Source organism: Magnolia sinica, chromosome 10, assembly GCF_029962835.1.
Source record: "Magnolia sinica isolate HGM2019 chromosome 10, MsV1, whole genome shotgun sequence".
Classification (NCBI taxonomy): Eukaryota; Viridiplantae; Streptophyta; class Magnoliopsida; order Magnoliales; family Magnoliaceae; genus Magnolia; species Magnolia sinica.
In genome coordinates, this window is record NC_080582.1 from 2,231,801 (window position 1) to 2,375,979 (window position 144,179).

Consider the following 144,179-nt stretch of genomic DNA (forward strand, 5'->3'; position numbering starts at 1 on the left):
TCAGGACCTACAAAATTTTGGCTTCCATCCGCATTGGATCTCTCAGTTAGAACATTGCTGGAAAGAGGTTTGGTTCTCCGTTCTTATTAATGGTAGGAGCTTGGTTTCTTCAAAGCCAATAGAAGGATAAGACAAGGCGATCCTTTATCTCCATCTATTTTCATCATTGCAGCGGAAGTTCTCAGCCGAGGCTTCTCCAACCTCTTCGCATTTGGGGCATGTCAACCGTATTGCCTCCCCCATCCTTGCCCAACTATTACCAATCTCTTTTACACTGATGATGCTATCCTTTTCCTTAATGGCAGGTTATCCAATGTTTGGAAAATCCTTCACTTTCTTTGAGAGTATGAAGCCTCTTCGGGCCAAAAGGTTAATGCTTCTAAGATGGTCTTCATTGCCCCAAAGAAAATCTCTAGTTGAAAGGCTCAGCGGCTGACCAATCTCACTGGATTTACTCGGGCATTCCTCCCCATTACTTACATGGGCGTCCCTTTATCTAAAGGAAGAGTCAGGAACTTCATGCTGCAGCCTATCATCCAAAAGATTACCAGTAGAATTGAAGGCTGGAAGGCAAAATTTCTGAACCCGGCTGCCAAACTAACGCTCATCAAGCATGTTTTAACAAGCATCCCCGTTCACCTCCTCTCTGCTATCAACAGTACGAAGTCCATCAGCAATTCCCTCAATCGAGCCTTTGCCAATTTCTTCCAGGGCAGCTCCAACAAGGGGAATAAGAGGCATTGGTCTATATGGTCGCAATTATGCTCCCCTATCCAAGAAGGTGGTCTGGTAATAAGGCTCATTGACGATGTCATGTTCGCCTTCAGAATCAAGATGTGCTGGAACCGTTTAAAGAACAAATCCCTATGGGCTGCTTTCATCTCAGCTAAGTACTTCTGGAAGCTTCTCTTCAACAAAGGAGCAGTCAGTTCGGTCTCCTCCCTAAGCTGGAACGACCTTCTCAAAGCTCTTCCCTTCGCCTTCTTCATTCTAAATGGTTTATTGGTGAAGGTAAAATCAATATCTGGACTCACAATTGGTCGGGATGTGGCATGTTAGCAGGCGCGATAGAGAGAATGGTTCCACCTCCCCTTTTATCAGCAACCATTAGTGACTTCAACCCCAGTGCTAGCAGGTGGAAGCTCTTGGACATCCATGCCTTCATCTCTCCGTCAGCAGCGCGTTCAATTTCTGGCTCCCGAGTAGCCCTGTCAAACCGTCCAGACCACCTCATCTGGGACCTATCCTCATCAGGCCGTTTCACTCTGCATTCAGCATGGGATGCTGTCAGGACCCACCGTGTTGAAGTCCCATGGTCCAAATGGATATGGCACAAGCTCCTTCCACCAAAAATCTCGATCTTTGCTTGGAAAGTTTTTCAAAGAGCTATTCCGGTCGACTCCGCGATGCAGAGATGCAGCGTCTCCATTGCTTCTCGCTGTGAATGCTGCAGGTTTCCTCCTCCCAGCCTTCCATTTTCCTCCTCCTCTCCTACGGGTTCATCGTGCCGCGCTTGGCCCCCCAAGACCCTCTACCCTAAGCCATTGCCCAATCAGGAGGAGCAGAGGAGTCCATCGACCACCTATTCAGTCAACGACTGATTGCCAGGAAGGTATGGGACCATTTTCACAAACTATTTGCCATTCCTTTCATCCCCAACCAACCCATCCTCCCCTGTCTCCGGCAGTGGATCTCAGTGGCCAGCAATCAATCTCGTTTATCCATTCTTACTGGTCTCCTCCCAAATCTAATTATTTGAGAAATTTGGCTTAGCAGACATGCTGCCCGGTTCGAGGGCCAATCCATGTCGGATAATTCCATCATCTACAGAGTGTCAAATTAGCTGAGAGAGATCGGTTCGTCCATTGAAACAGAAGATAGGCTTCCCATGGCGTCAATCATCACTCTTCAGATCCTTCAAATCAATAGACCTATGCAAGTCCCACTATCGTTAAATGGTCTAAGCCTCCTGTGGGCTGACTGAAGTTAAATGCAAATGGATCATCTAGAAACAACCCGGGTATCAGTGGAGGAGGTGGAGTATGTAGAGACCACTCTGGTAGAATGATTTTTGCTTTCAGTCGGCAATTTGGGATGACCACCAACACAGTGGCGGAAGCCCAGGCTTTGCTTGAGGGCCTTACCATCTGTTCAAACCTGGGACTATCCAACATTATGTTGAATCTGATTCTGAGATAGTTGTGAATGCGGCTAAAGACCCGTCCGCTGCCTGCCCTTGGAGCATCTGGTACCCCATGGGCGAGATTCATTCCAAACGGCAAATCCTCAATCTCACCTTCATTCATATTTTTCGTGAAGGTAATGTGGTAGCGGATGCGCTAGCCAGGTCGGCCAGTGATGGCTGCCCCGATAGAATATAACGCACCCCTCCGACCTTCCTAGGCTTATCAGAGGGATCTTAGTTCTGGACAAATCAGGACTATGCTCCATGCGAAGACACTAACCTAGCTGTAAATGGGCTGTAATTAGCCGACTCAGGCCGCCTGTTGTTCCCTTTTGTGTTTTGCCTTTATTGGATGACATGATAGGAGTGGTCCGTAATCTTTTTGTTCGGACCCTCCTGAAAGCCTGTACATGATTCAGATCAATGAAATTCTAGTGGCATCGCCCCACTTTCCTTTGAAAAAAAAAAAGGTTGCCATGAAAGGTAGGCCGACATGATGCACGGTCTATATTGAAAGTTGAGCCCTACATGATGAATTGTACACGTCAAGGTAGACCCACATAATGCATGGTTCATATCAAAGACGAGTTCCACATGATGGATGTCCCACATCAAAATATGGCCCATGTGATAGACTATCCATATTTAGTGGGCCCACATGATGGACGGTCCACAACAAAAGTAGGACCCACATTATAGATAGTGAACATCAAAGGTGGGCCCATAAGATGAATGACCCATATTAAAGTTGGATCTCCACATGATGAAATGTCAGCGTCAAAGCACGCCCACATAATACATAGTTCATATCAAAGATAGGCCCACATGATGAATGGCCGACATCAAAACTGCCTTAGTTCACTATTAAAAGTGGGCCAAAACTGCACTCGAGTTAGTGCATGTCATAACCTCTCACACACGTGTGATAGATAGAAGCTGCTCCTGTATGGATATACTACTTTTCTCAAAACTGATCTCATTATTAAGTGGGCCAAAAGTGGTAGTAAGCCAATAACGGTTTTGTTTTGTTTTAATCAATTAACTTTATTTTAACCATTTTTGGTTAAGAAATGAAAAGCAAAGAAATATTTTTCCCGTTAATGTTTTAACAAAAAAAAAAAACTTTAAAAAAAAATTTATTTTTTAATCTCTCAATGATGCGCTTTCTTCTTGACCACTTTCACATCTTTGGCAATGGATCAGGTTTGACTTAGCACAGCAAGCCCAAGGCCAAGCTAGCTCAGCTTGAAAATTAATAAAAATCCCTATTTACCATTGAAATGTTTTTAATCCATCCACTTTCTTATGTGTGCTACATACACAAAAAATAGACACTAAAAAAATCATAGTATTCTTGATTAAAAACCAACCCTTCGGTTTTGGCTTCTTTTTGGATGAAGGCATCATCTACATGATGATTGGTGGTTTTTATCTGAAGATATGCATGGCCTGATGTGTGCCACAACTAATATCGTTGTCTGACAAAAGAGAAGACGCTCTACGGAATGAACAACCATCATTCTTAGTCAATATTCTTTTTTCAATAGTTTTGGGATGGCCAACGCAACTATACTACTATTTTCATTTCTAAGAATCTGAATGTTTATAAAATTAAATTTACATTTCAATCCAAGCAACAACTTAAATAGATATTGCATTTCCATACATGTAGTTCATGCACTGTTTTTGTTGTCCACGAACACACAGACAGGTACATTGAAAAGTATGGGGAGTAATGAGTTAATATTTCTTCTCATATAAAATGCAATTTACAGTAGTAGTTGATAAGTGAGAAATTTCATTTTTGTGGATTTCTAATTTCTGATTCCAAGTGAATATTTTGTATGCATTCTCTCTTGATTGTAGCTTTGTTAGGTGATCCCATATTTTCTTGCCACTGTATCCAAATACAAGTTTGTGAGCAATTTGTGGTTAGGTCGAATTGAGAATCCACTGTAAATTTGCCATCATCATAGTGAGTTGGAGAAAGTGTTGTTGACATATATAGTTGGAAAGCTGCTTGACACCTAAGTACAGTTCAACAACATAGGATCGAAGAAAATAAAAAATTTCCTTCTCATTTCTGTGAAACCATCACATACTGGGGATTGATCGTTTGATTAAAAATAGTTGGATGGAAAAGATAATGCAACACCAATGACGATTGTTTGAAAAGAAACATCTCCTCCTATAATGAGCCATTATTAGATAATGTAATAGCTGAATAAATTACGTCACGAGGAAAAAAAAAAAAAAAACACACAAGACAAGTAGGAAATGAGGGTGGTTTGGGCAGTGGATTCCTAAGTGTGGGGCCCACTGATATATGTGCCTTACACCGTCCATCCATTTTGACGGCTCATTTTATGGCATGATCCCAAAAATGAAGCAGATCCAAAATCTTAGGTAGACCATACCACAAGAAACATTCGTGATTGAATCTCCACCATTAAAAACTTCAAAGGAGCCACTGCAATGTTTATCCGTGATCTAACCTGTTGATAAGGTCAAAAAAACCCGGATGAAGAGACCAAACAAGTATATATCAGCCTGGTCCAAAACTTTTGTGGCCCACGAGAAGTTTTTAATGGTCAATTACCACCGTTTCCTATATTATGGACCACTTGGAATTTGGATCTGCTTCATTTTCAGGATCATTTCTTGAAATGAGTTTTTAAAATAAATAAATAGAGTGAATATAAAGAACATACATCACAATGGGCACTACGGTCAGGGATCCCACCCACCCGGATCCATTGAAGCTGCGCACACCTAAGTTGAAACAGGCATTAAAACTGTGATGGTTGTCTGCAAGGTTGCAGGTCTGGACAAGTACACAAATATATGCAGAGGAGCTAGCATGGTTGAGTAAAGGCACCATGATTGATATCAAAGAAAAAAGCATTTCAATATTCTACTGTGTAAAGATTTACTTACAGCCGGAGTTGATGTCTCCATTTCTCATGCTATGTAGGGTTTTTGGTCTAGTTGGCCCCCTAAGGTAAGGTGATGTGGTTGTTGTAGGAGCCCGTATGAACTAGACTTAAGGAACCGTAGCCTTGAATTCAGTTTTTCATTTTTCATATGACGAAAATGTCCATCTGTCATAGCTGCCTCTCGTACGGCATCCTCTTGTCTCAAAAAGTAAAATGTCTTTTTAAAAGGGGACGTGGGCCCTACCTAAAATTAAAATTTAGTCCACTCCTTGGTTGATCTAATCTGTTCATTTTAATCAGACAGTGGTGAATCCACGAAAGGGTTTTTTAAGTTTCATTTTTGAATATGCTTATGGTCCACAACTATACAAATGTTGTGCATTAATTTTGAATGATTTTCTTTGGTGTGATTCACATGTGATGAGTTTTGCCCTCAGACTTGAGCTGATGATATGAAATTAAAATTCCTTGTGGACGGATTAGATTTACCTCAAGAAAAACCCAGTGGGCGCCATATTAAATGTGGATGGGTTCAAATTGTGGGGCCCTTGCTGCACGAGGCCATTTGGCCGTTTTCTTCTTCCTTAAAAAACAACGATAATAATAAAATAATAATTCTTGGGACCACATGAGGTTAAAGCTTCTTCGACAGTTGGTAGTTATACAGCTATAGTCCGTACTCATTGAACAATGATAAAAAGCTCTGATTAGGCTCCAGTAAAGTTTAGACAACTCTTCAATAAAAAATGATTTTTTTTTTTTTAAAGTTTTCCAGCCACAATTTCCGAAGTAGAAGTTATGGTAAGTAGAGGTAAATTTTTTTTTATACTTATTTGTTTTGTCTTTCTTGGTAAGCATGAATGGTGGGAGTTGGTGAAAGAGAGGAGTGTACGGTAGGAGTTCGTGAAAGGGAAGAGGGTGTAGTGGTTCCTTGATAAATGTTGTGGGTTTTTCTTATTATATAAATGGTGAGAGTTGCTGAAATGAGAGAGAGTATGAAGTCCCTTTTTTATTGTATAAATGGTGATATCACATGAATTGCGAATATTCACTGCTATACAATAGGAAATGGAATCTTCGGATTCATTACACAATAGTCATCTTGTGTCTTGTTTCATAAGGATTCTTACTGTAAATAAAAGTAATAATTAAGGCTTTGAATCCATGTATCCAGACCGACCAACTGTCTTATCAGTGGAAAACGATTTCCATTTCTAAATATGCCCAGGGTGAAAACAACTATAAAAATCCCACAATTAACATTTGGTGGTGCTTTCACTACATTACTTTTCCATTTCTTAATTAAATCAAAATGCATAAAATTAAGGTTGCAGATGTCTGCTATATGTACACGTGCATCCAACACATGTAAGAGATCCAAGCTGCCCATCAGGCGGTCACTGCATGAATGTTATCTAATAAAACAACTTTGATTGACTTTCCAAGCAGAGTCGAACAGGGGAATCCGGAGTTTTGAGTCGCATCAGATTTGTTCACGTTATAAAACCACGCATTCCTCTTAACATGTATTGTCAATCATACCACGACAAAGGGGAGCTAAAAGCACTTGCTTGGGCTTGAGGTTTTTCTTTCTCACACACTGTTAGACCTTGGCCTTTCATAATTATATAGCTAGGCCCAAAAGACTGGCCCCTAAATAGCTGGATTAGAAATTGATGTAGAGCGGGTCGCAGACAGTTTCATGGCCAAGATGGATCAGAAAAGGCCTGGTCAATGACAGAAGTGATCCGGACTGTCGGACCTTAAATCAGACGTATCTCGCAATCCGGAATGAGTTAACTGATGTAAAATATATGATTTTAGGGTAGAACGAGCTACTTTAGCCAACCAACCCCGCTACGCCGGGTTACGCAGCCCGGAATTGTGAAAAACCCCTGGATCGACAGTCGTTTCCTTGCTTTAATTTCGTTTTTACTATAAATAGTAAGTTTTAGTTTGATTATAACTCTTCATCCGTTGGGCTTTAGGAGTTGCGCCCAACATGAAAAGAGCTTAGAATAATTAGGAGAACGGTTTGGTGAAGCAAAATAGGACACTTACTATTTTTGGCCGAAAACCTTGCGCACTAGTAGACATCACGACCGTCTATAAATAGTAAGTTTACTATTTATAGTAAGTCACGAATTCTCGGAGTTTTAGTTGTAGTTTGATTCTGATTTCTTTCCCATTGCTTGGTACCCCTATTTAAAGGGTTGTGAACTCGTTTTTATTCATTCATTAATCAAATTTGAATTTATTAGAATTTCTTTCTATTTCCTGCTTTCTTTCCTCATGGATTCGAGAAGTCTCTGTGAGGAGTCCAGAGAAGTTTCGTGGATTCGGAATAGCTATCCTCTTGAGGAAGAAGGTGCTCGACCTCACGTCCTCCCTTGTGTCAGAAATGTTGTAGAGAGTGATAAGAAGAAGTAGTATGCTATGCTCTTCGCTCAAGCTTTGTTATTTGGTCGTTCAAGCTGTAGATCTGATGGCTCTAATCAGGAAGTGTCCACATACGACCCAAAAAAAAAAAAAAAACCCCCCCAAAATTGGAGAAGTCTTAGCCCATAAGAAACACACTCCAAATTTTTCAATGAAGAAAAGGCTAAACACTCCATCTTATGGGATCTTTCAAGATAGGGGACTTTTAGGCACACGGGGATTAGTAGGGAGGCTCACCAAAGACGGTCTAAATCTTTGAGCAAAGATTTGACCCGTCGTACATATGGGAGCTCCAATTTATAATAGTTTTTTAGGTGATAATCAATTTTTATTTAAAATTTTGCGTAAACCTAAGTGGGTTATCGATGTAAGTTGTTTTCAAAGAGGAGTTTCTCTCCCCAATACCTTAAAATTTGACGTTTGAGAGGGATAGGCAGTCAAGTTGTAACCTACCTGAAGGAAGGTTTAGATCCATGGCTTTTTCTAGTATAATTATTATCAATGACCTTACTCAGACGGTTAGACACATTCAATCAAAGTAGTTTGTTTGTTTTTATTTTAAAGAGAGAGGATGACTCAGGGAAGGATGTGAAGTCGAGCACCATCTTCCTCAAGGGAATAACTATTCCGAATCCACAAAACTTTTCTAGACTCCTCGCAGAGATTTCTCGAATTCTCAAGAAAGAAAGCAAGCAAAATAGAAAATAAATTCTATAAAATTCAAAATTGATTGATGATCCAAATAAGCGAGTTCACAACCCTTTAAATAGGGATACCAAGCAATGGAAGAGAAATCAGAAGCAAACTACGACTAAAACTTCTAGAATTCGCAACTTACTATAAATAGTAAACTTACTAATTATAGACGGTCGTGATGTCTACTAGTGCGCAAGGTTTTTGGCCAAAAATAGTAAGTATTCTATTTGGCTCACCAAGCTGTTCTCCTAATTATTCTAAACTCTTTTCACATTGGGCTCAACTCCTAAAGCCCAACCGATGAAGAGTTATAATGAAACAAAAACTTACTATTTATAGTAAAAACGGAATTAAAATAAGGAAATGACTGTCGGTCCAGGGGCATTTCAGAAATCCATCTTGCGCAACCCGGCATAGCGGATAGGGTGGATAAAATAACTTGTTCTACCCCAAAATCATATATCTTATGTCCGGTAACTCATTCTAGATTGCAAGATACGCCTGATCTAAGTTGCCTAGTAGGCTGACCCAGCTTTGGAGGCCTAACATGCATGTCTCAATTAATTTTCAGGTTAGGTTTGGGCTAGGTCATTTTAGCCAGCCCAACCCAAGTTGACTTCATATATATATATATATATATATATATATATATATATATATATATATATGCTGCTTTTGTTCCTCTAAATGTTAATCTCTTTGCACATGTGTGGCCCACTAGATCAATGGATGGATTAATAAGGTTCAAGTTAGAAGGAGGGATTTTATCCATTTTCGAGCTGGGACGGGTCGAAACTCTTTATGTGTGTGTGTGTGTGTTTGGGCTTGGGCCTCATTAAGTAGGCCATGCGGGGCTCGGGCTGTTGATTTCAATGGCACGCCTGACATTATGAATGAAACTGCCTAGTTGGCAGGAATTATGGGCTGTATGTTGAGTTAGCAAGCATGATCAGCTGTCACTTTTCTTTCTACATGTCAAATGATGGGCTCGGGTCTGGATGGACAGCCATGGGTGGTTGTAGCCCGATTTCAAAGTACGATTAATGTATGAACCTACGTCATGGGCCAAGTCCGGGGTTGCAACATGGCTGGGTCCAGGGTCGCAGCTAATCCACCTATTGCAACTCGGTTCCAAGCCCCGGCACCACCAAGTAAATCCTGGACCCGAGCCCCGCCTCGGGTCTATGAAGTATTGTCCAATGCTCAGGTGAAAAGTCTATCAAGTAGAATAACATGAGGGTTTCATTTTACAAAAGTAGGGTCTGTGATTATGTGAAACATGATATTATAGGTCCACAGACGCAAAAGTCCTAACCCTTCATCTGGCAGCATTAGTGCCCTACTTCAACATCAAGAAATTCATGCTCTGGTATCTCCAACCATTGAAGACATTGAGGGAATCAAGTAATGCATTTAATACTCCAAAATTTCATACGCGGGCTCAGAGCACACGAAATCCTTTCCCCACCAGTAATACCATGGTGGGCCCCACACATAAATATTTTTGAATATGCACTTATCATTTCTGGTAAATTCTTTAGGAGTTGTTTGGCACTATGGACTGGGAATTGTTTGTGGAGATTTGAAATCCCCTAATATGTGAAAGCTTGAATTATGTCAAAAATCCTTTCAAGAGTAACATGTGTGTTATGGGCTATTAATCTATTGGACAAATAGCTCAACTGCTGATATTCCAAAACAATCAAATTATCAACAACATCACTATAATTACTTTAATACGATGATCTGCATAGTCTAAACATTGTCCATGTAAATCAACTATTATAATTACTTTAATACGATGATCTGCATCGTCCAAACATTGTCCATGTAAATCAACTATTAATAATCTTGTTGGTTAGTCGCTGGGATGTAATCTTATGCTTGTAGCTCATTCGAGACTTAGAATTTCATCATTTTCGGCCAAAGTATATATTTCAACGGGCTTATTACAACCATTATGTCAAACATTACATACTTACACTAATTAAAGATATTAAAGTTAATTTGTAATTAAATTCAACCCTATAAATACACTACATAGCTACTTTTGGATTACAGGGGGTATTGAATCCAGAGTGCAAACACAATAAGAGGATTTGAAATACAGGGGTACCAAATCCACGCTCCCAAACAGGCCCTTGTGAATGTAAGAACAGTAATGAATTCTTAATAGCATAGTTTCTTTGGAGGAAAAAGAAAAAGAAAAAGAAAAAAGAAAAAGAAAAAGAAAAAGAAAGAAAAGATAAAGTAAAAAGTAGTTTAAGATGCCTTTGGAAGCCTAAAAATACAAACACATTCGACCTTGTTTGTAGAAGATATCTCTAATCTGATTTTTCTTGTGAGAGAAACAAGAGAAGAAAGATGGAAATTGTTGCTGAGCCTGTTGTTTCATTCATTGTTGAGAAACTCGGAGATAAACTCATTCAAGAAACTATTTCCTTGATTGGATTGCATGAGCAAGTCGAATGGATCGAAACAGAACTGGAGTGGATGCAGGCCTTCTTAAAAGATGTGGATGCCGAGCAACGAGGAGGTGAAAGAATCAAGAACTGGGTGCGAGACGTGCGGGGCATTGCATATGATACAGAGGATGCAATCGACACCTTTCTCTTGAAGATACAACCCTTGAGGCAGCGAGGAGGATTCATCGGCTCCATCAAGAGGTGTGTTTTCATCATTGGTGAGTTGATAGCTCGCCATAAGATTGCTTCAAAGATCAAACATATAAAGCTTAAAATCGATGAAATCCCCAGGAGAAGAGAAACTTATGGTGTTGGAAACATAGGCAGGGGGGAACAGATGAGCTCTGCCAGTCGAAGCCTCCGTGAAGTGAGGCTCACTTCTCCTAATGTTCAAGAACCAGATTTTGTTGGTTTTGAGGAGGATTTGGAAGCATTGATCGCGCGGTTGATTGAGGGAGATCAGCGGCGTTCTGTTGTTTCTGTAGTCGGAATGGGCGGTCTTGGTAAGACCACTCTTACTAAGAAACTTTATAACACTGATGTTGTTAATAAGCATTTTGAGTCTCATGCATGGATTTCTGTATCGCAAGAGTACGCTGCAAGAGATCTTTTGCAGACGGTCGCAAAACGATGTATGGTGATGTCTAAAGAAGAGCTTGAGTTGGTGGAGAAAATGGATGTTGATGAGCTGAGGAACAAGATCTCTGAGTATCTGAAACAGAAGAGATACCTGATAGTGCTAGATGATATATGGACAAAAGAAGCATGGGATGCTTTGAAGGATGCATTTCCGGATATGAACAATGGCAGTAGGATCATGCTTACCACTCGAAATAAAGACATAGCTTTATACTCAGATGCACGAAGCCAGCCCTATGAACTGCGATTTCTAAACAATCGAGAGAGCTGGGAATTGTTTTGCAAGAAAACATTCTCAGGACAAGATGGTGTTTGCCCTCAGGATTTGGAGGAGCTGGGAAGACGGATTGTGGACAAATGCCATTGTCTACCTCTTGCTATCGTAGTCGTCGGAGGGCTCTTATCAAGAAAAGAAGCAAGAGATTGGGAGAAAGTACGCAAGAGCATCAGCTGGCAGTTTGTCGAGGGAGAATACAAAATCTCGGGTATATTATCTTTGAGCTATAAAGATCTGCCCTATTACTTGAAACCATGTTTTCTCTATCTAGGCAATTTTCCAGAGGACTATGAATTCCACACCAAGGAATTGATTCGGATGTGGGCTGCTGAAGGGTTCCTTCAACAGAGAGGGGAAGAAACACTGGAGGAGGTTGGAGAAGATTGTTTAGAGGAGTTGATTCAGAGAAGTATGGTTCAAGTTGCAAGTAGTTCAAGCGGGGTATTAAAAGTTGTCGCATCCACGATCTTTTGCGGGATCTTTCCATATTGGAAGCTAAAGAAGGTAAATTTCTCGAAGTTCATGGAGGAAATGCAAATGCTCCTGCATCCAGAGCCCGTCGACTTGCAATTCACCATAATTCCACAAGTGAGCACATTTACTTAAGCTTTTCCACTACAAACCTTCGTTCTATGTTGATCTACACCCAAAGCCATGCGCAGCTTCAAAGCAAACAAGAGAAGTTTCTCTATAAAGGCTTCAAGTTGCTTAGGGTGCTGCATCTACATTGTGTAAAAATAAAGAAGTTACCAAGAGAAATAGGTGAACTAATCCATTTGAGATACCTCGGGTTCACCAACGCTCATTTTAAAAGTCTCCCATCGTCCATAGGCAATCTTCTCAATCTGCAAACTCTATTTGTACAATCTTATTATCATGACATCAAAGTACCAAACACAATCAGGAAGATGCAGCAGTTAAGACATCTTCAAGTGAAGGGCACAAATGAGTTGAATTATACCGGATTGATCGCACGTTGGGAAGAGATAGAAGGCAATCCATGGCTGGACATGATAAGTAACCTGCAGACTCTATCACATGTAGTGGCTGGTGAATGGGTGAAGGCTTGCTTGGGAAACCTCACCAATCTTGTAAAATTAGGAATTGGTTTAGTTACAAGAGAAGATGCTGAGGTATTATATAAATCAATTTCCAATCTGGACTGCCTCCCGTCTCTACAGTCTCTGTCGGTAGCAGCACTAGGCAATGAATTCATGACCCAAGGGTTGTTGGTACCTCCTCTTTCACATCGTCTCAAGTTAAGTAAGATGCGTTTGGAAGGAAAGTTAGAGAAGTTACCCGAGCCTAGTGAATTCCCAAGAAACCTCACCAAGCTCACCTTGACGTTCTCCTATCTAACGCAAGATCCACTGGAGACATTGGAGAAGCTGAAAAATCTCCGCATTCTCAGATTTCTTTCAAGTTCATATTGGGGAAAGGAAATGGCTTGCTCTGCACAAGGGTTTCCTCGACTTGAATCCTTACATCTTGAAGGGTTAGAGAAATTAGAGGAGTGGAGAGTGGAGGAAGGAGCTATGCCAAGGCTTTTACATTTAGAGATCAAGTCGTGCGATTATTTGAAGAGCCTTCCTGAAGGCCTGCAACATGTGACCACCCTCAAGAAATTGGAGCTATGGAACATGCCTGATCAATTCATAGAAAGGCTTCGAAAAGACGAGGGAGAGGATTGGCATAAGATTCATCACATACCCTCCATTGACATACACAAATTGGTGAGACATCTTTCCCCTTATCATTTTCATTTACCTGTTAATAGGTCCATGAAGTTAGTATAATCATATGAAAATTTTGTAACTTATCAAGAAAGAAAGTATTTTGCTAAAGCATTTCATTGTTTCTGTATGGAAATATGCATGCTAATTGTTCTAGGAAATGCCTCCACCAAGAACATTTTTGTATTTAATCATGCTGAGTTCTTGCGTTTCAACACTCCATAAATGGGGTGCAAGTCGCTGGATGGTTGGATGAACCCATTGTATCATCCATTTAGTTGACCCTTCTTTAGTGGAACATCGTATAAATTCACATTAATTGGGCAATTTTAGTGTTTTTTTTTTTTTTTGTGGATTTTCCCCCTTTGATCGTTTTTGTTTTCAGCCCACTGTTTGAAGGCATTTGGTTAAATATCCAGGTTGATAATTTCATTTTGATTATTGAACTGTGATCATCCACAATGGGACCTACGAGAAGGATGTTTTGGATCATCCAAATATGCAACTATGCAGGTCACATCAATATATAGACCAATCAGAGAACTTCAAGGACTCTGCTGGCACAAATGTTCTTTATTTGATATGGCATGAGGATGTAGTAGCCACTGGATTTCTTTTACTATCACACCTTCCTTTGTTTTCAGTTATCGTGTTTCATCGATAAAAATAAAGAAGAATGTTAGCTTGCTAGTTCAAATGTGATTCTAATTAGATTTGTAATGTATAGTTAATTTTGAGACATTATTTGCATTATTTGGTTGCAGCAATGGCAATAATCATGAGCGGCTGGAAAATGATTGGATAGTCAAGTTGATCGTTTTAGTAACCATCATCGAAGACCTGCTTGGCGTGATCTCAGCAATGGAAGTGAATCATTTTCTCCATTTTGTTTGCATTCTCGATCTAGTAAATCTTCACCTAGCTGATCATCAGCTTCTCTGACATGGACAAGGGCATTGCTAACATCATGGCCACAGCCACTGCTATGATCACAACAAAGTGTATGCTCCTTTTTCTACCTGTTCTCAAGCAATTTCTTTCAGTGTGTATGTACAACAAGCCTTACCTTCCTTGCAATGGTCCCATTTGGAACATGGCCCATCACTTTTAAGGTTGTAGACAACTTTTCAGTTTTCAAAAACAGATTTCATTTATAGATGAAGCTATGTTGGCATCTGTGAGGTGACTTGATATCTATAATATTCCATTTGTATTAATGTAACTATGTTTGGATGTAATATGCCTTTCAAAGTAGAAACAATTTTCCCAAGTCCAGGCTCAGGGATCCACCAATGCCTGACCAGAGAGTTTCTATACATGTCAATGATAAAAGCTGCATGCTCATCAGGTACAGCCTGGCGTATAACTACCCTGGCACAAAGAACAGGCTACTTTGATAATGTGATGGACCATCCATGCACATTCAATGTGGACCATCATTTTCTACTGTCTACGTGTTGGCCACCTGATTTGCAGTCGGCCTGATTCGTGGACGAAGTTATTATAAGTTTTAGGTGAGCTTTACCACCTTCCCTGGACAATTGATGTATATTTTCCAACCCTGTCTTTGTAGGATATTGATTGAGGGATTAGGAGCTTCAATTTGAAAGAATTTTGGAGCATATTCCAAGGGAGGGCCTATCAGACCAATAGTTTGGATCTTCCAACAGCAGCCCGATTTGTACAGATTGTGGCACGTGGACACTTACTCCTTCCTGTTTTATTCTTAACATAAGTATAGGCTTCAAATGAGTTTAGAGATTTAAGCAAGCAAATTCTAGCATGTAATTATCAAGTTTTTAATTGCGGATTGATTTCCAGGCTCTTTCTTTCACATGATAGACTATGACTCTGCCCACATGGAAGCGGGGCAGAGATGGAAGAGATCGAACACGGGAATAAGAAGCAAGCTTGACAAACAGATGTGAAGCAACTGGACCAATAAGGAGAATGGTGGCATGGGAATTTACCTTTCGATGGTTTCTTTCCTTATTTCCTTTTGTAATGAAGGGTGGCTCGAGATGTAGTCTGGTCTGGTGATTGTGGAAAGAATTAAGGATGATACATAACCATAAAGCTTTCAAAGGCCTTTCCCTAGCATCTCTATGTGCACATGGAGTGAAATTTTGTAGTCCATTCCAATGTCTCATGGAGATAATCCTAGACGCCCGATCAAGAGACTGGCAGGTGGGTCTTCAAATTGACAGTGATTGGTGCATGAGGATTTGGATGTCACTGCAAATTGTAGCATGAGGATGTATGAATGTATGTTTTCCTAACAATCTTTTGATGTGTTACCCTGTGCCATTTTGGGAGATGATACATTCAATAACTTTCACTAGGGTTGTGTAATGTTTGATTTGTAATATAGTATGCATATTTTCCATGTAATACTCCTATTGAGAGTTGAAATGGAAGCAATTTTTTATTATTTTTATTTTTATTTTTATTTTAAGTGACCAATCTTTCCTTATACAGTGCGTGATAGAGAGTTTCTACAGTGCGCTTTGGTTTCCAGTTTGGACAAGTTGAGCCCAGTTCCACCATTGATTTCAAATGCACCATTCTCCCATATAGAAATATCCTAGCAGCTGTAACTTTGGCCTTGGTTAAATGTGGACTGCTACCACATTTTCTTTCATAACTGCCTATCTGGTTGCCACTAATTGCATGAGGAAGTTCACATCTGGAAGACTATTTAAATAGTTGGTGCATTGCATGGACCTTCTAGACTATGGCCCATCAAATCAACAGTTTGAATCATGTAAATAGAGGACCCACTTGCACAAGCTGAAAAACCCTTGTGCTTCGTTGAAATTCTCTGTTCCAAGTTTTACGCTACCACTTCTGTTTAGGTACCATATATAATGCTCGATCGAAAGAAACAGGAGTTTTTGTGATTGGCCCCGCAATGTTTCAGGTAAGGCCCACCGGTCAGATGGTCAGGATTGCCTGACCACTGATTTTTAAGTAATGTGCATCTAGGTTACTTGTACATGTGTATGTGGAAATAATTATATGATACATTTCAGAAAGTGTCTCTGCTCAGGAGAGACTGCGGCCTAGTAGAATAAGAATTTGAAACAATTCAGAACTATCACTAATGGCGAATCAATTTTCAGCGCAAATAGGTAATTACCATTCTCATTCAATATGGCTTGAAAGTATGGATCCATAGGTAATTACAATGCTTCCACCAAAAGGAAAATTACAATATTACAGACTGTCTTAAAGATTTAGGTTAATCCACTCACAAGGTGGCCTCCTGCAGAAAGTATTTACATTTTAAATAAATTTGCTAGCTGTGCTAGTTAAACATACATGCCTGGCCTGCTTGGTTTGTTAACCAGCCCGACTTTTGCATAAGGTCGTCCTCACGAGGTGGGACACTTTATACACTGCTCAAATGTTTGATACACCTGCCAGGATGATGTCTACTGCCCAGTGTCAATTTTATGATATAAGAAGCAGAAACAGAGGAACACGATGACATGATTCATGCGAAGAGGCAATCTGTAGCACATATACCAGCATGGCACTGATCTGGATTTCTCATCAGGTGGGGACTACTATAAACATGCCGTCTCCCATAAATAAAGATGGTCCATCCATCAGGTGGGCCACAGGTACACATAAATTTAGACAATTATTTTCTTCAACATTCCATTTCTCTTATACAGTTATTGGCCACCTGATGAGTTGACTCGTCTGATTTTTGGGCTAGGTCAGGTTCATGGTGGTTCTCACTTGACAAGTATTCCAGATTTCACTCACATGTGCCACAATAGCATGTGTGATGCGCACCATCCTCTTGAAGACAAAATAGCTTGGAAACAGTTTAAAGAGAGCATACATTTCGTCATGATCATGACGGTTGTTGTGCCCATGGAGCACAATGACCCACTCGATGTCGGAGAAGCTTAAGTGTGGAGACTGACCAAATCAAGAGCACAATAAACATTGAAAAAGAAAAAGGCAAGTCCCTTGAGACCACCCTTCCTCAAGGCCGGAAGATATTTTCTACGATTGCTGCAACCAAATCATGCAAAAAAAGATAGAAAGAAAAAAAAAAGCATACATCAAGAACAAATTGCACATTAATTAGAATTGCGCTTGAATTGGCAAGATAACATTCTCCTCCTCCCCCCCTCCTGCCCACCTCCCCAAAATTGTGTAAACAAGGTAATGGAAAAAAACAAAATGTCCAGCAAAAGAAATCCATTTGCTAATGCATTCTTATGCCATTCAAAACAATAAAGTTGTGTGCTAATAGATTTGGTTGCCAATTGTCTGATTAGAATCAGGAGTGGGAGTGTGGCTTCAAAATGTTTATAAGAAAGATGAACTCCTGGGAAGTGTTTAGGGTGCTTTGACGCTAGACAAGCGGGAGTAGCAACCTTGAGAACCAACAAAAAGATCGAGGAGTTTGAGAGGCCAGTCACAGCTCTTTTGATAGGTGGTTAGTTACAATTTTGATGCTATCATTTTGGCCTGCTGTTTTGGTTGTTTTTCCAGTTAACTATGATATGCAGGATGCTGCTAGGAGTGTCTGCAGGTCTGATGACTACTCTTTCTTCTGTTACTTCCAGCCCAATCCATGCATGAAGCACAGATTCGCTGGCAGTCATGGTCTGTAGGCTTTCGATCCTGGACCTCTCTTGTCCCTGCATTCTTTCTTCTCACCTGCTGAGAGATGATCTTCTCAGTTTGCAGCCCACTGCTCAGTCTATAATACATGTCAGTTCCTTCTCTTTCTTTCTAGCTATGGCTGATGAGGGAAATTCTCTTAGTTTAGGCATCTATGGTGGTCTGGAAAATTTGGGAGAGCTGGCGGGGATCAGAATCACTGACTAGGCTGTATGATGTATAAATGGAGTGGGTTTTGGGATGAGTTATTGTGGCCCTGGTTTTTTATTATTTTCTATGCTTTCTTCTTTATTTCCAAATGTATATTTTGTGCTGTTGAAAAGGAGTGTGTGCGCGCTCACACGCAGGTGCCTGTGCATGTGTGTTTGAGAGCAGGTGGTAGGGTCTGTGTGTGTTTCTGTGTAAAAGATGCAGAAGCTTCAGAGGTGAGTTGAAAGTGTGTTTAGGTATTAGTGTGTTGGTGGGCAGGGGAAGGGTATGTGTGAAATTGAGGTGTGCGTGTGTGCGTTTTGTGTCTGAATGTAAATCGATGCAGACAGATGATACAATGGTTTCGTCCAACCATACATTGCCCCATTTATGGAGCATCAAAGCTGAGGACCGCTAGCATGGTTAAGGAAATTTCTCAAAGAATCAGCATGAAGATTTCCATATATATATATATATATATATATATATATATATATATATATATATAGAGAGAGAGAGAGAGAGAGAGAGAGAGAGAGAGAGAGAGGAATGCTCAGCTACGCACCGGTTCGCACGTCATTACGTATGAACCTTCCTATCAACCGTCGGATAAGGTAGACGGTTTGGATGAAGGCACTCTTACCGCGAGCTTAAGAAAGCGAGTTTTCTTCTCTCGCACGCCTCTTCACCCATTCTCCGAAGGATGCGGTGAAAACCTTTTTACATAAAATTCTTGGGTTGGGATGCTAGGCGGGTCCCACCAAGATGTTAATGATAAATCCACGCCGTCCATACATTTTTTTAAATAATTTTATGGTATGAACCCAAAACTGAGATAGATCAAATTCTCAAGTGGGCCACACAGTGTTGATTGAACTCTCACCATTAAAAACTTTCTGGGGCTACCAAATTTTTAGATCAGGCTGATATTTGCTTTTTTTCCATCATCCAGGTCTACATGACATAATATACAGGTTGAATGTCAAATAAATATCACAGTGGGCCCTAAAAGCCCTAAAAAATATTTAACGGTGAGAATCATTATCACCGCTGCTTCTTGTGGTGTTGTCCACTTGAGATTTGGATCTGCCTTGGTTTTGGGATATCATTTTTCCAAATCATTATCACCATCCATTTTTCCTTATCATTTTGATAATATTTTTCCAAATCATTATCACCATCCATTTTTCCTTATCATTTTAGGGCATTTTCCCAAAATCGAGGCAAATCCAAATCTCAAGTGGACAACACCACAGGAAGCAGTGGTGATAATGATTCTCACCGTTAAATATTTTTTAGGGCCCACCGTGATATTTATTTGACGTCCAACCTATATATTATGTCATGCAGACCTGGATGATGGAAAAAAAGCAAATATCAGCTTGATCCAAAAATTTGGTAGCCCCAGAAAGTTTTTAATGGTGAGAGTTCAATCAACATTGTGTGGCCCACTTGAGAATTTGATCTATCTCAATTTTGGGTTCATACCATAAAATTATTTTAAAAAATGTATGGACGGCGTGAATTTATCATTAACATCTTGGTGGGACCTGCCTAGCATCCCAACCCAAGAATTTTATGTAAAAAGGTTTTCACCGCATCCTTCGGAAAGTGGGTGAAGAGGCGTGTGAGAGAAGGAAACTCGCTTTCTTAAGCTCACGGTAAGAGCACCTTCATCCAGACCGTCTACCTTATCCGACGGTTGATAGGAAGGTTCGCACGTAATGATGTGCGAACCGGTGCGTAGCTGAGCGTTCCTCTCTCTCTCTCTCTCTCTCTCTCTCTCTCTATATATATATATATATATATATATATATATGGAATGAGATTTCCATTTAAAAATAATCAGAAACCACTTCAGCAAAATTATAGAATTCCTGACAATGTATGGATACAGACAGTAAAAGGAATGAAGAAGTTAGCAACAGTTGCCATATCAAGATTCTAAAGATTGTGAAAGACAGTAAATTCTTTGATGAATATAAATAGAATTAAAATTCATATGCACATATTAACTTTATGTAATAGGGAAATGAAATTGAAGAGAGGAAAGAAGTCTCACTAATGTAGCCTCCAAAGAGAGGAGATGCGAGTGCTGAATTCGATGTCATCACATCTTATTATTTCGGTTTGTTCATGGAAGGTATTTGCTTAATCTTATGCCAATCTTTTCAAAGCCTGGCATTGAATTCTAAATTGTTGAATTAATGCACTTTTGTGAAAAGGTTCATGTCTCTTTGTTGAAGAGTCACATGTCCCTTAGTTGAAAAGGTTCATGTCTCTTTGTGAAGAGTCACATGTCCCTTAGTTTTTTATGCTATAAATATGTGTATGGATTTCATTTTCATATATGAAGAAGTACTACAATAAAAATTACTTTTCTCTTATTCCCTTCTAAGTTATTTTTACTAAGTAAAAAAGCTACAAAAGCCTACAAAGTGGTATCAGAGCCAGGTTTCGGGCCTTGACAGGGTGTTAGACACTTCTAAAGAAGTAGAATCGATGGCAACAAATAGTGCAACGATTCATCCTGCAATTCCCATTTTTGGAGGGGAGAACTTTGATCATTGGAGCATCAAATTGAAGACCTTGTTCCAATCTCAAGGGCTATGGGATATTGTTGAAACTGGTTATCCAACTACAACTGATCTCACATCTCTCTTAGCCATACAACAAGAACAACTGAAGGAGAATAAGAAGAAGATGCGAAGGCCCTCTTCTTCATCCAACAAAGTGTCTCTGATTCTATCTTCTCTAGAATAATTTCATCTCAAACTTCAAAGCAAGCTTGGGACACTTTACAACAGGAGTTCAAAGGTACGTCTAAAGTGATTGCCATCAAGTTACAAACTCTACGGAGGGAGTATGAAAATCTGAAAATGAAAGACTCGGAAAAGATGAAAGATTATCTTTCACGAGTGATTGAAGTAGTGAATCAGATTAGGATTTATGGAGATTCTATTTCTGATGAAAAGGTGGTTCAGAAGCTTTTAATAAGCCTCTCTGCAAAATATGATGCTGTTGTTGCTGCAATAGAGGAATCTAAGGACCTTTCAACCTTATCATTGGTTGAGTTGATGGCCTCTTTAGAATCACATGAACAAAGATTGTTGAGGCATGAAGAAAAATCAGTTGAAAGTGCGTTTCAAACAAAACTTTCAATTGGTTCACAAAGTTCTTCCGAGAAGACATAAGTTGGTCCCGGAAAGAATCAAGGCAATTACAAGAAAGGTGGAAAATCGATGCAACGGAAATGGCAAAATCAAAACAAAGGTAAAAATTCAAATCTTACCTACGACTTTTGCAAAAAGTCTGGCCATATTGAAAGTGACTGCTGGAATCGAGGCAAACTTTAGTGTTTTAACTGTAAAAAGTTTGGACACTTAAAGAAGGATTGTCGTTTCAAGGACAATCATCATGTTGCAAACTTCTCTGAAGAAAAAGTTGAAGAAAACATGTTTTTTGCATGTCAGTCCTCACTTACTCAAACTGAAGACATATGGTACTTGGACAGTGGATGCAGCAATCATATGATAGGTGATGATCGGATATTCACAAATATCGACTCATCCATCAGATCTCAAGTCCGTATGGGAAATGGTGCTATTGTGGAAGCAAATGGAAAGGGGACAATTGTCATTGAAACCAAGAAAGGGGTCAAGTATATAAAAGATGTTTTACTTGTTCCTGACTTGGATCAAAACTTGCTAAGTGTTGGGCAACTTGTTCAAAATGGGCACTCTATATTCTTCGAAAATGATTCTTGCATTATCTATGACAAGAATGGCACAAATCAAGTGATTGCTAAGGTGAATATGGAGAAAAATCGTAATTTTGCTATTAAGTTGCGATATTCGATCGATTATGCATGAAAAGTCGAGACACTTGATGAATCTTGGCTTTGGCAAAAAAGACTAGGGCATTTGAGCTTTCATGGATTGAAGTTGATGGATCAGAAGAATCTGGTAGATGGTTTACCGTCTATCAAAATTAAAAATGACATTTGCTCGGGTTGTGCATTGGGAAAGCATCATCGTGCACCTTTTTCAAGAAGCACGTGGAGAGCAAAGTCACCCTTGGAGTTGATCTACACTGATATTTGTGGAAAAATGCAAACTCCATCACTTAGTGAAAACTTGTATTTTATCATCTTTGTTGATAATTATACAAGAATGATGTGGGTGTACTTCATAAAGCAAAAGTCAGAAGCTCTTTCAATCTTTAAGGGATTCAAATCACAAGTTGAGAGACAAAGTGGTCTCAAAATCAAGACGCTGAGAAGTGATCGTGGCGGCGAGTAAGTCTCTAAGGAATTTGAGACATATTGTGAAGAAGAGGGAATCGAGAGGCAATTGACTGTTGCTTATACACCTCAGCAAAATGGCGTTGCAAAACGGAAGAATAGAATAATTGTTGAAATGGCTCATTCTATGTTGAAGGAGAAAGGCATCCCAAATACTTTCTGGGCTGAAGCTGTGTCTACAGCTGTTTACTTGCTTAATCGGAGTCCTACAAAAGCTGTGGATGACAAAACACCGATTGAAGCATGGTCAGGTCACAAGCCTTTTGTAAAACATCTCAAAATTTTCGATTGCATTTGTTATGTTCATATTCCATCTAAAAAGCATTAAAAACTCGATGAAAAATCTAAAATTTGTATTTTCATTGGTTATAGTACTTCGTCAAAAGGTCATCGAGTATATAACCTTGAGACGGGGAAGCTAATGATTAGTCGAGATGTTTTGTTCAGTGAAAGTACAGGATGGGATTGGAAAAAGAAAAATATACAAGAACAAGCCATTCTTATACAAGAAGATGAACCAAAAAGCACTCAAGATGTAGAAGAAGAAACAGAAGTAGAAAATGATGAAGAAGATTATGGACCCACAACTCCATTCTCTTCACCAGAAGCTACTCCATCCGCATCATCAAGTTCTCCATCAACAATTTCAAGTATTTCATCTGAATCGCCCCCGAGAAAAATGAAGAGTCTGAGAGACATCTACGAGTGTTACAATTTTTCGGTTATAGAACCGGAAAGCTTTGAAGTTGCAGCTCGAGAAGACAATTGGGTGAAAGCTATGGAAGAGGAAATTTGCATGATCGAGAAAAACTCTACTTGGGAGTTAGTTAATTGTCGAAGCGGCAAAGATGTTGTTGGAGTAAAATGGGTTTACAAGTCTAAACTCAATTTAGATGGCTCAATCCAAAAATATAAGGCAAGGCTCGTTGCAAAAGATTTTACACAACAACTAGGCATCGATTATAATGAAACATTTGCACCGGTTGCTCGATTGGAGACTATACGAACCCTCATTGCACTTGCAGCTCAAAGGAAGTGGTCCATTTTTCAGTTTGATGTCCAATCAACCTTCTTGAATGGTGTCCTCGATGAAGAAATTTGTGTTGTCAACCACAAGGATTTGTGGTAGAGGGCAAAGAAGATAAAGTCTATCGGTTGAAGAAAGCGTTGTATGGACTAAAGCAATCGCCGCATGCTTGGTATAGCTAAATCGATGGTTATTTTGCCAAGAATAAGTTTCATCAGAGCAAGTGTGAGCCTACCTTATATGTCAAGACTGAAGGTACATCTATTCTCATCATATCATTGTATGTTGACGATTTGATACTCATGGGAAATGATCATAGTATGCTCTATCAGTTCAAACTCGATATGATGAAGACATATGAGATGAATGATCTTCGCATGATGCATTATTTTTTGGGAATAGAAGTTTCTCAAGACAAAAATGGAATCTTCATTTCTCAAAAAAGGTATGCTGAATCTATTCTTGCAAAATTCAACATGGAAGGATGCAACCCAGTTACTACTCCTCTTGTAGTAAATGAGAAACTAATAAAAGACAATGGTTCAAAAAGGGTGGATGAATCATTGTACATAAGTATCATTGGAAGCCTCTTTTATCTCACTACTACAAGGCCTGATATTATGTTTGTTGTGAGTTTACTCTCAAGATTCATGAATTGTCCAAAGCAAACTCACTTAAGAGTTGCAAAAAGGGTGTTACGATACATCCAAGGATCGTTGGCTTATGGAATCATGTATACTCCTATTCCAAACTCAAAATTGGTAGGATATACAGATAGTGATTGGGCAGGATCCATAGATGATATGAAAAGCACATCGGCATACACTTTCTCTCTTGGATCCAGGATAATTTCTTGGGCGTCAAAGAAACAAAGTACCGTTGCTCAATCTACAGCAGAAGCAGAGTATGTGGCGGCATCTCTTGGAGTTTCTCAAGAAATATGGTTACGAAGAATTCTTGAAGGTATTGGCGAAAAGCAAAACGAAGGAACTACTATATATTGCGACAACATGTCAACCATTTCAATTACAAAAAATCCAGTATATCATAACAAGACGAAGCATATTGCGATCAAGCATCACTTCATCCGCGAAGTTATTGAGAGTGGCGAGATCGAGTTGAAGTATTGCAAGACGAAAGAACAAATGGCTGACATGTTCACCAAGGCACTCCCTAAAGAAAGTTTTTGTCATCTTTGAGAGATGTTGGGAGTAATTAAGAAAGTGCATTAAGGGGGAGTGTTGAATTAATGCACTTTTGTGAAATGGTTCATGTCTCTTTGTTGAAGAGTCACGTCCCTTAGTTGAAAAGGTTCATGTCTCTTTGTGAAGAGTCACTTGTCCCTTAGTTTTTTATGCTATAAATATGTGTATGGATTTCATTTTCATATATGAAGAAGTACTATAATAAAAATTAGTTTTCTCTTATTCCCTTGTAAGTTATTTTTACTAAGTAAAAAGGCTACAAAAGCCTACATGAATTCATGTGTGCTGTACATACGCCTCCTGAAAGAAATTGCTTGAGAACAGGTAGAAAAAGGAGCATATACTTTGTTGTGATCATAGCAGTGGCAGTGGCCATGATGTTGGCAATGTCTTTGTCCATGTCAGAGAAGTTGATGATTAGCTAGGTGAAGAGTTACTAGATCGAGAATGCAAACAAAATAGAGAAAATGAGTCACTTCCATTGCAGATATCACCCCAAGTAGGTCTTCGCAATAATGGTTATTAAAACAATCAACTAGACTATACAACAAGGTATGCCGTATCGGTATTGGTTAGCGTAACGGTGCCCTCCGATAACGATATGGATACGGGGGTGTAACGACGATACAGAGGTGTAACGGCCCGTAACGGTGTATTTTTATTTTTTTTGGTCGAAAAAATAAGAAAAAATATTGATTAAATCTGAAATATTCTAAGCATTTCAAATATGCATTCATTTATAAATTGGAACATGTTTATGGTGGTGTAATGGTCCACTCTTTGGTGAGAAGTTGTATCGGACTATCTGATTAATTTTTGAACCAGGTAACTTGAATTTGACTACAAAATTCATATATTTAATTTTCTAAATATCTAATTTATATACTTAACAACTTGATATCATTTCTCCCAATAGTTCTTTAAAAAAAATGAAATTAAATTCAGGTAGATGGCATTGCCAATTTGGGGCTGACTTGGAGGACCAATCTATGCTCCAAATCAGCCTCAAATTCATGCAATTTATTGCTATTATCCCACTTATGAATTGGTGGACATTTATTGGATAGTGAATCATGAAAAGAATAAATCAAAAGGCCCTATTTTAAAAAATAAAAGTCCACAAATTAACAATTAAAACTATTCAAATAATTTGATTTTGGCATTGTGAGTTAGCAACTGCAGTCCATAATTTAATAGCTAAATTTTAAGTTAATATATGTCTCGTGTACAATTTTTTAAGGCCCGAATTAGGCAGGACTTGGATTGTGAAGTTTAGCACACGTGTCAAAGCACCCGTGATGAATGTGTTATATCCACACCGTCCATCCATTTTGCCAAATAATTTTAGGGCATGAGCCCAAAAAATGAGGCACATCTAAAGTTCAGATGGACTACACCATAAGAAACAATAATAATTAAATGTTTACCATTAAAATTTTATTGGGGGCTACAAAAGTTTTAGATCAAGCTGACATGTGTGTTTTCCCTTCATCCACATCAGTGTGACCCAATTAATAGGTTAGATTGAAAATAAACATTACAGTGGACCTTAAGAAAATTTTAATGGTGAGCATTTTATAACCATTATTTCCTATGGTGTGGTCCACCTGAGATTTGGATATTACTAATTTTTTGGATCATGACCTAAAATGACGTGGCAAAATGGATGGACGACATGGATAAAATATATACATCATGGTCGGGCCCACTCGGGTCTGATCAGATTGGATGGAAAATAAACATTACGGTAGGCCCTACAAATTGTTTAACAGTGAAAATCATTATCTTCATTGCTATTTTTGGTGTGGTCCAGATGATCTTTGTATATAATTCATTATTTTTTTTGGTATTGCTCTAAAATGATCTCTGAAAATAGATGAACAGTGTAGATATAATAAATGCATCACTGTGGTGCCCATGTAACTTTGATCTCCTTTGTACCGTTTGTACAACTCGGAGCTCGAGGAGTGTCAGCACTCATCTTAGCGTGACACGTACCTACAGCAGAAGAAGAAGAAAGGAAAAATGTAAGTTTTTTTTTTTTTCAAGGCCCGTGACGGCCGTTATGGCCCGTAATGGCCGTTATGGGTCCGTAACGGCCGTTATGGCCCGTAGCGGCTCCGTAACAGCCGTTACGGTCATAGAATTCTGTAACGGCCGTTTCGACCTCGTATCGCGTAATGGTGTCGACCGTTACCATTACGTATTGGCCGATACGGCCGTATCGTAACGGATATGGGACACCTTGCTATATTATCATGTTCCAGCCGCTCATGATGATTGCCATGGCGCCGCAACCAAATAATGCAAATAATATCTCAAAATTAACTATGAATTACAAATCTAGTTAGAATCACATTTGAACTAGCAAGCTAACATTCTTCTTTATTTTTATTGAGGAAACAAGATAATTGAAAACAAAGGAAGGTGTGATAGTAAAAGAAATCCAGTGGCTACTACATCCTTGTGCCATATCAAATAAAGAACATTTGTGCCGGCAGAGTCCTTGAAATCCTCTGATTGGTCTATACATTGATTTGACCCACATAGCTGCATATTTGGATGATCCAAAACATCCTTCTGGTAGGTCCCATTGTGGATGATCACAGTTCAATAATCAAACTGACATTATCAACCTGGCTATTTGACCAAAGGCCTTCAAACGGTGGGCTGAAAACAAAATTGATCAAAGGGGGGATTTACACGATGGTCCACTAAAGAAGGGTCAAGTAAATGGATGATACAGTGGGTTCATCCAACCATCCAGCAACTTGCACACCATTTATGGATCATCGATACGCAAGAACTCAGCATGATTAAATACAAAAATGTTCTCAGTGGAGGCATTTCCTAGAACAATTAGCATGCAGATTTCCATACAGAAATAATGAAATGCTTTAGCACAATAAAATAGAAATTCATTTGACCAAATGCTTTACTTTCTTTCTTGATAAGTTACAAAATTTTCATATGATTATACTAACTTCATGGACCTATTAACAGGTAAATGAAAATGATAAGTGGAAAGATGTCTCACAAATTTGTGTATGTCAATGGAGGGCATGTGATGAATCTTAATTACGCCAATCCTCTCCCACGTCTTCTCGAAGCCTTTCTATGAATTGATCGGGCATGTACCATAACTCCAATTTCTTGAGGGTGGTAACATGTTGCAGGCCTTCAGGAAGGCTCTTCAAATTATCGCACGACTTGATCTCTAAATGTTAAAGCCTTGACATAGCTCCTTTCTCCACTCTCCACTTCTCTAATTGCTCTAACCCTTCAAGATGTAAGGATTTGAGTCGAGGAAACCCTTGTGCAGAGCAAGCCATTTCCTTTCCCCAATATGAACTTGAAAGCAATCTGAGAATGCGAAGGTTTTCCAGCTTCAACATCGCCAGTGGATCTTGCTTTAGATATGAGTGGGCCAAGGTGAGATTGCTGAGATTTCTTGGGAATTCACTAGGCTCAGGTAACTTCTCTAACTCTCTTACCAAGCCGAGCTTGGACGACATCTTTTTGGGCCTTTTTTTTTCTTTTTCGGCAATGCTCTATCTTATTTCACTCTAGTTGTTTTGATGTTGATTCCTCGTATTATATGATAGGTGAGGCCCGTTGTTTTTCATCGTGGAGCCTATGTAATTGTACATCCTTCTATTCACATCAACAAAATTACAGGTGGCTTGTTCACATCTCTCTGTAAGAAAAAGAAATCTCGTAAGCTGGGCATGAATTTCACATACAATCGGAATTGCATTTGTACTAACAAGCTAACATTTTTTTTTTATTTTTTATCAAGGAAATAAGACAAGTGAAAAGAAGGCAAGGTGTATTAGTAAAAGAAATCCAGTAGCTACTGCATCCGTATGCCATTTCCAATTAAGAACATTTGTGCAAGTGGAGTCCTTGCAGTCCTTTGATTGTTCTACGCATTGATAAGCCCCCACATAGCTGCATGTTTGGATAATCCAAAACATTCTTCTGATAGGTCCTATCGCGTATAACCACAGTTTAGAAGTCAAATTGATGTGATCATTCTAGCTATTTAATCAAAGGCTTTTAAACATATGGCTGAAAATGAAAATAGTTAACAGGGAAAAATTCCATGATTAAAAAAAAAAAAAAAAAACGAAGGGCATGTTTGAATAGTGGTATACGACTAATAAATGGTATATGACTAATAAATTGTAAAAGTGCAATGAATACAAATTATGGAAATTTCGCATTTGGATATGTCAGTCGGATATATTTAGGCATAGCCATAATTAGTCTCTATAATTATGGCATGATTTTGGTAATATGTAAATATTCTGGTAATATATAAATATTCTGTAATTAATAGGTTGATTATAGTTTCCTAATTTAGTTTAATTCCCTGTAATTGACTTGTAAAGAATTGACTACTTCAATATATATAGAAGGAGGAACCCTTACATTGAGGGTATTCAATATAATTGAAAGGATACATCGTAAAAGTGTAGTGATAATAATTTTACATTATTGAGATAACAAATCAATAAGAAAAATATACTGGTCCTTGTGTTTGGATAATAAATTTCTACGGTAATTTATTATAAAATTATAATAATTACAAATTATTTTTCCTTATCTCTTGTTACATTCAAATTTGACTACAAACTTACGTATTTAAACAATCACCATAAAATCATAATGATGACTATAATGCACCACATCACAATGCATTGATGTTAACCAAATACATCTCAGGGGCTTGTTTATTTCATCAATTTTTAAGTAATATAATGTAAAAGTGTCATCATGACAATTTTACAATGTTTATTTAAATACATAATTTGACATGTAATTTAGCAGTCAAATATACATATAATAGAAGATAGGCAAAGAAATTTATAATTGTTACAATTTTATATTATAATGTAGTTAAAATCTTGATATCCAAATATTGGAATTAGTATATTTTATCATCATTAGGATTTTAACATGCCTATCCAAACAGTAATTCTAGGAGACGAGTATTGTAATTTGTAATCATTGCCCCTTTCCCTTTTATTACCCCAATAATGGGTGAAACAACTGAGCATTTTTTTCAATTTCCTAGGAAATGCAAAGCAAATGAGCTATCATTATCATTACCAAGTGTTTGTTTAAACAAGAATATGACTTGTAAATCGAGAGTCAAATACACTTGTAAAGGAAATAAGCCAAGTAAATTGTACTTGTTATATTTTCATATGATAAAACTATCATTTTTACCATGATATTGAGTGAGGCAAACAACATGGTAAAATCATCATTGCAATTAAATGTGAGAATATCACCACATATTTACAAGAGTAAGTAAATTGGAAAATCCAAACAGGTTCTAAAATTGTCCAATCATTGTGAAGTTATATCATGGTCCACCAAAGAAGGGTCAACTAAAAGAAATTAGAATGGGTTCATCCAACCATACAACATCTTGCGCCCCATTTATTGAGCATCGAAGAGTAGTACATCTATCATGATAACACAAAAAAGTCATTGGTTGAGGCATTTCCTAAATCAATTAGCATGCAGATTTCCATATAAAAACTAACACAATGTAAAATAAAATAAAAATTCATTTGACCATTTTTTTCTCTGTTTCTAGATCTGTTACAAAAATTCCATATGATTATATTCACTTCATGTAAATGAAAATAATAAGGGGAAAGAAGGTTTACCGATTTGTGTATCTAAATGGAGGGTATGTGATGAATCATATGCCAATCCTCTCCCTTCTCTTCTCGAAGCCTTTCATTGAATTTATCAGGCATGTACCACAACTCCAATTTCTTGAGAGTAGTCACATGTTGTAGTCCTACTGGAAGCCTCTTCAAATTACGGCAGTAATTGATATGTAAATTTAAAAGACTTGCCATAGCTCCTTTCTCCACTTTCCACACCAGTAATTTATCCAACTGTTGAAGATGTAAGGATTCGAGTCGAGGAAACCCATGTGCAGCACAAGCCATTTTCTTTCCTGAATATGAACCCTCAAGCAATCTGAGAATGCGGAGGTTTTCAACCTTCTCCAACGTCACCATCGGATCATGCCCTAGACGGGAGTATTTCAAGGTAAGTTCGGTGAGGTTTGTTGGGAATTGATTATAATCGAGTAACTTCTCTAACTTTCCTTCTAAACGCAACTTACTTAACATGAGAAGATATGAAAGAGGAGGTACCAACAACACTGGAGTTGTGAAGCATCGTTTCGTGCCACTGCCGACACCCACAAAGACTGGAGGCTGTCCAATCTGACAATAGATTCAGACAATACCTTACCATCTGCTCCTGTAGATAAACCTATTCCTAATTTTCTAAGATTAGTGAGCTTTCCCAAGCAACCCTCCATCCATTTCCCAGCCCTTACATGTGATAGAGTCTGCAGATTACTTATCAGGTCGAGCCTTGGATGATCTTCTATCTCTCCCCTCTGTCCAATACATTGCAACCCTTCACTTGAAGATGTCTTACCTGTTGCATATTCCCCACCGTGGTGGGTACTTGGATATCATTAAAAGATTCTATAAATAAACTTCGTAAATTGAGAAGATTGCCTATGGATGATGGGAGACTTTCTAAAGAAGTCTTGGTACACCCAAGGTAAATCAATTGGATTAGTTCGCTTATTTCCTTCGGTAGCTTTTTTATTTGTGCACCGTGTAGATATAGCACCCTAAGCAACTTAAAGCTTCGGTAAAGAAACTTCTCTTGTTTCCTTTGAAGCCACTCATCGCCTTGAGTGTAGATCAACACAGAACGAAGGTGTGGAGTGGAACGGCTTAAGGAAATGTACTTACTTAAGTCGTTATGGTGGACTGCAAGTCGACGGGCTGTAGATGGAGAAGGAGCATTCGCATTCCCATGGTGAATTTCAAGAAACTCACCTTCCTTAGCTTCTGATATCGAGAGATCTCGCAAAATATCATGGATTCGACAGCTTTTAATACCCCCGCTTGAACTTCTTGTTGCGACCTGAACCATACTTCTCTGAATCAACTCCTTTACACAATCTTCTCCAACCTCCTCTAATGTTTCTTCCCCTCTTTCTTGAAGTAACCCTTCTGCGGCCCACATTTGAATAAGTTCCTTGGTGTGAAACTCATGATCTTATGGAAAACTGCCCAAGTAGAGAAAACATGGTTTTAAGTAATAAGGCAGATCTTTATAGCTCAAAGATAATATGCTGGAGATTTTGACATCTCCTTCGACAAACTGCCAGCTGATGCTTTTGCGTACATTCTCCCACTTTCTTAGTTCTTTCATTGATAAGAGCCCTCCAATGACAACTATGGCAAGAGGTAGACGATGGCATTTTTCTACAATCTTTCTTCTAACTCTTCCATATCTCGAGGACAGCCACCATCTCTTCCTGGGAATGCTTTCTTACTGAACAATTCCCAGCTCTCTTCATTATTTAGAAATCGCAGTTCGTGATGTGGGCTTCGTACATCTGCATGTAGAGCTATATCTTTATTTCGTGTCGTGAGCACGACCCTGCTTCCATTATTCTTATCTGGAAATGCATCCTTCAAACCATTCCATGCGTCGCGTTTCTATATATCATCTAATACCACCAAGTATCTCTTGTCATTCAGATACTCAGAAATCTTCTCCCTTAGCTCAACAACATCCATTTTCTCTGCCACATTGTCGGGGATCACCGTCCAACGTCTTATGATGACCTGCAAAACATCTTTCGCCGCATACTGTTGTGATATAGAAATCCATACACGAATATCAAAATGTTTCTCAACACTATCACTGTTATAAAGTTTCTTAGTAAGAGTGGTCTTACCGAGACCGCCCATTCCTACTACAGAAACAACACAACGTCGAAGATCTCCCTCTTTCAATCGCGCGATCAATGCCTCTAAGTCCTTCTCAAAACCAACAAAATCTGGTTCTTCTACATTTGGAGAAGTAAGCCTCCATTCTTGGAGAATTCGACTGGAAGAGCTCGTCCCTTCTAACCTGCATATGCCTTCGATGCCAGTTGTTCTTCTTTTGGAAATGTTGATAATTTTAAGTTTTATTTCTTTGATGTTTGAAGCAATCTTACGGCGAGCTCTAAAGTCACTGGCGATGAAAACATACCTTTTGACGGAGCCGATGAATCCTCGTTGCCTCAACGGTTCTATCTTCAAGGGAAAGGTGTCGATTACATCCTCCATATCGTATGCAATGTTGCGGACGTCCTGCACCCAGTTTTTCACTCTTTCATCTCCTTTATGTTTGGTATCAGCATCTTTTAAGAAGGAACGCATCCACCCAAGTTCTGTTTCGATCCATTGGACTTGATCATGCAATCCAATCAAGTAAATAGCTTCTTGAATGAGGCGATCGCCTAGTTTTTCAACGAGGAACGAAATAACAGGCTCAGCAACAACTTCCATCTTTCTTCTCTCACAAGAAAATTCTGTAATTCTCTTTCTTCTTTTATATTTATAGGCATCAAAAAGCAATTGTTTTACGAGGACTGCTTTGGACCAACCGTCAGGAATTCAAAATGGGGAACGGATTGGCTACTCCCCCTCACACCAGCCAATGGCTGGTGGTCGGTGCTCTGTGGGCCCCACCATGATGTATGTGTTTCATCCATGCCGTCCATCTATTTTTCTAGATCATTTTATTGTATGAGACAATAAAAATGAGTTATATCCCAATCTCAAGTGGACCACATTACATGAAACAGTGTTGAATGAACGTCGACCATTAAAAACTTTATGGGTGCCATAAAAGTTTTGGATCAAGATGATCTTTGTTTTCTCCCTTCATCTGGGTCTGTATGACCTAATCAACAGATTGGATGTCAAATAAACAGTACGGTGGGCCTTAGGAGGATTTTAATGGTGGATATCCAATCACTATTTTTTTTGCTGTGGTGTGGTCCACATGATATTTATATCCCTCTCAATTTAGGAACAAGCCTAAAATGATCTGTAAAATTGGATGAACGGCATGGATGAAACACATACATCATGGTAGGGCCCACAGAGCACCAACCAGCAGCCACCGGGCTGGTGGCAGGGGACCAGCCAATCCGTTTCCCTATACACACAGTACACCGGATCATATCTCGATGGAAATAACGAGGGGACATCACTTTCTTGTCCTGCTCGGTGCGATAGCATGCTTGGGTTTTTCAGTCTGAGAATGATTACATACATTCAAGTGTATGGTAATTACCACACATTCGAGATGTGTAGGGCCCATCCGTACTTTGTTCGTTGAATCTAAACCGTGAATCTAGTGCGAATCATGGTGTTAATCGTAGTTTATACATATATATCCACTTTGTTTTGTTCACCTAAGTTGGGAAATGGTATGATTTTCGGTGTGTCAGTTTATCCTCATTAGGCTCACCTTATGAATGGATTGGATGACATATATACAACACGATGGACCCACATCTAAACTATAAGTTTCTACCGTGTGAAAATCAGACTGAACGGACGATCCAATCCATCCTTGACTTGGAATTATTTTTGTAGCCATCCCTTTCATGGGCCATGGATGAGATGGTTAGAATCGGCTAATAAAAGTGATTCTTTATAAGCAAGTGACTTGTTCGGATTATTTTGTGTAAATGATCTTGACCATCAATATTATATGCTATTGATCAATGGTTGAGATTTTCAGATCGTTGTGATGTTTGTATGGTAGCCCAAGAAATGAGCTTTGCACCTGATGAACGGTCTAGATGAATGGATTGGACTATCTTAAGTATCCTAATGCAAGTACGAACAATGTAAATTCTGGTGCTGTTTCTCTTGAATCTATCTGCAAAGAGCTTTGCTAAGGCCGCACACGTGTTAAAGAAGGTTATTGTACACGCCACTCTGTATGCCAGCGTGGCACATTGGCATGGTATCAAACCCGTTCATCATGTCCATCCCATAATGTAGATCTTCTGTCCCAGAAATCAGATCGTTAAAGTAGTCAGATGCACCACGACATCAGAAAATAATTTGACGGCTTAGAAAAACTCTCCAGGATCCCTTTTTATCCGCATACCTACCTTTTGATCTAGACGGCTTGACTTTTGTAAATGAGATGCCTAATACCCTCGTGTGAGCTGTAGATGCATTTAAGATATCTGGACCGTTCATATGCATTGTACCCAATAACTATAACCACCGGATGGATGAGCTTTTTGCCTTTGTAATTCTCCAATATCGTCCAATCAGATGATCAGGTTCCTCTAAACGGTTCCATCGCCGATTGCATCCTGCCCGTCTGGACAGACAGACTCGGTCCAGGCAGGGGCTCTGTGGGGCCCACCATGATGTATGTGTTTCATCCACGCTGTCCATCCATTTTGTCAGATAGCCAAAGGAATTTAAAGGAATTTTCTTCTTCAACATAAAATAAAATTATGGAATTATGTGATAGGCTGATAGCCAAAGATTAGAAGAATTACATAAGTTCTTGAATTATATTTCTCAACAACCAGCATACGAATTATATTTCTCAACAACCAGCATACCTCCTCCTAAATGCCACTGGTGAAAGCATCGTTTAGCTAGCAGCATCTTGGAATGGGGGCAAGCGCCAACGGCTCGGATCGAAATCCAGAAGGGAATTTAGGACTTGATCCGCGCCTTCATGATACGAACTATCCAACCTGGGATCTGGGACCATAACTACTGACCTGAAAAAAAATAATTTTAATTTAAAATTAAAATTTAAAAAATAAAAATTAAAAAATTAAAAGGATAAACAGCCAATAGCATCATGGAGGAACAGAAAATATTGAGAATAATTTAAGGGTGTTCAAAAATCTACTATTTCAGTTGTTCTGACCCACCCATGTGATAGGCAACCAGATCTTAATCATGGGTCAGTTGGGATAGATGCATCAGTGCATTTTGTGATATAGCCCATCCACATGGTCTACCAGATTCAATGATCTTGATCGTTGGCCAAGATCATATCATCAGTGGGTTAGGTGTTTCTACCATTGTAGACAGAACTATCAGCATGAGGTCTATCTAACATGAAAGTTCTCTGACTTCTACAGCAGTAATCAATTCAGTAACATTCATCATAGTTTAAAACCCTGAAAACTCAACTTGGATCGATGTTCATCAAGGTCAGGTCAGGTCAACTCGAAGACTCGACCTGACTAAATAGTTAGCAACTATAAATTCAAGATAATAGGAATAGTAACAAATACGTAAAATGGTTAAGTTATAAACAGTTAAAATGAGGAAGCAGGCATCAAAGATTCAGAGCACCACATAGCTTGCTGGTTGAGGGTGTCTGCTAACCTTGTAGAGGGGCTCACAAGTTTAATCCCCACCGTACCCTCTTTTCATTCTATTAAAAGCTGGTTTACCAAGAGAATGAATAGGTTGGAATCACCACAAGTTGCCTCGAGTCGACCGAATTAGCAAGTCGACTCAACAAGTTTCCCCAGTCAGGGCCTAGTCGCTCTCAAAATCGAGTTTCATTGCAACTCGGCTAAAATCTGGATGACTTCGGAGAGTTTCGAGTCAAGTCAGCAAGTTTTAGAACCATAACATTCATAAGAAAATTAACTTCTATTTCGGGGTTCAGTCTTTATAGGATTTCGTAGCAAACCAGCAGACATTGGTAGCCTTTCGAATGTGTTCTGAACTTAGTGGACAGTTCGGTTCAATAGATTGGACTGTGTAACTGAACAGATGTAACGAGGAGCACTATAACTTACAGTGCTCTGAGAGCACTAGAGCATTTCTCCAAACTAAAATGGACAAAAGAATGAGAATTCTTTTATATTTTCCAACGAAGACATGCAGATAAAAAGTAATGAAAACCAAGACAATTTGACAGAATCCACTTACATTCCGGCACTCTTCGCCGCAGCAACTCCTGACGGTGCATCTTCGAATACTAGAATCTTTCTAGAATCCACGGTGCCATCCTAAGTCATCCATATCACCGTTGTAAGTCATCCTTAAGTTGTCAGAAGAAGTTAAATACCAATTGCCTTCTTTTGCTGTGTTTGGATGATCAATTGAATGTTGAGCTGGAATAACTCAATCAGATAGAGAGTAAATGACGAAAGTGAGGTAGCCTCCAAATTGCAATTTCTGCAATTACAAATGCAGAAAGGCATTTGCTTGTCATTATGAATTAGAATGGTGTCACCCCGACTTTGGTCACTTCCCATATAATGAATTCGATTAGTTGCAATTCATTTCAATTGAGAATTCTGATGCACCCTTAAAGGAGCTTGAAAGCTTTGCATGGAAGAAGAGCCCGATCATTAACAAAGGAAAATACAGGTTTTGAGTTTTGTCTTTGCAACACTAGAGACACAGTAATACCTCAAATCGTTTAGAGGCTGCAAGAAATATATCCGGAGATGGCTTGCCACGTTTGACTTCTGGGTCATCGCCGAGGACCACATGATGCATCAGTTTGAAGATTTCGCCATGGTTTTTTTTTTTTTTTTCAATTCAAAATGCCGCCTGTGAGAACTGCCAAATGTGTATTTGTATCAAAGAAATGTTTGCAACATCTTAGGTACTATTCAGGGGTGTATTCATGTGAGTGAGAGAAATAATTGCAATGTTGTAGGTAGCATTCAGGTGTAACACCAAATTGCAGTTTGCAGGGCTTCTCAAACCAACTTAAACCACTTGGCATTCAGATCCGAGAATAAAACAACATGCATCAGATGGCTAGTGTTTTTCTGCTTCTTCCCCACATCTCAGTTAAGATGAGAACGGGAAGGTTCATTCCATAGTTCAAAAACCCGAAAACTCAACTCAACTCAATGTTCAGCCAGTTCAGGTTGACTGGGAGACTCAACTCAATATTTAATTATTATAAATTGAAAATATTAGGATTGTTAATAGTATTTAAAATAGTTAGATCTCATATGAGTAATATAAATCTTAACTCAGAGCAACAACATTACTGCTATCCCACAAGTTGAGGTCGTACCTCCCCAACCGAGGAGTTCGAATGTTGTTCCCAACATATATTTATTTTTTAATAAAATCCGCAACTTAAGGTGAGTGACTCAGTTGGAGTCACACCGGCCTGTATCGAGTCGACCGAGCCATCTATTCAACTCGATTACCAAAATCTAGGCCGAGTCAAGCCCAGAACCTAGGTTCGTAGAGAGTCGAGTTGACTCGGCCAAGTTTCGAGTTGAGTCAGTGAGTTTTAGAACTGTGGTTCATTCTCATCTTAACCGTGCTTTGGCTGCGACCCGTAACCAGGATGTGGGTGCCGTCCTGACCATCATGCCCAAATCGATGTATGTGTTGTATATCCAAGCTGTATATCCGTGTTTCCATCTCATTTAATGGCATGATTCAAAACATGAAGCACATACAAGTTTCAGGTGGACCACACCACAGGAAAAAAATGGTCCTTGAAAGCCCGCTATTAAAAAATTCCTAGGGCCCAATGCTGGTTGACTATCAACCTGTTGATAATGTTAAACAGACATGAATGAAAGGAAAAAAATATATATATCAGGTTGATCCAAAACTTTTGTGGCCCAAAAATATTTTTAATGGCCAATAACTACTGTTTCGTGTGGTGTAGTCCACCTGAAACTTGGTCTGCTTCATTTTTTGAATCATCCTCTACAATGAGCTGGAAAAACGGATGGACGGCGTGGATATATAATACATACATGAGTGGGCCCCATTGTCAGGCCCATGCCCACACCCACATAGCTGGTTCGAAAACGGATTGGCTACTCCCCCTGCCACCAGCAATTGGCTGATGGTCGGTGCTCTGTGGGCCCCACCACGATGTATATGTTTCATCCACGCCTTCCATCTATTTTTATAGATCATTTTATAAGATGAAAGAAAAAATGAGCTATATCTCAATCTCAAGTAGACCACATTACAGGAAACAGTGTTGAATGAACGTTGACCATTAAAAAAGTTTTGGAGGCCATAAAAGTTTTGGATCCAGCTGATATTTTTTCCCTTCATCTGGGCCTTTATGACTTAATCAACAGATTGGATTTCAAATAAACAGTACAGTGGGCCTTAGGAGGATTTTAATTTTTGATATCCAATTATTATTGTTTTCCTATGGTGTGGTCCACGTAAACTTACATACCTATAATTTTTTTTAATAAATCCATAAAATGATCTGTAAAAATGTATGAACGGAATGGATGAAACACATACATCATCGTGGGGCCCACAGAGCACCGACCATCAGCCACGGGGCTGGTGTCAGGAGGAGTAGCCAATCCGTCCCCGCTGGTTCCGGGGCTGGAAGCCAAGTCGCATTCCGTCGATTAAGGTACGAGAACAAATGATCCAGTACTCCCACGGGCATCATAAGTCTACCAGGCTCTCCTTCTTTCCCTCCAACGTGTGATATCCTTGAGACATCTGAGCCGCTAATTTTATTTTTTTATTTTTTATATCAGTTATGGAATGAAGGGAAAATTGGATAGATCCACACATCAGGTTGTTCAAACTGTAAGATGGATCAAATCAAGGGATGTCCATTGATTTAGATGGTCTTGCCCAATTAACTTTTGGAACAGCCTGAATTTCAAGCTAGGCGACCTTTTACAAGGATTGGACTTCCAAAAATGTGACACGTTGGCATAGATTGCCTTGGTTGTTTGATGTGATTGACCAAATTCAACAATCAACTGTCTACCGGAGGGATGTACAGATTGTCTGATTCATATGGTCTTATTGCTGTAACCCATCTAAAGTATGCCTGCAAGATTGGACGGTTTGGATTATGTGCATCTAAATGCAATTGTACAAGGAGTGGTGCATGTGCATGAATGGTCATACTCTCCCAAAATATAAAAGTTTTTTTTTTCCGTAGTCATACTTTAAAGGCTTTTTAGGCAGAGAGGTGCCAAGTGCACGCTCGACTTCGCATGTGCACACGTGCAACCGCCAAAAACCCTATAATCGTGTTTATTTTTGGACACGTTTGTTCTCAAACTTTCTAGAAAATTCACATCTTGCCTCTTTTTTCTTTTTTCTCTTTTTTTTTTTTTTTTTTTAAATAGTCTCACATGATGAACAACTTATATTAAAGGTGGGTCCCATATGACGAAAGTAGACGTTAAGATAGGCCCGGATGGCCCACACCAAATTATGGCCTCACATAATAATTGATTAACATTAAGTGGGCCCCACATGATGGACAGTCCACATCAGAGGTGAGACCCACATGATGGATAGTGGACATTAAAGGTAGGACCATATGATAAAAGGTTGACATTAAAAGTGAGCCTACATGATGAACAATCCGTCTATATTGAAGGTTGGCCCCCACATGATGAATGGTCCACATCAAGGTGGAGCCACATAATGCATGTTCATATCAAAGGTGAGTTTCACACGATGGATAACCCATATCAAAATACGACTCCACATTATGCATTGGCCACATCAAGTGAGCCCCACATGATGGACAGTCCACAACAAATGTGATACCCACATTATACATGGTGGACATCAAAGTGAGCCCATATGGTGAAGGACCTATATTGAAGTTGGGGATCCACATGAATTATATTTGGATTATGCAGATCATGTAATGCCACACAAATGATAACTTCTACTAGAAAATAGGATTTTAAAAAATATGAATTTGTTTGGATAAAAAATGTAATTTTCATATCCATTACGCAATAATCATCTTGTATCTTATTTCCTAAGGATTCTAACAGTGAATAAGAGTAATAATTAAGGCTTTGAATTCATGTATCTGGACATACCGTCCATTTCTACATAGATTCCACTGATCCAAACATGCCCAGGGTGAAAACAGAGAAAAAAAAAAATCCCGCAATTAACATTTGGTGGTGGCTTTCACTACATTGCCTTTCCATTTCCTAATTAAATCAAAATGCATAAAAGGTTGCAAATGTCTGCTATATATGCACATGCATCAAAGACATGTAAGAGATCCAAGCCACCCATCAGGCATGCACTGCATGAATGTTATCTAATAAAATGACTTGGATTGACTTTCCAAGCAAAATTGAATGGGGAATCCTGAGTCTGAGTCGCATCAGATTTGTCCAAGTGTTAAAATCATGCATTCCTCTTAACATGCATTGTCAATCATATCACGACAAAGGAGAGCTAAAAGGACTTGCTTGGCCCTGAGGTTTTTCTTTCTCGCACACTGTTAGATCTAGGCCTTTCATACTTATATAGCTATGCCCAAAAGACCAGCCCCTAAATAGGTGGATTAGAAATGTTGTGGAGAGTTATAGGAAGTACTATACTATGCTCTTGGCTCAAGCTTTGTTATTTGGTCTTTCAAGCTGTAGATATGATGGCTCTAATCAGGACGCGTCCACATACCACTAAAAAAGAAGAAAAAAATCCCCCCCAAATTGGAGAAATCGTGACCCAAATGGAACACACGCCAAAATTTCAATGTAAAAAAGGCTAAACATTCCATGTCATGGGATCTTTCAATATGGGGGACTTTTAGGCACATGGGCGATTAGTAGGGAGGCTCACCACAGACGGTCTAGATCTTTGAGCCAAGATTGGACCCGTCCTACATATGGGAGCTCCAACTTATAATAGTTTTTTTAGGGTGATAATCGATTTTTATTTAAAATTTTGCTAATCGATTTTTATTTAAAATTTTGCTAAAACCCAATTGGGTTATTGGTGTAAGTGGTTGCCCAAGAGGAGTTCTCTCACTAATACCCTAAAAGTTGACTTTTGAGAGGGATAGTCAATCAAGTTGTACCCTACCTGAAGGAAGGTTCAGATGCATGACTCTTTCTAGTATAATTATTATCAATGGCCTTGCTCAGATTGTTAGACTCATTGGATCAGAGTAGTCTTTTTTCTTTTTTCTTTTTCTTTTTATGAGAGAGGACAATCAAATATTAGGGCTGAAAGTCGGGCAGGTTGGGTCAGGTTGGTGCTCAACCCTAACCCAACCCAAGGTTCCTATACTCAACCCTAACCCAACCCAACCCAATCTCGGGTTGGGAATTCTCAACCCAAGCCCAACCCAAGCGGGCTCAGTCGGGTTGATCGGGTTGGTCGGGTGTATACGTGCTAATATTTTTGTTATTACATTAGTTTATTATATTTTAATATAAGACTTATTTTTTGTATCTATGATTTTATTAATTATATATGTGATTATTTATCATAAAGAATTTCATTTTTTTTTCTTAAAAAAAAAAAAAAAAACTAAAATATAGGACAACTACTCCCTTAAAAGTCATGTAGCATAGCATGCAATCTATTTAGGAGAGAGAAATCCGGCATATCTTATTAGCTTGAGTACTCGAAAATGACATGGACAAGTGAGACCCGACATCACTAGTGTGCCTTCGACACAAACGATCAACACTCAATTATAATTTATAAATAACTAATATATTGATCGGGTTCAGGTTGGGTTGGGTCGGGCAACCTGAGACCTCAACCCGAGACCAACCCAAGTTTTATCGGGTTGGTGTTTTTATAGCCCAAGCTTGAGATTGGACCCGATATATCCTGCCCGAGCCCAACCCAATGTCGGGTCGGTCACGGGTCGGTGGGGTTGAACCCGCTCAACTTTCAGCCCTATCAAATATGGCCTTGTATGATAGACAATGGTTATGCATTTTCTACAATAATAAATATAAATTGTCCCTTTCCTTGTGGGCCTGGCATGATGGATGGTCTAGAGGATGATGGAACTTTTCTCGTATGATAGATATGGTTTGCCTATTTCCTATGCAGTGATTAGATGGTTTGGATCACTATTTCAGAGCAATGGAGCGCATAGTTCAGTGATCCAAACTATTGAAAGGATTGGCTCAATCTGGATGCATGCTAGAACTCACCAATGCTTCAAGTCTTTGAGACGTGTAATCCCTAAAGCAGAAAAATAGCGGAAGCCCTCCCAGACCTACATTAAAGATATTGCTTCTTATTTCAGTTTTCAACTAACATATTACAGGCAAACAATGCATACAGTGAAATAAGTCAAACACTAATGAGCAATTTCCCCAAATTAAAATGCAGAGCATGTAACGAATATTAGTGCATGGTTCCTTATTGAAAGATCTCAAACAAAAAGTACATGAACCCTTGAGTTACAAATACAAATGATCATCCAAACATCTCATTACTGTCTAGTCACCATTCCACCATTCTTCACTTTGTCTCGTCACATAGTATATGCAGGTCACTGCAATCTCTGTTGTCAGAAAAATGCCTGGAAAATGAAATTTATGATTAGAACCTAAAAGTTATATGTTAGAATAATAATTGATAAAACAGGAAGTATAGGCTTCAAATGCATTCAGTCCAAGTATCTTGATGCATGAAGCAAGTGGGGCTAGTAGTTCTGAAATCCAAACTTTGATTTAATACACTATGCCATAAACGAAAGATGCTCCAAAAATCTTACTCAAAGCTCCTGTCTAACCTCTCGATGGTTGCCCTACAAAAGACGTGAAAATAATACATCAATTGCCCAGGAAAAGAGATTGTGGAAGATTGGATGGCAAGGAACTTGCAATTAGATTTACTTGGTCATAACAAATAGAGAATTTTTAGGTTGCAGGAATATTACAGACACAAACACAGTTCAAGCTTAAAATGTGCAATTAGTATACTCATCCAATATGGGCTTCAAAGAATGGATAGAATGCAAACAAATTCAAATGCATTAGCTCCTCAATGAGTTCTCTGTATAAAACAAAAATTACACTACTGCAATTGAACACTATACATGTTGCAACACCAACTATCATATGGTACTACTAAACTACTAAAAAAATCTTATCAAGTTAACATAAAACAGAGGCTAAGCCCACACGCATGTGGAATTATGACCATCCACATGCGGCCACACATGCTAATATGGAACATGTGTTTGAGAACCCAATTTTCCGTTAGATGAGCCTCGCACAATAATCAAGTTTATTGCTCTTGAAGTTGGGCACAATATACAAAAAGGAAAAAGGAAAGGCTAATACAGCTCTTTCAAACATCCATTTGTTTCGTACAGTGGTCCACTTGAGGAAGGAAACGCTTGATTATTAAGCCAAAAGTTCTAAAAAGTGTGGCCCACTTAATAGAAAGCTTTTATCTCATAACCTTATGCTACATTGGTTGGGCAATGCTTCACACACATGTTAGCAAAACCTACCCACAACTTATGCTTGGTCCAAGAATCAGGTCGGATGCGAATAATGAGAGCCAATACTATGCAAATGCAATGGACAGTTAGCATTTAACATATGGTGCATCAGATGAGCAGACAGCCTGAATCTTGTGTAAGGGAAGCTAAATAGTGACACTCTCTTGATGAGCAGCTTGGTTATGTTTATGTGTAAACTCTCTCATCAATCGTTGGTTGCAGTGGGTACTACACAACTGGGGTGATGAGGCTGGTGTGAAGATCTTTAAGAGATGTAAGGATGCCATAGATGCAGAAGAGTGGTATGGTTATCATAGTCGACATTATCATAGGCGTTGATGATCTGCATGAGTTTGAACATATGAGGTTAGCAACGGACATGATAATGCTGGCTAAGACAGGAGGAAAAAAGGAGTGGAGGAGACTCTTATCTGATGCTGGATTCAATCAATGCAAGATAACCCCCATCAAAGCCCTCCAATCTGTAATCGAAGCACGTCCTTAATCACCTCGTAGGTGCACGTACCAACTTGTCCATGACATCCGAATGACTGGAGTGAGTCTTGCCATGTGCACGGCTCATCTGTCCACTACATGTGCCAGGTTGGCACGTGTCAAGTAACATAGAAGTGCAAACACAGTAATAAAATGTAGTGTGTTCTGTTTTTGCCAAGACGGGGGCTGTATGATCATAGCCTTTTTTTAAAAATTATTAATTAAAGGTGTGAGCAGGCCACCTATACTATTATTAATTCCAAGAACGGACTGTACATTTTTTCGAGCAGGCTCCAAAAAAAAAAAAAAAAAATCAATGGGGCCTCGCCCATCGTAGGAAGGAAACAAATACAAAATCCATTCATCTGAAAAAATACCAAATGTAGACAGCAAGCTATGTGACAGTATGGATCCCCAAAACACCAAAGCAAAAAATGTGAGCTTACTACGCACTGCATCGCCACCGACCGGCCTCTCTGCCACTGAAAATCTAGAGAGTACAAATTAAATCTCTGGTTAAAGCCTAAAAATGATGTGCACTTATTCATAGTAAAGTGACTCATCAACAAAATAGAAATACGTAAATGCAAAAAACTGTAATGATGCACTCATTCAAAAAATGGTCTTGGTTGAAGCATTTTTTCAAACTAGTAGCGTGCAGATTTGTATATAAAGAAATAATTAAACAGCATTCCAAAATTATAATAAAATACTTAATTTGCCCTACAAACTATGAAAGGAATGGAGAAACCAGCAATAGATTTTCATAGCAAGAATTTAAAGTGTTTAAAAGAATAAATTTCTCAAAGTATATAACTAGAATTTAAAATTCTTGAGACTATATGCTTTGCTTAGTTACTAACTTGAAGTATGGATTAAAAGGTAAATAAAAATGAAGAGTGAAACAAGTATCACCTATGTATGTACCTCTCATAATGATAGAAAGTCCGACTGCTTAGCTTCCAATCCTGTATGAATCGTGTATGTCGATGGAGGGTATGTGCCGGATCTTATACCAATCCTCACGTCTGTCTTCTTCAACCCTTGCTTTGAATTCAGCAGGCATCGACCACAACTCCAATTTCTTGAGGGTAGTCACATGTTGCAGTCCTTCTGGAAGCTTCTTCAATTGCTTGCAGTCATGGATCCGTAAATGTAAAAGACTTGGCATAGCTCCTTCCTCCACTCTCCACTCCTCTAATTCATCTAAGTGTTCAAGATATAAGGATTCGAGCCGAGGAAACCCTTGTGCAGAGCAAGCCATATTCTTTCCCACATATGAACCATGCCGCAATTTGAGAATGCGAAGGCTCTTCAGCTTCTCCAACGTCGCCATTGGATCTTCCTTTAACCTGGAGCTTCCCAAGGTGAGTTTGGTGAGGTATGTTGGAAATTCAGGTAACGTCTCTAACTCGCCTCGCAAATACAACTTACTTAACTTGAGAAGATGTGAAAGATTAGGTAACGACAAAGGTAACTCTCTGTCTTCAGTGCCACGTGTCGGTACTAACTTCCACACCAGCAGCAGACGATGGAGGCAGTTCAGATTGACAATCGCCTTACAGAATAACTCAGCGTCAGCTCCAGTTTTGATAGATATTTTTAAATTTCTAAGATTGGTGAGCTTTCCCAAGCAACCCTCCATCCATTTGCCAGCCCATACTCCAGATAGAGTCTGGAGGTTACTTATCAGGTCGAGCCTCGGATGCCCTCTTATCACTCCCCAATACGGAAGCATCGGTCTTAATCCAGACGCTTGTTTGTACTCGCCCAATTGAAGATGTCTTAACTGATGCATCTTCCCAATTGTCTCCGGTACTCCAAAATTAGTATTGGATCGTACAAATAGAGTTTGTAAATTGATAAGATTGCCTATCGATGATGGGAGGGTTTTTATAACAGTTTTAGTGAACTGGAGATATCTCAAATGGATTAGTTCACCTATTTGCTTCGGTAGCTCTGTTATTACTACACGGTTTAGATATAGCACCCTAAGCAACTTAAAGCCTTGGAATAGAAACTTGCTTTCTTCCTTTCCAAGCCATGTGCCAAGCCATCGACTGCGTCGGTTGTAGATGATCGACATAGAACGAAGGTGCGGAGTGGAAGCCATGTGTCGCCTTTTGAAGGCATGTGTAGCTGGTAAATACACGAAAATAAGTAATTATTACTTACTCCAACCATTTGAAACTCGTCCGGAATTACGTTTCGAAGAGCAGTCCATACAATACCTGTTATTAGTGATTTAAATACATAGGCCCCACCATGATATATGTGAGTTATCCACACTATCCATACTTTTAAAAAATACATTTTAAGGTATGAACCCAAAAATAAGGAAAATCAAAAGCTCAAGTGGACCACACCTTAGGGAACAATGATCATGAAGATGTCTATGGTTGAAAGTTGTTTTCTCCCTAGGGCCCACATTGATGTTTATTTGTCATCCAACCTGTTCATAAGGTCACACAGTTATGGATAAAGGGGAAATAAAAATATCAGTTTGATCCAAAACTTTTGGAGTCCTCAAGAAGCTTTCAATGGTAGGAGTTCAATTCCCATTGTTTCCTGTGTTGTGGTCCACTTGATCTTTGGATCTACTCATTTTTTGGGTCATGGCCTAAAATGATTTGGCTAAAGGGTTGGACAGCGTGGATAAGCCACATACATCATGTTGAGCCCTACGATTTAACATTTTTCTCCTGGGAGTGCTATAAATGAAAGGTGGCGGTCAACATCACCTTAGAAATCCAGTAAAAAATGAGTGCGGATCCTCTGCCTCCCGGAGGCAGGGACTCCCTGCCTCCAGCGTTTTCATTGGTCAACGTCACTGTAAGTGTCATGTCATTAATTTTTTAAATATATTAAAAATAGTACATTTAATAAGAACTATAATGGAGACGTTAAACGGAAGCAGTTTGCCCACTGGGTACCTAAATACGGTAAACGTAACGAGTAAAGTCTGTGACCCCACCGTTATTGTCATCCGTGCATTGTATCAACTCCATCCATCTCTTTTATCATATAATTTTAGGGTTTTACAATAAAAATTAATCATACCCACAGATCAAGTGGACCACACCACCTGAAACAGTACGAATTGAATTCTACTGTTGAAAAGTTTTTGGGGCCCATAGAAGTTTTATATCAAGATGATATTTGTTTTTTTCATTCATCCATGTCTTTGTGATCTTTTGAACAGTTTGGATGAAAAATAAAAATCATTAGGGGCTTAAAAACACTTCAATGGTGAAAATCAATACTTCCACTATTCCTTTGGTATGGTCTACTTGGGCTTTTGATATACTTCAGTTTTGGGCTCAACTCCTAAAATGATCTGAAAATATGGATGGACAGCATGGATAAACCACATGAATTCACAATGGGTCAAATAGAGTTTACTCAGTACGATAAGACTCGGTACGCAAACCAATTTCATGTCTTAGAGCGGATTTCCTGCCAAAGCCTTTTGCAGTAAGATCCTGCACAAGGATTCCAGATGGGCCCACTGCGACGTTTGTGATAAATTCAACCTGTTCTTCCATTTTTAGATATCATTTTAGGACATCATACCAAAACTAATGAATATACAAAACTCAAATGGGCCATACGAGAGGAAACAGTGGGGATTTAGTGTCCACCGTCGAAATATTTATATGGCCACAAAAGTTTTGCATCGGTAATATTTTGGTGTTTTCACTTCATCCTAGTCAAAATGATCTTATAAACAGTTTGGATGGCATATAAACATCAAGAGGCCCATGAAGGTTTCAACGGTAGGAATTTCTTTCTCTATTGTTTCATCTTGTATGGCCCAATTGAGTTTTTTATCATCCTAATTTTTTGTTACATGTCTTAAAATGAGCTCTAAAAATGGATGAATGGATTGAGATTTTTATAAACATCACGGTGGACCTCACCATACATCCAACGCTGGAACTTCATGCAAAAGGCTTTCCCTAGTGAATCCGCTTCCATGGTTTCCATTGGAAATGTATTGGCTACTCTCCCGCCACTTGGTGCTATGTGGGCCCACCATGATGTATGTGTTTCATCCATGCTGTCCATTTATTTTTCTAGATCATTTTATGGTCTAAGACTAAAAATGAGGTATAACCCAATCTCAAGTGGACCACATTACATGAAACAGTGTTGAATGAACGTTGACCATTAAAAACTTTTTGGGGACCATAAAAGCTTTGGATCAAGCTAATCTTTGATTTTTCCCTTCACCTGGGTCTTTATGACCAAACCAACAGATTGGATGTCAAATACACAGTACGGTGGGCCTTAGGAGGACTTTAATGATGGATATCCAATCACCATTGTTTGCCTGTGATATGGTCCATATGTAAAAATAGATTAACGGAATGGATGAAACACATACATCATGGTGGGGAAGTGATGTCACCCATTTATATGGGTCCCACTATGATGTATGTTTTGTATCCACACCGTCCATCCATTTGGAGAGATCATTTTAAGGCATGAGCCAAAGAATAAATCAAATGAACCCCATGAGAGAGTCTTTAGAATCGACTTTGTCTATACTTTGAATCATTACTTTGTCTCTTGAACCCATCATCACTTTGTTTAGTGAACATCACTTTCAGACAGCTATCTTTGTATTGTCCCGTCACTTTACTGATATAATAGCTTTATCTCATCGCACTCGCCACTTTGCGCCGCATCTTGTACACTTTGTTCTAGTGAACCTCGCCATTTGTAACCGAACCTCATCACTTTGTCATCGAACCGTTACTTTATATCGCAACCTCGTCCACTTGTCTATATACCCGCCACTTTATATACTCAGTCACTTTGTCTATCGAACCACATCACTTTGTTTAGTGAACCTCGTCACTATCTAATGAACCCCATCACTTTGTCAGACGCACCCGTCCACTTTATCTATCGAACCCCATCACTTTCAGACGCAACATCGCCACTTTGTCAATCGTATCAAATACTTTGTCTTTGTAACCTCGTCACTTTGTACTGCAACCTCATCACTTTGTCCAGTAACCCTACTTAACCTCATCACTTTGTCCAGTAACCCTACTTAACCCCATCACTTTGTCTAGTAAAACCTCATCACAAAGTGACGGGGTACTTCACAAAATGACAAGGTAAAGTAGACAAAGTGATGAAGTTGCAGCACAAAGTGACTGGGTACAGTAGACAAAGTAAAAATGTTGTAGTATAACGTGATGGGGTTCGGTAAACAAAGTGACAAGTATAGTAGACAAAGTGATGATGTTGCAGTATAAAGTGATGGGGTTTAGTAGATAAGGTGACGGGGTTACAGTATAAAGTGACGGGGTTCACTAGACAAAGTGACGAGGTTTGAATTCACTAGACAAAGTGATGAGACTATAGTACAAAGTGACGGGGTTCACTAGACAAAGTGACGAGGTTGTAGTACAAAGTGACGGGGTTCAGTAGACAAAGTGACGGGTCACAGAGACAAAGTGACAGTGGCATGCAGAGACAAAGTGACGCGTGGTCAGTGACAACAGTACAAAGTGACGAGGTTCAGTAGACAAAGTGACGGGGTTGCAGTACAAAGTGACGGGGTACAGTAGACAAAGTGACGAGGTTGCAGTACAAAGTAACGAGGTTCAGTAGACCAAGTGATGATGTTGCAATATAAAGTGACGGGGTTCACTAGACAAAGTAACGAGATTACAGCACACAGTGACAGGGTACAGTAGACAAAGTGACAAGGTTGTAGCATAAAGTGACGGGGTACATTAGACAAAGTAATGATGTTGCAATACAAAGTGACGGAGTTTAGTAGATAAAGTGACGGGGCTGCAGTACAAAGTGACAGCGCTCAGTAGACAAAGTGAGAGGGTTGCAGTACAAAGTGACGAAGTTCACTAGACAAAGTGATGAGGTTGCAGTACAAAGTGACGAGGTTCATTAGACAAAGTGACGGGGTTGCAGTACAAAGTGATGGGGTTCAATAGACAAAGTGACGAAGTTTGGATTGGATTCAGTTGTAATAAATGGTGGGCGTGACTCTCTCCACTGTTTTCTGTGGTGTGATCCACTCGAGTTTTAGATCTGATTCATTCTTTGGCTCATGCCCTAAAATGATCTCTCCAAATCTATTTTTACTTGTAATTTTAGCGGTTGATCCCAAAAATGAGAGGGATATAAATCTCATATGGACCACACCACAGGAAAATAATGGTGATTGGATATCCATCATTAAAGTCCTCCTAAGGCCCACCATACTGTTTATGTGACATCCAATCTGTTGGTTTGGTTATAAAGACCCAGGTGAAGGGAAAAATCAAAGATCAGCTTGATCCAAAACTTTTATGGTCCCCAAAAAGTTTTTAATGGTCAACGTTCAATCAACACTATTTCATGTAATGTGGTCCACTTGAGATTGGGTTATACCTAATTTTTTGTCTCAGGCCATAAAATGATCTAGAAAAATAGATGGATGGCATGGATGAAACACACACATCATGGTGGGTCTACATAACACCAAGTGGCAGGGGAGTAGCCAATATGTTTCCAATAGAAACTGTGGACGCAGATTCACTGGGGAAAGCCTTTTGCATGAAGTTCCAGCGCTGGGATGTATAGTGGGGTCCACTGTGATGTTTATAAGAATTTCAATCCATTCATCTATTTTTATAGCTCATTTTAAGACATGTAACCAAAAATTAGGGTGATAAAAAACTCAACTGGGCTATACAAGATGAAAGAGTGGAGAAAGAAATTCCTACCGTTGAAACCTTCCTAGGCCTCTTGATGTTTATATGCCATCCAAACTATTTATAAGGTCATTTTTACTAGGATGAAGTGAAAACACCAAAATATTAGACTGATGCAAAACTTTTGTGGTCATATAAATATTTCAATGGTGGACACTAAATCCCCACTGTTTCCTCTCGTGTGGACCATTTGAGTTTTGTATATTCATTAGTTTTGGTATGATGTTCTAAAATGATATCTAAAAATGGATAAACGGGTTGGTTTATCACAAACGTTGCAGTGTGCCCATTCGGAATCCTTGCGCAGGATCTTACTACAAAAGGCTTTGGCAGGAAATCCCTATCTTACGTGAAATTGGATTGCGTACCGAGTATTATTGTACTAAGTAAACTTTATTGAGCCCACTGTGAATTCATGTGGTTTATCCATGCCGTTCATCCGTATTTTCAAATCATTTTAGGAGTTGAGCCCAAAACTGAAGTATATCAAAAGCTCAAGTAGACCATACCAAAGGAAACAGTGGAAGTATTGATTTTCACCATTGAAGTGTTTCTAAGCCCCCAATGATTTTTATTTTTCATCCAAACTGTTCATACCATCACAAAGACATGGATGAATGGAAAAAAACAAATATCATCTTGATATAAAACTTCCATGGGCCCCAAAAACTTTTCAACGGTAGAATTCAATCCACACTATTTGAGGTGGTGTGGTCCACTTGATCTTTGGATATGATTAATTTTTGTCGTAAAACCCTAAAATTAGATGATAAAAGAGATGGATGGAGTTGATACAATGCACGAATGATGGTGACTTTACCAGTACTCTTACCATACTGAGTTACTCAGCATGCAAACCGCTTCTGTTTAACGGAAGTGGATTGCGTGCTGAGTAACTCAGTACGATAAGCATACTGAGTAAACTCTGTGGGCCCCTGTGTCATTCATGAATTCTATCCACTCCATCCATCTCTTTTAACACATGATTTTAGGGATTTATCCTAAAAATGGAGTATATATAATCCTCAAATAGACCACACCACCAGAAAACTGTGTTAATTGAACATCTACCGTTGAAAAATTCTTAGGGATAGCAGAGGTTTTAAATCAAGATGATATTTGTGTTTTCCCTTCAATCATGTCCTTCTGATCTTATGAATAGGTTGAATGACAAATAAACATCACTGTGGGGGCCTTAGAAATTTTTCAACAGTTGAAATCAATACTTCCACTTTTTCCAGTGGTATGGCCCACTTGAGTTTCGTATATATATATCAATTTTGGGTTGAACCCATAAAATGATCTGGAAAAACGAATGTACGGTGTGGATAAACTACGTGCATTTGTAGTAGGCCCAACTGAGTTTACTCAGTATGATAAGGGCGTACTGAGTAACTCAGTACCAATCCGATTTCCCGTTTAACGTCTCCGTTATAGTTTTTATTAAATGTACTTTTTCTGATATATTTAAAAAACTAATGAGGTGGCACTTATAATGACGTTGACCAATGAAAACGCTGGAGGCAGGGAGTTCCTACCTCCCGGAGGCAGAGGATCCGCACTCGTAAAAAATATATAGGTAAATGATTATTACACATGTACCTTGAATTACCTCAATAATTAGAAAATCAAACAGGCCCTTGCAGAAATGTACTTACTTGGGTGAAGTTCGCCTCTGCTAATGATGTAAATTGCAAGCCGACGGGCTCTAGATGCTGCAGGAGTAGCATTGCCATTGTCATCTTGAACTTTGAGAAACTGAACTTCGAGAAACTTGCTTTCCTTTGCTTCTGATATGGACAGATCACGCAAAAGATCGTGGATGCGACAACTTTTGATACCCTTGCTTGAACTTCTTCTTGCCACTTGAACCATACTTCTCTGAACCAACTGCATCAGGTTATCTTCTCCAACCTCTTCCAATGTTAGTTCTCCTCTTTCTTTAAGAAACCCTTCTGCGGCCCACAGTTGAATCAATTCCTTGGCTTTGAACTCGTAGTCCTCTGGAAATTTGGCCAGGTAGAGAAAACAGGGTTTTAAGTCATAAGGCAGATCTTTATAGCTTAAAGATAATATGCTAGAGATTTGGACTTCGCTCTGGCCTAACTGCCAGCTGATGCTCTTGCATACATTCTCCCACTCGTTAAATAGTTTCTTTCCTGATAAGAGTCCTCCAACGACTGCAATCGCAAGAGGGAGACCATGGCATTTTTCAACAATCTCTCTTCCCAGCTTCTCTAAATCCTGCGGGCAACCACCATCTTGTCCTACGAATGTTTTTTTACAGAGCAAATCCCAGCTCTCTTCATTGGTTAGAAATCGAAGTTCATGGGGCTCTCTTTGTTGATCTGCATATGAAGCAAGGTCTTTGATTCGTGTGGTGAGCATGACCCTACTGCCATTTTTCACATCCGGAAATGCATCCTTCAAAGCATCCCATGCTTCCCTTTTCCATATATCATCCAAGACCACCAAGTATCTCTTGTCTATCAGATACCCGGAAATCTTGTCCCTCAGCTCAGCAATGTGCAATTTCTCTGCTGTATTGTCGGATACCACCATCCAATGTCTTACAAGGACCTGCAAAATATCTTTCACAGAAGGCTGTTGTGATATAGAAATCCATGCATGAGTATGGAAATGTTTCTTAACACTATCAGTGTTATAAACTTTCCTGGTAAGAGTGGTCTTACCCAGACCACCCATTCCCACTACAGAAACAACACAACGTCGCAGCTCTCCTTCATTAGTCAGCTGCGTTACCAATGCCTTTAAGTCATTATCAAAACCAACAAAATCTGGTTCTTGAACATAAGGAGAAGTGCGCCTCCATTCTTGGTGGCTTCGACCGGCATAGCTCGTCCCCGCTCCCTGCCCTATATTTTCAATTCCATATGTCGACCTACTTTGGGAGATCGCATGGATTTTAATCTTTAACCGTTCGATCTTCGAGCCCACCTCATGGCGAGCTATCAATTCATTGAAGATGCAAGCGTACCTTTTAATGCAGCCCACAAATCGAGTTCGCCTCAAGTTTGCTACCTTGAAGACTAAGGTGTCGATGACGTCCTCAGCATCGGCAGAGCTCGTCCCTGCTCCCTCGCCTATATTTTCAATTCCATATGTCAACCTGCTTTCGGAGATCTCACTGATTTTACCCTTTATCCGCTCGATCTTCCATCCCACCTGATGGCGAGCTAACAATTCATTGAAGATGCAAGCGTACCTTTTAATGCAGCCCACAAATCCAGTTCGCCTCAAGTTTGCTACCTTGAAGACAAAGGTGTCGATGACGTCCTCAGCATCATATGCAACATCTCTCACATCCCCCACCCAGCCCTTTACTCTTTCATCTCCTTCTTGTTTGGCGTCTGCGTCTTTCAAGAAACGTTTCATCCGCCCAAATTCGTCCTCGAGCCATTGGACTTGATCACCAACCCCATGTAATAAAATGGCTTCTCGAATGAGTGGGTCAGCGAGTTTTTGGAGAAGGAGTTCTACAACAGACTCAACAAGGGCCATCTTTCCTCACTCTTTTTTCTCTCACAAGAAAGAAATTCAGATAAAAGCTTTGTTTCTCTTCACTTCAAGTTGCAGGTCTCTTTATTTACAGAGGCCAACTTGACCGGTCACGAGACAAAACAATCATGGTTCGTTGCTACTCAATGGTTGACGTCGTTGTTTAGTTGATGAATCTGGACCGTCCATCCTGTGGACTTTACTGACGATGATCCTCCACAGTAACGCACATGTGAAATTTTAGAGAGTAAAAGATGCTGGCTTAATTCCCCAATGTCATCAATGATTGTACATGCGAGAGCTTGAATTTACTGCTGTTGATTGGAGATTAATACCGCTGGATCAAGGGCTAGAATTTGCCTGACTTTCGGGAGCGGATTGCCTACCGACGTAGTTTGGCATAGTGAGTAATCTCTCTAAGTCCATACGTGATGTATATATATTATCCACGCCATATCCATGCCTTTTACTAGCTTATTTTAGATAATGACCCTAAAATTGAAGCATATGTTGGAAATTATACAGATTAATATATTTCTGTATAATGCGGAAATTAAAAAATTGTAAAATATTCTGAGATCAGGACAGGCTGAAGCACGTATGAAATGCTGTCTTTAAAGCGTTATTTGCCCCTACCCAAGTGAGTTGAGTATGCTGATAGGTTACAGGCAAACCGCTTCTAGGATACGATGAGCCTGGTGTGAGTCTGCGTTCAGCAAACATGAAGGCCCACCAAATGAAACTCTTATACACTATCTGGCAGAATTACAATATAGAAAAAGTCTCAAAAGAGAAAGAAATAGAAGAAATTTCTTTTGATTTAGACCACTGCACTGGTCAGTTCTTCGGCCACTGGTTCAGATGAACCGTTTTAGACCACACCATTTGTTTGTTCTTCTAGCAAAGGTTCAACCCTTGCTGTCTTGCTGGAACCACTGGAATATTAGAGAGAAGTAGTGAGCTGTGTTTCAATTCATATAGGTCTGCGGGAGTGGGTTGAGAGATGATTTGGAAACCCATCCAGACCCTCCTTTTATAAGCCATGATGGCTGGGGGTTATGGTCCAGGGAATTAGATCCCATGACCGTTTTCTAGCTGTTGGAGAAAACTAGCCGTTTTATGGCCGTTTTCTGACTGTTGTGCATAGGCCATTAAGTTCTTTGTTGCATCTTATTTAAGTATTTTGCATTTGCACTTTCTAGCTGTTGGGCTAGCCATGCGGCGATTCTGGTGGACCCTGCACTAATTGCACAGCTGTTACAGATCTGCTGCAACAGCTCTATTTTCCAGCCCTCTATATATTCTGGAGGACTCTCATTCAATCCTCTAGTCTCCCCTTCATCTAGTCATCCGCCTTAGTCACTTAGTCTCACCGCGACTCGCGCTCCAGTTCGCTCAAGGTCGCAAAGGAGCGGCCCTCTGCGACACGATGCGGACGTGCGAAATGCGCCACTAGCGCCTCTATAGCCACACTGCCTCACATGCCCACGCCTTCGCACCGAGCCCGTGCCCGAGTCCGAGACCAAGACCGAGCCCGTGCCCGAGCGCAGGTGTTCCAGTGTTACGCACTAAAACACGCAAGGCAGGTGAGTAAATATTATAATACTCCACTGTTTTCATTTAAACCATTTTTTCTTTTCTTTCCTTTCCCATGTGGGACTATTCGTAAAAACCCACAAAACGGTATTTTTCAAAACAAAAAATAATATATCATATATTATTTTTTATTATTAAAATATATTTTATTAAAATCAATATTTTTGCAATAGCATATCCCTAGTTAAAGTGAACCATTCTACAGAAATAATGACCATCTGCCGTTGAAACCTTCCAGGGTCCACAGCTATATTTACATGCCATCCAACTTGTTCCATGGGTTACAGAGACGTGGATGAAGGGAAAAAACAAATATCAATGGTACACATTTAATTCCCACTGTTTATGCTATTGTGGTCTACTTCTAGCCTTGGATATGCTTTGATTTTGAGTCCGTACTACAGAAATAATGACCATCTGCCGTTGAAACCTTCCAGGGTCCACAGCTATATTTACATGCCATCCAACTTGTTCCATGGGTTACAGAGACGTGGATGAAGGGAAAAAACAAATATCAATGGTACACATTTAATTCCCACTGAATGATGCGCTTACTCTTATAAAATGAAACCTGATGCAAAGTTTTGTGAGTGGATTAAGTGGCAGCCGGGATCTGACTGTTGGGCTCACCTTGATGATGTGTCTCCATCCATTTTTCCAGCTCATTTTAGCTCATGGCCTATGAATTTAATAAGATCAAAATCTCATGTAGACAACACCATAAGAAACAGTGATGACTGAATGCCCACTGTTATAAACTTTTCAGGTCTTATCATAAGCAGATCTGTAATGTTTTTTCCATCCAACGCCGTTAACCATATCTGGATGAAGGTAAAATACAAGCACCAGCTTGATCCAAAACTTTTGTGATATACAAAAAGCTTTATTTTTTCGCACGCACACACACCCACACGCATTCGATTTTCACCATAGGTGCTTAAACCCTTTACCTAGTGTTGATTTGAGTCTATAGAAAACTTCTAACGGGAAGGGGGACGCGGATTTCCGCATTTGGCAGGAAGTTCATGATCAAGGATGGCCCCCATCGAGATGTTTTTTTGTAAAATCCAATCTGTTCATCTGTTTTGAGAACTTATTTTAGGACGTGAGATGAAAACAATAGGTGTATCTAACACTCAAGTAGGCGACACGGGAGGAAAAAGTGGGAATTCAATAAGCACCGTTGAAGCATTCTTATGGCTATAAAAGTTCTGTATCAAACTATATTTTGGTTGTTTTCACTTCATCCCATTTGAATTGGCTTTATAAACGGGTTGAGTAGCAGGTAAACTTTAAGGTGGAGCCAACAAGGTTTCAAGAGTGGAAATTTCTTTTCTCAATTTTCGTATGACCCACTTGAGTTTTGTATCCTCTTCATTTTTTTGTCTCACGTCCTAAAATGAACTAGCAAAACGGATTTACGGATTAAATTTCTCACATACGTTGCAGTTGGCCTCAGCCAACACCATTGCACGTAAACTTGATGCAGAAGGCTTCTGCAAGAAATCCGTATCCTTTTTGTTTTACGTTTTTTTTTTTTTCAGTGGCATGATCCAGCCCATATTTGTGTTTGCTTAATTTTTCGTATAGCAACATAAAATAATGATACGAGAAAATGAATGGACAATGTGAATATAAAAGGCATTAGCCCATGGTTAGGGTAGCACCTAATCAGCTTCCAAAGGTTTTGGCCCCAAATGCTTTCGCACCGACTCGGTGCAAAGGCACACGCGTTTTGGATCTTTCCACGTGCTTTCTTTGCGACCGAGCAAAAGGTGAGAAGACAGGCGTGATGCCTTTTTCTTTTCGTCTGGTTTTTTTTTTTCCCTTAATGTAGCATGAGCACCCAATCTAGGTAGAACTAATTAAGATCTTTGGCCCCAAGGTAATGTATGTATTTCATCCACTCCGTTCACTCATTTTTTTCAGGATTATTTTATATAGTGAATCAAAAAATTAGATAGATCCAAATCTTACATGGACCACACAATCAAAAAAAAAATAGTGATTGATTGTCCATAATTAAAAAAATTCATTGGGGAATACAAAAGTTTTGGGGAATATATATATTGCTTTTGTCCAAATTTGTGTGACTTAATCTAAATGTTGGACGGAAAACAAACATTACAGTGTATCCTAAGAAGTTTTTAATGATGGTTGTTTAGTGTCCATTGTTTTTTTATGGTATGGTCTTTAGACTTTGATTTACTTCATTTTTGGTATTTTCCTATAAAACGATCTGAAAAATTTGATGGACGGCATGGATATACAAAACATGTATCAAGGTGGGCCCGCGGTCAAGGAAATATCCCATAGCATGTTACACGAGAGAACACTCTCATTAGGCTATGTATTTAATTAATCCGCGGATGGGTGACGGGTCCTCCGCTCTCATTAACTTTTTCTCTTTCTTTTTTGTTTCAAGAGGTGACGCGTCCTCCATACCCATTAGCTTTTTCTTTTTCATTTTTGTTTTTAGAAAATTTTCTTGGTCGCCGCCTAACTTTTAGGCTATGTACGAAAAACTCCCTATTTTAAAATAATTTTGAAAACCCACCCATAGTTTATGCTATTACTCGCTATTATTTTATCTTATATTTACCAAGACCTCAAGTGTTGAAACGAGGTAACTCCGCTCAGTCTGCCAGTTGAGCTATGGATCTAGGTGTGCTCACTGTTGTTTACCTATACCAACGGTATATTGTATTTTGAAATTGACAAAACTACCCTTGCTTTACCACACTTGCAATCTCCCTTCACTAGATGGATTAACATTAGGGCCGAAAGTCGAGCGGGTTCAACCTGACCGATCCTTGACTGAGTCAACATTGGGTAAGGCTCGGGCACGATATATCAGGTTTGGTCTTGAGCTTGGGTTGTACAAACACCAATCTGATAAAACTTGGGTCCAACCCGAGTTGAGGTCTCGAGGTGCCCAACCCAACCTGAACCAGATCGATACATAAATTATATGGTATAATTGAGTATGGATCGCCTGTGTTGAAGGCACAAGAAATTTCATTGCCGTTGGGTTTTATTGGTCCGCATCATTTTTGATGACTCAAGCTAGCAAGATACACCGGATTTCTCTCTCTCAAATAAATTGTGTACTACACAATATGACTTTTAAAGGAGTAGTTGTCCTATATTTTAGAAAATTATAAGTACAAAAAATAAGAGATGTATTGAAAATATAATGGACTAATTTAATAACGAAAATATTAGCATGTAGCAACCCTACCAACCTGAACAACCGGACCTATCCCACTTGGGTTGGGCTTGGGTTGAGAATTCCTAACCTGAGGTTGGGTTGGGTTAGGGTTGAGGTATAGCAACCTTGGGTTGTGCACCAACCCGACTGAACCCGCCACACTTTCAGCCCTAATTCACAACTGCACGACCCTAACTCCCGATCATACCTGGGCCTACCTTGCTGTTTCTCAGAAATTCAAGCCATTCAAGTGTTTTTCCAGCTCACTATAGCTTCGGACTCAAAAAATGAAGTAGATTCAAAACACAAAGTGAGCCCCAGATGGCCCCAGGAATTTTCAACGGTGGTTCTCATTCCTAGAGCTGGGCATCGGTCCTGGTCGGATCGGATTCGGCCTAACCCGATCAGATCCGAAATTCTAATGGGTTGACCCGAAATCGATCCGATCCGAGACTGAGTTTAGGTCACTTGACTCGGACAGATTCGATGTTGAATTATTTGACCCGATCTGAATCTAACTCGGTGAGGCAAACCGAGTCGGATCGGGTTGGACACTATTCGGATCATTTCATATGGTGTGGTCCACTTCAATCTTTAATGTATCATAATTTTTTGTTCAACGCATAAATTGATATGTCAAAAAGGATGAACGGCTTAGATAACATATATACATTAAGGTGGGCCCCACATGACTATAAAAAATTTATATCAACGCCTGCTGCATGTGTTGTCGCATCGGGCAGGCCACGTCCCATCAGGCAGGCTACTGAAGTAACGTCACCAAGTTCTGTGGGCCCCACTACACTGTATGTGTTATATCCACACCGTCCATCAATTTTGAGATATCATTTTAGGGCATGAGCCAAATAATGATGTAGATAAAAATCTATGATAGACCACATCACAGAAAAAAGTGGGGAGAATGATTCCCACCGTTGAAACTATCCTAAGGCCCACCTTAATGTTTATTTGAAATCCAATCTCTTCAAAAGTTGAAAAATAAAGAAATAAGGGAAAACACAAATACCAGGTTGATCTAAAACTTTTGTAGCTTTTAAAAGTTTTTAATGGTGGGCGTCTCTGTCCATGGAACTTTCTATGTTGGGGTCCACTGGAGCTTTGGATTTCATTCATTCTTTGGATATTGCCTTGCAATGATCTCTCCAAATGGATGGAAGGTTGGATACAAAACATACATCATGGTGGGGCCCAAGTGACTTGGTTAAGCCACTTTAATATATACTCTCACAACCTACCATGTTGACTTGCAAAGCAAGTAAACAGCTGTTGCCCACCTGTTGACGTGCCGTGCAAGTAACTCTCATATGTGAGTGAACTTTGTTGGGGTCCACCGTGAATGCATGTGGTGTATCCAGGCCGTTCATTTGTTTTTTCAAATTATTTTAGCTGTTGAACCCAAAATTAATGAATATTCAAAGCTCAAGTGGACCACACTATAAGAAAAAGTAAAAATATTGATTTTTTACTCCGGATCTGGCCGGATCGGAACGGTCCGGATCTATTCGGATCAGAACGGTCCGGATTAACCACTATCCGATCCTGATCCGAAAACTAGTCTGATCTAAATGATCTTACCAGATCCTACCCGATCCAGGCCGTCGGTTAGGTTCGGAACGGGTCGGATCGGGTCTGATCAGGTCGGATCCACCGGATCGAGTCAAAAATGCCCACATCTACTCATTCCCCATAGTTTCCTGTCAATTGGCTCACTGGAGCTTGTTATTAGCCTCATTTTTGGATCCTGCACATAAAATGATATGTTAAAACAGATGGACAGGGTGGATTTCTCATGAACATCCTATAGCCCTACAAATATTTCAACAGCAGACATTTAATTCCGAATGTTTCATGTTCATTTGGCCCACTTGTGGTCAAGATTAGCCTCATTTTTTGTCCCTCGCCCTAAATTGAGTTGGAAAAACAGATGGACGGATTAGATTAACAAACATTATTATGGCCTACCAATGATCAAGCAACTCTCATCCCATGTACCTAATGTCTGCCAAACATCTGGCTATCGTTGATTGGCGTTAACTGCTGTGCAAACGGACACGGATTGCGTCCTACCACTGCCCGTCTCCATCTGGGAACGGTTTGATGGCAAATAAACATCACAGCGGGCGTTAGAAAAGTTTCAACAATGAGAGTCATTATCACCACTGCTTCCTGCGGTGTGGTCCACTTGAGCCTTATATCAACCTCATTTTTGATTTTATATCCTAAAATGATACGAAAAAGTGGATGGACCGTGTGGATATGACCCACACATCATGATGGCCATTCAAAGCTGCTGCCCGTTCCCAGCTGGACACGGGCGGGGCCCACTTTTATGTTGTTAGAAATCCACCCCGTCCATCTGTTTTCTCAACTCATTTTAGTTTGAAGGTATAAAAATAAGGCATATCTAAAGCTAAAAGTGGTGCCACGATAGACATAAGATGTTTCAAACGGTGGACCTTCCATCTCACTCTTTATTGTCATATAGCCACTGGATCTTGGTATTGATTTTGTTTTTTGGTTCATGTTATAAATTGATCTGGAAAAAATAGATGGATGATTAGATTTGTAAAAAGTATCACGTGGCTCCATGAATGTTTCAACGGTGAGCATTTAATTTCCACTTTTTCATGTTCGTTTGGCCCACTTGAGAATTAGATCAGATGAATTTTTGGGCCCAAGTCATAAAATGAGGTGGTAAAATAGATAGACGGAGTGGATTTGTCACAAACATCATGGTGGGCTCCACCTAAGTTAAGCAACGGTTACACTAAGGACCTAAATGTCCACCAAGCTTGTGAGTCTCACATTGATCGACGTTGATTGCAGTGCCAACCCAACTCCAACTGTGCCTGGGCCACGATTGATGGTTTTTGGTAATCCACCTGGGTCATCTGTTTTTCCAGCTCATTTTAGTGCTTGAACCCAAAAATGAAAAAGATCAGAGGCTGAAAATGAGCCTCACGACGGCCCCAAGATATCTCAACAACAATCATTCAATATCACTTTTTTCTATCGTGTGGTTTACTTGAGATTCAGGTTTGCCTCATCTATGGGTATGTTCTCTAAAATGAGCTGCAGAAACAAATGGACGGAGTGGATTTGTAATAAACAAATGGATGGGCTGGCGCACGGTGTACCACACACCAGTAAACTAGCTGCCACGGTGAAGTGTCGTGCGAAGTGAGCGTTGAGTTATACAAAAGGTTCAAAGGAGATCAAAGTTACATGACCCCGCAATGGTGTATTTATCATATATAAACTGTTCATCCATACGATGAGATCATTTTAGCTATTGTTCTTAAAAGTGGTAATTTCCAAGGCTCAAGTGAACCACACTGCAAATAGTTGTGGGACAATGGTCTTCATGTGTCCTCGTGCAATGACATTCAAATAATTGCAGTGTTGTAATTTGAAAAAGTTAATTACTACAGGAAGTAAAACGGACTTGGGTAGTTAATAGCTGAATCAAGTATCCGCTGTAGAGGCTGCATGATGTATATGAAATAGGTAGCGGGGTTGAGAAATAGTTTAAATGCAGGCAGTTTATCATTGTTATCTTTGCAATAACTAATTAATAACCAAAGCAGTTAACAATAACGTTGTACCCTATTTCTGCCCACTTATGGAAAAGTGACAAGTGACGTTACATAAGATATAAGAGTTCTTCAATACACTTGTAGTGCTTTTTGTGTAATAATAGGTAGCATAAATATAATTTTATTGGTCAATGGGTAGGCACGTGATATACTCCATATTTTAAAATCTAATTTTTTTTTTAGAGCAGGTTAGGTAGTAGATAGGACCTTACTGTGAGGCTTATGTGTTATATATATCACGCCTCATATATTAGATACAAAGTGTGCACGCTTAGATTCGAGTTATGGTCCATTACTCATACACTAAGTGTACTTAAAGCAATGAGTCACTTTATCTGACTAAAGACCAAAATAATTTTTGTATTCTAGATTTTCATACCCATGCATTATTCACATACATCAACCAATAAATAAGCATTCAGTTCGTATGTTTATAACATTTATAAAAATTAATTATTGTACTATAGCCTATCTATTTGGGCTTTATTGAATTTCTAGTCAATTAATAAATACAAAACAGATAAAAGTTTGAATCTTCCTACTAAAATATATTCCAAAACATAAACAAGTGATATAGTATCGGCTCCATTCCAACAAGCTAATGATTTAATGTATTCAGTTCATCTTCATCAAGATAAGGCCGCTGCCTTTATAGATCATTTACAGTTTTTCCATCAATATAACGTTAGCTGGCTAGGCCCAGTGAGTGAACCTATAATAGTTCATGCACGTTATAATTAAAATAAGAATGGATGAATGTCATGAGATGCATGCATGCGTGAATATATTAAGTGGGTTGATCAGTTCACTTGCTTAAATTAGATCCCTTCAACTTGCATTTTTCTTATTTTGGGTAGGCTTTCACCATTTTGGTGGGCTTCCACATATTATGGGCATCCAAGAATAATTCCTTAGGTCACCCGATACTGTAAGTACCTACAGGTCATCCAGGGTATGCCCCTAGGTATTCAACACAATTACGTGATGCATGACATGGATGCATGAGAATGATTTATGCATCATGTTAATAATTGTCACATATATAGCACTATATGTCATTTTAATTTTAAGCAAACAAACATTCGATCCAAGGAATCACAATAAAAAAAACAATCAGATGACTAATTTAATAACCATGGATATGAAATATGTTGGATTCACTAACTAATATTTTGGTATTATAGATTCCAAAACGTTACCCTAAAATCAATTACGTGACTACCACCTAAATACATAACATAATCAAATATAGTTATGTTTTTAAAGCTTACTCCTAAAATGACACGGCCTAAGGCTCACAATGGGGTGATCCGTTCCGTCCACCTTGTCGGCCTGCTCATTATGGGCCTAAAAAAGTCCTGACTTGGGCAGTGTTCACTTTTAATAAGCATCATAGTGAGCCTGAAAAGTTTCAACATTGAGTTCCATTGTTACAATTATTTTCTATTATGTGACCCACACGAACTCTAGCTAAGGCTGATATTTGGGCCCTAGCCTTAAAATGCCATGACAAAAGGATGGATAACATGGATTATACACAAACATCAATGTGGGCCCCATGTGAATTAAAAAAGAGTTTCATACACATCACTTTCTTAGCATTAAATACGACGTAACTTCTTATTTCTTAAAAAACTGACAAAGACGTTTTGGTCTAAGTAATTCAATGAAGCTTGTCTAAAGGTCACTCTTGGGATATTTGAAATGTTAAATCTCATTATGTAATTTGACTAAACGTCGAGGTCAATACGGTTAAATTCTCAAATAAAAACCGTAAGGTCCGCATCCAAGTGGACAGCCAAACAAGATAACTGAGATGTGGATAAAAAATGGATGGTTGAATTCGTGTCACAGGGTATTAGATGACAGATGTGGATAAAAAATGGATGGTTGAATTCGTGTCACAGGGTATTAGAGTTATCCGTTCATCTGACCCATCTTTCTTGGCTGTCCGGCCATTTGATCAATGACTGCATGCATATGGCTTGGATGGTTTGTTAGGTGGGATCTTCCACTACACCATCAACGGATGGGACCCATTAGATGCATGGCCTGGATCCACCACTATTCCTGCTACGTGTCACATATGGATCGAGAAATGCCTTGTGATGGTAGCCAAAGGCAAATTACTGGCAACCCTACGTCTAGGGAATCCAGTCGTTGGATGCTTTTACTTTAGTGTTGAGTAATTTACTTTCGGGAATTTTCGGTTTGTAATATTCTACTATTACTGATGGGGAAAAGATTTCGTTCGCTATGCATGCACGTATGGAATTTTGGATTATACAATGGTTGCTTGATTCCCGCAATGCCTTCAATGGTTGGAGATGCGAGAGCACCAATTTCTTCATATTCAGTGTTGTAAGGTTGTTGAATCTCAGACGCAGATTTCTCATCATTTTAGGATATGTTTAAGGACATAAGACTAAAAGCGGGCGAAATCCAAGACTCAAGTGAGCCGCATCCGCACTCAACGAAATGGTGGGCATAGAAATTCCTATAGTTGAAACTTCCATGGGTCGGTAAGGATGTTTACATGCCATGTATACCGTTCATAAGATCATTACTATTAGGATGAATTCAAAACTTATATGGCCCTATGAATATTTCAAATGCGTATGTTCAATCTTCACGTTTTCAGCCCACTTGGGTATTAAATTTAGTTTATTTTTGACTAACTATTTTAAAATGAGCTCAAAAAATGAATAGACAAGATGAATTTCTAACAGACATGGTGGGCCCCATTGAGGTCCCATCGCAGGAACTTCCAATCAAATGATTTGCAAGAAATCCACCTTCCTTGAATCCGGACAAACGCGGATTGCATCCTAGCCCCAGCCACTCCAGCTGGGAACAGGCATGAGCTTTGTGTGGCCTCCATGATATATGGGTTTTATGCACACCATCTGTTTATTTTATTCGTCTCATTTTAACAAATATGACTAAAATTTAGAGATATCCAAAGATCAAGTGCACCACACCACATGAAGCAAAATTGATAATGATTCTCACCATTGAAACTTTTCTAAGACCTGCGGTTATGTTTATTTGCCATCCAAACTATTCATAAAATTACATTGACTTGGATGAATAGAAAACAAAAAATATCACATCCAAAACTTCCATGCTAAGAGTTTAATTCCCATTGTATAGTCCACATTTGTCTGGGATCTGCCTCAATTTTAGGCTTTTATCCTAAAATTATAGAAAAATAGGCTTACATAGTAAAATGATAGGAAAAAATGGATGGACAGTGTGGATAAGACCCATACATCACGGTAGGCACTCAAAGCTCCTGCCCGTTCACAGCCGGAAACTGGCGAGGGCAGGCGCAGTCTGGTCCATCATCAACTGGATGCCGATTTCCTGCCACAGGCTTTCCCATGAAGTTCCTACCTTATATAGGATGTTAGTGGGGCCATGGTGATGTTTGTGAGAAATTCACCTGGCCATCGTTTTTCAAGATCATTTTAAGACATACAATCAAAAATAGAGTGGATCCAAAACTCAATTGAGCCACAAAATAAGAATTTAGTGGGGATTAAGTAACAACCCTTGAAACATTTTTTTTAACCACAAGAGTTATGTATCTAAGATAAAAAATTTGTGTTTTCACTTCATCAAAAACTATTAGGGCCTAATGTTTGTTAATCATCCAACCTGTTGATAAGGTTAAATAGACATGAATGAAAGGAAAAATAAATAAATATCATCTTGATCCACAACTTTTGTGGCCCTCAAAATATTTTTAATGATCAATAACTACTGTTTCCTGTGGTGTGGTCCAGCTGAAACTTGGTCTGCTATATTTTTTGAATCATGCTTTTCAATGAGCTGAAAAACGGATGAGCCAAGTGGATATACAATACATACATCGAGGTGGGACCAGGCCAGGCCTACACCCACATCGCTGGTTCCGGCCGGGTTCTCGGCAAGTTTCATTCCGTTGATTATGGTAGGAGAACAAATGATCCAGTACTCCCACGGGCATTATATGTTTACGGTGCTCTCCTTATTTCCCTCCAAGGTGTCATATCGGTGGGACATCCGAGCCGCTAATTATGCTTGAATTTCATGCTAGACAACCTTTTCCAAGGATTGGACTTCCGAAAATGTGACACGTTGGCATATATTGCCTTAAATGTTTGATGTGATTGCCCAAATTCAATAATCAACTGTCTACCGAAGGGATGTGCAGATTGCCTGATTCATATAGTCTTGTTGCTGTAACCCATCTAAAGTGAGCCTGCGAGATTGGACGGTTTGGATTATGTGCATCTAAATGCACATGTACAACGAGTGGTGCATCCGCATGGATGGTCAAACTCTCCCAAAATATTAAAGTTTTTTTTTTTTTTTTTTTGTCGAAACCACACTTTGCAGCAAAGTCTTTAGGCAGAGAGGTGCGATGTGCACGCTTCCAGTGTATCACAGGAAGTTTTTAATAGCGGTTGTTAAGTGACCATTGTTTCCTATGGTATAGTCTTGAGTTTTGATATGCATTTTGCCGTAAAATGAGTTGAAAAAACTAATGCACGGCATGCATCAAGGTGGGCCCGTCGTCAGAGAAACATCTCCTAAATACGCCAAGGGGTGATGCATCTTCCACTGTCATTGGTTTTTTCTTTTTCTTTTTTCTTGTCTATTTTTATATTCCGTGTCTTCCATCTTTCGTCTCCCAGTGATGTTATCCGTCGTATAAAAACGACCTTCAAACCCCCTCAAATTCATGGTGCCAAATGACTGCTTATTTTTGGTATCAAAGCAAGCTACGTTGATATGGTGCAACATGTCTGTCTTCGTTAATTTAGACCGTACGAATGGTAGGGACTATCATGGATAATGAATTAAAATTCAGCAAAAAAATAAGGTACCTAGACAATTGATTGTTATCTTTGTAATCGTTGATGCTATGATCTGGTAGTCCTGCTACACCGTCGTGTACTTGCAAAACCAAATGACGATGGGACCTATTTAGAGACCCTCCTATGCTTAACTTAGAATAAGCACACTATGAATTTAGTAGAATTATGATGATAATGCATACCTTCTATTATAAGTAAGGTTCTTATTTATATCCTTTTAAAACTTCTTCCGTATATGGTAATGAGTCTGCCATGTAAATACGTATTACACAAGAGATCTTTCCTTAAGTGTATGACACTTATCTTGGTGTGATTCTCAACAAAGATCCTGTAGAGATAATTCTTTCCGTATACGAAGGAGACATCTCCCGATGGTCGGCATCCAAGGAGGTCGTGGTTAACAACCGATGCCAACCTTTGAAGTCCTGCAGACCGAGCTTAATTGTCAATTGTGGTCGGAGTCGAGCTTCGAGGTTAGTGCCTTTAATCAAGGTTAGGTCGTTACTTACAGTCGTTCCTTGGTTGCGACAACAAAATATTAGCTAAGCGACTGAGACCATTGCTTATGGTTGGTGCTCGAATTGGTTTATGAGGTCGTATTCGGTAGTCAGTGCCGAGCTCTTACCCGATCTCTCATCTAAGTTGTTTGTCTTGTTGTTCTCATTGGATTTTTACTATTTGATGGTCAATAAACATTACACTGGACGCTAGGAAGTTTTTAACGGTGGGTGTTCAATGACCACTGTTTCGTGTGGTCAGTCCACTTGAAATTAACATCTGCATCATTTTAAAGTCATGTCCTAAAATAATATGAAAAATAATATGAAAAAAATATGGTCGGCATGGATATTCAATTTATACATTGGCATGAGTCAAGTCACGGTCGGATCTCACGCCCTCAATAATGCACGATGGTGGACCCATATCATTCTTTTTCCTGAAATCCATCTCCTTTAATAATGCACTACGGTGGATCCCATGTCTTTCAATAATTGCACTATGGTGTGCTGCACGATGTTGACTGACCTAGCGCTATATATGGAGGCGGATTGGCAGCTGTAACACACACCAGCTATATAGCTTGTGTAGGCACGTGTCGTGCGAAGACCGGAAGCGGATTTGGCTGCTGTACCACACACTAGCTATATAGCTGCTGTAGATACGTGTGATGCCAAGACGAGCACAGAAACTCCTTGATCTCGAGTTGTACCAACGGTTCAAATGAGATCAAAATTACATAAGCCCCACAATAATGTATTTATTATATCCACACCGTTCATCAATTTTTTGAGGTCATTTTAGATCATTAGAACATAAAATGAATCATATCCAAAGTTCAAATTGACCACACCAAAAATAGCAGACGGAATAATGATTTTTCACCATTAAAAAATTTATAAGGCCTACCATAATATTTATTTTTCATAAGGTTACAAATACCTGTATGAATAGGAAAAACAAATTTCATGTTGATCCAAAACTTCCGTGACCCTAAAAGGATATCGATGGGAGAAGTTCAATCTCTTGCTGCTTTTTTCAGTGTGGTCCAATTTATATTTATACCTGTCTTATTTTTCTTCTCAAGCCTTAAGATGAGCTCAAAAAATGGATGGACGGTTTGGATATAACACATACCTCATGATGGGACCCACATAACTTTGCTAATGTAAATACAGCAGCTACATAGTTGCTGTGTGGTACACCAGCCAATCCGCTTCCGCAAAGACGAGCTCCTCGAGCTCCGAGTTGTACGACCAGCTCAAAGTAGATCAAAGTTACATGTAAGTGTTCGATCCCTACTGTTTCCTTAGTATGGTCCATTGGAGCTTTGGATCTACCTCAGTTATAGGCTTATGGCTTAAAATGAATAGACAGTGTGGATATATAAAACACATACATCATGGTGGGATTGATACCGCGTTGACACAAGCTAGCTGGCCGGTGCTAGGGTTACCAGCTAAACTGCGTTGGCCCGTGATTGATCTTTCTTGGGTCCTCATCTTATAATAACTAATTGTCGTGGTTTGATGCAGCTTGATTACCTTTCCGGGTATTGAGGTCATCCTAAGGCCTGAAATTTTCTGACATTGCATGCGGTCTTTGGCCCTGGTGGATAGTTTCAACCATAATATATGTGCACAGCAGTCCTGTAGACCACCTGAACAAAGCTGTTCAAGTGGACACACATTCATGGATGGTATTACTGGTCAGGACACATGATCAGGTGAAACTCAAGGGCGCATATGGATCATCAAGGATCATAACTGGATGGTGCAAGTCAAGGGTACATATGGATATATAGTGAGGGATCATAATAGGATGGATTGGTGCATCACATTAACCCAAGAATCTCACCCATTTGACAACTTAACCATGCAATGTGAGAGTGGGTGCCATTAAATGTGGACCATTGGTTGTCGTTGCCTATTTTCATTAAACAACTAGGATCATTTGATAGGAGAGATATGAAGGTATGACCTTTCTCATGTGTGGTCACCAAATCAATAGATGGTTTTTATTGAAGATATGCATGTCCGGATGTGCATCGAAACTAATATCGTTGTCATGACAAAAGAGAAGACGCTCTACGTAATGAACAACTATCTTTCTTAGTCAATATACTTTTTTCAATAGTTGTGGGATGGCCAAGGCAACTATGCTACTATTTTCATTTCTAAGAATTTGAATGTTTATAAAATTAAATTTACATTTCACACTGTTTCGTGTGGTAGATGTTCAATTCACACTGTTTCCTGTGGTGTGGCCCATTTGAGATTTTTATGTGCTTGATTTTTAATATCATATACTAAAATTAAATTATAAAATGGATGAACGGAGTGGATAAAATAAATACATCGTGGTGGGTCCCACATAGTTTACTCAGTACGCTAGGGTACTGAGTTACTCAGTAAGCAATCCGCTTCCTCTAAAGTGAGCCTGCGAGATTGGACGGTTTGGATTATATGCATCTAAATGCACATGTATAAGGAGTGGTGCATCCTCATGGATGGTCATGCTCTCCCAAAATATTAAGTTCTTTTTTTTTTTTCCCTTCTAAACCGCATTTTGTAGAATAGTCTTTAGGCAGAGAGGTGCGAAGTGCACGCTTGCCCACGTGCAACGTCCAAAACCCCTGTAATCTTGTTTATTTTTGCATAAGTTTATTCTTAAAATTTTGAGATAATTTCTATTTTGTCTCCTTTTTTTCTTTTTCTTTTTTAAGTGGGCCCACATGATCAACAACTTATATTGAAGGTTGGTGCCACAGGATGAATACACATTAAGATAAGCACACATAATGCGCCGGTGTGCCCCATATGATGGATGGCCCACACCAAATTAAGTGTGGCCCCACATAATAATTAGTCCACATTACGCGGGCCCCACATGATGGACAGTCTACATCAGAGGTGAGACCCACATGATAGATGGTGGACATTAAAGGTGGGACTACATGATGAAAGGTTGCCATAAAAGGTAGGCCCACATGATGCACGGTCTATATTGAAAGTTGAGCCCTACATGATGAATTGCACATGTCAAGGTAGACCCACATAATGCATGGTTCATATCAAAGATGAGTTCCACATGATGGATGACCCACGGCAAAATATGCCCCATGTGATAGACTCCATATTTAGTGGGCCCAGATGATGGATGGTCCACAACAAAAGTAGGACCCACATTATAGATAGTGAACATCAAAGGCGGGCCCATAAGATGAATGACCCATGTTAAAGTAGGAGCTCCACATGATGAAAGGTCCACATCAAAGCACGCCCACATAGTTCACATCAAAGATAGGCCTACATGATGAATGGCCGACATCAAAACTGCCTTAGTTCACTATTAAAAGTGGGCCAAAACTGCACTCGAGTTAGTGCATGTCATAACCTCTCACACACATGTGATAGATAGAACCTGCTCCTGTATGGATATTACTTTTCTCAAAACTGATCTCATCATTAAGTGGGCCAAAAGTGGTAGTAAGCCAATAACGGTTTTGTTTTGTTTTAATCAATTAACTTTATTTTAATCATTTTTGGTTAAGAAATGAAAATTAAAGAAATATTTTTCCTGTTAATGTCTTAACAAAAAAGAACAAAAAAACTTTGAAAAAAAGGTTATTTTTTAATCTCTCAATGATGCGCTTTCTTCTTGACCACTTTCACATCTTTGGCAATGGATCAGGTTTGGCTTAGCAAGCCCAAGGCCAAGCTAGCTCAGCTTGAAAATTAATAAAAATCCCTATTTACCATTGAAATGTTTTTAATCCATCCACTTTCTTATGTGTGCTACATACAAAAAAAAAGAAAGAAAAAAAAAAAAAAAGACACTAAAAAAATCATAGTATTCTTGATTAAAAACCAATCCTTCGGTTTTGGCTTCTTTTCGGATGAAGGCATCATCTACATGATGGTTGGTGGTTTTTATCTGAAGATATGCATGGCCTGATATGTACCGAAACTAATATCTTTGTCTGACAAAAGAGAAGACGCTCTACGGAATGAACAACCATCATTCTTAGTCAACTTTCTTTTTTCAATAGTTTTGGGATGGCCAAGACAACTATACTACTATTTTCATTTCTAAGATTAATCTAAATGTTTATAAAATTAAATTTACATTTCAATCCAAGCAACAACTGAAATAGATACTGCATTTCCATACATGTAGTTCATGCACTGTTTTTGTTGTCCACGAACACAGACAGGTACATTGAAAAGACGGCGAGTAACGAGTTAATATACATTCTCATATAAAATGCAATTTACAGTAGTACTTGATAAGTGAGAAATTTCATTTTTGTGGATTTCTAATATCTGATTCGAAGTGAATATTTTGTATGCATTCTCTCTTGATTGTAGCTTTGTTAGGTGATCCCATATTTTCTTGCCACTGTATCCAAATACAAGTTTGTGAGCAATTTGTGGTTAGGTTGAATTGAGAATCCACTGTAAATTTGTTGGAGAAAGTGTTGTTGACATATATAGTTGGGAAGCTGCTTGTCACCTAAGTACAGTTCAACAACATAGGATCGAAGAAAATAAAAAATTTCCTTCTCATTTCTGTGAAACCATCACATACTGGGGATTGTTCATTTGATTAAAAATAGTTGGATGGAAAAGATAATGCAACACCAATGACGATTGTTTGAAAAGAAACATCTCCTCCTATAGTGAGCCATTATTAGATAATGTAATAGCTGAATAAATTACGACAATAGGTCATGAGGAAAAAAAAAAAACAAGACAAGTAGGACATATATGAGGGTGGTTTGGGCAATGGATTCCTAAGTGTGGGGCCCAGTGATATATGTGCCTTACATCCACACCATCCATCCATTTTGATGGCTCATTTTTTGGCATGATCCCAAAAATGAAGCAGATCCACAATCTTAGGTGGACCATACCACAAGAAACATTCGTGATTGAATCTCCACCATTAAAAACTTCAAAGGATCCACTGCAATGTTTATCTGTGATCTAACCTGTTGATAAGGTCATAAAAACCCGGATGAAGAGACCAAACAAGTATATATCAGCCTGGTCCAAAACTTTTGTGGCCCACGAGAAGTTTTTAATGGTCAATTACCACAGTTTGGAATTTGGATCTGCTTCATTTTCAGGATCATTTCTTGAAATGAGTTTTTAAAATAGATAAATAGAGTGAACATACATCACAATGGGACCTACGGTCAGGGATCCCACCCACCCGAATCCATTGAAGCTGCGCACACCGAAGTTGAAACAGGCATTAAAACGGTGAAGGTTGTCTGCAGGGTTGCAGGTCTGGACAAGTACACAAATATATGCAGAGGAGCTAGCATGGTTGAGTAAAGGCACCATGATTGATATCAAAGAAAAAAGCATTTCAATATTCTACTGTGTAAAGAATTACTTACTGCCGGAGTTGATGTCTCCATTCCTCATGCTATGTAGGGTTTTTGGTCTAGGTGGCCCCCTAAGGTAAGGTGATGTGGTTGTTGTAGGAGCCCATATGAACTAGACTTAAGGAATCGTAGCCCTGAATTTAGTTTTTCATTTTTTATATGACGAAAATATCCTTCTGTCATAGCTGCCTCTCGTACAGCATGCTCTTGTCTCAAAAAGTAAAATGTCTTTTTAAAAAGGGAAGTGGGCCCCACCTAAAATTAAAATTTAGTCCACCCCTTGGTTGATTTAATCTGTTCATTTTAATCGGACAGTGGTGAATCCATGAAAGGGTCTTTTTAGTTTCATGTTTGAAGATGCTTATGGTCCACAACTACACTAATGTTGTGCATTAATTTTGAATGATTTTCTTTGGTGTGGTTCATATGTGATGAGTTTTGCCCTCAAACTTGAGCTGATGATATGAAATTAAAATTCCTTGTGGACGGGTTGGATTTGCCTCAAGAAAAACCTAGTGGGCGCCATATTAAATGTGAATGGGTTCAAATTGTGGGGCCCTTGCTTCACGAGGCCATTTGGCCGTTTCCTTCTTCCTTAAAAAAATTAAAAATTAAAAATTAAAAATTAAAAAAAATTAAAAAAAAACCCTTCTTGGGACCACATAAGGTTAAAGCTTCTTCGACAGTTGGTGGTTATACAACCATAGTCCGCACTCTTTGGGCAACGATAAAAAGCTCTTATCAAGCTCCGGTAAAGTTTAGACAACTCTTCAATAGAAAAATGATTCTTTTTTTTATTTTTTTTATTTTTAGTTTTCCAGCCACAATTTCCGAAGTAGAAGTTATGGTGAGTAGAGGTAAGTTTTTTTTTTTTACTTCTTCGTTTTGCCTTTCTTGGTAAGCATGAACGGTAGGAGTTGGTGAAAGAGAGGCAGGTACAGCAGGAATTTCTGAAATGGAGGAGCATGTAGTAGTTCCTTTATAAATGTTATGGGTTTTTCTTATTGTATGAATGATGGAAGTTGCTGAAATGAGAGAGAGTATGAAGTCTCCTTTTTGTTGTATAAATGGTGATATCACATGAATCGCGAATATTCACTACTATTCAATAGGAAATGGGATCTTCAGATTCATTACACAATAGTCATCTTATGTCTTGTTTCATAAGGATTCTTACTGTAAATAAGAGTAATAATTAAGGCTTTGAATCCATGTATCCAGACAGACCAACTGTCTTATCAGTGGAAAACGATTTCCATTTCTAAATAAACTCCATTTGTCCAAACATGCCCAGGGTGAAAACAACTATAAAAATCCCACAATTAACATTTGGTGGTGCTTTCACTACATTGCTTTTCCATTTCTTAATTAAATCAAAATGCATAAAAGGTTGCAGATGTCTGCTATATGTAAACATGCATCCAACACATGTAAGAGATCCAAGCTGCCCATCAGGCGGTCACTGCATGAATGTTATCTAATAAAACAACCTTGATTGACTTTCCAAGCAGAGTCGAACAGGGGAATCCGGAGTTTGAGTCGCATCAGATTTGTCCAAGTTTTAAAACCATGCATTCCTCTTAACATGTATTGTCAATCATATCACGACAAAAGGGAGCCAAAAGCACTTGCTTGGGCTTGAGGTTTTTCTTTCTCACACACTGTTAGATTGATCTTGCTCGGTCCCGAGGTTTTTCTTTCTCGTACACTGTTAGATCTAGGCCTTTCATAATTATATAGCTAGGCCCAAAAGACCAGCCCCTAAATAGGTGGATTAGAAATGTTGTGGAGAGTGATAGGAAGAGGTAGTATACTATGTTCTTGGCTCAAGCTTTGTTATTTGGTCGTTCAAGCTGTAGATCTGATGGCTCTAATCAGGAAGTGTCCACATACCACCCAAAAAAAAAAAAAATACCCCCAAAATTGGAGAAGTCCTAGCCCATAAGAAACACACTCCAAATTTTCAATGAAGAAAAGGCTAAACATTCCATCTCATGGGATCTTTCAAGATAGGGGACTTTTAGGCACACGGGGGATTAGTTGGGAGGCTCACCAAAGACGGTCTAGATCTTTGAGCAAAGATTTGACCCGTCGTACATATGGGAGCTCCAATTTAAAATAGTTTTTTTAGGTGATAATCAATTTTTATTTAAAATTTTGCGAAAACCTAAGTGGGTTATCGATGTAAGTTGTTGTCCAAGAGGAGTTTCTCTCCCCAATACCTTAAAAGTTGATGTTTGAGAGGGATAGGCCTTGCTCATATGCTTAGACACATTGAATTAAAGTAGTTTGTTTGTTTTTATTTTTAAAGAGAGAGGATGACATATGGAAGGATGTGAGGTCGAGCACCGTCTTCTTCAAGGGAATAACTATTCCGAATCCACGAAACTTTTTTAGACTCCTCACAGTGACTTTTCGAATTCTAAAAAAAAAAAAAAGCAAGCAAAATAGAAAATAAATTCTATAAAATTCAAAATTCATTGATGATCCAAATAAGCGAGTTCACAACCCTTTAAATAGAAATACCAAGCAATGGAAGAGAAATCAGAAGCAAACCACAACTAAAACTTCTAGAATTTGCAACTTATTAACCGCCCATTATTTTCAGAAGTATTTGACTTGTTTGATCATAAGATCATCATTTTTTTTTTTTTGCCCCTAACAAGTTGATAATGTAGTTTATCTAATGTACGGATCTGATTTTTAGTTGGATGGTCCAAATCTATAATAAGTGTGTAGTCCATTCTACATTTAATGAAAAAAAAAAACACTCTCTTAATTAATGTAAGTAAATGCTTCCATGGTAGACTAATTACATTTTGGCATGGAAAAGGGCCCACAGCTTGAGTAGGCCCATCATTGTGTTAATGTAAAATCAACCCCGTCCATTAGGTATGTCACCCCATGTTAGATCAAGGTGTGAAATTTTATTCCCATCCTAAGTTAAGGTGAATCACATGATTAGAAACAGTGTATATGGAAAGGTTCACCCTCTAAACTATTTCCATCAGTGTGGCTCACATGAATCAAATATGGACTTCATTTTTGGAACTCAGGCTTAATTTTGGTGTGATATCTAATGGCTGGAACGGATTTCATAGTTTCTTAACGATGGGCCCTGAAAAAAAAAATAAATCAAGAGCGAATGTCTCTGATGTGGCCCATCTGAACCACTGATTAGCCTAATTTCTTTGCTCAGAGCTTATCACTGAATTACACATTTAATGGTCGGAGTGGATCTTACATACATTTAAGAGTAGGCCCGTAAAAAATTTGAGGTGGGAGTACGTGTGGTACCTGTTCCCAAAATATCACCATTTGGCGTAATTTAAAGTTGTAATTAATGCTCAAAATGCTGGCGTAGAGGTGGGGTTGTTTTGGTAATTAATCCTCGTAATGCCGATCCACGAGTGATTTAAACGCAGCTTTGAAAAAGAGTGGCCCCTTCAGGTAGGCTGACTATGGTGTTAATTTTAAATCTACCCCGAACATCTGATGGGTCACCTCACTTTACATCTAGGGTTCAAATTTCAAACCCATCCATACTTCAGGTGGACCACGCAACTGGAAATAGTTGATAAAGAAAAGTTCACCCTTCAAACTATTTACGTTGTCGTGGCCTACTTGAAAGATGAATGGATCTTAATTTTATACTGTATAAGTTGTCCTTAGTGGATCCTAACTGATGAATGGCTTAGATCTTAACACATATGCCACTTTACATAACTATGACATGCATTCTAAAATCCCTCAATATAGGTGTATGCAATGTATAAAAGGGAGAATTTTTTGGAAAATTTATCATTAAATGCCCAGCTAGTTGGACCAAAACCCACAGTCCAACTAGTTGTGTGTGAGCATCTCTCTCTCTCTCTCTCTCGACAGATGCCAACCTGTTGAGTAAGATCATCCAATCCTCCACTTTCTCCAAATTCTCCCAGCCTCCAATCTTCCAAACAAAATCACCATCTCTCTTTCATGTTTTTTCTCCACTAACAAAAACAGATGAATTGAAATCAATGAAAAGCTCATCAATTCAAACCAAACATCTCTCCAAATTGAAAAAGAAGAAGAATAAGAAATTCATATTGCTAATCATTCATGAACACAGTCACCCAAATAACCCAAAAGAAAAAATAAGACCCATGAATTCAAATCAAGAAAAAAAAAAATGAAAAGAAGAAGAAAAAAGCATACCTGTCACTAAATCTCAACCTTCCAAAATCCCATAAAAAAATCGCCACCTTTCATTGATTTATAAGTAGATACATGGCTGCTCTTCAATCAAAAGATGAGATAAAAATATAAATAAATAAAAACAAAAATAAAAGAAAATGAGAGCTATTGATGGCTTTGATTGGAGTCTATCGCGCAAGGAATTTCCTTTTAAAACCTTTCATACTCTTTCATGGTAGGCAAACCGACAACTCCATGTTTGAAATTTCTTAAATACTCAACTAACCAGCACAATGCCCTTGATTGTCACCAAAATTGCATGGTTGCCACTGCTTTTGTTATTGCCCCTACATAACTGGACACGTGGCACATCTGACCATGATCTAGACCGTTCATCAGGTGGATCCTACCTTCGATTGTCAACCATAGTGAGAAATCACACTAATTAGATGATCTTAACCATATGATCATTGACCCATAAAATGCAAGGTATGAAAGAACATTGGCATAGATCAGCATTCCATTCGAAACAGTCTGTGGGTCCCACATATCCAACGGGTAGGATATTAAATCCGACTTCATTGTTAATAGGGCACAAAAGCTATGTTCCCTATTACGTTTGTGAATGGGCCTGGCTAGCCCACGGGCTCTCAAGCTTGGCCCGATCTGGCCGGGCCTAAAATTTAAGTGGTTTCATAAGCAGGCTAGCCCAGAAAGATTAGGATTTTCAAGGACATTTTTGTCATATATCATATGTGATGTGAGCATGCTTAATGAACAGTTTAACAAAAGTGGGCTTGGGCTTGTTTTTTGGGCCATTACTGACCTAGGCTGGGCTGGCTAAAGAATATCAGATCGGTGCAAGGGTAGGCCAGACCATGATGATCAATTGGTATGAAATTCAGGATGATCTACTGATCAGGTGGGCCACTGACTCATATGTTGGCTGTTCAATGATTTTGAAGTTGTGTCCCGGGGGATGAGTGGATCTGATTGATTTTCATAGGAGGTAATCATCATGGTCTGGCCAACTTTTTGCACGGATCAAATATGATACACATGTGGCACATTGAAAGTTCACACGCTACCGTTGTATGTGGCATTATGGTATGACCAAATATATATTATGGCATTGCCAAAAGAAAGTGTCACGCCCTAAAATTCGAGTACCCGAATAAAGTCTTCGGGACCCGAATCTCAAGGTTCGTGAGTTATAATATAATGACATTTATTACAATCCAGTTAATTTAATCAAATTCAATAAATATTCAACGTCATCTAAAAGAAAATACAGGTGAAATGTTTATTAAATATAACTCTTTTGATAGTTTGTCATTTATACATCGAAATTTGAACATAAACTAAACCTAAATAAAAAAATAATTAAAAAAAAAAAAACTGAATTGAATTAAAACTAAACCTAATTTTCTAGAAAATAAAGCTAATAGAAGAGGCCCGCCTGCTCGTAGTATTCTAGCTCTGCACCTGTGCATTTTTTTAGTAGGATGAGCATAACAGCCCAGTAAGGTCATTTCTTACCCAAAATTTAACATGTTCAGATAATATTAATTTTTTTTAAACAATTGAGGAAAATAGAATACAGATAATAAATTTAAGCAACAGAAATGTGAAAATGCGATGCATGTGATAATTTTAATGAATACTCATAACATTTATATCATTTCTTACGACACCGTACCCAAGTAGATAGTCACGTTGCATTAACGCTCACGCACTAGTATCTAATGGTGATAGACCCATTTATATGTTAGCTGATCAGACTACTGCTTCAATTGTACCTCTGACGTATGTCCGTGCATACAATTGTACTCATACGCCGTACACAAAGGAAACTCCAAAGGATCTAGTGGGTTCTAGAATCTTTCACCCAAGGGACACAATTAACCTACTTGCTAGCTTTAGGGTCTCTCACCCAAGGGACACGATTGCCCTACTTACTGGCTTTAGGGTTTCTCACCCAAGGGACACGATTGCCCTACTCGCTTACGTTACATCCAACATATTAAAATTAATGCTTAATGAATGGTAGACATATATGTAAGATGAATAATTATTTCACAATAAAAAATATCAACAATATAATTCTAGATTTAAATTTTGTTGAAACTTTAATAATTCAAATACTTAAATAAAATATTATTTTACTATTATTTAATTTAGAAATTTCTGTGAAATAATGTACAAGAAATTTTAGTTTCAATTCCAAACTTTTGAAAATTTCCTTATACTTAAGTTCATTTCAATTTAATTTAATTAACTCTTTAAAATTTTAGAATTAAAATTTGGATTTTAATTTTTACAGAAACAAAAATATTACACTGATTTCTATAATATAACATTAATAATATAATAAAAATTATTATTTAATAATTGAAGTTAATCTATCTTTTAAAAAATTTATCTAATTTTTTTAAAATCTAAATTCAAGATTTTATTATTATTTTTCCTTTTGTGGAGATTATCAATACTAAGCACCCTGTTCCTTCTGGCCAACCCCACATGTGCCGCAACCTTCAGAGGATCCTTGTAAAACGATGTGGAGGATGTCTGATTCTCAATCTCACCCACTGCTTTGAATTTTTATATATATATATATATATATATATATATATATATATATATATATATATATATATATATATATATATATATATATAATTTGGCTCTTTATGGGTTAACACTTTAGTTTTTGGGAAATGAGTCATATACTCGGGTCCTAAAAACTCGAGGCGTTAAATTAACACTCAACTAATTTAAATAAATTCATAAATTAATTTGAATTTAATCTATTTTTAATAATTTACTTTCATATTAATTAATTTTAAAAAATTTAGAAATAATTCATATTTAATTTTTAATCTTAACAAAAATTTAAGAATTAATAAAGGGTTAAGAATGATGGAAACTTAGAGTAAATTATTTATTTGTATTCCTATAAATTTATTTTATTTTATTTTATATATATATATATTATATATATATATATATATATATAAATATATATATATATATATATATATATATATATTTATATGATGTCAGCATTAAATATTAGAAATATAGAAATTCATAAATGAGTAGGATTCCCTACATAATAATCAACTGACAATAATATTCTTATCAAAATTTTGAATTAAATAAGTATAATAAATAACTGAAAATAATAAACTTTAGGATAAGATCACTTACTTTAAAAGTTTGATGATCCGGCTCCATTCTAATATCTTTCCCTTGATCTATAGAGCTCTCTCTCTCTCCCTCTCTCTATTTTTGATTTGATTATTTCCTTCATTTCTTTCTCTCTCTCTTTTTTATTTTTTTATAAAAGGGTGCGTAATGGAATGGAGGAGTGGGGATTATAGGACGGTTTCATTTAATGGGAGGGTTCGACGCCCATTACCGTACGAAAAGGAAGGTAGAATGGAGAAAATATTTTAGTCAGCATGCGGAAGATGTAATTTTAATTTTTATTTTATTATTATTTTTTTAAAATATGGTGAGTCCCACTAATGATAATATAAATCTACTTCGTCCGTCATCTCAGCCTTGCCAAGAGAAGATGTAAGGCCAAAAATGAGGCTGATCCAAAACTCAGGTGGGCCACACACAAGCGGACGGTTAGGTTGGTTCCAAAAAAAATGGGTTGTCATAAGAAGATTGTGCGAATTTCACATGATAGCAATTGGTAAATAAAATGTACTTTTTGTATTTACCCTCTCATTCCGGTAGATTTTTTTTATTTTTTTATTTTTGTTGTGTCATTTGGACAATCTAATTGATTGATCTAAACCATACATTAATTCTAGAAGACACTCGATGAGCTACAATGTGAAAATCAGACTGAATGGACGATCCAATCCATCCTTGACTTGGAATTATTTTTGTAGCCATCCCTTTCATGGGCCATGGATGAGATGGTTAGAATCGGCTAATAAAAGTGATTCTTTATAAGCAAGTGACTTGTTGGGATTATTTTGTGTAAATGATCTTGATTCTAAATATTATATTCTATTGATCAGATGGTGGAGATTCTAAGATCGTTGTGATGTTTGTATGGTAGCCCAGGAAATGAGCTTTGCACCTGATGAACGGTCTAGATGAATGGATTGGATTATCTTAAGCATCCTAATGCAAGTACGAACACTATAAATTCTGGTGCTGTTTCTCTTGAATCTATCCGCAGAGATCTTTGGTTAGGCCGCACACGTGTTAAAGAAAGTTATTGTACACGCCACTCTGTATGCCAGCGTGGCATATGGGCATGGTATCAAACCCGTTCATCATGTCCATCCCATAATGTAGATCTTATATCCCAGAAATCAGATCGTTAAACTAGTCACGACATCAGAAAATAATTTGACGGCTTAGAAAAACTCTCCAGGATCCCTTTTTATCCGCATACCTACCTTCTGATCTAGACGGCTTGACTTTTGTAAGGAGAAATTTACGACCGTGGTTCCCACCTTTTATCCATTGGATATTCTTGAAGCAATACAACCTTAACTTACGAACTTAGACCTCAACGTACGGACGAAAAATTCCAGGACGAGAATACCCCTCCTTTTCACGGAAACGGATTGGCTACTCCCCTGCCACCCGCCAACGGCGGATCATCGGTGGTCTGTGGGCCCCAAAATAATGTATTATTTTCATCCATGCCGTCCATATATTTTTCCAGATCATTTTATAGTATGAGGCTAAAAATGAGGTATATCCAAATCTCAGGTGTACCACATTAAAGGAAATAGTGTTGAATGAGCGTCAACCATTAGAAATCCTCCCCGTCTAAATTGGGGCCCACTGTGATGTTTGTGAGAAATCCTCCCCGTCTAAGTTCATTCATAGGGTCACAAAGACCTGGATAAAGAGGAAAAACAAATTTCATAATGATCCAAAACTTCTGTAACCCCTAAAAGGGTTTCAATGGTAGACATTCAATTCCTCACTGCCATTTACAGTGTGGTCCCCTTGATAGCTAAATCTATCTTATTTTTCATCTCAAGATTTAATACTACTTCTCCAAATATATGGACGGTTTGGATATAACACATACCTCATAATGGGACCCACAAAAATCCGTGGGGATTACAACGGGAAAGAAAAAAAAAAAACCAGAAGTATGGTTGATCGGGTCAGATCTGGGCCTATAGCTATGGATTATAACCGTAGCAATCACTGTAGTGCCATGCACTATTTGCTCTTTTTTATTTTTATTTTTATTTTTATTATTTTTTACATGGAGAACTCCTCCCTTCCTAAATTTTTCTCTAATACATAATTACGTAAATATAAATATATAAGTATATAAAAATATTTTTCTATTTTTTAATTCATTTCTTTGCTAATTTATTTGACAAGCATATCTCTTGAACCAGAATGATTTACCTAACTTACCACATATGATTTTAGATTAGGAGAAGTTATCTAACCAACCTAGTTATTTTCCAAGATTTCATCAATTCAATGGTTGAAAATCCATTTCATTCAATTCGTGGTCATTTTTAATCACTTCGTGTCAAATTGAAAATGTTACGGGGCAAACTAGAAATTTAGCATGCATATGCATTATACCCAATAACTATAACCACCGGATGGATGACCTTTTTGCCTTTGTAATTCTCCGAAATTGTCCAATCAGATGATCAGGATCCTCTGAACGGTTCCAATTTTGGATATGATCTATCTACGCGGCCCACCGGGGGAAAAAATCCAGAGCCTTGACATGTGTGCAGGATGTATGTAAAATGGACGCCGGATGGTTCTGAAGTTGTTTTATCCGTCGTTTTCATGTACCCTTTGGGTATTTTCATCTTTAGGTGTTTGACTTTGACTTCCTCCCGATCCAAGGTCGGAGTGATACTATGATAGACTCGATGGATGATACACAGGCATTTAGAAATTGGGTGGCATACACATAGTAAAATCAAACTGTCCAAATTATGGTAATAAGTATCTATATATCATGAACCAAAATTAATCTCATTTCATTATATTAATGTCGGATTATTGGATATTTGTACGACAGTTAAATAAAAAGTTCAACAGTCGTATTTTCACAAACAAGTATCCCTGAATCAGAGATTAAGATTGTTAAAAGAAACTCATATTGGGATTCGACTTTTAGAAAGTAGGATGCACAATATAGACGTTTTATTTAAGCTAATATATGCCACGTGTTTAATTTCTGAGTTCCTGCGTATCAAGCTTCATACGAAACCTGCGTATCATGGAACCTCAGTTTTCGATAGGCAGTGGCAGTTCTGATATTTTTGCTGAAAGTAGAGCTCTTTGTAATGTATCATTTAATAGACCCGGGGCGGCGGAAAAAGCGAAATGTCGTGAAATGCAGTTGTATGATAGCTGGACAATATAAGAGCCGCAGCGCGTGCCCGATTAATCCTGACCGTCGGAAGTGAATATCAACGGTTGGAATGAGTCAAACGTGACGACATAACGCTGCAAGGTTAATGTATTATCTGTATTCGTTTGTTAGAGCACGACCTTGCTACGACCTGTAAACAGGATGTGGGTGCGGTCCAGACCATCATGTCCACATCGATTTATGTATTGTATATCCAAGCCGTACATCTGTTTTTCCATCTCATTTAATGGCATGATTTAAAACATGAAGCTTATACAAGTCTCTGGTGAACCACACCACAGAAAAAAAAAAAAAAAATGGTTGTTGAAAGCCCACTATTAAAAAATTCCTAGGGCCTAATGCTGGTTGACTATCAACCCGTTGATAATGTTAAACAGACATGAATGAAAGGAAACAAACAAATATCAGGTTGATCCAAAACTTTTGTGGCCCAAAAATATTTTTAATGGCCAATAACTACTGTTTCCCGTGGTGTAGTCCACCTGAAACTCGGTTTGCTTGATTTTTTGAATCATGCGTTAAAATGAGCTGGAAAAACGGATGGACGGTGTGGATATATAATACATACATGAGTGGGGCCCATTGTCAGGCCCATGCCCACACCCACATAGCTGGTTCCGGGGCTAGAAGCCACGTCTAGAGCTGGGCATCGGACCGAGTCGAATCGGATTGGGTCCAACTCGACCCTGTCCGTGTTTTGCATGAACTGACCTGAACTTAGACAGATCCGGGACCAAGTCTGGGCCATCTTACCCGATCTAACCCTATCACATGCTTCCTTGGACCGATCCAAGTCCGACTCAGTCAAGAAAACTGAGTCGGATCTGATTGGGCAAGGTTCGGATCTTTCATTTCCTTCAACGGTGAAAAAATCATTATTATCAGTGTTTTGTATGGTGCGATCTACTTGATTATTAAATTTACTTAAAATTTAGTATCAACTTCTAAAATAATCTGAAAAAACTGATGAACGGTGCAAATAAACCAAAAAAATTCAAGATGGACCCACATAATTTACTCAGCAGGATAAAAACGTAAAGGTATACAGCGGAAGCGGATTGCGTACTGAGTAACTCGATACCCTTAGCGTACTGAGTAAATTCTTTGGGGTCCACAATTATTTATTTATTTTATCAACTTCGTTCATCCATGTTAACGGATAAATCTAGGGTTTGAGACCAAAAATTAAGTATATCCAAAGCTTAAGTGGACCACACCACATGAAATAGTTTTATTGAACCTCTACCATTAAAAAATTCTTAGAGGCCACGGAAGTTTTGGATCAAGCTGATGTTTGCGTTTTATCTTCATGTATGTCTTTGTGATCATATTAACAGCTTTGATGAAAAATAAACATTATTGTGGGCCCTAGGAAGGTTCAACGATGGAAATCATTATTCCACACTCTTTCCTGTGGCATGGTCCACTTGAATTTTGGATTTACTTCAATTTTGGGATCAACGCCTGAAATTATTTGGAAAAATGGATGGACGATGTGGATAAACCACATACATTCACAGTGGTCCCAACTGAGTTTACTTAGTACGATGAAAGCGTTACTCAGTACGCAATCCGATTTCGTATGTAGCTTCTTAGATAAGTTTTACACCAAATATGAAGCTTCTTGAAGAAGCTTTACAGGTCTTTAGCTAGCACCACAGCTAACCTATATAGCTGCCTTAGCACGTGTCGTGCAAGACAACACTGATGCTCCTCGATCTTCGAGCTCTGAGAATGGTTCAAAGGAGATCAAAGTTACATCTTACATGGCCCCACAGTAATGTATTTATTATATCTACACCGTTCATCTAATTTTAGAGCATTATGCAAAAAAATAATCATATCCAAAGATCATCTGGACCACACCATAAATAGCAGTAGAGATAATGATTTTCACCATTAAAAAATTTGTAGAACCTACTATACCGTTTATTTTACATCCAATCTATTTATAAGGTCACAAGTAACTGTATGAATAGGAAAAATAAATTTCAAGAGGAAAAACAAATTTCATATTGATCCAAAACTTCTATGACCCTAAAAAGGGTTTCAATGGTAGACGTTCAATCTCCCACTAGTTTTTGAAGTGTGGTCCAGTTGATGGTTAGATCTGTCTTATTTTTTGTTTCAAGCCTTAAAATGAGCTCGCCAAATGGATGGACGGTTTGGATATAACACTTACCTCGTGATCAGACCCGTTACACCAGCCGACCCGCTTCGTACACCGGCAATCTGCTTCCTTCAACTTGACAACAGCCTGTAAACAGCTGTACGCTGACTATTCTTCAGCCACGACTCTCTCTCTTTCCCTCTCTCTTTCGTACACACCTATACCTCATTTCTCAGATTTATTTCTCTCCAACAGACATATCCAAAGTGATCGTGTCCTCATGACTCCGTTCGTTTCGAGGCTGTGAACAGGTGATCAGAAGCATCTCCAGAGTGATCGGAGCTGTTGGACAGATGGCCGCAGTCCATTAATGATGGGCACTCGTAAATATTCCAGCATCTGTGGCATCCAATCTGGATCGTTGCTGTATTCTGGACTCACCATGGTTGTAGACTACGTATCAAAAGGGTTATAATAATCTTCTGTCTGGAGAAAATTTTTGGAGCATTCCCTATCTGCGAGGGTTACCATCGGATCAACGATCGGATCATCTAAGTCCATACAAATGCCGCTGATGGATACATCACAGTACATCTAGCTAGCCTTCTTCTTCAATAGAAATAGAGAGACAGATGTAGAGAGAGAGATAGAAGATATAATAAAGAGATAGAGAGAAATAGAGATATAGAGTTGGGCGGAATTTTTTGGCGCCGAACGAAAAGCCTAGGCGGCAAATTAGCGAAACTTGTAGTTAGAAATATATTTACATCCCGGGTCGGGTCGGGTCAGGTCGGGTCGGTTCGGACCATTTCGGTTCAAGTTTTCGGATTGGTTCTGTCCAGATACACCTCTGCCCGAACCTGATTCGAAAAACGATCGGATCTGTAAGGACAGATTTGATCAGGCCTGATCTAGGCCGTTGGTTCTATTCGGATCGGGGCGGAACGGGTCGGATTCGCCGGATCGGGTCAGATCTGCCCACCTCTAGCCACGTCGCATTCCGTTGATTATGGTAGGAGAACAAATGATCCAGTACTCCCACAGGCATCATAAGTCTACCAGGCTCTCCTTCTTTCCCTCAACGTGTGATATCCTTGAGACATCTGAGCTGCTATTTTATATATATATATATATATATATATATATATATATATATATATATATATATATATATATATATATATATATATATATATATCGTTTATGGATATTTTATGAAGGGAAAATTGGATAGATCCACACATCAGGTTGTTCGAACTGTAAGATGGATCAAATCAACGGATGTCCATTGATTTAGATGTGATTGACCAAATTCAACGATCAACTGTCTACCGGAGGGATGTACAGATTGCCTGATTCATATGGTCTTATTGCCGTAACCCATCTAAAGTACGCCTGCAAGATTGGACGGTTTGGATTATGTGCATCTAAATGCACTCGTACAAGGAGTGGTGCATGTGCATAGATGGTCAAACTCTCCCAAAATATAAAAGTTTTTTTTTGAGAAATTTACCACTGTGGACCCCACCTTTTATCCAGTGGTTTTTACGAAGCAATACAAACTTAACATACGCACCAAGACCTTTTACGGTATGGCACCAATTTAGGACTAAATACCTGCTTCATTTCATCATCAAGCCTTATATGAGTTCGATGGGAATAGTGAACGGATTTGGATGATAACATCTAGTCTAGTTCAATAGAGGTCACAAAACATGTCGGATGAGGATTAAAACAAATTTCATAAGATCAAAAACTACGTAACCCACTAAAAGAGAGTCAAGAAGAGAGGTTCAGATTGGCACTCGCTATGCACTGTTTACAGGTGGTCATTGCTATAGATGTCTATAATTTTTCTCTCACCTTAATATATTAAAAGATTTTATTTAAATATTTACATGAGACTCCACCTTACAAATGTTTTACAAATACAAAAAATAGAAGATATGTAAGAAGAGAGAATAGGAAGAAAAGAAGTCCGATGTTGGGGTCACTGTGTTGAATGTCATGTCTTATGGTCTATTGATTTAACAAGCATACCTAAATTATAATGATTATAACTTACTTAATTTCTGGGGTCTATTTAGTTCAACCAACCTTTATTTTCTATTATTCATAGATTGAATCTTTTCACCCCTTACATTTTCACTAATAATAACTTGATGTAAATATGCTCATATGCAGTATATAAAAAATGATTCGACTTTGAGAAAACATTGAGTGGGGCAAATTAGACAAGCATTGATCGAGGAAACTGAAATTTAGCATGGGATGACTAACTACCCACAATCAACTTAGTGGTAAATTTCCACTACATACTTAGAACCATTGACCGGGTTATTTTTAATATTCCATCGAGAGTCTACACAGGCAAACCCTATGATAGGGCAAACTTTCAAATACAACGATGTGACAATCTGAAGTATGAGCGAGTATAAAATAGAAAATATCAGCTTGGAAACGCATTATGAGCGAGCAAATTAGAAAACATATCGGGAAACTGAAATATGAGCGGGCAAACTGACAACACACATATGGGCAAACCGAATTATTGAGCGGTGGCAAACTAATAGAACACAGTGGCAAATGAAATATGAGTAAGACAAACTAGAAACAAGCAATGAAGTATGCGAAACTAATAGAAAAATAGCAGGCAAACGCAAAATATGAGTGGGGCAAACTAGAAAAACAACGGGGTAAACTGAAATTATGAGCGGGCAAACTAGAAAAACCGTGGCAAACTGAATTATAAGCGAGGCAAACTAGAAAAAGCAGGGAGCAAATCAAATATGAGCAGACAAATTAGAAAAAGCAATGAGGCAAATCAATTATAAGCGAGGCAAACTAGAAAAACAGCAAGGCAAACTGAAATATGAGCGGGGCAAACTAGAAAAACAGCGGGGCAAACTTAAGTATGAGCGGGGTAAACTAGAAAAACAGCGGGGCAAACTAGAAAAATAACGGAGCAAACGAATTATGAGCGGGGCAAACTACATTATGAGCGGGGCAAACTAGAAAAACAGCGGGGCAAACTGAATTATGAGCGGAGCAAATTAGAAAAACAGCGGGGCAAACTGCATTATGAGGGGGGCAAACTAGAAAAATATCAATCAAACGAAATGAAAAACTCACCATCAGTTAGTAGGAGCAACTGCAAGATTGTGTCTCTTGAAAGGACTACGTGATATTGAATAAAGATCAAATCCAACATATGAGTGTATATTTGGATTACAACTAAATATTATAACTAAGAATTATCGCTGTTGGATTATTGTTATTTCTAGGATAAGCTCGAATAAAAGTAAATGGATAGATTGGTTGATTTTTTTTATTGTATTGTGTTTGGATATTGCATTTTTTTCTCTGTTGGATTCCTCTGCTATTTATAGAGTTTTCTTGTAGCTTGTTCTTTCCAAATCCTTCTCTCATTACTACAGTGGTTTGTTCATTAGACTTTTGAATAACTCAGCCATATCACTTTATCGACCATTTACTAATGTGTAAAATTGAACTTACGTTAGCTATGATTCTACAAAAAGCGCTCCACATATCTTGAAGATATTTTCATCCATATCTTATCTCTCATACAATGCCACATGTTGCTCTCCTATTGGATTTTTCCAAAATGGCCAGAAATAAGCTACATCATTTCCCCCACGTCAGTTCGCCTTTGGTAAAAAGGTGAAAGCGACGTTTTTCTGTTGTCCGATACAATAAATGTAATCGATTGTTGTTCCACATATTGTCTGCCCATTCATTCTACCAGACTGAAACTATACCGAAAGATATCCTTTGCCTCATCCTTTTGAGTTGTACATGTGACACATCATATAAAATCGTATCGTACGAGGAGTGATGATCATCCTTTCATTAATGCACACGTATTGTCGCCGATACATAAACAAGACTAAATCTGTGCGCCTCTTCTTTTACCTTTGCTTCTTCTCTCTTGCATCAAAACTTTCCAATTTCCTTATCTCAATGGCCACATCTTCTTCTTCATCTTCTCTAGCTTTCCATCTAGAGTCATTCATCAAAGATCTAGATGTGTTGTTGTCGGGACTGGTCAATGACCTCATGTTCAACACTCCGATCTAATTAGACAAGGCATTGTTGACACTCGGTCCAACTTTTCATCCTACGGTCACTCATGAACAATTGCATGAAATCGAACCAAGTTTTCCAAAGTGTCCTGATGAAGTCCTTTTGGTTCAATCCAACACATTTCTAGATCTTTCTAACTCATTTAAATTTCCAATTGCATGTATGTTTGGCTATGGTTTTTTTTACTGATTTTTTATTCCTTTTCTTTTATAAACTTCCAAAGATATTGAAAAGTATAAGTTGGGAGACTTTAAATCTTTTCTCTATCTTAACTAATCGAATTGCTACGAGCTTGTTGGTGTTGCAACTATAAAACAGGAAAAATATCAGTTGAACAGGCCATATCATGAGTTAATCTATATCTACTTAAAGAGTTACCACAACATCATGAATACTCAAAATTCCAAAATCACTAACATTGGCATAAAGACGCCTATGTTGAGTGTGGAGTGACTTTTGTTTTGGGCCAGAAACTATTACCTGAAAGGGTAAAGATGGTCATTTTTTTACTTAAATATTGTTGATTTTGTTTTCTATTGGAAAAGAAGTCTGATGATTGGATGGCTGTGATTCTTTTATGGGGGAGATTTTTGATCCATCACCAATCCATGAAGAGACACATGAGATAAACTATCTAAAACACTTAAAGATTCTTTTTCGGGAATTCATGCTTGTTGTTGGAAGCAAGAGAATTTCATTCCTTGTATCAAAACATGCCTAATGTTAATCTGTGATATTCGATTTTGTTAGATTTTATGTGTGAGTGTTTAGAGCTTTTGTTTTTCTACAGTATTTTGAGATATTACTTCTGAAAAAAATGTTATTTTGTGATAATTCAGTTTACCCCGCTCATAATTCAGTTTGCCCCGCTGTTTTTCTAGTTTGCCCCGCTGTTTCTCTAGTTTGCCCCGCTGTTTTTCTAGTTTGCCCCGCTCATTATGCAGTTTACCCCGCTCATAATTCAGTTTGCCCCGCTGTTTTTCTAGTTTGCCCCACTCATAATGTAGTTTGCCCTGCTGTTTTTCTAATTTGCCCCGCTCATAATTCAGTTTGCCCCGCTGTTTTTCTAGTTTGCCCCGCTGTTTTTTTAGTTTGCCCCTCTCATATTTCAGTTTGCCCCGCTGTTTTTCTAGTTTGCCCCACTTATAATTCAGTTTGCCCCGCTGTTTCTCTAGTTTGTCCCGCTATTTTTCTAGTTTGCCGCGCTCATAATGTAGTTTGCCCCGCTCATAATTCAGTTTGCCCCGCTGTTTTTCTAGTTTGCCCCGCTCATAATGCAGTTTACCCCGCTGTTTTTCTAGTTTGCCCCGCTCATAATTCAGTTTGCTCCGCTGTTTCTTTAGTTTGCTTTGCTATTTTTCTAGTTTGCTCCGCTCATAATTTAGTTTGCCCCGCTATTTTTCTAGTTTGCTCCACTCATACTTAAGTTTGCCCCGCTATTTTTCTAGTTTGCCCCGCTCATACTTAAGTTTGCCCGCTGTTTTTCTAGTTTGCCCCGCTCATATTTCAGTTTGCCCCGCTGTTTTTCTAGTTTGTCCCGCAATTTGGATGCTCTACATAGTAAAAAGGGCCCTTAATGACACGTGAAGGGCTACCTACATGTGCGAAGGGCTACCTACGTGAAGGGCTATACAAACACCAACCCGATAAAACTTACGTTGGGCTTGGGTTGAGGTCTCAGGTTGCCCGACCCAACCCGAACCCGATCAATATATTAGTTACTTATAAATTATAATTGAGTGTGGATTGTTTGTGTAGAAGGTACGCTAGTGATGTCGGGTCTCATTTGTCCAAGTCATTTCCAAGGACTCACACTAACAATATATGTCGGATTTCTCTCTCCCAAATAGATTGAGTGCTATGCTACATGACTTTTTAAAGGAGTAGTCCTATATTTTAGCTTGGTTTTTAAAAGAAAAAAATGAAGTTCTTTATGATGAATAATCACGTATATAATTAATAAAATTATAGATACAAAAAATAAGTCCTATATTGAAATATAATAAACTAATGTAATAACAAAAATATTAGCACATATACACCCGACCAACCCAATCAACTTGTTGAGCCCTCTTGGTTTGGGCTTGGGTTGAGAATTTCCAACCCAAGATTGGGTTGGGTTGGGTTGGGTTAGGGTTGAGCACTAACCCGAACCAACCCACTCGACTTTCAACTCGATCCAACCCGACCGCGAAGTGATTGAAATTGACCACGAAATGAATGAAATAGATTTTCAACCATCGACCCAATGAAATCTTGGAAAATAACTAGGTTGGTTGGCTAAATTAGCTTCTCCTACCCCAAAATCATATGCGGTAAGTTAAGTAAATCACTCTAGTTTAGGAGATATGCTTGTTAAATAAATAGAGAAAGAAATGAATTAAAAGATAGAAAATTTTTTTTATGTACTTATATATACATATTTACATAATTATGTATTATAGAAAAATGTAAGGGGGAAAATGTTCTCCATGTAAAAAATAAAAAAATAAAAATAAAAATAGAAAATAGAAAAAAGTGCATAGCACTATAATTATGGTTACGGTTATAATCCGTAGCGATAGGCCAAGCTCTGACCCGGTCGACCGGGTCCCAACCTGGTCGACCGGGTCAATGGCCATTACAGCCAGATGGGGTCGATCGGGTCTACCCGGTCGACCGGGTTAGGTCAAAACAGTGAGTTGGGGTTGACCGGGTCAATGGCCATTACAGCCAGATGGGGTCGACTAGGTCTACCCGGTCGACCGGGTCAAGTCACAACAGTGAGTTTATAATGTGTTTTTAGTTTTTTTCCTTCACAATAATCCTGATGGTATTTTTCTTTTTTGTCAACCTCACTTAGCAAAACCAAGTTTGAACTCATTTTGTCAACCATACTTAGCAAGTAATATTATTATCAGGCCCACACAGGCATTTCGTCGAACACAATACACATCAGTGGGTTTGCATATTTATATAATCCTCAAATATAACATATGTATAACATTTTTACGGATATTTGGAAAGAGAAAATCCGATTAAATGCTTCAACCTAGGGTTTGGGTCAAGGGTCGTCAGAACCTATCCAACACACGAAGTTTATAAGGATAGTTGGAAAGAGAAAATCCAAACATGAAATTGAGCAGGCAAGCATGAAATTCAAGGGGGCAAACTAGACAATCAGCATGGCGAACTTAACAGATTTTTTCATTGCTTAAGCCGATAAATCTAAACTTATTCAATGTTCAAATGGACCACACGAAATGAAATTTTTAATTGAACTTCTATTGTTGATCATTTCTTGGGGGCTATAGAAGTTTTGGATCAAGCTTATAATTGTTTTTTCTATTAATCCATGTCTATATGATCTTATGAATAGGTTTGATAACAAACAAACATCACTATTGGGCCCATTATGGTTTCAACGGTGGAAATCATTATGCCCATTGTTTCCCGTGGTGTGATCCCTTGGAAATGACGTGGACAAATGAGACCCGACATCACTAGTGTACCTTCTACACAAACAATCCACACTCAATTATAATTTATAAGTAACTAATATATTGATCGAGTTCGGGTTAGGTCGGATAACCTGAGACCTCAACCCAAGCCCAACCTAAGTTTTATCGGGTTTCTCACAAACATCACAGTTGGCCCCACCTGAGTTTCTAATGGTTGACGCTCATTCAACACTGTTTCCTGTAATGTGGTATAGTTGAGATTTGGATATACCTCATTTTTGGTATCATACCATAAAATGATTTGGAAAAATATATGGACGGCATGGATGAAAATCATACATCATGATGGGGCCCACAGACCAGCGACGATCCGCCATTGGCGGGTGGCAGGAGGAGTACCCAATCCGTTTCTGTGAAAAGGAAGGGTATTTCCGTGAAAAATAGTGGAGCAAACTAGAAAAATGGCGGGGCAAACTGAAATATGAGTGGGGCAAGATAGAAAAACAGCAGGGCAAACTGAAGTATGAGCGGGGTAAACTAGAACAACAGTGGGGCAAACTAGAAAAACAGCGAGGCAAACTGAAATATGAGCAGGGCAAACTAGAAAAGCAGCGGAGGAAGCACAAAAAGTAGCAGGGAAACATGAAAAGCAGTAGGGCAAACTAGAAATCAGCATGGGAAACATGAAAAGCATGGGAGAAACATGAAAAGCAGTAGGGCAAACTAGAAAAGCAATGGGAAAACATGAAAAACATGCCATTATTTTTCATATTTTCCCGTTGTTTTTCATGTTTCCATTGTTTTCTAGTTTACCATTGTTTTCATATTCCCACTTGTTTTCATATTTCCTCGTTATTTTTCATGTTTCCCATTATTTTTCTAGTTTGCCCTTGTTTTTCATGTTTTCCGCTATTTTTCTAGTTTCCCCGTTGTTTTTCATGTTTTCCCAGTTGCATTCTAGTTTGCCCATTGTTTTGTTGTTTCTCTCTTTGCTTTTCTTTTTTCCGCTATTTTTTTTAGTTTGCCCGCTCATACTTGATTTGCTCATTTTTTTCTAGTTTGCCGCTCATATTTCATGCTTACCTTGCTCATTTTTATGTTTGCCCGCTCTTTTTCATGCTTGCCGCTCTTAGGATCGATACTAAGACCTCAAGTGTTGAAACGAGGTATTTTCACTCGGTCTGCGGTTGAGCTATGGATCTAGGTGATAGCTAGATCTGTCTTATTTTTCGTCTCAAGCCTTAATACGAGCTCGTCAAATAGATGGACGGTTTGGATATAACACGTACCTTATAATGGGACCCACAAAATGCCGTAGGAATTATAACGAGAAAAGAAAAAGAAAAAGAAGCTAGTGAATTAGGGTCAGTGGGACCCTATAGCTAATGGTGAAAGTAAGTGTTTTAACCTAATAGATGGAGGTGGTTTCACACATACTGCATAGTGGGCTATATAATTAAGTAAATATGTATATATAAGTATATAAAAATATTTTTCTATCTTTCAATTCATTTCTTTGTCTATTTATTTAACAAGCATATCTCCTAAACTAGAATGATTTACTTAACATACCACATATGATTTTGGAGTAGGAGAAGCTAATTTAGCCAACCAACCTAGTTATTTTCCAAGATTCCATCGGGTCGATGGTCAAAAATTCATTTCATTCAATTTGTGGTCAATTTCAATCACTTCGTGGTCAAACTGAAAATTCAACGGGGCAAACATGAAATTAAGTGAGGCAAACATGAAATTGAGTGGGGAAAACTAGAAATTTAGCGGGTAAAACATGAAATTGAGTAAGGCAAACATGAAATTAGGGCTGAAAGTCGGGCTGGTTGGTTCGGGTTGGTGCTCAACCCTAACCCAACCCAAGGTTCCTATACCTAAACCTTGACCTAACCCAACCCAATCTTGGGTTGGGAATTCTCAACCCAAGTCCAACACAAGAGGGCTCGATGGGTTGATTGGGTTGGTCGGGTGTATGCATGCTAATATTTTCATTATTATATTAGTTTATTATATTTCAATATAGGATTTATTTTTTGTATCTATGATTTTATTAATTATATACGTGATTATTCATCATAAAGAACTTCATTTTTTTCTTTAAAAAACCAAGCTAAAATATAGGACTACCCCTTTAAAAAGTCATGTAGCATAGAACGTAATCTATTTGGGAGAGAGAAATCCGACATATCTTGTTAGCTTGAGTCCTTGGAAATGACATGGACAAATGAGACCCAACGTCACTAGTGTACGTTCTACACAAATAATCCACACTCAATCTATTTGCCCCGCTGCTTTTCATGTTTCCTCCGCTGATTTTCTAGTTTGCCCCGCTCATATTTCAGTTTGCCCCGCTGCGTTTCATGTTTCCCCCGTTGATTTTCTAGTTTGCCCCACTCATATTTCAGTTTGTCCCGCTGCTTTTCATGTTTCCCTCGCTGATTTTCTAGTTTGCCCCGCTACTTTTTATGTTTCCCCCGCTGATTTTCTAGTTTGCCCCGCTATTTTTCTAGTTTGCCCCGCTCATGTTTCAGTTTGCCCCGCTGCTTTTCATGTTTCCCCTACTGATTTTCTAGTTTGCCCCGCTTCTTTTCATGTTTCCCCCGCTGATTTTCTAGTTTGCCCCGCTACTTTTCATGTTTCCCCCGCTGATTTTCTAGTTTACCCCGCTCATTTTCATGTTTGCCCTACTTTTTTTCATGCTTGCCTTGCTCATTTTCATGTTTGGCCCTCTCATTTTCATGTTTGCCTCGCTAATTTTCATGCTTGCCCTCTCATTTTCATGTTTGCCCCGTTGAATTTCATATTTGCCCCACTGAATTTCATGCTTGCCCCGCTAAATTAACTTCTCCTACCCCAAAATCATATATAGTACGTTAAGTATATCATTCTAGTTTGGATCCTTACTCTCCCTCGGGTGGTAGACTCTTAGGAGTTTCAACACCCGGTCAAGCGTTTGAGTATCCATAGGTGGTAAAATTCCACTAGTGTGAGTGTGTGGGGGTGTGTAAAAAAAAAAAAAAAAAAAATCATTTTAATTTAGGAGATATGCTTGTTGAATACATGGACAAAGAAATGAATTAAAAGATAAAAAAATATTTTTATATACTTATATATACATATTTATATAATTATGTATTAGAGAAAAATGTAAGGGAGAAAAAGTTCTCACAATAAAAAAATAATAATAATAAATAAAATAAAATTCTGCCAGACTGTCTGTGGTTTTTTTTTTTTTTTTTTTTCTGTGTTGCATGTGTGGGTCCAATCATGAGGTTTGTGTTATATCCAAACTGTTCATCTATTTGGCGAGCTCATATTAAGGCTTGAGACGAAAAATAAGATAGATCTAGCTATCAAGTGGACCACATGTAAAAGGCAATGGGGAATTGAACGTCTACCATTGAAACCCTTTCAAGGGTTACAAAAGTTTTTGATCTTTCTGAAATTTGTTTTTCCTCTTCATCCATGTCTTTGTGACCCTATGAATGAGCTTAGATGGGGAGGATTTCTCGCAAACATCACAGTGGGCTCTACCTGAGTTTCCAATGGTTGACGCTCATTCAACACTGTTTCCTGTAATGTGGTACACTTGAGACTTGGATATACCTCATTTTTGGTCTCATACCATAAAATGATCTCAAAAAATATATGGACGGCATGGATGAAAAGCAAACATCATGGTGAGGCCCACGTACCACTGACTATCTGTCATGGGCGGGTGGCAGGAGGCGTACCCAATCCGTTTCCGTGAAACGGAGGTTTCCGTGAAAAGGAGGGGTATTTTCGCCCTGAAATTTGTCGTCTGTACGAGGAGGTCCAACTGCGTAATGTAAGTTTGTATTATTTCAAGAATATCCAATGGATAAAAGGGGGGGTCCACAGTCGTAAATTTCTCTTCGTTTTTTTTTTCCGTAGCCATACTTTAAAGGCTTTTTAGGCAGAGAGGTGCGAGGTGCACGCTCGACCTCCCATGTGTACACGTGCAACCGCCAAAAGCCCTCTAATCTTGTTTATTTTTAGACACGTTTATTCTCAAACTTTTTAGATAATTCACATCTTCCCTATTTTTTTTTCTTTTTAAATCTTCTTAAAATAGTCTCACATGATGAACAACTTATATTAAAGGTGGGTCCCATACGGTGAAAGTACACATTAAGATAGGCCCGGATGGCCCACGCCAAAGTGTGGCCCGACATAATAATCGGTTAACATTAAGCAGGCCCCACATGATAGACAGTCCACATCAGAGGTGGGACCCATAGGATGGATGGTGGACATTAAAGGTGGGACCACATGATGGAAGGTTGACATTAAAAGTGAGCCCACATGATGAACCATCCATCCATATCGAAGGTTGGCCCCCACATGATGAATGGTCCACATCAAGGTGGACCCATATAATGCATGTTCATATCAAAGGTGAGTCCCACATAATGGATGACCCACATCAAAATATGACCGACATGATGCACTGTCCACATCAAGTGAGCCCCAAGACAGTCCACAACAATTGTGATACCCACATTATATATGGTGGACATCAAAGTGAGCCCATATGATGAATGACCTATATTGAAGTTGGGGATGCACATGATGAATTATATTTGGATTATGCCGATCATGTAATGCCACGCGAATGATAACTTCACCGTTACTCTAGAAAATAGGATTTCGAAAAATATAAATTGTTTGGATATAAAATAAAATTTTCATATTCATTACACCATAGTCATCTTGTATCTTATTTCCTAAGGATTTTAACCGTGGAAAAGAGTAATAATTAAGGCTTTGAATTCATGTATCCGGACATACGGTCCAATCACTGTAAAAAGATTTCCATTTGTACATAGATTCCATTTATCCAAACATGCCCAGGATGAAAACAGTTAGAAAAAATCCCACAATTAACATTTGGTGGTGCTTTACCACATTGTTTTTCCATTTCCTAATTAAATCAAAATGCATAAAAGGTTGCAGATATCTGCTATATGTACACATGCATCCAACACATGTAAGAGATCCAAGCCGCCCATCAGGCCAGCACTGCATGAATGTTATCTAATTTAACGACTTGGATTGACTCTCCAAGCAGAATCGATCGAATGGGGGAATCCTAAGTCTTAGTCGTAACAGATTTGTCCAAGTTTTAAAACCATGCATTCCTCTTAACATGAATTGTCAATCATATCACGACAAGGGGAGATAAAAGGACTTGCTTGGCTCTGAGGTTTTTCTTTCTCACACACTATTAGATCTCATAGCTAGGACCAAAAGACCAGCCCCTAAGTAGGTGGATTAGAAATGTTGTGGAGAGTGATAGGAGGAGGTAGTATACTAGGCTCTTGGTTCAAGCTTTGTTATTTGGTCATTCAAGCTGTAGATTTGATGGCTCTCATCAGGAAGTGTCCACATACCACTAAAAGGAAAAAGAAATCCCTCCCAAATTGAAGAAATCTTGACCCATCACTACAAGGAAACTGGCCTTTACCGGCGGTCAAAACCGCCGCCAAAGGCTAATAAAACCGCTGGCAAAACCTTTGCCTGCGGTTATCTAACAGCCGGTAAAGCCTCAGTCGGTAAAGGCTTTACCAGCGGCCAGGACTTTTACTGACAGTTGTGCTGGACGCCGCTAAATCATCAGTTTTTGTTGCAATATTGGGAGTATAGAATTCAATCACAAAACTCTTCAATGGGAGTATATACGACTCGCAGTTTCCATGGAACTGGAAAGAGATAGGAGAGTGGAAGTTCAATCACCTCAAGAGGCAGTGCATCTGCTGCCAAAGCATGATCATTAACAACGAGGGGATTCAGACCATCTGAAGAAGTAAGTTCATGAATACCTGTCAAAAGTGGCTGCCATCGTCTCAAAATGGCAACAAGTGGAGGTAAAATAGTTACTCTTTTGCTGATGGATGAGCCACAATGCAGAATTAACCATAAATAATCGATTTCCCAATTAACAAGGACTTCAAATTTGAGCTGATATCTACAAATGCATCAAATAGATACCTTTTGGAGGGCAATGGGAATTGCTGGGCCTTTTCCTTTTGCAAAGCCCACAACTCCATGATAGTTGCCACAAGCTAACATGGCAGTGTACTTGACCACTTGTCCTCCCTGAAACATGAAGTGAACTGTTGGCAAGTTAATCTTAAACAATCCACCGTCATAGGAAGCATTTTAAGGAAAGGATTTTCTCCAAAGGACTCATAGATTTATCTATGTTGACAATTGACTGTTAGCAAGTAATCTTTCTTTTTTCTTTTTCTTCTTCTTCTTTTTTAACATTGTTGGCAAGTTATCTTAAACCATATCCTTTGCTTTCATATAGGGGTGGCTGCCTGATGAGTGGACCAGCCATGTTGGCACTCTGCTGCATTTGCATGTGGAGAGCATGCATATGGGGATAGCAAGCCCCTTGTTTACCAACAGGTCAACGAGATGATTTTTTTATTTTTTTTTAACTTAGAAGATTTTATTGCACAAAAGGCCAAAAGCCAAAAGAGTTACAGGAAAAGAAAAACCAAAGAAAAGAGAAACTACAACTACAAATTAGCCAATTTTACAGCAAACTAATCTCAAGCCGAATGTGTAGGAAATGTAGATATTTGAGTGGATTGTCGTAGGTCTTAAAAATTATTCAGCTACTCCTAGAGCAGATAACTATAAAACATAAGCAACTTAAGAAATGTGTAATTGGAAATGTCCATTTTGATTTTGAACTTGATGACGCATGATGCTGCAACCTAGGAGTTGGTTCCACGAAAGCCCAGGAGTGGGCCCCACAAGCTGTTTGATAAGAGATTAGGGGGCCCTACAATAACAATCCAATACAGAGTTGAGTAATTGGTCAGCCTTTTTTGTATTAAAAAATCTAATGTGGTCAGACATTTCAAGCAATTGATCAACATTTCAGATAACCAATTTCTACAAAAAAAAAAAAAAAAAAGAAGAAGAAGAAGAAGAAGAAGAATTTTTTTCTGACTTGAGGTGCTTCCATGAGGTAATGCTTGGGGAAATCAACTTGGAGCTGGTATCATTCATTGGTGAGAAACAGAGTCTGGTTGAGGAATTTCGTCAAACATGTAGAATAGCATGAAATTCAAACTGCACTGCATCTTCCCTTCACAAACCCCCATGCTCCAGTTTTTCATTTATGGCATGCACTTACTGTTTGTGCCCAAACACAATAGCGATAGTTCTCTAAAATTTCAACTAACCTGATGATGCATTCGGACCCAAAGTTTATTCATCTCTGTGAAGTTTTGAAGTACAAATTCCATAACATCATTACAGTGTTAGCATCCCTGTAGGAAGACAATGGACAGGGTATAGAGCATTTTATCGGCGATTTATAAAAAGATATCATTCATTTTTCAAGATATCTACACCATATATCACATAAGAACCTTAGATCTGACAAGAAATCAAGGAAAATCAAAGCAGAAGGGCAGAAAACGCAGACATCACAGGAAAAAGATATCAGATCTGAGGGAAACTCACTGACCTGGATGTTGTGCTCGAGGTCCCAACATGAAAACCCTAATCCTCTGTATAATCCAAAAGAAGCAGGAGATATCGATTTTCTCCATTTTACGTTGATCCGATGATTTGTACAGAGAGATCGATGGGAATCAGAAGTTCCATGTGAGCATGTTATCGATAGAGGCACCCTAGCGCTTTCCTTCCAAATGCCCAATAACTTTGTCTCTCGATCTCGATGGAGGCTGATCAAGCTCTTCGAGCTCTTGCACTGCCAAGAAGAAGGTGGAGTCGTGTGGGAGAGAGAGAGAGAGAGAGAGAGAGAGAGAGAGAGGGGAGTCGTGCGGGGGCGGGAGATCGAGAGGGGTAGGGAGAGGAAGGGAGAGAGATCGAGAGAGTATGGGAGAGAGAGATCGAGGACGGGAGAGGGAGAGACGAGACGGCGGAGATGGAGATGGAGAGGGAGAGAGAAAGTGAGAGGAAAAGATAGCGAAAGCGAGAGAGTCGCGCTAATTAAGGCTTTCTGCTTTCTTTTTTCCTTCTTTTTTTATTTTATTTATATTATAGGGACCCTCTGCCGCGGCCGTTAAAACTGGCTGCGGGCAAAGGGTAGCCCCATCGGTCGGCTAAGGCCTGATTTCTTGTAGTGCATGTGGAACACACGCCAAAATTTCAATGAAAAAAAGGCTAAACATTCCAAGTCATGGGATCTTTCAATATAGGGGATTTTTAGGCACATGGGCAATTAGTAGGGAGGCTCACCACAGACGGTCTCGATCTTTGAGCAAAGATTGGACCGTCCTATATATGGGAGCTCCAACTTATAATAGTTTTTTTAGGGCGATAATCCATTTTTATTTAAAATTTTGCTAAAACCCCAGTGCGTTATTGGTGTAAGTGGTTGCCCAAGAGGAGTTTTCTCTCACTAATACCCTAAAAGTTGACTTTTGAGTCAAGTTGTACCCTACCTGAAGGAAGGTTCAGTCAGATCCATGACTCTTTCCAGTATATTTATTATCAATGGCCTTGCTCAGATAGTTAGATTCGTTGGATCAAAGTAGTCTTTTTCTTTTTTCTTTTTCTTTCTAAAAAGAGAGGACAATCAAATATGGCCTTGTATGATAGACAATGGTTATGCATTTTCTACAATAATAAATATAAATTGTCCCTTTCCTTGTGGGCCTGGCATGATGGATGATCTAGAGGATGTTGGAACTTTTCTAGTATGATAGATATGGTTTGCCTATTTCCTATGCAGTGATTAGATGGTTTGGATCACTATTTCAGAGCAATGGAGCGTGTAGTTCAGTGATCCAAACTATTGAAATGATTGGCTCAATCTGGATGCATGCTAGAACTCACCAATGCTTCAAGTCTTTGAGACGTGTAATCCCTAAAGCAGAAAAATAGTGGAAGCCCTCCCAGACCTACACTAAAGATATTGCTTCATATTTCAGTTTTCAACTAACATATTACAGGCAAACAATGCATACAGTGAAATAAGTCACACACTAAAGAACAATTTCCCCAAATTAAAATGCAGAGCATGTAACCAATATTAGTGCATGGTCCCTTACTGAAAGATCCCAAACAAAAAGTACACGAATCCTTGAGTTACAAATACAAATGATCGTCCAAACATCTCATCACTGTCTAGTCACCATTCCACCATTCTTCACTTCATCTAGTCACTTAGCATATGCAGGTCAGTGCAATCTCTGTTGTGAGAAAAATGCCTGGAAAATGAAATTTATGATTAGAACCTAAAAGTTATATCCTGGAATTTGGTTGCTTTAATCCATAAAAGAAGTTGAAGCATATACCTATGGATAAAACGGGAAGTATAGGCTTCAAATGCATTCTGTTCAAGTGTCTTGATGCATGAAACAAGTGGGGCTAGTAGCTCTGAAATCCAAACTTCGATTTAATACTCTCTGCCATAGACGAAAGATGCTCCAAAAATCTTACTCGCACCTGTCTAATTCTCGATGGCTGCCCCTACAAAAGACATGAAAATAATACATCAATTGCCCAGGAAAAGAGATTGTGGAAGATTGAATGACAAGGAACTTGCAATTAAATTTACTTGGTCATAACAAATAGAGAACTTTTTAGGTTGCGGGAACATTACTGACAAACACATTTCAAGCTTAAAATGTGCAATTAGTATACTCATCCAATATGGGCTTCAAAGCATGGATAGAATGCAAACAAATGCAAATGCATTAGCTCCTCCATGATTTCTTTATATAAAACAAAAATTACACTACTGCAATTGAACATTATACATGTAACACCAACTATCATATGGTACTACTTTAACTACTAAAAAAAATCACATCAAGTTAACATAAAACAGAGGCTGAGCCCACACGCATGTGGAATTATGACCATCCACATGCGGCAACACGGGCACAATATACCAAAAAAAAAAAAAAAAAAGAATGGCCAATACAGCTCTTTCGAACATCCATTTGTTTTGTACGGTCCACTTGAGGAAGGAAACACTTGATTTTTAAGCCAAAAGTTCTAAAAAGTGTGACCCACTTAATGTAAAGCTTTTATCTCACACCCTTACTCTACATTGGTGCAAGTGGCTGCATTTGGTTGGGCAATGCTTCACACACATGTTAGGAAAACTAACCCACAACTTATGCTTGGTCCAAGAATCAGGTCAGATGCAAATAATGTGAGCTAATCCTATGCAAATGTAATGGACAGTTAGCATTTAACATATGGTGCATCAGATGAGCAGACAGCCTGAATCTTGTGTAAGGGAAGCTATATAGTGACACTCGCTTGATGAGCAGCTTGGTCATGCATATGTGTAAACTCTCTCATCAATCGTTGGTTGCAGTGGGTACTACACAACTGGGGTGATGAGGATTGTGTGGAGATCTTAAAGAGATGAAAGGATGCCATAGATGCAGAGAATGGTAAGCTTATCATAGTCGACATTATCATAGGCGTTGATGATCAGCACGAGCTTGAACATGTGAGGTTAGCAACGGACATGATAATGCTGGCCAAGACGGGAGGAAAGGAAAGGACTGAAAAGGAGTGGAGGAGGCTGGATTCAATCAATGCAAGATAACACCCATCAAAGCCCTCCAATCTATAATCGAAGCATGTCCTTAATCACCTCATAGGTGCATGTACCAACTTGTCCATGACATCTGAATGACTGGAGTGAGTCTCACCATGCGCACGGCTCATATGTCCAGTACCAAGTTACGTAGAAGTGCACACACAGTAATAAAATGTAGTGTGTTCTGTTTTTGCCAAGACGGGGTCTGTATGATCAAAGCATATATATATATATATATATATATATATATATATATATATATATATATATATATATATATATATATATATATAAATATAATTGTTGTGACCGTCACCTTAATATTATTAATTCCAAGAACGGACTGTACATTTTTCGGGCAGGCTCCTATAAAAAAAAATAAAAAATCAATGGGGCCTCGCCTATCGTAGGAAGGAAACAATACAAAATCCATTCATCTGAAAAAATATACCAAATGGCTTTAACGACAAAAATATGTAGACAGCAAGCTATGCGACAATATGGATCCCCAAAACACCAAAGCAAAAAAACATGTACCACTGAAAATCTAGAGAGTACAAATTAAATCTCTGGTTAAAGCCTAAAAATGATGCGCAATTATTCATTGTAAAGTAATTCATCAACAAAATAGAAATACATAAATGCAAAAACTGTAGTTATGCACTCATTCAAAAGATGGTATCGGTTAAAGCATTTTTTTCAAACTAGTAGTGTGCAGATTTGTATATAAAGGAATAATTAAACAGCATTCCAAAATTATAATAAAAGATTTAATTTGTCTTACAAACTATGAAAGGAATGGAGAAACCAGCAATAGATTTTCATAGCAAGAATTTAAAGTGTTTAAAAGAAAAAATTTCTCAAAGTATATAACTAGAATTTAAAATTCTTGAGACTATATGCTTTTCTAAGATACTAACTTGAAGTATGAATTAAAAGGTAAATAAAAATGAAGAGTGGAAACAAGTATCACCTATGTATGTACCTCTCATAATGACAGAAATTAAAGTCCGAGTGCTTAGATTCTCATTATCTATTGTATGTCGATGGAGGGTATGTGCCGGATCGTATATCAATCCTCTCCCCCATCTTCTCGAATCCTTGCTTCGAATTCACCAGGCATCCGCCCCAACTCCAATTTCTTGAGTGTAGTCACGTGTTGCAGTCCTTCTGGAAGCTTCTTCAATTTCTTGCATTCTTGGATCTGTAAATGTAAAAGACTTGGCATAGCTCCTTCATCAACTCTCCACTCCTCTAATTCATCTAATTTATGAAGATATAAGGATTCGAGCAGAGGAAACCCTTGTGCAGAGCAAGCCATTTCCTTTCCCATATATGAACCATACAGCAATCTGAGAATGCGAAGGCTTTTCAGCTTCTCCAACGTCGCCATTGGGTCTTCCTTTAAACCGGACCATTCCAAGGTGAGTTTGGTGAGGTTTGTTGGAAATTCAGGTAACGTCTCTAACCCTTCTGCCAAATACAACTTACTTAACTTGAGAAGATGTGGAAGATTAGGTAACGACAAAACTAAGGCTCTGTCTTCATTGCCAGGTGTCGGTACTGACACCCACACGGCCGATAGATGATGGAGGCAGTTCAGATTGACAATCGCCTCATAGAATAACTCAGCATCAGCTCCTGTTTCGAAAACTATTTTTAATTTTCTAAGATTGGTGAGCTTTCCCAAGCAACCCTCCATCCATTTGCCAGCATATACTCCGGATAGAGTCTGGAGGTTACTTATCAGGTCGAGCCTCGGATGCCCTCCTATCTCTCCCAAAAACGGTAATTGAAGATGTCTTAACCGATGCATCTTCCCAATTGTCTCCGGTACTTCAATACCAATATTATTGGATCGTACAAATAGAGTTTGTAAATTGATAAGATTGCCTATCGATGATGGGAGGGTTTTTAAATCAATTTTAGTACACCTGAGATATCTCAAATGGATTAGTTCACCTATTTCCCACGGTAGCTCCCTTATTTTTACACGTGCTACATATAGCACCCTAAGCAACTTAAAGCCTTGGAATAGAAACTTGCTTTGTTCCGTTTGAAGCCATGTATCGCCTTGGGTGTAGATCAACATAGAACGAAGGTGCGGAGTGGAAGGCTGTTTGATTTTTAATTTTCCTGGCAAATGCACGAAAATAAGTAACTATTAGTTCACTGTTTAAAATTCGTCCAAATTACTTTTTGAAAAGCTGTCCTTGCAATACCTGTTATTACTGAATTAAAGATGTGGGCCCCACTATGATTTATGTGAGTTATCCATGCTATCCATCCTTTTAAAAAATACATTTTAAGGCATGAACCCAAAAATGAGGAAAATCAAAAGCTCAAGTAGACAACACCTTAGGGAATAATGACCATGAAGACGTCAATGGTTGAAAGTTGTTTTCCCCCTAAGGCCCACATTGATGTTTATTTGTCATCCAACCTGTTCATAAGGTCACACAATCATGGATAAAGGGGAAACAAAACTATCCGTTAGATTCAAAACTTTTGGAGTTCTCGAGAAGCTTTCAATGGTAGGATTTCAATTCCCATTATTTCCTTAGTTGTGGTCGACTTGATTTTTGTATCTGCCTCGTGTTTTGGCTCATTCCCTAGAATGATTGGGCTAAAGAGATGGACAGTGTGGATAAGACAACACATCATGTAGACCCCACGATTTAACATTTTCCTCCTCCGGAGACACGATGAGTGCTATAAATGAAAAGTGGCGGTCAACGTCATCAGAAATACATACGTAAATAATTATTACCCATTTACCTGAATTACCTCTATAATTAGAAAATCAAACAGGCCGTACTTACTTGGGTCATTAAGGTGAATTGCAAGCCGACGGGCTCTAGATGCAGGAGGAGCATTGCCATTGTCACCCTGAACTTCGAGAAACTTGCTTTCCTTAGTTTCTAATATGGACAGATCACGCAAAAGATCGTGGATGCGACAACTTTTGATACCCTTGCTTAAACTTCTTCTTGTCAATTGAACCATACTTCTCTGAACCAACTGCATCAGATAATCTTCTCCAACCTCTTCCAATGTTAGTTCCCCTCTTTCTTTAAGAAACCCTTCTGCGGCCCACAGTCGAATCAATTCCTTGGCTTGGAACTCGTAGTCCTCTGGAAAATTGCCCAGGTAGAGAAAACATGGTTTTAAGTAATACGGCAGGTCTTTATAGCTTAAAGATAATATGCTAGAGATTTGGACTTCTCCCTCGACAAGCTGCCAGCTGATGCTTTTGCATACATTCTCCCACTCCCTTTCTTCCTTTCCTGATAAGAGCCCTCCAACAACTGCGATCGCAAGAGGGAGACCATGGCATTTTTCTACGATCTCTCTTCCCAGCTTCTCCAAATCCTGCGGGCAACCACCATCTCGTCCTAAGAATGTTTTTTTACAGAATAAATCCCACCTCTCTTCATTGGTTAGAAATCGCAGTTCATGGGGACGGCTTCGTGGATCTGCATATAAAGCAACGTCTTTGTTTCGTGTGGTGAGCATGACCCTACTGCCATTATTCACATCTGGAAATGTATCCTTCAGATCATTCCATGCTTCTTTTGTCCATAAATCATCAAGTACCATTAGGTACCTCTTTTCTTTCAGATACTCAGAGATCTTCTCGCGCAGCTCAACAACGTCCATCTTCTCTACCAACTCGAGCTGCTCTTTAGACAGAACCATACAGCGTTTTGTGATGGTCTGCAAACGATCTTTCACAGAAGGCTGTTGTGATATAGAAATCCATGCATGACTATGGAAATGTTTCTTTACACTATCAGTGTTATAAACTTTCCTGGTAAGAGTGGTCTTACCGATACCACCCATGCCGACTGCAGAAACAACACAACGTCGCAGCTCTCCTTCATTAGTCAACTGCGTTACCAATTCCTTTAAATCATTATCAAAACCCACAAAATCTGGTTCTTGAACATTAGGAGAAGTGAGCCTCCGTTCTTGGAGGCTTAGACCGGCAGAGCTCGTCCCTGCTCCCTGGCCTATATTTTCAATTCCATATGTCAATCTACTTTCAGAGATCGCATGGATTTTAATTTTTAACCGTTCAATATTCGAGCCCACCTCATGGCGAGCTATCAACTCATTGAAGATGCAAGAGTACCTTTTAATGCAGCCCACAAATCCAGTTCGCCTCAAGTTTGCTACCTTGAAGAGAAAGGTGTCGATGACGTCCTCAGCATCATATGCAACATCTCTCACATCCCCCACCCAGCCCTTAACTCTTCTATCTCCTTCTTGTTTGGCGTCTGCGTCTTCCAAGAAGCATTGCATCCGCTTAAATTCCGCCTCGAGCCATTCGACTTGATCACCAACGCCATATAAGAAAATGGCTTCTTGAAGGATTGGGTCAGCGAGTTTTTGGAGAAGGAGCTTGACAATGGACTCGACAATGGACATCTTTCCTCACTCTTTTTTCTCTCACAGGAAAGAAATTCAGATAAAAGCTTTGTTTCTCTTCAATTCAAGTTGCAGGTCTCTTTATTTACAGAGGCCAACTTGACCGGTCACGAGACAAAACAATCATGGTTCGTTGCTACTCAATGGTTGACGTTGTCGTTCAGTTGATGAATCTGGACCGTCCATCCTGTAGACTTTACTGACGATGATCCTCCACATGTGAAATTTTAGAGAGTAAAATATGCTGGCTTAATTCCCCAATGTCATCAATGATTGTAGATGCAAGAGCATGCACTACAACAAATTATGGCTTAGCCGACTGATGGGCTTACCCTTTGCCCGCAGCCCGTTTTAACGGCTGCGAGCAAAGAGTCCTTTTCTATTAAACGAAAAAAATAAAATAAAAACATAAATGCCTATCCATTTGCGCAGTATCTCCCTATCTCCCTCGTGTTTATCTTCTTTCCTTTTTTTCCTTCTCGCAACACCCAGCAGCAGCGATAAAGGTGAAAGCTCTGGAATTTTTCTTCGACCCGCTCCCTCGATTCTCTCAGAAAACCCTACTACCGATTTTCCATCTCTATCTCTCTCTCTCTCTCACTTTAAATGCTGGAGGAGAGAGCTCTCGTTTGGATTCACAGATCTCAACGAGCTCACGTTTTCAAAGGCAGACCCGTTTGGTTATCGCGTTCGCATCGGATCTAGGGTTTGTTTTACTTTCTCGCTTCCCGTTTTATCGATTTAAGGTAAGAGCAAACACAATCTTTTCGATCTCATCTTCCCGCATTGTAAGGTTAGGGTTTCATCGACCTGCATTATGTTTTCTAGGGTTTTTTGAGTCACATTTGTGTTCTGCAACGATTTTTGGGGGTTTCTGGTGCTGCATTTTGATGTTGAGATCGTTTCATAGGATTTTTATTTTTTAAAAATTTTGTCTGATGTTTTTCATTTGTGCTTTGATGATGTAGATCTTTTGAATATTAATTAATTTATTTTTTAAAATTTTCTTTTAATTGAGGGATTTGAAATTTCTGGGGAGGAGATCGTTTTTTGGTGTAGTTCTTTGATTGGGAGGAAAAACAGAGAAATTGAAAAAAGAAGGGAGTCATGTAGTGGTCTAAGCTAATAAATTTTTTCTTGAATGTTTTTCCCTCCTTTTTGGTTTTTTCATCACTGCATGTGACTGATGCCTATCGTGTGTTTTTCCCTTTGTGATTTGGTTGTTCGATGCATTTACTATGTAATATTTTTTTCACTTACGTCAGGTTTCTTGATTTCTCCTTCCCCTTTTTGGATGGATCAGTGCCTTTTTTTTGAATTAGATTGAGGACCAAACTGTGTTTTTGCTGATCAACCAACTGTGCTTTTATTTGAATTAGATTGGGGACCAAACTGCATTCTTTCTGGTCAACCAACAGTAAAGGCGGGATTCAGCTTTTACTCATGTGGATTGATCATCTGATTGGCTTCATAATGTATCTGTCCTAAGTGGGATTCTGTAGCAGAGACACTTGATGGTGGGCCAATTAGATTGACAAACAACAAAAAGGTTTCAAATGGCCTTTTTGCCCTATGGAGCCATCATATAGCTGCTTGGTTTCATCAATCAGATCTATTTCTGTTCAGCAGCTACTTCAGCAGTTGAAACTGATTGAAGCCAGTCTTGAATTGGGAGAGCTTTATGTGTGGTTGCTGTTTCAAAAATAATAGAAAAGGCATTGTCTTTTATGTATTTTCTTTCTTTCTTTCATTTTTTCTCTGATGTGCTTAAAAACCTCTGTGCTTTTTTTTTTTTTTTTTAACAGAACTATGTTTTCTAGATCTGGTTGCTATTGGTACTCAATATCCATTGAATTAAATGCCGACAATCCAATCAATGGATCATCTTATTGAAGGGCCTGGCCAGAATATTGCACCAATCAGATGATTCTTAATTCCTGCAGTCAATGGAATTTATTTTGCCCCTAATTTTTCGTAGGCTGTCCGATAGTAGTTTTTTTTTTTTTCCTTGGATTGATATCTATAGGCTAGTAATCAGATGTGTAACATGACGTTTTTGCAACTTGATGTGATCATTGATTGAATGCTATGGATCTCTCAAACTTGTGAGTGTGGCTGCTAATCCTTGTTCTTTAGTGTAACTTTTCCAAGCATTTATTCAAGACTGGTAAGTGGCACGTTCAGTGCCCAGCACTGTATGAAATTTACATGCAATGAGTGTTATGCATGCCCTTTTCATAAGTTTTCTAATTCTAATTTTGATAAAAACACAACAGTGATTAGGGAGGAAAAAATTACCTACCTTACCATGAAAAGATTGAAAGAGAAATAAATGATTACGGAGAGTGAAAAGATTGTAACATGTATCTCTTTAATAGAATCCTAAAATTTTTAGGAACATTTTAGAAAACAACAGCCATGTTTACTTGTGTTACTACAAGACCATTTTGAAAAGGAAACACAAAATTTATCAATTTTTCAACAAAATATTGAAATGAAAGAACAAAAGATAGAGGACTGGAAGAGTGCTAACCTTTCTGATACGGTTGGTTGCGAGCATTGAAACTATGAATCCAAAGAAATCATGTACTTGTATAAATTGAAGTTATAGGAATCAGGGAAACAGGATGTTTAGAACATAGTAAATCGTGCCTTTTGGACCCTAGAGGGGGTGACAGTTTGAATTTTGGAACCTTATTTAAGGAAGACATTAACTCTTCTGAGTTTTTTTTTATTGGCATAGACTTCTATAGATTAGTGACACTGCAAGAAAGTGGGCCATTACCGACTCTTTTTTTTTGCCGATGACCAATACGAACTGCGGGCAAAGGTAAGAATTGTTGGGCTTCATGCGGCTGCTGACGATAGAACTAAAATGCAGATGAACTGTTTGATCCTTGGCCCCAAGATATACAGCATACTCATTTTCAGTTTGTGTAATGTTCTGTTATCTAGACCGTTTGTCAGCTGGGCCCCACTTTGGAAGGGCCATTGCTCGAAAAATTCTCCTCGATAGGACCATCCTAAGTTCAATAATTTGGCCTGCAAAGTGATAGTTTAGAAGTGAAATGCGGCAATGGTCCACATTCAGCTTTCAATCTGGGAGGGTTGGGAAGTGTAGTCCATCCACAGCAGGTCACATACCCAAGAATATATAAAGCATGCTTGAGTCTTCAAGTTAAGCTTCCTTTATTTCAGGTATCGTCAGATTTCAAGGAGTGGGGCCTAGGACTGGATATGAGCTCAAGTTTTTTGCTGATTTATTTGGGCTTATCAGGCCAAAATCTCTTTGAAATTCGTGTGTGTGTGTGTGTGTGTGTGTGTCACCATCAATTTAGAGATTTAGTTTATGTGTGTGGTCTCTTTACCTTTATTTCTTGAAAACTTGGCTGAGGAGAAGTCCTGTGCTCAACTATGGCTATTATGATTGGATCTGCCCATTTTTGGTTTTTCCTTTGTAATAGGGGACTTCACTTCTTTATATTTTACTGCGTCAATGCTTTCCATTTTTGTGCACCCAACAATCCTGTATGCGGCTCATATAAAGATGATTTTTTTTTCTTTCTAATTGTTTAGCACATTTCATTTTGGTTAACTTGTCATCTGAAGCTTACAGTTCAAGTTCTGTGATATTCTTACATTTGCAACTTCTTTTACTTTGACTTCTTTATTACTTATATATGCAATTTCTTATTTTCATTTTTTTGATAAGTATTATTGTTTAACATATTTTTTTGAATCATCTTCTCCACTAAACTTTCCTTTAATTGAGTACTAATCCCCACCAAACTTTCCTTTATGTTCCTATCTCAGGCTAAAAGAAAAGAATGGCCAATTGAGAAGCTAAGGAAGTTTGAGGTCCCCAAAGCTCCAAAATATATTTTCCTATCATTTGTCTAATGGGACATGCACCAATACACTCTACCAACACTCTTATGTAGCCTGCTTGCTGCAGCAGGAAAAAAATGTAATTTCTATCTCAAAATCCTCAAGCAAATTTCATTTATTTTTTTATATTAGTTTCATTTGATAGCATACGAAAGACATGTCTCTTTAATTTATACATTTTCTTGTGGAAGGTCTTTTCTTGTTTGACAGGGAACTTTATTAACACAAGGATCTCTAAAAACATGTTTTCCCAATCTGAGCTACAATCAGATTGTAGGACACTTTTTTTTGCCCTTATGTTTGTCATCCCCTACTCAATGAATTATTTTTTTGCATTAGAAGACTCACCAAATTCTAGTTATAAATGCAGTTGGAAAGAGACTACGAGGGTGTGTATTCACCTTTAAATAAATCATAAAAAAAATATATTCTGAAATGGTTTTCATTCATTTTCTCACAAATCCTCTCAAGAGTAGGCAAAATAGAGAAAAGACCCATTTCAGATTTTTTATTTTTTTTTGAAACGAATGGTCTTTTTTTGGGTGAGAAGGAAACTTGTTGGTCTTTTCTGTTATGCATCATCTCAAACAAAATTGCATTTACCTGATACATTAGTCTGGGTATCAACCTTACCACTGCAGATGTTATCATTCTCTATGAAAGTGATTGGTACATTTTCCATTTTGCTTTGCTAGTAGCATTTTAAATTGGTATTTTTTACTGTCTGGCTTCATCTCTCTTATGTATATGCCAGTTTTTCCAGGTTGAGAGAAATCAATTTGGTTTATGGTGGTGGAAGGAAGTGTAGGCTAATGGGTCTAATTTCTCATGCTGTTTTTAATGGTGGATGCCATGCTCTTGGGTATATATGTTTTTCATTGATCTAATTTTTTGTAGAAAAATAATGCCGCCTAGATGCCTAGCGGTGTTGATAGCAATCAGGTTGTAGACCTTTATCCACCACGCATGAATCTCTTGATGTTCAAAACCAGTTATTTGTAGGTTACCACACACATCCTAACAATCCAATTATTTGCTGGTCGTGAAGCTGATAGTAAGATGCATAACATTGTTGTCATTTTTGAAAATAAGGGGTAGTTGTTCATACAGAAATCGTTTGCTGCAATCAAAATACAGAAATCGTCATCATCCTCCATGGCATGACCCATCCACCTCCACATGGCATAAATGTATATATGGAGATTCTTACATGCAACCTGAACCATCCAAATCATGAGGACTCTTTTAAATCCTGGATTTCAAATCCTCAAAAGGGCCTCTTTTAAAATTCAAGAGAAAAGGAGTGCAAAAAATCCTGAATTTTCAATCCTCGTCAACTGTCATCATTGAAGATTATTGTTGGTTCTTGTTTTAGTGCTCTTGTACAGTTTTAGTGCTCTTATCTATGAGTTGGATTTCATAATGCATTGAAGATTATTGGCTGGTTCTTGTTTTTCTTTTTTACAGTTTTAGTGCTCTTTTACACAATAAAACAATGTTAGTCTTTTTGTGAGTAAATCTCCGTATCCTTATAAATTTTTTGTGTTGGTTATTAGGTCTCACAATTTGTCATTCACGTATAAGGCTTGCACATTAGGGATATAGTTGTCAATTTCTGCAGGTTGGGTTGTTTTCACATTTCATCTTGTTAGGGGATCTTTTTCCTTTTCATTTCATCAATTTCATTACTATATTTGTCTTATCTTTTTGCATTATCTCTGTTCTAATGTGCTTAATCATGTGATTCTTTGTCTTCAACATAATCACGTGCAAATGCAACCCAGTTCTGAATAGTTGAATGTGGATTGCATTTCTAGATTTAAAGCCAAGGACTTCAAGAAAACCTCCACAGGTCAAGCAGCAAAAAAAAAAAGAAAAAAAAGAGAGACATAAATGATATGTGGTCTCTTCTACAACACAACTTGATACTCACCATCAACACATTAAATTTTCTCAGTGACAAAAAGTTGCTATACATGTTGTCTTCTGATATATCTTTTTGGTGATGCTTTTATTCCTCTTCATGTGTAATTTGTTAAATTTCATCTGTCAGTGCTTTTGTTTGACAGTATGAAGCTATAGAGTGATTTTTTTTTCTTTTCTTTGGGTGTAGGATCATTTATGGAGATATTAGACAATTCATATGTGAAAGGCAAGTTGGCTTTGGGATCTACAGTAAACGTGCATAACTGGGACCTACAGTAAATGTGCCACTATAAAGAAAACACCACAATCCATCTGATGCTTCTAAGCAGACATGATTTAGAAAAGTATAGCAATGGCTCACATGCTCTACTTGTCGGCAGTTTCTTCTAGTTAATCACTATCTTTAGAGTGTTCAAATTTGTGAAACAATCTATTTAGCTAAGTGTATAGAAACCAACACATGTACATTGATGCATTTGGCATCCAAAGTCCCCCTATCTAGCTAATTAGTATTTGCTTCACTTTTGAGTTTCATCCAAATATTTTCTTTGTGAAGGACCATAGAATGGAAGATTGTTGTGGCATGACCTGAAGAAAGGCGATTTCTATCATCTAATGGGAACTCCAAAGTCCTTTCACTTATCATCTAAGTCTTGTCATCCAACAATATGTACGGTTCATCACGTGCTTTCTCACTTTTAGCTTCCTTTCTCCTTTAAATATGTGAACTCTAGTGTAGCCAATAAATCAAACCTTTGGAATTTGTACTTTCTATATGTAGTGACAAGCTCTCATTCCCTATTAGATACATTTCATTGATGATCTTAGTAGATTTTCTTTTGGAAAGCGCTTTCATTTTTAACTCATTTTTCTTTTCTTGTTTTGTTGGTGGCTGTGTTTCAGGATTCAAGCATTTGAAATTATGGCAATTGCTGTCGTAGGGAACAACCTCATATGTCTGTCTTTTCAGCCTTCAGACTTTTCTGCATGTCTGTCTTCAATTAGTTGGGTTTTCGGTGGTGCTATGTAGCTTATAATTTTCTACTATCATTTCGAATTATCTGCCATAGTGTTCTTGCACCTGCCAGTTATGACAAAAATCTGGATTGCATGTGGTCGTATTACTGAAGAAGTCTTCCGATTCAAAGCCTAAACAATTTGGGATATAAGATTTTCCGCTTTGTTATGAACATGTGGTGCATTCGTGATGTATAATTTCCATTATTGGATGGTATTAACGAGATGGTTGTTCATTAGTTTGACAGGTTTCCTTTGTTTGTGCAGCTATGACTTAAATAGTACCTAACCATCTCATTTTATAGGCTATTTGTTGGATGATTAGAATATTTGATTTGTGTGTTTTTGAAGTGTGGTCCATTGTAGCGAAATGACACACTGTACAGATGGAGTACAAAAGCCTTGCGAGCATACAGGTTTGGATGTTAAATCATTATTTGGATGCTCATTTCAGGTTTTGGTTTGTATCAGCATACAGGTTTGAAACGATTGTTTTGGTTGTTCATTATAGATTTCACATTTACATATGTCTACTGAATTTTTTATTTTTGCAGAGAGAGTGCAAGCTCCTTAGAACAGCATTTCAACAGCCGCATTGCTTCGGACATTGTTTTACATACTAGTGTGGTACACTTTCAGCACATGTTTGACACTGAGTGGTTCATCTTTCACACCCAACTGATATTTGTTGTTTCTTTTTAGGAAATATAAAATGTTATTGCCTTAGCTGACCCCAACTAGTCCCGATAAGGCGTTGTTGATGATAGATGATGGTGATGATACAATGTTATCGCAATGTTGTTGGGCCCACCTTTTGGTGATTCAGATGCTGATATCGTGGAACAAATGGTGGATGGGCGCCACTCAGAAGATCTTTCATTGGATGATCTTAAACATCTGATGTAGCTGCCATCAAATGAGGGCATTCCATGCAACTAAAAATTTCTTTGGATGGCAAATATCATCTGAAAGAAGAGATGGCACTGAGACGTGTCCCAATCCATGATGGGTCCACTAGAACAACTGTTCAGATGATCAAAAGGTGGGATCCATCTATACTATTCCTGGGTAGAGCATAATGCATACCTTCTTCCTTGTCAATTTTATGCTTGTTGATTTGTGCTAAACAGGTCTCCCCTTCTCTTCTGTGAGTAGGTATAATAAAACACTCTTAGGCGATAAATTGGGGAAGTTCCCAGCTCCCTTCTTGATGAATACTATTCATTTTGGCATACAAGCCATTTTATCCAAGGCCATCGTGCGATTCTGGTCTCAAAAGTTGTAACCTAGTGTAAAAATGTCATGGAGGGATTACTTTCTCAAAGGTTTTCCATTATCTCTGCTTCCCATTGCCTGTGTTTTCTGATCTATATTTTTTCATTATCATGAATTACTTAAGAACTATCTATATATATGTTTTCAAGAAGCTGGCGGAGACAGTGCAGTGTGTGGGTGATCCAGGGTTCAAACCCTAGTAGTGTTACCTTTCAAAAAGAAAAATGTTTTCAATAAGCAGATGCTTGGCTTTGCCTTTTTTCGTACTCAGGTTTTGAGTTTGAGTTTTTGTTTTCCTACCTTCACATTACCTTTTTTGGGTTTACCATTGTTAGCATGCATGAGCACTTATGGGTAACTCATATCTGTGCTCCTATGTATCTCTCTTATTGATGAAAACACGCTTTAGCCTTTAAAGAAATACTGTATCACTACTCTGGAGGAATTGTCAGGTATTGAGGCCAGTTGCCTGATGCAAAGATGTGCTTTCTCTTTTACAGTTGTACCAACGGCTATTGGAACAGCGCTGGATATAAACCTGAGTAATGTCTCCCTTGTTTTCATCTCTGTCACATTTGCCACTATGGTCAGTTGTCTTTTTCTTCTTTGTAGTAATTTTTGTTATGATGACCGACCTTCTTTTGAATAGAATTGTCCTTTCTGCTATGTATGTTGTACACATTACTTATGAAACAACAAGATTCCCAACATAAAAGTGATTATTTATCCTATATGCTCCTTTCTTTTGCAGTGTAAATCCGCCTCTCCAATATTTCTCCTTCTATTTGCTTTTGCATTCAAGTGAGTCTCTATTTGTATGACCTCCGTAAATGATATGATTGTTCCATTTGCAGTCTGTTTATGAAAATCCTGCCATGCAAAAGTTTCCTGTATTTAATTTCATTACCATTCAAAAAAAGGAGTTTCCTGTATGTCTTAAAACCTTTAGGTAGTTGGAGGCATTGAGACAACAAACTAAAGTAATTTTTACTGTTTCTTGTTTAATCTTTTTTGGAGTACAATTTGTCTCACTGTAAGGCTATTTTTACGACTATCATGCTACTATCAGGATTCAGAACTTGATAGATACATGTTTTCATATTTATATCGATCCTCTTTTGTTACTTTGATTTATTCAAGTAATTGGATGAAGATGTTACTTGATGTATGAGTCTTCTCCTTGTGGTTTCTTTTCCTGTTTTGTCAAATCTATGGATTTATGGGGGGTTGGAATTGGTAAATCCACAGGTTCTGTAAATCTTGACTATAAAACAAGTTGAGGAGATTTGAAATCTGTAGATTTCACTAATCCATGATCCTGATCGCTCACCCAAAACAACTTAATATGCATAATCAACCTCCATAGGCTTCCTGGTCTTGTTTGCAGATTAGATTAGGCTTTTAGGCCCATGACATGGAGATGCAGCTTTTGCGTCCTAAGTCCATGACTTGGAGATACCAGTTTCTCCAGATGGTTAAACAGCAACAATTTGCATTCTACAACTAGAATCTTCCAATCCATGGGAACTTTTGTCTATTTTCTGACTTAGACCTTGAATCTTTTCTTTTTTGTTTTTGTGTGTGTATGTAGTGTTTCTAATTGTCTTACAAATTCCCTGCTTTATCTTCAAACAGGTGACACTGGCACACTTCCTTTTCTCTGCCATTATTATATTATGTCAAGGTAAATTCAAGACGGATCTGTGTTTTACATGTCACAGCCACTCAGAACACAATGAATGGTGATTTGGAGTGTGAGCTAATTTTAACTGCTAACTGGTGCTGATGCCTTTTACTGCTACACAGCTCACCAAAGATCGACAGAAGAAACCAATCCCTTGGAAACAATGGCAATCATTGGCAACAAGGAGATCATTGACATTAACCAAGGTATGTCACCTTTTCTTTTCTTTCCTTTTTTTTTTAATAACTTTTTGATAAGAAAGAATTTCACTGTGGCTACGGATTGTCAGTGGCCATGACTTCTGTAGCTACGGATATAAACCGTAGTAATGTTTTCAAGAGCTCGACGCTAATGGCTACGGTCGTTCTATTCTACGGATTTTAACCGTAGCTTCTGACTATGTAGCGGCGGCCAGCACAACTGTCAGCAAAGGTCCTGACTGCCGGTAAAGCCTTTACCGACTGAGGCTTTACCGGCTGTTAGCTGACCGCGGGCAAAGTATTTGCCGGCAGTTTTCTGGGTCTTTGCCGGCGGTTTTGACTGCCGGTAAAGTCTATTTTTCTTGTAGTGATGAATTTATTGCTGTTGATTGGAGATTAATACCGCCGGATCAAGGGCTAGAATTTGCCTGATGTAGATGTATTATCCACGTCATATCCATTCGTTTTATCAGCTTATTTTAGATGATGACCCTAAAATTGAAGCATATCCATAGTTGAAGTGGACCATATCAGAGGAAACAGCAGAGTGACTATCTACCGTACGTTGAGACCTTCCCAGGGTCCACAGCTATGTTTACATGCCATCCAACTTGTTCATTGGGTTACAGAGACATGGATGAAGGGAAAATACAAATATCAGCTGGATTGAAAATTTCTATAGCCCCGAGGAAGCTTTCAATGGTATACATTTAATTCCCATGGGGGTGGCTAACATGGAGTGTGCATACTGGCATGGGTGTGTACCAACAAGCTAACCTAAAAAAAATAAATTTAAATCCCATGGCTTCTGCTATGGTGATCTACTTCTAGCCTTGGATATGCTTCAATTTTGAGTTCCTACTCTTAAAATGTCACGGAAGAATAACAGATGGACCGCATGATAAGATAAATAATGCACCCACTTTTAAAAAATGAAACCCTACTCAATGTTTTGAGAGTGGATTAAGTGGCAGCGGGGATCTTACTGTGGGGCTCACCTTGATGATGTGTTGTATATCCATGCTTTCCATCCATTTTTCCATTTCATTTTAGCTCATGGTCTAAAAATTTAATAAGATCAAAATCTCATGTGGACAACACCATAAGAAACAGTGATGATGGAACGCCCACCATTAAAAACTTTTCAGGACTTATCATAAGCAGATTCCATTCAACCCTTACGGTCAACCATATCTGAATGAAGGTAAAATACAAACATCAGCTTGATCCAACCATATCTGAATGAAGGTAAAATACAAACATCAGCTTGATCCAAAACCTTTATGATCTATGGAAAGCTCTTTTTTTTCACACGCGCACACACACCCACGAACGCACTCCAGATTTCACCACCCATGGGTACTTGAATCCTTAACCCAGTGTTGAAAATCTCGTGAGTCTATAGAAAACTTCTAACGTTCAGTTACTCTTTTTTTTTCCAATGATATGATCCACTCGATATTTGGATTTGCTTAATTTTTCGTATTGCAGTTAGAAATAATGATACGAGAAAATGGATGGAAAACATGGTATAAAACGACATCATCAAGGTGGCCCCACGGATAGGGTAACACCTAACCAGCTTCGAAAAGTTCGTTTCGGGTCGGACAACGCGTTTTCTCAGCGACCGACGAAAAGGTGAGAAGACACTTTCTCTTTGTTAGGTCTTTTTTTTTTTTTTATCCCCCTCTTTCTCATAACGTAGCATGAGCACCCAATGTAGGTAGAATTGAATAAGTTCTTTAGCCCCACCATAGTGTATCTATTTTATCCACTCGGTTCATTCATTTTTTTTCAGGATCATTTTATATAGTGAATTAAAAAATTAGATATATCCAAATCTTAGATGGACCACTCAATAAAAAAGATTAGTGATTGATTGTCCGTAACTAAAAATTCATTGGGGACTACAAAAGTTTGGGACCAAGCTGATACATTTATAATCTTTTTGTCCAAATTTGTGTGACTTAATCTAAATGTTGGATGGAAAATAAACATTGCAGTGTGTATCCTAATAAGTTTTTAAGGATGGTTGTTTAGTGACCATTGTTTCTTATGGTATAGTCTTTAGACTTTGATCTGCTTCATTTTTTGGATTTTCTTATAAAATAATCTGAAAAAATTGATGGATCGCATGGATATACAAAACATGCATCAAGGTGGGCCCCATGGTCAAGGAAATATCCCATAACATGTTACACGAGAGAACACTATCATTATGCTATGTAATTAATTAATCCGTGACGGGGTGACGCGTCCTCCCCCCCTCGTTAGCTTTTTTCTTTGAGCGGTGACTCACCCTCCAGTCGTCTTCTTTTTCTATTTCTTTTTTGTTTTTAATGAATTTTTTATATGGCCGCCTAACCATGTACCAAAAACTCCCGATTTTAAATATTTTCTCGAAACTCACCCATAGCTTATGCCGTTAGACGTTAAACCGCTCGCTATTATTTACCTATATCATTGGTATACTGTATTTTGAAATTGACAAAACTACATTCATTTTACCGCACCTGCAATCTCCTTTCGTTATGGTGGATTCACAGCAAGGCTGAAAGTCCGGCGGGCTCAACCCGACCGACCCTTGACCGACTTGACATTGGGTTAGGCTTGGGCATGATGTATTGGGTTTAGCCTCGAGCTTGGGTTGTACAAACACCAATTCGATAAAACTTGGGTCCGGCTCGAGTCGAGGTCTCGAGTTGCCCGACCCAACCTGAACCCTACTGATATATAAGTTATACATTATAATTGAGTATGGATCGTCTGTGTTGAAGGCACAAGAAATTTCATTGCCGTAGGGTTTCATTGGTCCACATCATTTCTGATGACTCATGCTAATAAGATACACCGGATTTCTCTCTCTCAAATAGATTGTGTGGTACACAATACGACTTTTAAAGGAGTAGTTGTCCTATATTTTAGCTTGTTTGTTTGAGAAAAAACGAAGTTCTTTATTATAAAAAAAAACTACATATATAATTAATAAAATTATAGGTACAAAAAATAATACGTGTATTGAAAATATAATAGACTAATTTAATAATGAAAATATTAGCATGTATCAACCCCACCAACTCAGATAATCGGACCGAGGCTACTTAGGTTGGGCTTGGGTTGATAATTCCTAACCTGAGGTTGGGTTGGGTTGGGTTTAAAGCCCCAACTCTTGCTGACGTGTGGCTGCAGCCACCATGAAAAAAAACTAAAACTTTAAAGAGGAAGAGAGACCTGCTGAATTGCTGTGTTTTTATTTGAATGAATTGGAACGATTACAGTGGTGCCTTTTATAGGCTTTTCTACTTAGTTGAAATGACTAATTTATCTCTGTCTAGATACATCCTAGGGGCAGCTAAACATAGAAGAAATCCAGAATAATATCTATTGTTATCTTAACCCAGCTAGCAAACTAAACTTAGAAAAAAATCTCAACACTACAGCTAGCATACACGACATTCACACGTTATCAACAGCTAGTACAAGAGATCCTTACACAGTTTTGGATTTGCACAATCCACCACCGTGTCCAACACTCCCCTTCAAATCAAAACTGGCTTTATTCCGAGTATCGTTCTTAGTTGATTGAATGCATTTGTCGGCAATGCCTTTGTGAAAATATCCGCCACCTATTCCGTAGTATGACAATATTCTAATTTCATTGTTTTCTGCTTCACATGATCTCTCAAAAAATGGTATCGGGTATCAATGTGTTTGTTTCTTCCATGCTACACTGGATTTTTAGCTAGCTTGATTGCCGACTTGTTATCCACATATATGACTATGAATTCTTCATGCAGATGCTTCGGCTCCTTTAGCAAGTTTCTCAACTAAATTTCCTCACGGATGGTGGACGATGCTGCCACGTACTCTTCTTCACATGTGGATAGGGCGACCACACTCTGCTTTTTCGAATTTCATGTGAAAGCAGTCGTTTCGAGATAGAATACATAGCCAGTGGTGCTCTTTCTTTCATCTTGGTCACCTCCCTAATCACTGTTTGAGTATCCATACAGCATTGCTTCATCATCGTATGGATAGAAAAGACCGAATGTCATTGTTCCTTTGACGTACCTAAGGATTCTTTTTGCGGCTAGCCAGTATGATTCTTTTGGTGCTTCCATATACCTACTTAGAAGCCTAAGACTGTAGACAATATCTGGCATTGTGATTGTGAGGTACCTTAGGCTTCCAATCAGACTCTTGAACATAGTCAAGTCAACGCTTCTCCCTTCTCTGTCCTTTGTCAGTTTTAAGGCTGTTACTATAGGCATGTTTACGGCATTGCAATCAGCCATCTTGAACTTTTCAAGTAATTCTTTGACATACTTTTTCTGAGATATATAGATGTCACCATGTTGTTGCTTCACTTCAATGCCCAGAAAAAAGGACATCAGACCTTTATTGGTCATCTCGAACTCCTTAAACATGGCCTTCTTGAATTCATCAAACATCGATCGATTGTTTCCTATAAACAACAAATCATCAACATGTAGGCACGCTATAAGCATATCGTCATGAGCATTCTTCTTGATGTAAACTACATGCTCATATGGATATCGGGCGAAGTCGTTCTCTTGAAGATAGGTGTCGATGCGTGCATTCCAAGCACGTGGAGCTTGTTTTAACCCATAGAGGGCTTTCTCCAGTCGATACACCTCGTGTTCCTCCCCTTGCATAACAAAGCCTTCAGGTTGGTCAACATAGACCTTTTCTTCCAAAATTCCATTTAGGAATGCAGATTTCATATCCAGTTGGTAGATTATGCAATTGTGATGGGCTGCAAGGGAGATAATCATCCTCACAGTGTCAAGGCGAGCAACAGGAACGAAGACTTCTTCATAGTCTACCCCGTACTTCTATTTGTAGCCCTTTACTACGAGCCTTGCCTTATAGCGATCGATCTTACCATCAGCATTTCGTTTAATCTTGTACACCCATTTGACGCCAATAGTTTTCTGACCATTAAGAAGCGTAGTCAGCTCCCATGTGTTATTTTTCTCAATGGCATGAATTTCTTCTTTCATAGTCATTCTCTTTTATGACCTCCTGAAATGTCAGAGGCTCGTGATCTGCATACAGGCAGAAAAGATTGACCTCTTCAATTTGTTCATAGATGTCACTTAAGCTTCTCATTTTTATAGGTGCCATGGGTGAGGACAAGTTGGCCAAATTTTGACTTGATGGAGTACTTTCAAGAGTGATGGAATGTACTCTGGACTTTTGTGTACTGATGATGCGGCCGAAAAAGGTGTTGCAGGTGTTTGCTCTTGATGGTCATGCCTTTCTTCATGTTCTTCTGTTTCGACTTGAATATCTTTGTTCGATTCTTCATCGTTCCATTTTCAAGTTTCTTCCTCACTAAAGACCACATCTCTACTTACCACTACTTCATTAGTTAGTGGGTTGTAAAGCTTGTATGCCTTCGATTCTTTATTATATCCGATGAAGATGCACTTCTCGCCACGATCATCAAGCTTTTTCCTTCTCGCTTCTATAACTTGAGCATAGGCGACACACCTAAAGATCTTAAGGTACGCCACGCTCGACTTGTATCCATTTCATGCTTCCTGTGGTGTCATGAACCTAACACTCTTGGTCGAACACTTGTTAAGCAGATAAGCGGTACATGCAACTGCCTCTGCCAAAAAATTCTTTGGCAGACTTTTCTCATTCAGCATGGTCCTCGTCATGTCGAGGATGGTAAGGTTTTTTCGTTCCACAATTCCATTCTGTTGTGGTGTGTAAGCTGCAGTGTGTTATTGCTTAATGCCATGTTCCCTACAATATTGTCGAAAAACATTTGAGGTGTACTCCCCACCTCTGTCAGATCTAAGGGTTTTGATTTTAAGACTACTTTCTTTTTCAATAAGGGCCTTAAAAAATTTTAAAACAGTAAAAATAGCAGACTTCTCTTTGATTATATATACCCACAATTTTCTACTGAAATCATCAATGAAGGTAATAGAGTATTTATTACCTCCAGTGTATAAAATATCGACGATATTATCGAAATATCGCCGATAATATCGGTGTCGCCTACTATGCGACACCGAAACCCCGTTTTTTTGATTCACTCCCAAAAATCACCGATAATCTCACCGGATTATCGGTATTTTCCAAAATATCGTCAATATTTCACTATTCCCACCAACCACGGGTGGAAACTGTAGCCAACAACCCCCTTTGTCGATAAAAGGGGAAGTTGTCGGCGAAAAAATGTAAAAAAATTGAAAAATTACATGTTTTTTCGCCCGGATCTGGAGGAAGAAGCGAATTCAAAGCCTTGAGTGCAGATCGGCAATATCCGGTAAGATTCAACCCCAAAAATTTTCTTTTTTCCGTCGAAAAATCCTACAACTTCTCGAATCTGCTTGCGGGGCGAGATCTTGACGGTTTTTTTTTCTTATTTGGGAATCTAGGATGAGGGAGAGGGATTTTCGGTTGAAATTTTAGAGAAATCGGTGGGATTTTGATGGAAATTTGAAATTTGAGAGGGATTTTCAAAATTTGGGGATCGGGCGGGTGTAAATAGATCGGGGGGCGTAAAAGGGGTCGCGTACGTGGTTCCGTACGCTGTTAACTTACCGAGCACATTCTTCGGGGCCCACCGAGAATGTATCTGGTCGATCCATGCGGTCCATTCATTTTTCCATCTTATTTTAGGCTTTGAGACCAAAATTTAAGCATACCCAAAGATCGAGTGGACCATACCATTGGAAACAGTTGGAATAATGATTTCCACCGTCAAAACCTTTCTAGGGCCCACAGTGATGTTTATTTCGCATCCAACCTGTTCATAAGATCACACAGATATGGATGAATGGAAAACACAAATATCAGCTTGATTCAGAACTTCTGTGGTCCCCAAGAAATTTTCAACGATAGATTTCAATTCATACTGTTGACTACGGTGTGGTCCAGTTGAGGTTTGGATATACTTCATTTTTAGGATCATGACCTAAAATTATCTGCTAAAATGGATGGAAGGAGTGGATAAAATACATAAATCACGGTGGACCCCACAGTTGAAACCTTCCTGGTTCACGTTAACTACTCAAGTGAGCTGTACTAAAGGGAAAATGTGGTTTGGGAAATTCCAACTGTTGAAACCTTCCTGGTTCAACAGTGATGTTTAGATGCCATCCGTACCATTAATAACGTCATTACTGTTGAGATGAACTGAAAACAAAAATACTGGCATGAATCAAAATTTTTGTGGCCCCACAAATATTTCAACTATGGACGTTTAATTATCACTTTTTAGGCTCAATTGAGCTTTAGATACGGTTCATTTTTGGCATCATGTCATAAAATAAACTCACAAAACTGATGAACGGTGAGGATGTTTCACAAACATCACAGCGGGCCCGACCTAAGCTTGTAGCGTAGGAAGGAAATCTCAATCCTGCGCTGCATGGGGTAGAAAGGCTTCGAGGTTGGAAATCATTATTTCCACTGTTTCCTATGGTATGGTCCACTTGAGACTTGTATGAGCTTCAATTTTGGGCTCAACGTCTAGAATGATATGAAAAAACAGATAGAAGGTGAGGATAAACCACATAAATTCACAGTGGGCCCAACTTACAGCGTACTAAGTAACTTAGTAGCAAATCCGATTTCTGCATTGGCTACGGACAAAAGCCGTAGCTAAAGACACCCAGAACCATAGCTAACCTCGCTGACGGAGTGGAGATACCTCGTTTCAACACATGGCATCGATTCCAATGGGGTGGCTAACTCAAATGGCTACTGATGTCACGTCACCGAGCCATGTGGACCTAGCCATGATGCATGTATTATATCCATACCATCCATTAATTTGGAGATATATTTTTATGTCATGAGAAAAAAATGAGATAGATCTAAAGTTCAAGTGGACCCCACCATAGAAAACAGTGGGGACAGTGACGTCCAACGTTCAAAACTTTTTAGGGGCCACTGAAATTTCTGATCAAGCTGATATTTTTATTTTCACTTCATTTATCTCGATGTTAACTTATGAATGGGTTGGACCTCAAAAATACATCACAGTAGACCCTATAAATATTTCAACGGTGGATGTGATTGCTCCCACGGTTTTCTATGGTGGATCCACTTTAACTTTAGATCTATCTCATTCATTTTATCACGCATAAAAGTAAAACGATCTCTACAAATGGCTGGATGGTATGGATACAACACATGCATCATGGTGGGTCCACATAGCTTGGTGACGTCACTTCAGTAGCCACTTGGCTACTGACCTTGTCAGCATCTAATCCATGTCCCAAAAAAAAAAATGGATTGTCTATGCCCCTGCCACCAGCCAATGGCTAGTGGTCGATGCTCTATGGGCCCCACCATGATGAATGGTGGATATCCAATCACTATTATTTTCCTGTGGTGTGGTCCACCTGAGATTTATATTCTTATCATTTTTGGTATAAAGCCCTATAATGGTATGTAAAAATGGATGAAACATATACATCATGGTGGGGGCTAGACCGCATTGTCGTCGATGAGGCTGGGGCCGCACCTAATCCTTTACCCGTTACTCCATGTGGCTTTCATGCACATGCATTCATAAAGTAAAATCCAACCCGTCCATCCTATGAAACTATGATTTTTACTCCAAATTCCCAAAAATCAAGATGACCAGTTAATTAAATGGGCTACACCAGAGGGAATAAGTTGGGAGATAACGTCCACCATTTACATGGACCCATCAAATTGTATGTATAAATCATAGTAGGCCCCATAAAGTTTACTCAGTATGCAATCCGCTGACTCTTTCCTTAATTGTAATTTATATGAAAATTTGATTTGATCTAACATCTTAGCCCTTGAAATGATTTGGGCTTATTACACTAAATACGAGCCGATGCACTTTTTTTTTGTCCATTATTGCAAATTTGTATACTACTAGGGAGCAAAATGTCGTCTGGATCGGGAAAAGGAGGAGCAAGGGACATTGGGTGAAAACATGGACGACCAGTAGAGGGGAATAAATATGGAGCCATATGCAACTATTGTAGCCAAGTGATACGGAGTGGGAGAGTGTCTAGGCTAAAGAAACATTTGGTAGGGGGATACAAGAATGTGAAAGACTGTCCAAGTTAACAAGGCCAGTGAGAGAGGAGATGAGAAGAGTGTTGAATGAAGCGAAGTCACGCAAGCTGCAGCAAAAGGATTAGGAGAGGGATATGAGGGAGAAGCTACGAGGCACTAGACGAGGCCTAGGTGCTATCGACGAGCACGATGATGACGACGATGAGGGGATCATGTACCCTGATGACTGTGTTACGGCTCGAGAAATGAGTGATTTGAGACAAGTGATTCGTGAGTCTCGGGATTCAGAGTGAGAGGGGAAGCAAAGAAGACGTATTGATGAGAGTAGGCCGTCGTTTGGGACGTCCCGACATGAGGCTGGTGGGAGCAGCAGACGATTTGATGGAGGCAGCGAGCATGGCCTACAACACACACAAAGCGCTCGTGTCCCAAATGCACCCATCGCAGGCATTAATCAAAAAAGATTAAAAAATATGTGGAGCAATGGGCTCAGAGAAAAAGTGGGTGGCGCTATATCTCGGTGGTTCATCTCAAGCCATGTACCAGCAAATGCAGCAACCAGTCCTCACTTCAAAAATATGATTGAGGAGGTGCAGCATGCCGGGCCCGGCGTGAAGCCTCCCACGCCACAGGAGATTCTTAGCGTCTACCTTGATCAGGAGCACGAGGAGATGCAGGCTTGGGTACGTGGACTCACGCCAACTGGAAGCAGTATGGGGTAACAATCATGTGTGATGGGTGGACAAGACCTACGAAATTGTCCATTATCAATTTCATGGTGTACTGTAGAGGACAACCGATTTTCCTCAAATCCATTAATGCATCGGCAAGAATAAAAGATCACGAATACATATATGCTCTCCTGAAAGGAGTGATTAGAGAAGTTGGGTCCCAGAATGTTGTCCAAGTTGTGACTGACAATGGCAGTGCGTTCATTAAGGCGGGGAAGAAATTGATGAAGAAGTTCAATCTCTATTGGACCCCGTGTGCGGCACACTGCATTGATTTAATGCTCGAGGAGATAGGCCAGAGGGATTCTGTTAGGAAAACCATTCAGGATGTGAGGAGAGTGACAAACTTTATATATAATTACTCATGGTTATTGGCTGCAATGTGTAAGTGTTGTGGGGGGGCATCGTTAGACCAGGTCGACACGGTTCGCCACGAACTTCATTGCACTCGATAGCTTATACAGGCATCGCGTGGGTCTAAGAAATTTGTTCAGATCCGAGAAATACATGGAGTGAAATCAAAGGAAGACTGAGGGTGTAAAGACCTGTTCGAATATAGTGCTTTCTGATTCTTTCTGAGATAAAGTTCACAACGTCGTTTCCTTCCTGCATCCGATGTACGAGGTCCTACAAGTCGTAGATAATGAGATGTGGCCTTCGATGGGGTCGATGTATGAGCTTATGAGAATTATGAGAGAGGGGATAATGACTGCAATCCCCACTTCGTATCAGTGGGTGATCAATATCATCGATCGTCGATGGACTGGGACTCTTGAGCATCCACTCCACCAAGCTGGTAAGTTTGTTAATACAACTGAGTACTTTAAGCATCACTTCTGTTTGCATGTTAATACAACTAAGTAACTAATATTTGGGTTTCAGCATACTACCTGAATCCCAAATTTCATTATAAACGTCAGCTCCATGAGAATCGAGATTTAACGATGGTCGTTCACGAGGCGTTTGAACGATTGTTCCCAGAATTGACAGCGCAAGCAGATTTCGATAACCAGGTAATGCAATAAAATTTATTCCTTATAGCCTGTAGAAATATGAGTGATTAAAAATAATGACTTGTGAATCCGTGTTTACAGTTGTTGCGGTTTAGGGATGCGAGGGGTACGTTCTCATCCGCACTAGCAAAAGCATCGACTGAAACAATGATGTCGTGTGAGTATGGTAACATAATTAAGTAATTGCATTTTTCGTTTAAATTTCAAACTAAAACAAGTTCCTCATGGATATATAGGTGAGTGGTGGGCGATGTACGGAGTCGACACGCCCGCACTGCAGTTATTGGCAGTCCGTGTTCTCGCACAGACTGTATCCTTCTCACCTTTTGAGAGGAATTGGAGCACATGGTCACTCATACACACCAGCAAGAGGAAAAGACTAGCATATGAGAAGCTGCAAAAGCTCGTTTATTGCCATTATAATATGAAGTTAAGAGAGAGACAGTTGCGGGTAGACCGAGACATGGAGAAAAATTAAGACCCATTAGACCTATTGTCTATAGGTAAGATGGCACAGATAGGTGATGATGATGACGACCCACTTTATGAGTGGGTCAAATCAGTTGATTAGATGATGCGGAGGGAGGCCTTACTCCACAGGTAGCCGAGGGAGCAGCGGCTCTGGGTATCGATGTCGATCAGGTAGTAGAGGAACAAAAGGTGGATACAGACTCCTTTGATCCTTTGGTGAGGAGTTCCGACACGTTCCAAAGAAGGTGAGGAAGCATCATCACGGCCCCCTCCTCATCATCAAGTCGTAGTGAGTGATGATGATGATGAGACTCAACCCCTACTTGACACTGGTCCTGGGGACGACGACGACGACGACGATGACAACGGTGATGAGGGAGGGGACGGACGCACCGACACTAGTATAGGTGGTACTAGTGGGGGTGGGGATGGTAGTGGTGGGGGGTACATGACAGCTCAGAGCCAATAATCCGTTGGCCAGTTCACTAAAGAGCAGAGCTTTGACCATGCCACTCAGGACGAGGATTATGGATCTTGTCCACCATCCAGGGTGAGAGCATCAGAGCCCGGATATATGTTCGAGCGTCGTTCGAAGAAGAAAGCTGGACGCGCCGCGGCTGATGCTCTCACACGCAGCCTGTCATCTATAGACATAAGTTCAGATCAGGGGAGCTCCACCTCTGTCCCACCTTATGCTCATGCAGGATATCACGGGTATGGTCATGGCAGCTCTGACATTCAGTCACACTCTTCTACCCATGGGTACAGGTAGCCGAAAGATAGTTCTTCGAGTCATGACCCTTTGATAGGAGAATATTCGGGGTACCCGTATAACTGGCAACAATACTATCGAGGAGTTGAAGTTGGACTTGATCTATTCCCTTAGTACCCTGCTCAGGAAATGTCGTCGATGTATGTCACACAATTCCCACATCTAGGCGCACTCGTACAGTTTGGAGAGGATGACTATCAGAGGTACATAAGAGAGTTCCTCAATTGGTACGAGTAGAGGATGACCTGGGAATAGTACTGCCAATATGTTGGGTAGCAATACTACTCTCGACTGCCACGGGATCCGGACAATGATTACGAGCCACCTCGTCACTCTATGTGGGGATGAAACATGGTCAAAAATGTGTATTTTTTTCAATTCATTTACTTTTGTATGTCTTAATTGTTGTAAGCTTGCATTTGTATTATATAAACTAATTTTGGTTACTATTTGAGTAATTTCTTACGACAACGCATACTTTTTGGCCTCCATTAAATGGAAACTTCTAATTTAATGCATTTTTTTTACAAAATTTTCATTCCTAAATATGTAAATATGTGTATTTAGGCATGTCCCGAAGTGTCACTGAAAATTCCATCATTTTCCCTATATTTCTCCATTTTTCCCTGCATTTTCGGTTATCGGCGATATTATCGGCGATAACGATATTATATCATTATCTCCGGCCGGGGAAACTTGTAGCGATACCGACAACTCAAACATTGATTACCTCCAAGAGAGATTGGCTCCAATGGTCCACAGATGTCAGTGTAAACCAGTTGTAAAGGTTCTCTTGCTCTTCGGGATACTCCACTCGAAAATGAGTTCTTTTGCTATTTTTCAAATGTGCACACCTCACACAAATGTTCTGGAGCTTCAATAGTAGGCAAGTCATGTACCATGCTTGATGAAAACAGAAGTTTCAGGCCACTGAAATTTAGATGGCCAAAGCGAAGATGTCACATCCAAGAATCATTTTTTGCTTTTCCATAAAAACATTTCTCGAGCGTTTTGTTTATATGGAGAGGAAACATACGTTTCTTTACCATCTGGACTTTCGCAATCAAACGTCCATACATATCTCTTATGGAAAGAGAAGAGTTCTCCATGTGTACGACATACCCCTTTTCAAGGAGTTGACTGAGGATGTTATTTTTCATGTTTGGTACGTAATACACATTAGAGATATAATTTGGCTCACCATTCTTCTGATAGAGTTTAACTTTTCCTTTAACTATCACAGGTACCTTTGATGAGTCGCCAAAACTCATGTTGCCACGAACTCCTTCTGTGAGTTCCACAAACAGTTCTTTGTTACCACTCATTTCATTGCTTGCACCAGTGTCGAGATACCACACATCTGGTCGTTCACATACCTTTTCTTGTGCGAGGAGGAGTGTGGAATCTTCTTGTTCATGGTGTGATGCTTCAGCATAGTTGGATCGCTCGTCTTGATTCACCGGTTTGCTCTAATAATTAGATGCATAGTGGCCAAGCTTGTTGCAATTATAGCACTGGATGTTCTTTGTACTTCCCCATCCACGCATCGATCTACCTCTAACATTTCCTCTTCCACGAAAATTGATATTTTTCTGCTGGTTTTGTTGATGGCTTGGATTATATTCATGCCCTCTGCCTCTTACACGGTTGCTAGTGCCACGGCCCCCTCGTTGTTTATGGTCATTTTTTTGTTCATTTAGAGTCAACTTAGACTCTAAGGCATGTTCAAGCATTGAACCAGTATTCTTTTGCATTCATTGCTCATGCACTTGTAACGATCTCATCAACTCTTCAATGGATAATTTTTTCAAGTCCTTTGATTCTTCGATCGCCACAACCACATGTTCAAACTTGGTTGTGAGAGATCGCAGTGCCTTTTCCATGACACGTATGTCTTCAAATTTTTTATCATTTCTTTTTAAATTGTTAATAATAATAATTAGACGTGAGAAGTAGTCAGATATACTTTCACCTTCCTTCATATGCGTCACTTCGAACTCGGCTCTTAGTGTTTGAAGGCGAACCCGCTTCACTCGATCAACACCCTTGAAGATGGTGCCAAGGGTACCCCAAGCTTGCTTACTTGATGTTGCTTTGGCAATCTTTTCAAAGGTTGATTCATCTAACCCCTGATAGAGGAAAAACAAAGCCTTGTTGTCTCTCTTCCTTTGATTTTTTAGAGCGATCTTTTCTTCATTGGTAAAGGTGGCTTCTTCTTCCATAGTGGGTTCTTCATACCCATCGGTGACGATTTCCCATAGTTCTTGTAACCCGAACAATGCCTTCATTTGGATGCACCACTTTTCATAGTTGTCCTTTGACAACTTAGGAACCCGCGGTTGGATTGTGCTAGCCATCTTTTTATATTTTTTAAAAAGGGAGAGAGGGATGGACTAGAAGAACAGATTTTTTTTCTGAAAAAAAAAAATCTTTTGAAATCTGATTTTATTTTATTTTATTTTATTGTTGAAAACAAACTGTTGGCTTTGCAAGCTGATTTTTTTTAAAAACAGATTTTTTGAAAAGATATGCACTTGGTTGAGAAAAAAACTGTTGGAAACTTCTTCTGGAACAACGAACCTGAATCTCTGATACCAGTTAGTTGGGTTTAAAGCCCTAACTCTTACTGACATGTGGCTGCAGCCACCATGGAAAAAAAAAAAAAACTGAAACTTTAAAGAGGAAGAGAGATCTGCTGAATTGTTGTGTTTTTATTTGAATGAATTGGAACGATTACAGTGGTGCCTTTTATAGGCTTTTCTACTTAGGTAAAATGACTAATTTATCCCTGTCCAGATACATCCTAGGGGCAGCCAAACATAGAAGAAATCTAGAATAATATCTACTGTTATCTTAACCCAGCTAGCAAACTAGAAAAAAAAATCTCATCTCACAGCTAGCTCACACGGTATGCACAACTAGCACAAGAGATCCTTACACGGTTTTGGATTTGCACAATCCACCACCGTGTCCAACAAGAATTGAGGTATAGGAACCTTGTGTTAGGCTATGGTTGTGCACCAACTTGACCTGACCCAACCCAACCCACCTGACTTTCAGCCCTAATTCACATCTGTGCCACCCTAACTCTCGACCGTACGTGGGGCCTACCTTGTTGTTTCTGAGAAATGCAGGCCATTCAAGTGTTTTTCCAACTCACTTTAGTTTCGGACTCAGAAAATGAAGTAGATTCAAAACACAAAGTGAGGCCCAGATGGCCCCAGGAATTTCTAGGCCGTTCAAGTGTTTTTCCAACTCACTTTAGTTTCGGACTCAGAAAATGAAGTAGATTCAAAACACAAAGTGAGGCCCAGATGGCCCCAGGAATTTCTAGGCCGTTCAAGTGTTTTTCAAACTCACTTTAGTTTCGGACTCAAAAAATGAGGTAGATTCAAAACACAAAGTGAGGCCCAGATGGCCTCAGGAATTTTCAATGGTGGTTCTCATTCCCCACTGTTTCCTGTCAATTAGCTCACTGGAGCTTGTTGTTAGCCTCATTTTTTGGATCCAGTCTATAAAATGATATGGAAAAACAGATGGACAGGGTGAATTTCTCATGAACATCCTATGGCCCTACAAATATTTCAACAACGGACATTCAATTCTAAATGTTTAATGTTCATTTGGTCCGCTTGTACTCAAGATGTAACGCCCCGAACTTTTCAATACTCGGGTATTAAAAGTTCTCGAGCGTTACTAAGAAATTTACTTAATATGTCATGTGTATGATATCAATCTAACTATCTTAGCCTTACATCCTCGCCCTGACACAAATCTAACCGTTAGGAATGATCTTCATTCATAGATCAAGCCATCTGACCATCAATTTCGAGGTAAGGCTCTCCATCATCTGATTTAACGTATATGTTTTTCCTTAAATGAATTGACGAATAACTCCCTATCCATAATGATTTGGATATACGTTCATTTGTAAGAATTGCTTAGAAATGTGTCCATAACCATGTGGAGCCACTAGATTTCTCAAAACTCATAGATTAGCAATAATTATGAAAATGCCATTGACCTATACCCCCGAATTCTAATTCACATGGTTCTCATGATCTGTTTCATGTGAAATTTTATATTAGGCCTAATTATCAAAAATTAACCATACACGTCAAATTTCAGCCCTTAGATTATAGTAAATCAGCTACTTGGCCTCTACATCCGTCCGTACACTTATCAGATCGAGATTCCGACCCGTTCATCTTATTCACCCCACATGAATATGCTTAACTCACCATTAGAATTACAATATAAGGAACTTACACATATAAACAAGTCACTCAAATCTAACAGTATACGGGTCATACCTGTAATCACTCCAGAAAACCGCTTTACATCCATCCATTTACAAAATTAACAGTTCAATCACCTAAATATATAACTAGAATGCCAACCATCAGGTCTTTATATTTTTAGCATGTCATCTGACCTTCTATCACATTTGGATCCGCCAAACGGGCAATCAGAAAATTATGATAATGTAGCCATTATGAAGATCTCAAGTTATAGGTCCAAACCACCGGGTAACATGATAACTAGATAGGTACAAATACTATTTTGGAATTATGAAGCATATTAGCCATTGAAAAGGCATCTTGGTCGTCCGTAAGCGATCAAGGCCTAAAATTGACCAATATAAAGAACATGAAAAATGAGGAATGTCCAACAGATTGCAAGACATTCGAATGGTGCACGTTGATGTAACGGATGTCGGAAGTTGCTCGAGAAATGGATGGCAAGATTGTAAATATTCAATGCCATACATATGACCGTTAAAGCTAAATGGTACCGTGCGGCCCACCCGATCAAGAGGTCTATTCTATCTTTGGACCCTTATCCTAACACGTCATGTCAAATGAAATGAACGAAACGAATTATACAATTACAAGTAGTAAAGTGGACTTCACACAAAATAACTCAATTCATTCATATTTTCACAGCAACATTTAGTTTAACGGTGGGTAACAATCTCTACATATTTAGATGGTGTGGCCCATCTGGTTTAGGAAACTTTCCCATCTTTTACCCCGTGTCCTAACATAAAGGGACAAAGACGGTGAACGGAGTGGATTGCTCACCAAACACCAATGTGGACCCCACCTAACGCCACCACCAATACGCAAAAAACGTTACGTTGGAGCAACAGACGCATTAGAAAGCAGGTAGGGTACGATTGTGAAATGTGTTGTGGGCCACCCAAAACTCAGATCCACCTCATGTTTTGGACCATGGCCTAAAACGACACTACAAAACAGATGAATGGGGTGGATCTTATGAGGGATCAACAGAAATGGGCCCCACGGACTCCAACAAAAAACAAAGCAAAGCCTTCCGCACTTCGGCGCCAGAAACCGAATACAATTCAAACGCCCCCGCGTAGGAAACCCAAAGAGAGCTCCTTGGCTCTGATCTGGACCGTCCGTACTCATGGGACCTGAGTTCCGACCACGTCCAAGAAGCCGGAACAGGAAGCTAGGGTGACCAGTCAGCCCAAAACCGATCCGACTCAACTCGGATTCCAAGATTGGCCACACCAGCGTAATAGGATATGTAGAAAACTCCTCTGCGCAAACAGAGGCGGTACGAGGATTTCCACCGACCTAGCAGGCTGCCCAAAATCCTATAAAAAGGGCCTCGCCCAACACCCAACAGAAACAGCAAGAGGAAGAGAAAGAAAGAAAAGGAAAGAAAGATTGGCCACACCCAACACCCAACACTCAACTCGGATTCCAAGATTGGTCACACCAGCGTAATACGATATGTAGAAAACTCCTCTGCGCAAATAGAGGCGGTGCGAGGATTTCCACCAACCTAGCAGGCTACCCAAAATCCTATAAAAAGGGCCTCGCCCAACACCCAATAGAAACAACAAGAGGAAGAGAAAGAAAGAAAAGGAAAGAAAGAGAGAGATCAATGCCCCCTCGCCGTCAAGCTTGCCATCAGTCCGTAACTCGTCTTCAGACTTAGCCCTGACCTGAGTCCGTTCCAGGGCTGGTCTGAGTCTCAGCCACCTCCAACAGCTTGCTGACCCTATTTGGTGTTGAAAGGTAGGTCCACGCCCAACCTCTTCCATACCTAGACTCCTCTTTCCTTTCCTTAACGTTTTGATCCAAATCACATCAAAAACCGACGAGTTTAAATCAAAGCTAACCACTCTAAAGAAATTGTTAATACTAGATTAAAGATCAAATTCTTCGATGCTTGTCTACCTTCAAAGAAGGAATAACATCAAAGGTGAGGGTTTTATCCTTTAAAATTATGGTAATTTAGGTTGGTTTATTTACTTTTCCTTCTGTTACATTCCTATTATCTGGCCTCTTTTATGCCTTTTAGTAACATGAATCATCTTGCCCTTCATGTTTATATGTTTCTTGTGATTTTATTCTTTCAATTGATTTAGTTGATATCATCACTACCTATTGGCCCTTCTGGTATCGTGACATCACGTCTGTTATAAAGAATTTCTCTGAATTAATGTGAGGCCATGGATGCAAGTGCCACTCTTATATTTATTTGAGTTAGCTATTGCCACTCTTCAATTTTATTGAGTTGACCATTGTCCCTCTTTTCTTATTATGTTGGCCTTACGCCGTCTATCTTTACGGCTTGGGTATGTGTCTTGCCATTTCAGGACCTCCATAACTTAGTGGATATTCTTTATTATCCGGATTCAGTTATATTTGTTATGATTCAGTTTATATTCTCTGTAAGTACAGGTAATGTGTAAGATGTATCACAACTAGTGATTCAAACATTCTATCGGACGTAGTGCGCTCTGAGTAGAGACCCTCTTGGGGCATGTAAGTCCTTGAGCCTTTGGGTAGTGGTGCACATTTTCGATGTGGGTAATTCTCTATTGTAGTTCTACATCACCCTGGGATTGGATGTTCACAAATAGTCGCTCCATGAACAAATCATGTCACATAATTCACCCAGCCCATGTGTTGTGCACTCTGAGGTGTTCTCGTAAATCCACGGTAGCGTTGGCCATGCCGGCGAATATCCGTATAGTGAGAGTGCGGGTCGAGCCAGTTATTTATAAATCATATTCCACATTGTGATGATCACTACGTATGATGAGCCCCACATACTTTGTTAGGCCTACATCTCATGTAGGTGGTTTGCACATGCTGATACCCTTGTGTTAGTGGAGCACGGGACGTATCAGACCCTTATTCCATATGTTACAGATCTCTTGAATTATTGTTAATCTTGAAGGATAACCTTCACTATGAGTAGGGCATTAACCCTCTCCCAACCGTACAGATTATGCAGGTGATGTACGGATTGAAGACCTAGTGAACATTCTCTCTAAGAAAGATCATGTTGAAAGAATAAAGAAAACAAGTCCAAATTTAGTTTTATACTTCTTCTATGAACTCTGATGTTGTAATAAACCTCTTATTATAAGGCCTTGATTATTCCTTTTACTCTAATGATATATAATCAATGCAGTTGATATTATTCTTGTGAATGTTACCTTCGTAAATGTATCTGGATGATCCAAATGAAAAAATGGGGTGTGATTTTAGAGCATCCAGTTTATACATTATTAACACCCGGTTTTCTCGGGCACGAGTATAAACTCTGGCCGAGAAATCTCGAGCTGTTACACAAGATTAGCCTTATTTTTTGTCCCAAGCCCTAAATTAAGTTGAAAAAACAGATGAACAGATTGGATTAACAAACATTATTATGGCCCACCAATGATCTAGCAACTCTTTTCCCATGTACCTAATGTTTGCCAAACATCTGGCTACGCTAATTGGCGTTAACTGTTGTGCAAGCAGACGTGGACTGCGTCCTCCATAGAGCTGGGTTTATACCCGAACCGGTGGATCCGACCCGATCAGACCCGATCCAACCCGATTCGAACAGAACAGATGGTCAGGATCGGTCAGAATCGGGCAGCGTAAGCCAAATCCGAAATATTTTCAGGTCGGATCCGGATAGGCCTTGTTCCGACCCGATCCGTAATCCGATCGGATTGGATCCGATTCGATCCAATCTAACCCGATCCGGAGATGTATCTGTTTCATCCATTCCGTTCATCCATTTTACAGATCATTCCTAGGCTTTATACAAAAAATGATAGGGATATAATTATCAGGTGAACCACACCATACGAAAACATTAATGATTGGATATCTACTATTATAATCCTCCTAAGGCCAACTGTACTGTTTATTTAACATCTAATATGTTGATTAGGTCATAAGGACCCAGATGAAGGGAAACAATAAATATCAGCTTGATCAAAAACTTTTATGGCCTCCAAAACGTTTTTAATGGTCAACGTTCATTCAACACAGTTTCCTATAATGTGGTCCACTTGAGATTTCAATATACCTCTTTTTTTTTCTCATAAATAAAATGATCTATAAAAATAGATAAAGGGCATGGATGAAACACATATATCATGGTCGGGCCCACAGAGCACCGACCACCAGCCAGTGGCCGGTGGCAAGGGGAGTAGCCAATCCGTTTCTGGTATAGGTACCGGCGTCTGGCGCTCCTCGAGCTCCGAGTTGTACAAACGGTTCAAAGGAGATCAAAGTGATATGGGCCCCACAATGATGTATTTATTATATCTACACCGTTCATATGTTTTTAGAGAAAATTATAAAGAATTATCCAAAAAATAAATAATATCCAATGATCATCTGGACCACACTAAAAATAACAGCAGAGAATGATTTTCACCGTTAAACAATTCGTGCAGTCCACTTGATAATTAGATTTTTCTTATTTTTCATCTCAAGCCTTAAGAAGAGCTTGCCAAATGGATGGACGGTTTGGATATAACACATAACCCATGATCAGACCCATAGAACTCGCAAACGTCGATAAAAAATTCATTATGTGGATGCTATGCTTGCATGAAAAGCAAGCTACTGCCATTTCGTGCAGTGCATCGTGCACGTCAAAAGTCAAAGTTCAGTAAAAACATGTATACGGTAGATTGAAAGTCTTTTAGAGCCATGTGGGGCCCACCTTGATGTATGTATTTTATCTAAGTCGTTTATCTATTTAAAAATATTATCTTAGACCATGGGCATAAAAAGTTGGTATATTAAAGATTGAAGTGGACCACACCACATGAAATAGTTGAATTAAAGTTCATACGATCCGAATCGTACCCAACCTGATCCGACTTGGTTTCCTTGACCGAGTCAGACTCAATTCAGGTCAGGCGAACCATGCATCGGATCTGTCCAGTCCGGTGACCCGGATTGGGTCTCGGATCGGATCGGGTTCGGGTCAAGCCTTTGGGATTTCAGATCGGATCGGGTTAGACATAATCCGATCCGATCCGGACCAATGCCTAGTTCTAGTCCTCCAGCCAGGAATGGTTTGATGGCAAATAAACATCACAGTGGGCCCTAGAAAAGTTTCAACGGTGAAAGTCATTATCACCACTGCTTCCTGCGGTGTGGTCCACTTGAGCCTTGTATCATCCTCATTTATACCCTAAAATGATACGAAAAAAATGGATGGACGGTGTGGATATGACCCATACATCACGATGGCCATTCAAAGCTGCTGCACGTTCCCAGCTAGACATGGGCGAGGTAGGACGCGTGCAAACCTAACCCTAATCATATGCGGGACTCTCTTTATTTTGTTAGAAATCCAATCTGTCCATCTATTTTCTCAACTCATTTTAATGTATAAATATAAAACTAAGTCAGATCTAAAGCTAAAAGTGGTGCCACGATGGCCAGAAGATGTTTCAAACGGTGGCCCTACCATCTCCCTCTTTCTCGTCAGGAGCTTGGTATTGATTTCATTTTTTGGTTCATGTTATAAAATAGATGGACGATTAGATTTGTAAAAAGTATCACGTGGCTCCATGAATGTTTCAAGGGTGAGCATTTAATTTCCACTTTTTCATGTTTATTTGGCACACTTGAGAATTAGAATCGAAGAATTTTTGGGCCCAAGCCCAAAATTGAGGTGGTAAAACAGATAGACGGAGTGGATTTGTCACAAACATCATTGATCGACGTTGATTGCGGTGCCAACCCAACTCCGGCTGTGCGTGGGGCCATGATTGATGGTTTTTGGAAATCCACCCGGGTCATCTGTTTTTACAGCTCTTTTGAGGGCATGAACCCAAAAATGAGAAAGGTCAGAAGGTGAAAATGAGCCACACGATGTCCCCAAGATATCTCAACATCAGCTGTTCAATATCACTTTTCTCTATCGTGTGGCTTAGTTGAGATTCAGGTATGCCTCATCTGTGGGTTGGCTCTCTAAAATGAGCTGCAAAAACAAATGGACCGAGGGGGATTTGCAATAAACTTATAGTGGCCCCATGTACCGAAGCGGATGGGCTGGTGTACCACACACCAGTAACCTAGCCACAAATAGTAGTGGATAAATGATCCTCATGTGTCCTCGTGCAATGACATTCGTACAATCGATAAAACAGCTAAAACGTTGACGGAGGGAAGTTCTATAATTTGAAAACGTTCAGGGTCAGACATTAATATCTACGGTTAATTTGGAGTAAAAGGGCCTTTTGGGTAGTTAACAGCTGAATCTGTTAAGTTTCAGTTATTGTAAGAGCCAGCATGATGTATATGAAATAGGTAGCCTGAGAAATAGTTTAAATGCAGGCCGTTTACGTTCCATGGCTAAAAATGGCAGTCGGCTCAATGGAAAAATCACTTGTTTTTATATAATGTGTCTTATACTCACGTGTCGCAACCGGACGCAGACTAAATACTGAATGGTTGAGTAGTGAGACTTGCCGCTGAATTGACGTCGCCAACTTCCGTGAGCCCACGGTGATGTATGTTTTGTATCCAGTGTGTCCATCCATTTGGAGATATCATATTAGGGCATAATCTAAAGAATGAGCTAGATCCAAAGCTCCGTGAACCTATCACAGAAAACAGTGGGGAGAGTGACGCCCACCATTAAAAAGTTCTAAAGGCCATAAAAGTTTTCAATCAAGCTGATATTTGTGTTTTCCCTTCTTTCATGTCTTCTTTAACACATGAACATGTTGGATCCCAAATAAACATCATGGTAGATCTTCAGAAGGTTTCAATTGTGGGTATCACTTTCTCTACTGTTTTCTGTGGTGGGATCCACTACAGCCTTGGATCTTCCTCATTCTTTATATCATGCCCTAAAATGACCTCTCAAAATGTATGGATGGTATGGATACAAAACATACATCACAGCAGGGCTCACAAAAGTTGGTGTGGATACAAAACATACATCATGGTGGGGCTCACAGAAGTTGGTGATGTCACTTCAATAGCAAGTCTCCCTACTTAACCTACTCAACCTGTCAGTAGCTAATCCACATCCGTAGCAACTGCCTTTTGTCTTCTAGTGGTGTTATGCGGCACCTACTTTTGGTTTATACTTTTGGTATAGAAGAAATCTACGCTGATACAATATATCAAGTCCATTAGTTTAGATAGTAAGTACTAATGGTTGGGACTACATGGATGGCCCTTGGATTAAAGTTAAGAATAAAATGACGTCCCTTGATAATTCATTATTATATTTGCAATGACTAATTAATTACCAAAGTAGTTAGCAGTTCTGTTGTACCCTATTTCTGTTCATTCTTGGGAAAGCCAATAAGAGGGTGACAAGTGACGTTACATGAGAAATAAGAGTTGGATAAAAAGATCTTCAAAAATATACTTGTAGTACTTTTTACATATCATAGCTAGCAAAAATAGTTTTAACTAGTTAATGGGTGGTCATTGAATGATGTAGTCTACTTTTTTTTAATCTAAAAAGTTTTGAGAGTGGGTTAGGTAGTAGGCGGGACCTTACTATGGGGCTTATGTGTTGTATATATCATGCCCCATAAATTATATACAGAGTGTGCACCCTCGGACTCAAGTTACGGTTCATTACTTGTACACTAAGTGTACTTAAAGCAATGCATCACTTCGCCTGACTAGATGCCAAGAATCTTCTGCATTTTAGGTTTTCATACCATCCATTATTCACATACATCAACCAATAAATAAGCATTCAGTTCACATGTTTGTAACATTCATAAAAACTAATTATTGTATTATAGCCCACCCATTTGAGGTTTTATTGAATTTCTAGTTAACTAATAAATACAAAACATATAAAAGTCTGAAACTTCCAACTAAAATATATTCCAAAACATAAACAAGTAATATAGTATCGACTCCATTCCAACAAGCTAATGATTTAACGCATTCAGTTCATCTTCATCAAGATAAGGCCACTGCCCTTATGGATCATCTACTATTTTATCGTCCTGCCCTAAAACTTGAGCAGCTGTTACACTGTCCAATAAATCTCTATGGTTTTTCCATCAATATAATGTTAATTGGCTAGGCCCAGTGAGTGAACCCATCATGGTTCATTCATGCCATAATTAAAATAATAATGAATGAATGATATGAGATGCATAGATGTGTAAATGCATCAAGCGGGTTGATCAATTTACTTGCTTGAGTTGGATCCTATCAACCTACATTTGCTCCCTTTTAGGTAGGCTTTCACCATCTTGGTAGGCTTCCACATAGTGTCCTCAATTGGTACGAGTAGAGGATGACCTGGGAATAGTACTGCCAATATGTTGGGTAGCAATACTACTCTCGACTGCCACGGGATCCGGACAATGATTACGAGCCACCTCGTCACTCTATGTGGGGATGAAACATGGGCAAAAATGTGTATTTTTTTCAATTCATTTACTTTTGCATGTCTTAATTGTTGTAAGCTTGCATTTGTATTATATAAACTAATTTTGGTTACTATTTGAGTAATTTCTTACGACAACGCATACTTTTTGGCCTCCATTAAATGGAAACTTCTAATTTAATGCATTTTTTTTACAAAATTTTCATTCCTAAATATGTAAATATGTGTATTTAGGCATGTCCCGAAGTTTCACTGAAAATTCCACCATTTTCCCCATATTTCTCCATTTTTCCCTGCATTTTCGGTTATCGGCGATATTATCGGCGATAACGATATTATATCATTATCTCCGGCCAGGGAAACTTGTAGCGATACCGACAACTCAAACATTGATTACCTCCAAGAGAGATTGGCTCCAATGGTCCACAGATGTCAGTGTAAACCAGTTGTAAAGG

The 144,179-nt window shown here is 38.9% G+C and overlaps 4 protein-coding genes and 2 long non-coding RNA genes across 12 annotated transcripts; 3 read left to right on the top strand and 3 right to left on the bottom strand.

The window, feature by feature from the left end:
- Window positions 1-10,495: 10,495 nt before the first annotated feature.
- On the top strand, window positions 10,496-15,794 carry LOC131257740 (putative disease resistance protein At1g50180). Of its 5 annotated transcripts, none has more exons than XM_058258566.1 (3): window positions 10,496-13,370; window positions 14,135-14,884; window positions 15,192-15,794. In XM_058258566.1, exon 1 carries the CDS (start codon window positions 10,621-10,623, stop codon window positions 12,241-12,243), a length of 1,623 nt encoding a protein of 540 aa, XP_058114549.1. In that variant the 5' UTR covers window positions 10,496-10,620; the 3' UTR covers window positions 12,244-13,370; window positions 14,135-14,884; window positions 15,192-15,794. The 5 variants fall into 5 exon arrangements, with proteins under 5 accessions (XP_058114549.1, XP_058114546.1, XP_058114547.1 ...); XM_058258563.1 differs by having other exon boundaries at window positions 14,135-14,552; window positions 14,944-15,794; XM_058258564.1 differs by having other exon boundaries at window positions 14,135-14,371; window positions 14,719-15,794.
- Window positions 15,795-35,211: 19,417 nt separating this feature from the next.
- On the bottom strand, window positions 35,212-37,206 carry LOC131257314 ((DL)-glycerol-3-phosphatase 2-like). The gene is made up of 3 exons (XM_058258223.1): window positions 37,059-37,206; window positions 36,573-36,652; window positions 35,212-35,398 (listed from the first exon to the last, which is right to left on the bottom strand). Exons 1-3 carry the CDS (start codon window positions 37,146-37,148, stop codon window positions 35,266-35,268), a joined length of 303 nt encoding a protein of 100 aa, XP_058114206.1. The 5' UTR covers window positions 37,149-37,206; the 3' UTR covers window positions 35,212-35,265.
- Window positions 37,207-42,619: 5,413 nt separating this feature from the next.
- LOC131257605 (putative disease resistance protein At1g50180) lies at window positions 42,620-54,608 on the bottom strand. Its single transcript, XM_058258387.1, has 3 exons — window positions 52,745-54,608; window positions 45,280-45,549; window positions 42,620-43,155 (listed from the first exon to the last, which is right to left on the bottom strand). The coding sequence occupies exons 1-2, from the start codon at window positions 54,606-54,608 to the stop codon at window positions 45,308-45,310; spliced, it is 2,106 nt and encodes a 701-aa protein (XP_058114370.1). The 3' UTR covers window positions 42,620-43,155; window positions 45,280-45,307.
- Window positions 42,620-109,179, bottom strand: LOC131257741 (putative disease resistance protein At1g50180). Of its 3 annotated transcripts, XR_009177613.1 has the most exons (4): window positions 107,428-109,179; window positions 105,579-106,741; window positions 103,187-103,253; window positions 42,620-42,844 (listed from the first exon to the last, which is right to left on the bottom strand). XR_009177613.1 is itself a non-coding variant. In XM_058258567.1 (2 exons), the coding sequence occupies exons 1-2, from the start codon at window positions 109,034-109,036 to the stop codon at window positions 105,678-105,680; spliced, it is 2,673 nt and encodes an 890-aa protein (XP_058114550.1). In that variant the 5' UTR covers window positions 109,037-109,179; the 3' UTR covers window positions 105,341-105,677. The 3 variants fall into 3 exon arrangements, 1 of the variants encoding a protein (XP_058114550.1); XR_009177612.1 differs by lacking the exon at window positions 42,620-42,844 and having other exon boundaries at window positions 102,722-103,253; window positions 105,591-106,741; XM_058258567.1 differs by lacking the exons at window positions 42,620-42,844; window positions 103,187-103,253 and having other exon boundaries at window positions 105,341-106,741.
- A 7,892-nt stretch (window positions 109,180-117,071) lies between these two features.
- On the top strand, window positions 117,072-117,944 carry LOC131257315 (uncharacterized). Its single transcript, XR_009177308.1, has 3 exons — window positions 117,072-117,192; window positions 117,643-117,728; window positions 117,894-117,944. It is a non-coding gene; the product is annotated as an uncharacterized LOC131257315 (long non-coding RNA).
- Window positions 117,945-129,438: 11,494 nt separating this feature from the next.
- Window positions 129,439-130,287, top strand: LOC131257316 (uncharacterized). Its single transcript, XR_009177309.1, has 3 exons — window positions 129,439-129,601; window positions 129,688-129,975; window positions 130,055-130,287. It is a non-coding gene; the product is annotated as an uncharacterized LOC131257316 (long non-coding RNA).
- The last annotated feature ends 13,892 nt before the right edge of the window (window positions 130,288-144,179 follow it).

What these genes read in the sequence shown, in the direction of transcription:
- LOC131257740 (XM_058258562.1), top strand. Translation starts at nt 10,621, where the DNA reads ATGGAAATTGTTGCTGAGCCTGTTGTTTCATTCATTGTTGAGAAACTC.
- LOC131257314 (XM_058258223.1), bottom strand. Translation starts at nt 37,148, where the DNA reads ATGCATCATGTGGTCCTCGGCGATGACCCAGAAGTCAAACGTGGCAAG. An exon ending in CAGCCTCTAAACGATTTGAG is followed by an intron (nt 36,653 to 37,058) that starts GTATTACTGTGT and finishes TGGATGACTTAG; the next exon opens with GATGGCACCGTGGATTCTAG. An exon ending in GCGGCGAAGAGTGCCGGAAT is followed by an intron (nt 35,399 to 36,572) that starts GTAAGTGGATTC and finishes ATTTTTTTTCAG; the next exon opens with GTCAGTAGTTATGGTCCCAG.
- LOC131257741 (XM_058258567.1), bottom strand. Translation starts at nt 109,036, where the DNA reads ATGTCCATTGTCGAGTCCATTGTCAAGCTCCTTCTCCAAAAACTCGCT. An exon ending in AATTCACCTTAATGACCCAA is followed by an intron (nt 106,742 to 107,427) that starts GTAAGTACGGCC and finishes TGCATTTGCCAG; the next exon opens with GAAAATTAAAAATCAAACAG.
- LOC131257605 (XM_058258387.1), bottom strand. Translation starts at nt 54,608, where the DNA reads ATGGCCCTTGTTGAGTCTGTTGTAGAACTCCTTCTCCAAAAACTCGCT. An exon ending in CAGAGGCGAACTTCACCCAA is followed by an intron (nt 45,550 to 52,744) that starts GTAAGTACATTT and finishes TAGATGAATTAG; the next exon opens with AGGAGTGGAGAGTGGAGGAA.